Source organism: Ammodytes marinus, assembly GCF_949987685.1.
Source record: "Ammodytes marinus genome assembly, chromosome: 18".
NCBI classification, from domain to species: Eukaryota; Metazoa; Chordata; class Actinopteri; order Uranoscopiformes; family Ammodytidae; genus Ammodytes; species Ammodytes marinus.
Window position 1 is genome coordinate 5,560,059 of NC_137222.1, and position 144,179 is coordinate 5,704,237.

Here is a 144,179-nt window from a genome sequence, read left to right on the forward strand (position 1 = left end):
TGTGCTGTCATTCCAACACCAATCACAAGCAATACAAAGGAAGACTATATCAAAAGAAAACAGCCAGCCTCTCTACCTACAGCAAAGCAGCACAAGTATTTTGATCCTGCATTGATACATTGTTACAAGTATGAGATTTATGTTAAGGAACCCTTCTGCTGAGAACTTATTGGATAAAACACGTCAAAAGTGAGTGATTAAGAGGTCATGATGCCAAACACATGGTCTTCAATATAAAAATGTTGGACCACAACAAGAAAAAATAAGCCAGTTGGCCATTGCTTTGTAATTGCTTGCAGCTCTTAAGGACACTTTCTTGATGCCTGTATTGACTTTTTTAGCAAACGCTTGATGTTTCTCCTGCTGCTTCCATCTGCTTCGGCTAGAGATGTTGGCTTTGCTTTGTTATTGCTTTCACATCGGTAGAAACAGTGCTGATGGCTATTTCAGGGCGCTTGTACACCTCTTCAAATCGGTGCTATTGGAGTGGCAATTGACCCGGCAGTTTGTGTTCCCATCCAGGGAGCACCAAACCAAACGATGCCATATCCTGTGAAAGAATTGGATTGCATTCCTCCACGATTGGTCCAGATGGTTTGCAGAATGGATGCCAGTGTGTGCTGCAGGTTCCCTGGCAGTCATGGCGGCTTACAGTCCTTTCTGCACACTTTTCATTTCGTTGCAACACCGTCTTTCGGTGGCTACCTGCCTGAGTTTTAGAAATATGTTGGAGAAACACAGTTCACCGAGTTCAAGCCGAGTTCAATATTGCGTCACCATTGTCTAGTTCCATTGAGGTTTTGCTCAGGCCACTTGACTGGAATTCCGTTGTTTATTTGTGGGTAAGCGAACGATGAAGTGTCAATGAACTGCATACAATCGTAAAATCTTTTCAAACCATTACAACCCTTGTGATCTCCAATTACTATATACAATTCCTGTCCTATCAAAATCATTACTTCAGCCTTATATTGTTCACTTATTATTAGTGAATAATATTGTGACAATATTCAATTGTTAACAACTAGCAACAACTAATCCTAGCATTTAGTTTGTTGTTCATTTAGCAGAACAAACCTGTGCTCACCATCTTCATCTTAGCAAATAGCTTTTGCAGCGATGGACGGGTCAACTAACTGCGTCAAAGGCTACAGTCACACATGCCTCATTTTAATGTCTTCAGAACCTTCAATAATATTGAAAGCACACCAAAATATGTGACGCAGGTGGATGTCTGCAAAGCTCCAAAGTGGGTGTTGAGCACCAAAAAACACTTATTGTTCTTTAGTCGATAATCACTTGCAGAGGTTTTGACTCCTTGAGGTGCAGACTTCGTCGCATTCTGTGGATGATAAATCTGTTGTAATAACCTTGTCCCGAATGACCTAACCAGCGGCACACGTGTTGAACAGGACAATACACAAGGTCAAGAACACTCAAACAACAGAATTTCTCATTAGTGGTATCGTGGAAAGGAAACAATGTTGTTGTGGTTACTCGTGACAATGAAGAGACCCTGCAATTTTCACAATTTCTACTTTAGTAGTAGGTATGAAAACAAGTTCCATTAACCTGTCTATGGTGGCAAAAGGAGATTCATAGAAGAATATCTCAAAACCACAAACTAAAACTTTCTGCATTCTGCAAATTCTCACTTTTAGAATAACTACGATCAGTTAAGTTTCAGCAAATAATTTTTTTTTTCACTGTTACGAAAAGGTATCAGTTATAAGTCCAATTTGCAACAGGCCCATCCAGCCCTCCAAACCTCCAAATGGCTGATTTGCTTTCCACCTCGATACACACTGCAAAAAGGAACACCATCTTCCTCCGAGAGACTTTCTTCTTTCAATGTGCCCAATCGGCTGTGAAGCCATTTTTCTATGCTGCGCCGATCTGGGCGTTTTGACAGGCGAATGAAAATGTTGGTGAGGAAGTAATGTGCTTTGGGGGAGGTGGGGGGTGGGGAGCCTGGACCCGCTGGAGGTAGTGGTGGGGGAAAAGGATGTCAGCAAAACTACGTGCCATGTTAGACTCAATGACCTCCTCCCTTTATGCCATGCTGTAAATGTAATGAAGCTCACACCGTTACCAGTTAATTCCACTGAGGTGTGCCAGCGAGTGCGTGAGTCACTGATTTGTGCCATGAGAATATTATTTGTCTATCTGTCTGGAAGTATGTGTATCTATCAACACAAATGCTAAATGGGAGAACTACACTCCATTGGGTTTCTCCTGGGGTTTCCTAAGGAACCATGCTTTTTTCTCTCCTTTCTCTGGATCATACACATTCCTCTGTAGCTCACACGTGTTTTATACTTCTGTCTGAATCATCTGTCATTGATTGTGACAACATTTCAAGGTACTGTATACTTTATACAGTTTCTCCAAAAACACATCTCCCCCAGCATGTTCTCATTGGGTGATCACATCGCAGCCGACGCCAAACTACAAGCAAAAATTGACCGCATAAAATGTTGAGTCATCTTGTTCAATTCACTTAGCTCATTATTTATTCCCCCCTTTATGTCTGAGAGTTCAGAAAGAAAGAAAGAAGGAAAGAAAGACACACTTTTCCTGCCACGGCTTTTTTTAATGAGTTTTTGTTAGTGGACATTTTTTTTCTCACTGGGCTGTATGGCTAAACAACTGCCAGCAGCTCCCAGTTGAGAAGACAAACCTCTATGGTCCCACTCCCCACCATCCCTAACGTCTCCCTCCCTTCTTGTAATTTTCTGAAGATTCTGGAAAGTGCTACCTCACACTTTCTATAAACCCCCCTCCCTCTTTAAACTGTGCAAAACTTAGTGTGTGACTCGCTGAAATGTTTCCACCATTGCTAAGACTGGATTGTTTAAGACCCTGTTCATTCGTCCAGCAACAGTACAATACTCTACATTTCATTTTAACACTGCGCTGGTAGACTCATTATTACTATTATGTTACTATTTTCAGAGTTAGTGGCTGGATTTAGAGTTAGAAGAAACAAATGAGTGCATCCAATTCTTCGCATGTGACGAAAAAGGACAATCTCTCTTTCAAACACACACACACACACACACACACACACACACACACACACACACACACACATATTTAACATCTGCTTGGAATGTGGTGGGGGCCAGCGCTGCACAGAGGATGGAAAATGGCGTGAGTCAAGGCAAGAGAGAGGGAGAGAAGAAAGAGAGGGGGGATACGAAGGGGAAAGAGATTAGTGGAAGGCATATGAATGGAAGGGAAGGGGAGGGGGAAAGAAGAGAGAGAGACAGAGAGAGAGAGAGAGAGAGAGAGAGAGAGAGCACAGCAGCAGCTATGGGCACAGGGACTATAGCACCGGAGATGATGGTTTAAAAGCAGAAGATCTGTAGTAAGCCTTCATCAGAGGCCTGCACACATGCCCTGGGAGTGCAGCACGCATCACCAGGGCACACATCAAAGAGCACCAGAGGGCTCAGGGCAGGCCAGGAGCAGTCTAGACACGCTCTCCCCATCACACCCACCCAGTCCCCAGCACTCTGTTCACTTTGGCCCATCGCCACCTCTCAAGTTTATTGTTTTTTTCCTCTACATGTCCTCCTTTGCACTGTGTCACTGCTATTTGACGACAGAGAATGTTCTTAATTGTATTTATGTGCTATCTTTGTGCTCATGCGGCCTGGACCGTGTGGGGGAAGAAAAAGAGGCTCTATACAGCCACGCGGCTTTGTGAGAGCTGTACTAAGGCACATCTGTGTTATCGACTAAATGTTAACACCAGTACTAGTCCTACGTGCTTATTTAAAGCTTGTATAATGTTCGCCATCGTTAGTTTATTTGTTAATGAGCTCCAAACACACAGAATACAGCACAGGCTGATAGGGATGTCATTAGGAGCCGCAGGTATTCGGTAATAAACCAAAGTACCGGACAAATTAAAATAGTTTTGGCCTGATTCATGCTCCCAATCCTGATGGAATTGTGAATGTCTGTACCAAATTTCATGGCGCTTCATCTGACTTTTTGGCTTTTTAGATATCTCACTCAAAACCACAAATGTCAACCTCATAGTGGCACTAGGGAAGAATGTACAGGGATCTTTATGGTCATGGATTCATCCTCGTGGGAAAATAAATGCCTGTTCCAAATGTTGGACCGATTCATAGAGAACCTTAGATCTAGAGATACTGTATGTCACCGGGTAATTGAACAACATACTTGAACTTCTGGTGCAGCCAGAGAAGAGGAAAAGTCAGGGGATCGGCAAAGTAATTAGGATAGATCTTGTGAGGTCCACAAATGTTTGTACTGCCGTTTCCTGGCCATCAATCCAATACGAGTTGAGATATTTAAGATTGGACTGATCAACTTACAGACCGACATCACTAGCAAAGCTACTCCAAAAAATTTGATTAAAAGTTAGAAATGGAAAAACATTGGAACAAGACAGGATAAACTGTCAGAATTAGAAAGGAGGGGAAAAGGAAAGGAGACGGAATACAAAAGTACACAGAGCAGATGAGTAGTGAGTAGTAGGAAAGTCCCCCCCCCCCTCCTCCTCTATACCCCCTCCCTCATCCGTGGTTCAAGTCCTCACGGACAGGGTCTGAATGGTGAGCACTGGGCTGAATCAGACAGTAGGCAGTATCCTTTGCTGATCACCACAAAAGAAAATGCTCCAGGATGGTTTTTTGCACGTCCAGTCAGTATTCCATCTACAGTTTATGTCTCGCTAATGGAGTAGATTACTCAGTTCTGTGCCAGTCTGTTGTAGTCTGGAGTTGTATTAGAGGAAAAAATCTGTACAAACATTTTTTGGTTCATTCAGAGTTTTGTGGTCTGGGCATGTGAGTGTGTCATCAGCCACATGAAACACCCAGAGCTCTGGGATTTATGACGTATTTTAGCCCCCTGGTACCACTCGTTTTTCAACATGACCTGTGGCTGTCTACATATTTTCTTCAATCTTCTGTGCCCATATGTGTTTCAACTGAGGATGGCCATACAGTTGTTATCCTTATGAGTTTTCCCTGCTGTACATCCTCACCGAATGTTACCCCTTACGACTCCCCAAAACTTTCAAGACCCTTCTCTCTACTCTATCTTTTTTTCAACTGTGCATTCACCATGCAGCAGACATCTGGAATCCAACCACACGGACACCATTACGTGGATACAGCTCCTGATTTTATGATCTTATGGAGAAAAGTAGCAAGTAGTAGTCAGCCATGAAATGACAGACATCCTAAAGGCCAGGACACACCAGCCCGATAATCGCCGTCGTCAAAAAAAAAGACGAATCTGTTTGGTGTGTGCCGTGACGTCGGGCGACGTAGAGGTCGTCGGGCGACGTAGAGGTCGTCGGGCTTGTTTTGAGCCTGTCGGCCGCCGATTGAACATGTTCAATCGGCGGCCGACCGTCTTTCATTTGGAGCAATTTGATTGGTGGAGGGCTAGCGAATCAGTGAAGCCCGGAAGTGAGGCGGGTAGCACAAACAGCTAACAACAGCTAGCCATCGTTTTAATGTGTTTGTTCGTTTCGTTTTGAGAGTACTCACATGCATCAACCCTTGTTGACTGCTCGACACCATGCTCGACACTCTCTGCTAAAAATTGTGCTCTTATGGTCCATAAATATAAATACGTATTTCTATCTATGTTTATGCTCTAGAGAGATGTCCAATCATTTCCGGCTTTCGTATTTTTTCGGGCCACAATACAGATTAGCGCCGCCTGCTGTTGTGGAGACATTACGTCCCGCGAGCGTACGGAAAATAAACAGTCGTCTCGGTGTGTTCTTTAGCAGCGACGGGAAGCTGGAGCTTCCTGAAACGGCCGACTCCATTTTTTTTGACGACGGCGATTATCGGGCTGGTGTGTCCTGGCCTTAAGAGTGGAATTACCAACTGGTGTGTGTGATGATGAATGAGCAAATTGTGCCCTATCTGAGCCTTGTTCAAATAAAATGGATTTTAAACATACTACAAAAAATAAATGTACTACAAGAAGTCCCCATTGTGCTGTATGTCCCATTTCCAAACATTGTGTTTATGAAGACCATTGAGCACTCTGGCATGGGTTGCCCTGTTCAGGTTTTCCACAGGAGAGCTGCCAAACCTCAATGAGATGTTTGTGATGAAACGCGGTGGATGGAAAGTGTATTAAACAGGGCTGAGCACGAGGATTACCAGTAAAATGATGAGTGATGGAAGAGTCGTGCCCATGTATGCATTGTATATGTGTGTGCGGTTTGTTGTGCGCTACAATTCACAGAGGAGCAGGGATGCTTGAATAAACATGTGTTATCCCCAAAAATCTGTAACCCTTTCTTTGTAGAGCCTTGAAGTACAGCAGGGGATGGGATGATTGGTGGATTAAAATCAAGCCTTTGCACCTGTATTTCAGTTCCTCCTTCCTATGTGTAACTCCACCTAGCTGTTTGAGTTTTCTTTAATAGTCATCAATGTATACAATAAAACATGGGGTTTCCTTAACCAGCAAACAAAGAGGCTGAGGTGAGAAGGATTCACCCCGAAGGCTTAAACCTCCACAGGGAAATAGTTTGAATTTCTGAGACGGGTGCTCCTGGAATTCCAAATGGCCCATTAACTTCAGCACATAACCGTATTACAGAGGGTGGGTCTTTCTCAAGTTTGTGTGTGTGTGTGTGTGTGTGTGTGAGAACATCTGCTGGGCAGATCTGGGATGGGATAAAAATTAGTGGGGAGGTTAGTGTCCATCAGTCTTCCTTCCATTTCGGTGACCTTTATACCTTTGGTACAACTTGTTTCTCAAATTGAACTTCAGGAGAAGGAAAAAGTCCCACGTACTGGAGTCAGTTTCACTCTCTTTTCTAAGAAGGGTTTGTTTGTGTCAGTATGAGTTTGAATTCTAACCTCAGATTGGCCCCCTTAGTGACAGAGGTAAGGCAGAGGTGAGCCAATCGTATCATGGTCAGTTACGGGGATAAAAGATAACTACAGGCTGCCTGACTCAACACATCTCACTGTTTCAATCATTTCCTGAATAGCTCACAGTGCTCCATACGCAGAAGATGAAAACTCTAAGAGAGGGTTTGAATGACAATAAGTCCAATATGTCAGTAACATCTGGCATTCAAATGTGTTGTGCAACTGAATTTGCTATCTGGATGAGGGAAAATGTACATTAAAGCCAGGTGTAAATGCAAGCAGAATGCACTGGGCTAGAAATGCAATCGGCTTGGCCAGGACACATTTGGAGGTGGTAAGGCTCCCATTGTGATTGGATCTCAACCAGTTGGTATGCACACCCTGTTTTATTTGGTCATAAACCAAAATGTATTATATGTGTATGATCCCTTGATGGTTTTCTGATGAAGATGCTCGATAGGACGTTATGTGATACGTATAGTTAATACAAATCATGACAACCCATCGTTGTGAAGACATTGAACCCCAGACAGACTAAAACTGTAAATGTTCGTGTGGTACCACAGAAGAAGTCTGGAGATCAAAAGGAAACATCCTCAAGGAACCATGCATATTTCCATAACAAATTGTCATGACAATCCATTCCAAAGCTTTTGAGATATTTCAGTGGTGGAGTGAAGAGCCACACCAATTGGCAAGGCTAAAAAGCTTCAAAATTTAAAATAAACAACAACAGTTTGAATACGTGGCTTTTACCACAAACTTTTTCCTTCCAATTTTTGCATTCGTGAGGGATTACAACAGCATTGGCTTTATCATCTTGCAGACCAACAGGGAAGATGATCTCTCAGAACATCCAAAAATCATCAAAGCTACAACAAAACCAACAGAAACTCCGACACCGTAAACAAGACATGATCCAGATTTCTTGGGTACCACCCCTTTTCTACCCCCTGTGGCATAGCGAATGTTTCAACCCCACCATTTCACACGTGTAATGTGGGCATTTTTGCTCTTAGCTGAGCCAAATGCATGGAGACTCCAGCTGGCCTGCGCTCTATCTCCACACTATTAAACTCTACTTCCAATGGTGGAGTCTCTGATTAGGATATCCTGCTGGTTGTTAATTATTACAGCCTGTGTGTGATGTTTAATTTATGACATCAACTCCCCAAAGAGTACAAAAAAAACAAGAGTGTGGTACGGGGAACAGCAGGACCAATGTGAGCCAAAAACAGGGGCTGCGTGCCACATGTGAGACCGGGGTAGTGAGTGCGTTGGAAAGGTATAGGTTGCCTGCACAGTTGAGTGTACAGTCAGCCCAGGGACAAGTAGCGCTCCAAGCTGTTTCTCAGCTGCTGCCAGAGTCAATGGGGTCATCCAATTACACATAAGTGATGCGAAACACCTACTTCCAAGGTAGGGTTACTCATTACAGGTGAACACATGTTATCAATTTAATTGGTTTGAAATCTTGAAACCAAATATACTGTAGCAGATTTTAAAAAACACACAGAGACATAAAGAGCAAGGCTGTGGTTTTATTTTTTTAGTTTACCATCTCCATATTTTCCTCTATTCAAAGCTTGCCAGTAACATGCATTCACAAGAGGACTAGTTCCATATAAACTGTGAACTTTTAACAGTTTACATTGCCTTTCTGAAGCATGAAACAACATTTTAAGGATATGCAGCCATATACAATCTTGGTGAAAATAATGTTAAACTGAGTTTAAAAAAAAATAAAAAAAAATCCTCAGCATACAAATGAACAAACATGAATTAATGAGCCCTGGTGAGCAAATGCATAATACATAGTGAATTGCAATGCACTTTGTAGGGACTGATTTTAGTTGCACAGAGTTGGGAGTTTCATCGTAAGGTTGAAACATATAATGAAGAACTTCGCTATGGGGTTACTTTTTTAACTTACTGTTTTAATTCACAAATAAGTTCATAATAAGTTTCATGTGCTAAATATTTTCTCCCCAAGGATTGGACTTCTGACGCGAGGGACAGTTATTCCAACAAAGCGCAAACATGCAGGCCACGGGACCCCTGCCAGTCGAGGATTTGCACTCAATTGATAACTGGCAGCTGGTGAGTTCATGACAACTTGTCAAATGTGTAGTGTGTGTGCATGTGTGCTGTTTGCGCTCATTAACGTGTGCATGTGAGTACGAGCGTACGCACGTACCCATGCTTTTATGGTCTCATCTGATGTATTACTCTCTTGCGTGCAGCTGCTGAACACTTTTACATGTGCACAAGTATTATGCACTCGTCATAATATTTATAAGAGCTCAGATCCAACTAAAAGGCCAGTGGAAACTCTCTGTGTCCTCAGCAATCACATCATTGTCTTCAAAAACAAACAACGAAAGAAGAGGGAGCACTGTGCAAGTATATTTTATGTCTGTGTAGGTGTCTTTATATTCCTACGATGGATAAGCAGCCATCAAAACTGTCTGTCCGCATGTTACCATTCCTATGTCCTCCCTCCCTTTATTTAAGTACAAACTAAATATTTTGAAATAAAGCAAACACTGCCTAATTATATAGTAGCATGAAGAAGATGCTTCCAATTTCAAGACAATCTGAAACGGTGTGTTTTTTCTTTCCTTTAATTTCACAGGCTGACGAAAGTGTCAACATTTGTTTTGTCTGTTGACTTAACTTGATTTTGATTGACAGACGGTGGGTGCTCACATAAACTCAGGGATTGTTGGAAGCTTTATGTTAGAGAGAAAGCCGAAAAGCAGAGCCAAGAACCACAATTGTCTCATTCCAGCCCACTGTCATATAATGCTGACCTTATGTTACAATATGCTAGTTGATCGACTGCGTGTAGAAGGTCTTCGTTCATTCACAAACAAAATGGGTCCAAAATATCCTGGAAAACGAAAATACAAAATAAATGCTGTGCAATATTGTGGAAGAGTTTTCATGTTTTATTGTAGTAGAATTATTATTATTTTTAAGTTTGACTTGCCAGGATGAGCAGCCAAATCTCCAACCGCATTACCGCCTGCTTCATGGTTGAGTCTCCATGGTCCAGACGCAAACTGTGTAGACTCAACCATGACAGGGTGGTTGGGGCGACAGGGCACTGTACACTTGACCCATTTGTTTTGAATGTTTGAAACAATTTGAATAAGTTTTATTCATTAAGTCAGCTAGTGTGTGCCTAAGATGTCCTCTTCGTTTAAGCGATGGCTCAAATCACAGTGGAGTTGTACGACCAAAGACTATGAATCCTGAAATGTTGTGGGTTTCCCACACAATGGCTGGTGGCTTGTTTCATGAGGCGGCAGGCCCCATAAACATGACCCTGACCTTTAGCTGTTTCTTTTGAATGCAGGAGCGCTTTATGCAAGCGGAGAATGTGGAAGGATTTTGAACTGATGATATATTTGGATGCCATGTTATGTAATGCCTCACAACTTACTTTGTATTGAACATATGCGTTAATTGTGAGTCACTGGAGAGAGAGAGAGGCCCTGGCAGAGGCCATATGTCAATTTACGTTATTTATCATTAGCAGTCAACAGTGTAAACCAGTGATGTATTTATATATTTTTTATAGTTATCTAAATATAAATCTGATTAAATTTGTTTTGGCTTTGGGTCAAAAGTGAACCCCAGTTCAAACCTTGGTGACTCCTCAGACCATTGTAACAATATGACAAGCCGCCTTCAGGATTGAGAGATTAACATAACGAATGGGTCTTGTTAAAACACATGGGTATGGATTTAGGACTGCCTTCCATAATTACAGTCACCACTACAAACACCCGACAGGGCGGAGCTGGGCTCGCAGGGGTGGGGAAGCAGACATGGTTAGTTAAGTCCTTAGACGACAGGCGACAACTTTGGCACATATTGTCTTGCTGCTTTGGTCGAAAGATTGGATCTAAGCAGACAATAGGCTGCGTGATACACACTTTACTAAGAGAAAAAGTTCTACCTACAAAAATGTACAATGATTATGATATTTTGGGAAAATAATTTTCCTCACTTTATATTGTTTTAACAAGTATACTTTCGTTATTCAAGAAACGTCACCCATTCGAAAGCATTGCCTCCATGGTGCTAGATAACCCTAAGCTAATTAACATCTACATAAAAGGAAGTGTAATGTTCATGTATTCCTCTCACACTTGAGATAGTTATGCCTGTTTAAGCACACCAGAAGCATTCGGTTTCTTTTCTACAAGTGCAACCCATGACAGATAATGGAGAGAAAGCAATACATTTTTAGTGACGGGTAAGAAAAGATGGCTGTCCTTGGAATTTCTCCATCCTGCAGAAATGGATGCTGGATGCTGATTTCTGGCAACATTAAATGAGCCAACATTTTACAAGAACAAAAAGTTGTATGGTGCTATCTTTACAATGAGAAAAAACTGGCTGACGATACCATCAGTGAGTTCTCAGTAGCTTACATTTTCGAAGAGTGCAAGCAGGTGTTCTGCATTTCTTGAATAGCACAAGTTGGATCAAGCTCTGTATTGTTTAAACAGGAAGAAGTTTGCATCCCTACTCCAGGATCAAAACAGTTTGCCACATGGGTTCTAAAATTAACTCCTTGTTGCTCTCTGAAAAAAATCCTGCTGCAGTCTCTGGAAGCTTTTGAGGATAAGAGCACACTCTAACTAGGCACAACATGCAAGGCCATACATGCATGGTTTTCATATTGTGTTTGATTAAGTTAAATACTCATGGAGTGATTCATGGCTGGCATCAATGTTTTTGGCCTGCGTCTTTGTATGAGATTAAATCTGTCCTCGCAAATCTTTTCCAACACATCATGTCAAAGATGAGTGGCAGATAGAAGCATGAGAAGACAGGTGGAAACTGACTAGCCTAATTAAAACTCTAGTGTGTGTGTGTGTGTGTGTTTTGTCATCATCCCAAGTGTAGGCATATGTATTTTCCTAAGAGTCTGTCAATTATCCTAATGCTCCAAAGTGCACTATTCAGTCTGTATTGGGGGGTTTGCCAAAGTAAAATCTGGTACGGAATGGAGTCTAATTGTTGAATGGAAGATAAGGTGTCCTGCCAGGCTGTGAATCTGACAGACAGGGCATTGTGTTTATTATCCGTCAAAAGTGCTTCATTCCAAGATTATAAACTCTACTTAAGAAAATATCTTTAAAACAGCTTTAAAAAACAACAACTCCAAAAGCAATATCGCCGCAAACGAAAAAACAAAACAAAAATGAGTTCCTCTGATTGTGATCTGAAAATATAAAACTGGAGCCTGAATCACATTGTTTTGTTCCGTTGTTTTCATTTGAGATTTGTTTTCGTCTGAAAGAGAAGCTCCTGGGTTTCCCCCCTCTCTGATAGTGCACTTACCTCCATTGTATCCAGGACTTATTGCCTCTGTGCCAGAAAGCTCACGTAACATGCAAACTCACACAGTGAAACTGTATTTCAAATACACACCCCATTAGTTACTCCAAGATTCTCATGATCTTCGGCACAACATCCTACATTGCGCAAAAACCTAATCTGTGTTCATGAGCTGCCAGGAGCTGCTCAGTGCCAGGATCCACCGTTCATCTGGTATTTTTTGGTGTGCTGTATTTTGAGATCCCCCCTTCTCTGGAAACTTAAGAATCCATTAAAGTGAAATCCCAGAATCAACTGACAATCTGTAATCAGTCTCCATCACAGAACACCAGAGAGCGATGTTTTGATGGAGTGGCTGACAGGAATTATTGGATGTTTTGAAAATGATTGAACCGATCTCAAAGGCATGGTTTAAAAAAAAAAAAAAATCTTGAAAAATGCTGTGTTTTGGTTTATAGGGAACACCATGAGGAGGAAGACATGCTGATGCAAGCTCTTGTCTGTGTATTTCCTTCTTGCCTTGCCAATAAAGATGTGTTCTGTAATCCTCCATGTTGCCTATTTTAAGATGCTGCTGCAGGTTTAACAGCAAAATTAAATCAATTTAAATCACTGCAACATTTTAAAAAGCAATACTGTGTGTGTTTTTTAAACTGCGAGGCTCATGTAAACAATTCAAATGAATATATTTGTTTTCACTCATATTTTGTCTTTCTAATTTTGGAGAATAATTCTTCTCTACATTTTGGAACTACAACTCCCATAATTTGGTCACTTTCGTGGATGTAAAGAGGAAGTACCCAACGTTGCCATCTTTCTTTCTCCATGGTTGCCATGGAGTCAGTTAGCTAGTTAGCGGGTTACAACTTGTTGTACAACTTTTTTTTAATAAAGCCTGTATTTCTTAACTTTCATGCAAATTTGCACCGCTAGACATATGCCGAATTAACTATTAATAGCTCCTGTTTGCAATGCACCCATGTATGTACAGATAACAATGACTGGTTCACTTTAAATACTTCAGAACCCGTTAAAACGCAATAATTCTCAGGAAATGTCTGGTGGTATGAGGAGCGTATTCATTGTGTGATGTCTAGGCAGATTAACGTTTATACGCGATGGAGATACGATATCTAAGAAAGGTAAAATACACTGAATCTTAAAATGAGTGTTTAATCTCTGTTTATTCACTTAGTTATGACAGATTAAGTAGCTACAAATTATGAAGCCTTTTTTCACAACAGTTTTTAAGTGTAGAGTTCCTATACCCTTAGTAGCTAAGTCATATAAGGCATTGAATAGGCTATGATGTTAATAGTAAAAAAAAAAAAAGCTGCGTCATGAACTCAAGGCCCACATTTTCTTACTTTTCACTGCACCAAATCAATCGTGTTTTAGGCTTTGCAAAATTGTCCCTTACTCAAAAAGTATTAAGTAATTTTTCTGTACACAGTTTTCTTTATTTTGAAACGGATTAACCTCATTCAGAGTTATTTTAAAAAGTCTTAATAAATCCAAAAGACAACTTGAATTGAGCTGCAGTAGGCTAACCCTGAAGTAGCATCCTTAATTTAACAAGCTGTGACAGCCATATAGAGCTGCTGACCATGTTGGAGAGCGAGTGGGTCAAACTACAATAACATGTAGGTTACCTTTTAGTTTAAGAAACTTACATCATTATTACACTGCATTTTAATCAAGTGTTAGGTCCGAAATGTCAAACATATTCCATTACTTATTTTACTCTCCAATTAGGCCCAGTATAAGAACTAGTTTGTGTGGTGCAACTTATTATAAATCAGTGATGTGTGAATGTCCAATCAATAAACTCTTATTGTGTACACAGTAATCTCAGTACATGTAGGCCTACTGAGATAACATTCAAGTAAGAGTTTGGAATTTCTCAGTTGGAGGTTTTGCTTTAACATTAGATGACTATAATACAAAAAGAGGGATCCAATTAGGTTCTCTTTCATATCCAGTCTCACATAAAGTGCAAGTGGCTGAAAATGAGACACTAAATCAACATTTTCTTCTCTGTTTCAGACTCTATCAACTCTATCTTATGTCTCCCGGGGACTTCATTTGTGGAAGATTATTCGAAGATTATTCTGCCCTACAGTTTTCAAATGCAGCCTAACCGCCAATGGGCCAGCTTCAGATAAATCCCCATGTTTTTCGGTAAGAAAAGTGTAGGTTTTGTACCATAGCTTTCTTTGAGAGCATTTAGATTAGTGTGGTGTAGGTGTAAAACCACCCTAAATACAGGGCTCTGGCCATAATGTGCACCAAATAAACGACCACGTAACCATTACATTGCTAAGTGGTCACTTTATAGTGGCTAGTGTGTTCTTGATGTAAATATATATTTTTCTTTTCAGGATAGACTGCTCACGTGAAACGAGTGAATCTAAATGTTAACGTCCGTAAAACCAAGTAAGTATAAACATACGGTAAGGAGGGTTACCTGAGGTAAAAGTGAAGGCTGAAAGCAATGGGTTGATGTGCTTTGACGTGGTTTTACAGCACAAATTATTACACTCTGTGCACTGATGGCATCTGAATTCCAGGTGTGTACTTCTCCTTTTGCTAAATGCCCGTGCCTGTCAGTGTTACATTCAGCAAGGGGCTTTTGAGCTGTGATTGCAGATACAGACCAGTCATGATACAGTTGGTCTGCTGTCGGCTTTCTTCTTTAAAGTTATAGTGTGTAACTTTTTCAAATAAATGAATGTTGGATTATACATTCAAGCCATTGCCAAATGAGTTTGACACAAAGTTGATTAAGCCAATCAGCTCCATAAAACTTGACACAAAGTTGATTAAGCCTATCAGCTCCATAAAACTCTCTCTGTATTTCTCAGTATGGCAGCGTTTACAAACTAGTCTTGCCTCCCCCTGACACTGGTGCAGGAGCTCAAGAAGCACCCAAGAAATGTTTTAGTTATGGATTCTAAGAAAAAAACCTGGATGTACAGCAGAAGGTATACAATTCAAGCACCAAAGTCTTTCCTCATGTAGATGTGCCAACAGTGTTGTTGTTATCACAATTCCTCATGGGGGCAACAGAAGTTACGCACTATCACTTTAACTTAAAATCTTCCAATGTTCATTAACAATTTTACTAACCAAACAACAGAATAATAAAGCTGCTACTCTTCATTTGCATGTTTTGGAGATGGCCCAACGTTACTGAGCATCCACATTGAAACAATGTGACACAGTGTCACTTGTGGCAACAGCCACCGTGCTGTTTGTTTACTGGGCTTGAAACCATATTTTACTGGGCTGTTAATGGAAGTCTGCCCCCCACTGGAGCCGCCATATGAGAGCTTATAAAAGACAGCTGCCATTTTTGGCCCTTCTTGAGACAACGGCAGCAAGAGATAGCGTCTGAATTTTTTTTTCATCTACCCTTTAATGTGGGTAGATGAACTGCAGTAGCAATATGTCTTCTTTGATCAGGTCACAGATGTGCTGCTTTTTCACAGTTGTGACTCCTCTAACTATATTAAAATTGTCACAGTATACTTAATCGCAGCCTCACAAAAATGTTTCCTTAAAATGCTGGTTGGTTGATCAACTGTTCAAAGCTCCTTTTAAAGTTAGAATTACATTACGAGTGCAAAAGTGGAATGGGCTTGAAATTTCAAAGTTTCTCTAACATAATAGATTGCTACAATGGGAAATGTTCCCATCGATATTTCTACGTTCTTTGGAGGATGAAATCACAATTTAAGTCTCATGTAACACCTGGTTAACCACAAATGAGTTCTGTTTTAATTGAGAGCTTGGTGGTGTAATTGGGCCTGTCCATGACAAAAGCTGGACCCTTTTCCTAAAAGGGTTGTCATCCCTTTTGTATCCATTCTGTCTGCAGTTGTTTCTGCACTCCAGTTGTCCTTTGGGAGTCAAGATCATCCTCCATAAAAAACTTTAGCACTCCATTATATAGACTGGGGATTTAGATATTATTTTTATGCCAGGAAGTGTTTAAGCATGTATTTAACTAAAGAGCTTTATTATACCACTTAAATACCTATCTTTTTCCAGACCTTTTTTTTTAAAAATTTTATCTGTATGTCACTGTCTTCAAAAAAATCAAGAATTTAATTTAAACTCAGCTTTACTACTTTTGTCCAGAGACATAAAGCGTACTCCTGTGCTGGAATTACAACCTTATGTTTTCTGTGTCAACTGCTTTGTGGCAATTTGATGCACTGTGCTCCTATGGCACCATACAGTAGATTCAAATAGCCTAAGGTTTTACGAGAGTATAAGGACACACTTTTTAAGATAAGGTCATAGTAATACAAGTAATGACTGGATGTAATGTGAACTGTAAAATGAAAAAAAGCATTTGACAATAAAATGCAATAATTTTTCCATTTTTAATATTTATCAAATTAACCTGCCCTTGCCGATCATGGGAAGATTTACTGTATTTTGGCCCCGGGGCTGGACTTTAATATAGCCTTATATCCTCGACCCTCATTTGATTAAATTCAACAATTTAAGCACAATATTAAACCATAGTATAACATTTTGCCCAGGACCTCAGGATTAGATTAAATTGCATACAGGATTTGCCTTTTTTCTTTCCAATGAATCTCGGGATTATAAAGGCGACTGTGGGTCTGCCAAGTTACCCACTTTGGTTTTTATGAATACACTGACATAATAAAGTTACATTTATTTAGCTGCATGTGGGAAAAAAGGCTTTTCATAGCTCTAAATAATATCTAAATAATAATAAAAAAAGGTTAATAGGCCTATGGACAGAAGTGGTGGGTCACCTGTTGATTCAAGACACTTTTCATCATGATCATCATCAGAACTAAAACACACACACACACACACGCACACGCACGCACGCACGCACGCACGCACACACACACACACACACACACACACACACACACACACACACACACACACACACACACACACACACACACACACACACACACACACACAGCCTTGGCTAGCACATTAATCGCCATGCATCTGTTGCATGATTTAAACCAGTCCGAACTTCCCGCTCCGACCCTCTTCTCTCTCTGGAAATAGCGGACTCCATGTCGAACAATCCAGAGCGCAAGAATTGGAGGCGTGAAACTTTCCCCTAAACTTTTTCCTCCCTCCCACGGCCAATAACAGGGCCGGCCCTAATCTACGGACTCCTCTGATTTGCTCGAGCCTGCTGTCCATGGAGTGAGTGACAGCCAGGGGGGAGAAGACTTTTCTTCTTTTCTTTTTAGTGCGCGCGCGTGTGTGTGTTGGCCCGTTGGACTTGAAGGGGGGCTTTACGTGACGACTGAAAGAGGGGGCAACACTTGTGAGCGGAGACGTGAGTGGGGCAGGACAGTTCAGGAGAGCAGAGAGAGGAGAGGAGCTGTGTGGGAGAGACGGGCGCCCCATCCGTCAAATATAGCTGGAGGAACGCACACCAACAAACCCTTATGGCTGCTTAAGAAATAACGCTACATCCCCCCTCCCCCTTTTCTCTGGAACTTTTGGCTTTTTTTTTTTTTTTGTATTGTCCTGAGTAAAAGTTGTTGCAAGTGCAATTAGTTCACTCCAAGTTGTAAACGTGAACCCCACTTGCCGTGGACGTCTCTGGCGGTCATGGATACCCATATAAGATGGAAAGTTAAACGGAGGATAAAAGACGCCCAGATCACTTTAGCGGTGCTCCTGCTTTTTGTCACATCGCAAGCAAGTTCAGGTAAGAAGACGCCCAGCTGTGAGATCTCGTGGATGCAGTTTGGAGCTGCGCTGCACTGAAAACTTTTTTTTCTTCCTTGGTAACAGTGGATCACTGCGATATCCTCCCCTACTCCTAAACACATCTTTGTGCCTTTATAATGTATTCAGCTTGTTCTGCACGAAACTATGGAACTTGTCAGTATCAAAAGGGCTGCAAATGGTTGGAGACGCTGGGCTGCAGGGATTTTTATGCAGCGCCCCCCCACCCCCCATAGCCCTGAATATAGCATCTTAATGGAACAGTTTATATGCATAATAGTGAGAGTATGTGCTATACTGTACCGTATGTCGCGGAATAACAAATGTAATGTATTTTTTCAGATGCCACTTTAAGAATATGTCATATTTTATCTTGAAAGTTTTCTGTTGCAGTTGAAGACATTTTGAAGGGGCTTTTTCTACGACTTATTTTCTTTCTTATTTTTAACTGATGAGAGGGATGAGCTATAGTTTTCATACGAGGGAGGGGCTGTAGCTTCTCTGATGTGATCGGGTGGAGCTGCCTTTAGGACTCTGGCATCAGGACACACAGTTTCTAAAGCACAGGACCATTGGCAGAGGCTCTAAACCCCACATATTTCACTAATTGCATTCTACAAATTGTCCCCATGCTTTATAACTCGGAGTGTAAATATCTGGGTGTAGAAAGTTTGGTATGTCACTTAAATATCAGTTAAACCTGGTCCATATTTAGGCTTGATGGAGGATAGGCATGTGCTTCAAAAATAAATAAATCATTAGACACTCTGATGTGACACTTTTGTTTTGTCCCCCGTGGGTGTTCAGAGGTCGTGCAGTGCTGTTGCCATGGGCCTAGGGTCTGGCCTACATGTATTCTTAGCCCTGTAAGACTGCCTGGCATGGTTGGTGGTCTGCTGTCTACTGTGAGGTTCTGACACAGGGGTTTGAGGTGAACAGGTGGCTTCTTCCGTCTGCTTCGTGCACAGTCAGAAAGTGTCCAAAATTGTGCCGATGGCGTGAATGTGACGTTGCACCTGACTAGGCCAGACGCTCAATTTAAAGACAGATTCGGCTGAGGTGGTTTTACAAGTTCACACTGGCTATGCTGTTAAAACAAAATTATGGAATAACTGCATCGTGTTTATTTCCATGTTGCCTATAAACTATATTGGCTGTTAACAGACAAAACTTAGGTACTGTATATGGCTTGGATCTGGATCTGGTTCATTTTTGATGACAAGATGTGGAGCTGGACTTGAATTGGGTTGGGAGAGAGAGTGTGGGACCTTAACTGTTTTTACAAACAATTATTTAGTTTGTCAGCTGTTAAAAAAAATCATCTTGACCCAAACCAGATGACCTCTCTACCCTCAGACAGGGCCTTAATGCACTTTCATCTGAAAGCAGGCAGAGGCTGACCAGGCACACCATCACTGGTTATGTAGCGCTTCAACTCTATGCACAGTGTGCTTGCATTTAAATGCAGGTATACATTAAAGGTCTTGATGATTGACAACTAATGTAATCCTTAAATGGTGCTTTCATAGGTGTTTGGGGTCCAATAACTCGTTTCACAATGGATCTGGACTTGTAGTATCTTGGTATAATAAAAATGTAATATGAATAAAGGTAGTAATTATGCTGATTAGCATAATTTAACCTGTAAAAAACTATCTTTATTTCAAATTAATAATAAAAGAGTTTTAGTTTATAAAGCTGCATTATTTTTTTCACCACCTGGAGGCAGCAAAAATAACACACAATTAATAAATTGCTGTGTGTGTTGTTAGCAAACAGGTAGCCTATTAACACATCCAGCAGACAAAAAGTAACATGAACTTCAATATCCACTTTCTGTTTTTAGCTCGGTTTTGGTTTCCACAAACTCAAGGGGAAAATATCCAGGTGTTTAGCTTGGATGTTCCACTAAGCTAATTAGCTAACTAGCTACTAACTTTGTATCTGCCTTTTGGTGCTGGGAAGGAGGCATACAGTTGGTGTAGTAGGCCTAAGCTTTTTCACTGAAAACAGCTTTTTGCTGTTGTGAGACAAAATTGAAAACAGCAACAGTGAAACAAGTTGTGGCCTGTTAAAGCCAAATGGTTAGAAATATGCTAATTGCTCCATAGAGCTGAGACTAGTGTCGGTTGATACTTTTCTGTGGGTTTGTTAAAAAAGGGAAATGCAGTCCTTTTTTAATATGAAAAATATTAGTGTGGCTTTAAGGTTGTCCTGAAGAACTGAACCTGAAAATGATAAGTATGCTCGTTAGCCTGTTAGCCTGATATGTCATCATCAAAATAAAATGTATTAATGTCATGAAAAAGCATTTTAGCTTCTGACAGAACAAACATTGATATGTGTCTTGTTGACAGTGTATAATTATTTTTTGCACACTTAAGTTACCAGATAGTTTGAAGTCAACAGCAACCTGGGGTCACAGAGGTAAAGCTTTAACTAGAGAGATTTGAGTGAAGTCATAGCCCACAGTTCTTAAGGGAGGTCATCTTGGATTGGCATTAATGAGGAAACCTTTCTTTTAAACCTATGTCAAAAGCGGTAATAACAGAAGGCTTAAAAGGCATAGAGGTTAAGAATGAGAACAGGGGTTGGAGTTCAGAGGTGAGGGTCAGGACTTTGGGATTGCCACCGCTGTCAGGTTTCACTGCCTGAAGAAAGGAATTCTTGCTGTAGAAGCTCCACCGCTCCTTGGTTCAGTGAATTCTCCCATTTGACTCTTGGAGGTCAAAGACAAAGAGTGTGTAGTGACATATTTTAGGCCGGTGTTTGAGGGCTTTTATGAAGGGACTCTATTACAATTTTTTGGGATTCTGTACTCTTATATAATACCATTGCCATCTGTAGCCTGAGATGTAGAATTTGAATTGAAACCTTTAGGTATTAAAGGTGTTCTGTCTGTCTAGACAGTGTCTAGCTAGTTGACATTTTCAGATGTCTGACTTATTGAGATTCATTTAAATGTGATATAATCCTTTATACCCCCCTAGTGTGGGACCTCAGTTGATGAATAGTTTTACAATCAAATGTAGACCAAGTCAAGCATCTTGTCCAAATGGTTTCCATTGTATTTCTGCTGAGTTGGCTTTTCTAACTTTGTTTCCTCAATCAATGGACCTTTTTCACAAGTCTTATAAAACCTGTTTTGACTGCTTTTTCGTGGTGGTTTATTATCATTAATTAACCAGATGTTTTTTTGGATGGTCTTTGTCCGTAACAAACATTCACACAGAGCCAGAACCTACTTGAGCAGAGTACTTTAGTCATCAAAAATACTGAAATAACATTCTTTGAATACCTTTTGCAAATGAAAACAAGGATGGATTTTGGCCAAAGCCACTGATGGTTATAGGCGAGAAGTATTCAAAGCCCTAGTGAATCTACTAAGAAATCAGGAAATATGATTTGTCAAGAATTGTACTATATATTATACATACATGTACATTTCAAAGGGGTAAACAGAAGAAGGCCTCGCTGTTTCACTGTGCTCCTTCACAGTGCTCCTTCACATCTGGAATCGATAAGTTCCATTGTGCTGTCTGCTAAGCCCTCCAAAAAGCCAGAAAAAATGTCTTCCAGATGTTTTCTTCCCATTCGTGGTGGAACAGAGGGCTGTGAAAAAAAAATCTGTTGCATTTTTCAAAAAGAAAATACACCATTCAGCGCTGGTTTTGCAGAAAACTCCTAATTGAATAACATCTGAAGCCTTATAGCTTAGTTTGTAATAATAATAGCAGTGTGCCTTGCGTATCAGCCAGGTTTTGTACACACATAAACCCCGGGTCATTAAAAGGCCCCTTTTATTTAAGCGAGCCAACTTTATGACAGGGTTAAAGGTCGAATGCAGCTGGTCCCCAGCTGTTTTTCATTTACAGTCTCTTTATTTCTGGACAAAGGATTTCTTCAAAAGGAATTTAATGGATAAGTCAATATGACTTATCCATGATATTCTTTTAATTGACCTTTTGTCATGGTGCATGAAGATGAGGCCAATTAGAAAAAAATAGCCCCATGGATTGAATCCATGCAGAATTGAACACATTGCATCATTTCCGGTGTGCTTTGTTTTGTAAATTGTACAGGATGCTAACAGATTGTTGGCCTCAAAGATGCTATAGAACCAAAGTGCTTTTGGTTTTCCTTATCCCACATCCATTTAAATGACTGTATTAAACAACTTTGATAATTGTGCAATTATTTTTTAATTTGAACATTTAGTTTCTTTTAGGTCTGTCAAAATCAATCTGACACAGTTTGCTCAATGTGCGAGGCAGACAGCAGATATGGCTTTGCATTATCACAGAGCTACAAGGCCGCCATGATGCTTTTTGAGTCAAGAGAAAGTGACATCATCGCTCGTTCCCAGTCAGACATGTAACTGTAGTTATTACATACCTTTAAGTGGCAATCCTTTGGTCGTGTCCAACTAAATCAGATAAGTGGCAGAGAGGAAAAAAAAGGCTTCTTGTGTGTGCCTATGTATTGCCATGGCAAAGAGGAAGGAATCTGAGTTAGCTGGACTGTGGAGAGAGGCAGTGACCCTGCAATTGCATGTGCCACTTCAGCTTGTAAATGCAGGCTTTGTGGAAAGGAGCCTGTAAATCACCTCTCATGCCTGATAACAACATGGGAGATAAAACAAAATATGCGGCACCAGTTTTTGACCCCATGTTAGAGTTTAGGAGATCCTTTGTCCAGCACAAATAGGGCATTATTTGCCCTATTCTAGAGGGTATACTGTCCATTCCTTTACAGACTAATCAAGGGTCAAATAACTGTTGCTCCTCAATGGTGCTCTGTAGGCCTACTAATGACAGAGCATGCTTCATTTGAAGCCAGATTCAAATGTGTTGTGACAAAAGAAAGGATCTGCTAAAACAACACTTGAACAAAAAACGATCACATCAGTTCCAAATTGTAATCGAAATGGACGTTGTGTTCTCTTCTCCTTTTTCACAAGTCAAATGGGAACAAAATGGAGGCAGTGGTGTACGAAACGTGAACACGGAACACATCAGTGATGTAAAAGTTGGATGTGCAACCTCATGATGCCATTCCCACTCCTGTCTTTGGTTTTTAACACTATGCTTTGTAGCAGCATGGAGTCCATGGCAGAGTTAAAAGTTAAAGTCTGGTCCAGGCTCACAAACCCGAGCATTCACTTCAGCTGGGACACAGTGCTTTTCTCTGTAATGGGGTATTATAATCATTGAGCATGGAAAGCAATGTATGACTCATCCTTTCCAACCCCAATCCCCCTTCCCCAGCCAAAGCGCCTTAGCCACAGCCTGGGCTGTAGAAATACTGAGTGTAAGCATTTCTATCCTAGGGGATATACAATGGTTTCTGGTCACTCCAGAAACGTCACTGTCCTCAGATGTATTCTATTTTTACTTTATTATGTGATGAAATTAGTAGGAGCTGTAATGGAAAGGCGGCATTACAGTTGGACATGTTTTTGCCCAGTCAACACTATTTTCTAATAACGTTTAATTAATGCCATTTTGTTGCAGCAACGGACCAAGCTAGGGTTTCACCGCAAACACTGGTTTGTGGTGAAGCGAGCTGAAGGAGATCTGCTGCTAGAATAATTAAGAACCAACAGCAATTAGTCTTTGAGCGTCACTGTCTCCTTGAAATTGTAACTATATTGTATGTCCAATAATTGCAACAGTAGATCTATTTAGCCAACATTTTTATTCCATCTGTTTTATTTTTTTATAATATACTGTATCTGTCAAGTCACAACATGTTGACACCAAATGTAGGCTATCATCAGTTTATGATAATCCCTGACATCATATTTGTGTTATCTCTACGATATCATAGCATCAGCAGCATGTTTAGGGAAATACTTCGGTGACTGTTCCATATTTAGAAAGTTAACAATGACTTGAAGAAAGAGACACAATGTGTGTTTACTGTAATATGTTCACCAAACCACAATCTTTCCCTAACCTTAGCTAAAAAGCTTTTGTCATGCAAAATTAACCACACACGATTTGTCATGAGACGTAATGGGTAAAATAAAGCGGGTTGCATAGCCTATAGTTAGTAGCATCTATAAAAATCACGATAGGAGACAGGGTCTGTTTCTCAACTCTCCATCCTCTCTTCAAACTTGTTTCAGAAGTTTTTTTCATTTCACAAAGAAAACTCTCAATTAACCTTGGACATGAAATTGGAATGCCGATTTTGATGATTCATAGTGGATGAGTTTTTTTTTTAGGTATTCTACTGTCAGTCTGGCACTTTACTGTCACAATAACTTCTGTTATGTTGCTCAAGTATGATACTGGTTAAATGTCAGTAGAAGATGAATTGATGGTCGATTTGGCTGTCACTGTAACTCAGGCAGATCATTTGGCTCAATAGATGGCAAGCTTTACTTACCCTAGGTTGCAATTACTATGAGTGTGTGCTATTATCATCATCACACAAACAATGATTGATAACATAAATGTTCCTTTTGTTTTTTGCCGTTTTCGTGTTTCATCACACTTTCCATGCTTTTTTAAAACTCCCATCCTCTGTCAGTGATTTCCTTTCCCCTGAGCCATTGTTGACATGATCGCTTGTGTATTGTGAAATGGCTGCTCAAATAAATTAACAATTATAATCAAAACATTTAATTTTGACATGATTTTGACATGATATATCCCTGCTATTCAGGATATTTCATTCACTCTTGTGATGGAATATTGGTGACTGGGTTCTTTGCACAAGTTAATGATATACTGATGATGATGATGAAACTTTTTTTCCTATGTGCAGAAACAATACATGTTTGTCATGTATTGTTTGTCATAGCACCTCAGTGGATTGTTGGAGATGTGCCAATTTAGGTTTGATAGGCCTACAATACTTGTTACTCGTGCCATTGCTGGGTAGTCCTTAAAGGTCCCATATTATGCTAAATGCACTTTTTAAATGTGTTCTAACATATCCATGGGCCCACGGTGTGCCTAGAGACTGTCAAAATATATAAAAAATAGCAATCTCTCCTTTTCTCACTCTCCCCCTTTCTGAAACCCCCACCCCTCCCCCCCAATGTACTCCGTTCAGAATTCTTCCCGATATGTCGTCACAGCGAGAAGAAGCCACTTCCCCATATTTTCTTTATATGTCCATGCTTCATGATGCTTCCCCCCCCACATTAGTAACCAGAAACTTCCACCGTGCAGTAGTCTATGATAACCCCACCCCCCCCCATTTCTTATTGGTCCACGGCCCCGAGATCCGATGGAAAATTTTCCCAGCGACAGCCATGTTGTTTTCCCCCGCTTAGCGAGAAGATGCCCTAGTACAGCAAACCATGCAGAGTATTGCATAAACCAACACAGAAGCATTCTGCTCATAACCACTAATTTATCTTAATCACAAATGCCGCGTTCATAACGAGACAAAGCTTAGGGAGCTACTTGTGTAGTAATTCCATCTGTTAAACTAAAAGGAATCTTCTCAATGGTTGTTTGGCTGTTATTTACCTAGTGTAGCATGTAGCTTCGGGAGTAGCACCCAACATTTGCTTCTATTACACTAACTTAGCTTTCCTATTGCAGTTTAATAATGCCTCGTTTTTAACACCACAAAGGGTGGGAAGTTATTCCTGTAGAAATCAAACTGAAGCTACTGTTTTCACTGGTTTTAAATCGTCTGAGTGTTATTTTTAGCCGTTAGCGCACATGTAGCTTCGGATGTAGCATCCAACGTTTGCTTCTATTACACTAACTTAGCTTTCCCATTGCAGTTTAATAATGCCTCGTTTTTAACACCACAAAGGGTGGGAAGTTATTCCTGTAGAAATCAAACTGTGAAGCTACTGTTTTCACTGGTTTTAATCATGTCAGGTCATGTCAAACTGTTCAAAGTATGGCTTCGCTCCGGGTAAACACTGTGTTCGCAGTCACGCAGTGTCTCTCTAGTATCACGAGAGCACGGCAGAGACGGTGGGAGGGGCCAGCCAGATCGCAGGCTGCAGACACCAATATAGTTCATCCTGAGACCAGAGGAACATCAGGTTATAGAGGCTTGCTACAATAAATGATCTGAACGGGTTTTTCAGCAAACATTTAAAAAAATAAGTATTAGGGACTACTTAGACCATATAAAATTGACAGCAAAGTGCATAATATGTGAGCTTTAACAAATTGAAAAGCTTCACTGTTGTGCAGGATTTCATATTTATTAGATTCAGCTTGAGTAGTTTTTGTGTCAGTGCCAGAATAATGGTTACGTGCCAGTGTGTGTCAGCGGAAATGGTTCTGTCATGTCAGTGCTGCAGGGCCGTCTTTTATCACACGTTTCTCAGCAGCCAGCCGTCAAAACCAGATATGCTATTGGAATGACAGAATGAGGAAAATGCTACACTTTTGGAATAGATCAAACAAGCTGAGGGAAATACAGTTGCTAATGGAGGTTGGAAAATAAATCCAAATGGAGACATAACTACTACAGAGGGTGGAATAAGATGAAGAAGTACAAAAGAAAGACAGAGACAACGGCCATCACACATCTGCCTCCAAAGTACCATTGACTGTAGATTCCTGCTGTAAAATGAGCGTTCAGAGGTGCACTGTGGAATCCCGACTCAGTTTTTCCATCTTAGTCTGTGGTGCACGGCAGACGGTGATTTATCTCCACCGCTATGAGCTGCAGTGCGGAGACAGACAGTGAAGTAAACCATCTGGTATTCTCCCTGTTAAAGCAATAAGAGTCAGGCTAAAGTACAGAGCCTCAGAGAGTACACAGGAGAAGATCCAGTCAGAAAAGCGCTCTGTTTTCTGGATCATCTTTCAGGACTGCGTGCCTCGTATTTGTGTGTGCGAGCCAGCAGTACATCTGTGGGTGTATAGGGCTGAATGTGCAAGGCTTTGTCTGTAGATTCTGGGTGGATTTTTTTTCGAAGTCTGTGTCTGTCTTTCTTTAAAGCCTCTGTAAACCAAATCCTTCTTATTAAGTAATGTGGGTAGTTAGTTGCATGATAGTAAGCATCAGAAAAGAGTTTGGCTAATGTATCAATCCAAAATAAAGATATTGTCATTTAAGTTGGCTAAAGTATTTTGAACCAATCACAGCAGTTCTCTCTCCGGATGTGCTATAAAAACAATGGCTGTTGCCATGGAGACCGTTTGATACGGCCACGCCCACTCGGTCCTGTCAAACACTAGAGGGAAAAAGCTGTTTTTTTTATCCAAGTTTTATAATATTTATGAACATTGAGTTTCAATCTGTTTTTTTGTAAAACCTTACTGAAACACGCAACTTTGATATCATATATTGATTATTACTCATTTAGACCATGTTTCCAGGGGCTTTAAGTGTCTCCTAAAGAATGTCAGAATGAGTTGATAATGACCAGGGGAATCTAGGCATTTGGCGTATAAACAATAAGATCTCACTCGTTTCTTTCCTTCCTCAAAGCCTCCTCCTCCCCGCTGCTGCGTTCACGTGCAGCTCCAGCCCAGGTCACTGGGTCAGTGTCCTGAGAAGTCTGGATTAAAGCTGCCTGATAAAAGGAAACCTAACTGATAATGGCATGTGAGCTCATTTGCAGACTTGATTTTGCTCTTGCCAGTATAAACACTGTCGCCAGTTGCCTTTGAACCTTGCTACTTTAAAAAAAACTCTCTGTTGTAGTCGATTTCTTTCATCTTTATTCAAAACGAAGGTCCGCCGACAGCATCGTGATTGCTATTGCTATTGCTAGAACCTTAACATAAATGTTATAACTTTTGCTAAACTGCTCCCTCTGTGGCCACATGTGGTAATAGACAAGCAAAATTAGACAAGTTATAATGCCACTGACTCATACTGTCAGGTATATAGCACAATCCGGCGTTTGCTGACATTAGCTACCACTAGGCAACCATAAACTACTTGTCATACCAGACCAAGTAAGGCTGGAAGACCTCCTCTGTATTGAATCGAGAATAAGCTTGTTTCATTGCTTTTAAATTATTTTTTAAGAGGAGGAATGCGTTATTTGTTCTTTTAAAGTGATTTTTAATCTCACCTCACACCATATCCATTCAAGTATTATGTTGCTTAGTTGACAATTTTGTATTATTAACTGTAAGGTAATTAGTGTTAAATATTATTATCAGAGTGAGCTTTGGAGAAGATGATTCCTCGTTAATCTCTATGAAAGTGGTTTTGTTTAGCAGGGTTAAATGTACTGAAGTGCAGCGCTATGTGTGATTGGTTGCTGTCCTGCAGACTAACATCCCATCCAGGTTTGTGCTGGCGTTAGTTTACTTACCCATGTGTTGCAGGTCTGCTATAGTGTGTGTTCTCTCACAGGATGTCCATGCAGTGTGTGTAATGTGTTCAATCTAGCAAGCGTAATGCCCACAGTATGAGCCCCAGGTCTGGTCACATGACATCCAGAAGCAACAACTGAAGGTCAATATTGATTGAATAGTTTCTCAGTTTTTGGACCTTATATCTTAATGCTATAGTATTTTGCATGAGTTGTGTTGGAAAAAATACTAATCATTGAGCGAATATGAACACTTTTCACACTGCAAATGCCATTTACGGTATTTACTGAGTGTAAGCATTGATTAGGCCTTGTATCAGGATCCAGGTGGTTAACCATCTCAGCTTTTTAGCAATTCAGATATGGATTAATGTTTGGAATTTCTAGAATGTAAAGCAATCATTTTGCCCCAAACGTTGACTCAGCAGCAGATTCTCTGGCCACAAATGGCTATTATGACTATATGATGTATGAAGACAAGAGAAAGTAATGTCAATCTAAACTTTTTAAGCATTAGATAGCATAATCCTGCTTGAGATAAACTGTTATATACTGTACCAAGTGAAGCTGTAGCTGAAAATCCCCCTGCATGTAATAAATTCAGCAAGAGTGCCTTTTATTGCTTATGAATTCCACTTATAATTTGTCAGCGAGGAAGAATGCCTTAAAGTTAAACTGCATTAAGTAATTAGAGTCAGGGTCTGAAATTGCTACCTGCTGTATTCACAGTGAGGTTCCGGCTTCCCAACAGTTGGCTTTAGTTAAAGTTTTATAACAGAATCAGGTGAGAAAAAAAAGCAACTTTTACTCCCTCCCTGTGTGTGATGCGCTCTAGGAGGGGGAAGTCACTCATTGGGCTTTCTTGTTTTCGGCTGTGCTGGTTTCCAAAAGAGGCAGGGTCCTCACTTTATGCCTGCTAATTACTCCTTGTCCTCAGCACCAGGTCAAGCATGTGCCCGCAGAGTCAGGCCTCACTTCAGGAAGGTTCTGCAGGAGGAGGAGGATAGGGGGCAGGGAAAAAGAGAAGAATGTTAATCCCACCCCCCCCCCCCCCCCACCCCCCACCCCCCACCCCATGAAAAAGTCCTAATTCAGTGGTCGGGCACCACTCCTCCTGTCAAATGAAGTGGTGCCGTCTGGAGTCACAAAGTGTTTTTACAGAATGTGTGTGGGGGTGTGTGTGTGCGCTAGATATGCACCAATCCACTGTTTTTCAGTTCCGATCCAATTCTGATATCTGGGTTTTGGATATCGGCTGATACTGATACTGTCCGATATCAAAATTATTATAAATGTCTTTGTTGGTGGTGATATGTGTAAGGAAGGATAAAGCTCAAGCAACACGGCGATTCTAATGTAAAAGAGAAAAAAATAATCAAAAATTCATAAAGGTTTAAATGTTTTCAAACCCATTTATTTGACCTTTTTTAAACAGTTTTAATACAGAAGTAGATCAAGACTTAATTCCTTTGCAAGGCTTTGAAAGTTTAAGGAAAATATTTGGGTTGATGCTATTCAAATAAATAAATATCCATACAACATAAAGCTCTAATAAGCTGCTTGCTGTTTCCTCAATCTGAACGTGACAATTAAGTAGGTCTTTATTGTTAAGCAGCAACAACAACTTGCAAAACATTTGATTAGGATCGATTTGTTGATTGGTGGCGTTTTCCGATGAGTGGATTGCAGCTATATCTCACCTGATACCAACATTGGATCAGATTGGTCCCATCCCTACATGTATGTGTGCATTTGTGGAAATCAATGCTAGATGGGGATAGGTGGGGATGGAATGGGATCCACCACAATCTTGGCACTGAGCCGAGAGCAGGATTATGAATCTGGCACTCAAGCTACTGTTCAGAGAAAGAAAGTAAATGTGTGGAAGGGATTGGAACGTGTAGGGACGTAGGGAGGAGGAGATATTTGCAAAACCGCATCGCACCCACTTTTCTCTGTAGCAGTCGACTGTAGAGTAGTAAGTGTCGCCCACGTTTTACAATAACTCACACTTAATCAGACTATAGACTTTTATGAATTAATTATCCTTTACTATGCCACAGCCTCGTCCAACCCATGTCTGACAAACAAAACCATAAAAGGCTCAAAGTTAATTGCTCTTCTTTTTAGTGCATCACATCAAAGATACAGCACTTTTTGCTTACTAAATCCTGAATTTCACTAACAAGTTTCCATCGTACACATGGGTCGACTCGGGAAGACTCAACTGTGGGAGTAGAAGTGGAAAGTTAACACCCCATCTCAGTAGGAGTTTATCTTTGAGGAGTAAACTTTGAACACAAGCACTTCATAGCAATACACATGTTTTAGGAAGTAATGTTTATATCAACCAAGTCCAAATGAATTAATCCTGTGTGATTCCTTACCTTAGTTCAGCTATTCACGTTTTTCCTTAATATAATGTCTTATATTATTGTGTTGTAAATGAATGTAGACATTGGACATCAAAGACTCTGTAGCTTACTGGAGTGATGATGTATTTAGAACACCATAGGCAAAAGGAAATAAGCTGTTTTTATTTACAAATGAAAAAGCTTTCAGAGAGAGCTGAGGCTTAAAGGGTGCGCTATGTTTACAGTATTGCTTTTTTTGTGTGTGTGTGTGTGTGTGTGTGTGTGTGTGTGTGTGTGTGTGTGTCATGCTAAGTTGCCTGAAAGTATTTAAAGTATAGCAGAAGAGGGACATCAGAAGGGCAAAAAGCAAATGTACACAAGACTGTGTCATATAAACAGTTTCTGTGTGTGTGGGGAGAACCTGCCTCTTGGATGTGAGGGCCTGTGGTCAGAGGGAAACGTTTTTTTAAGCATCTAGTGCCAGAGGTGTTGGTCTCCCTAAGGGATCAGCTGTGCTAAGTGGGTAAACATCTCAGCTTTAACAAGGTGGGACTCAGACCCACACCTGTGGCTTAGGATGTGGCCAGGACTGCTTCCGCTGCAGGGTCGACTGCCGGTGAGAGGAATCTATGAATGGAGGTGTGTGAGAACATGTAGAAGTGGGAAGGAAATATAGTTGATAATGTTCGTCGCTCTCTGAAGAGCTTGCCTGGTTTCGTTTCCTCAAAGACAAATTGCCTCGGTTGTTAATTTGTCATCCTATATTTGGCTCTTTACATCATCGCTTTATTGGAGGTAATTTTTTCATTAATTTGGTCTTTCTCAGATGAGTTTCCGATCAGGTCTATCTTTTTCAAGCTGATGTCCGGTCAGAGATATATGATGCTGTCCTTTCACCTTCCTTTCTCTTGTCTCGTAAGCTACTCATTAGCCCTTTCCTCCTGGCTAACCTCTGCGTGACCTGGAGGCCCTGTGGACACTTTTAGATCCATCAGGGGTCCAAGACCTTGGATGCTAACAAATATAGGGAAAAGGAAACTGGGAAATTAAAATGAGCAAGTGGAACAGTTTGATAGTGTAACATACTGACTGGTGGAAGGAAAGAGCAGTTAACAGGTATGGAATGGGGGTTAGGGGGAAGTCCTGATGACAATCGTTTCCTTCCCAAAAAGCCGCTGATCTTCATGGGATTAGTTTGTGTCAGTGTGGATTAGCAAAAGCAACACTCCTCAGCAGGGGTCGTGACACGGTTAGCATCGACTGGATGCTCCTTACAGACCTCCCCCCTTTTCCGGCTTTCCCCGTGGTGCTGAACTGGCTGCTATTATGATGCTGCGATTGTTATGAATACACCATATTGCAGCCTGGGCTTAGGCTCCTGCTGCCCAAAGGAATTTATTTTAATAATTTATCACCGTTCGTGTGTTGTTGTCAACTGCAAACAAATAAAATGGTTGTGGCTTGTTTGAAACAAACGATAAATAGTTTGCCATCAGACACCGCTAATGGATATGTGCTAGTGTTTAGACACTCAGGTGTGAAGACAGACTTCACAAATAAGTGTGAAAGCACAAACAGCATTTGTGACCTTTCTGCAAAGTGACTGGAATGACAGCTAATAAATTGCCTCGTTGACAGGATGATCTTGAAGTACTCTAATGGCTATATGAGTATTATGGGGAGGGGAATTATTTTTTATACCTTGAAAATATGAGGTAATATACAGTATGAAATAAGTTTGTGTACCTGTCACCACCGGAGACTCGAGCAGCAGGGAATCCCAAGGTTGTGTCCATATAAGGAAACAAGGGCATGTGTTTGGGAGGAAAAGTCCACATGAAGGTGAATCAACAGGAGAAGGAAAAGGGAGGCTATGGCAGTTTAGTTCTAGGTCTGAGAATCACAGACTACACTGTAAAATTGAAAAGTTAACTTCTACTTTTTAGAATTCTGAGTATGTAGAACTCAAAACTTGAGTTCCATTAAATGAATAATTATTATAAATTAGGTTATTAATTGGCTCAAATGTAGGCAGCTTTCCTTAAAACTTAAGACTTTTATTCGCCCTCAAAACTCAAATATCTAGTAAAGACAGTTGCCTAACTTTTTAATTTTACAGTGTCACCTCATACGAATGTGGCAGCCTTTACTAGTAGACACTTAACAATGCAGTGTGGGTTTATTCTGACGTGTAAGCTCCATTATTTAGACAGTGGTCACAGTGTTTAACAAGCCTATTCCCATGCCTTGTACGGACTGTTGCTCTGGAACCCACAATGATCAATTGATTTATCTCCCCGGGATCCTTTGCTGTTGGATTTTGGCAGGTTAGAAGACTTGTTTTGGCTTCTACATGAAACATTTGTTCCAAACTGTTTTTTTTAGTATGAACTTTTTTTTGAGCAATTCTGCACTTTTAACAACAATGGCCCAAGATTTTTAGGGATTGTCTACAATACAGTTTTTAACAAGCAGTTTGTTCATCTGCCATGTTGGATTTAATAATGCTAAACTCTAGATTGCTATAGAGTGTTTGTAAATTAAGCTGATGTAAAAGCATCATTGTTCTCTGGGTGCGTAGTTGTCAAGCAAGCAGTGTAACAGATTTCCACCATGTGCATCATAACCTTTCATATTATTATAGACCAATAAGTGTTAACGATGCACAACAAAGCTTCTGATTAATGTCAGGTCAGTCGGAGCAGCATTTGTAACAGAACTACATTTCACATCACTTTCACATCCCATCCATCCTTATTATTAGGGTGTAGCACAGCGCCCAGAGACAAGCTCATTAAATGAACCTCTGTCATCGCGCTGAATGATAGACATCTCCTGGCTGCTCGGTTGACTTTCTGTCCGTCTCTTCATTATGAGCCGATGACAGACAAAGCTGTCTTTTTCTTTTAGACCCTTCGCCTACTTTCAGGCTCCGTCATCCTGTGGTATGCACTTCCAGATATATGAATGTAGTTATCTTTTTTGACTCACGTTAACGCCGGACCGTGTGTGTCCTTTGAAACAGATGGGTGTGGTGCTTTGATTTATATATTTTTTCACAGATGAGCTGCTGCTGGTACAGATCTGTGAGCCTCTGCCTAACATGTCCCCCAAAGCAGTGATACCCCTCTGGACATTCACACGTGTAGAAAGGCATACCTAATAGACTTCCTCTGAGACTGAAAGAGTGAGATGAGATGAGAACATCTTGATTTTTAAATCACCACACACCAAATTGATCTGACTCCAGTCCTCCCACAAAATGCTTTTAACAGACTTTATTCCAGACTCTTGTGTGTATAAAAAGGTATGCACCGTTGTTAAGTGTGTATATGTCTCATTTCACTCGTTGAGTAATCGACTGCTGTCTGCAAACTGATGTTTTTTTTTCAATCGTGTTTTGCATTTGTTGTCAGACAGATGGTTGTTATTTAGTCGATAATAGGATAAAGTAGACGACATGGGATCGGACCGCAGCTTACGATGAGAACGTTATTATTACCGTCTTTTTTTCCACGATCACTGTACAGATGTGGAAAAAGACATGTAGCCAAAGTGTTCTTAAATGGAGACCCTCTGTACAAGAATGTCATTTTTTTTTATACTTTTTTTGTGATATGAGCCTCACGTGAGTCATGTGTAACGACATCCAGCTGGAAGTTGTTGCAGGGTGACGCAGAATGCACAAACACTAGCGCTCTGGCCATTCCCCTTTCCACCTTTCCCAGCCTCCCTTTCACTCTGAGATGGATGGGGGCTATTGAAAGTTTTTTTTTTTTACTTTCTTCCTAAACCATGTGTGTGGTCTCTGTAGCCTGACACTAGCACCGCTGTACCTGTGTGTGGGTTGCCTCTGAGACTCCACATTCACGTCACAGCACACGAACAAAAAAATCCTGCAGAATCCCACGGCATACTTGCTATTGTCTTTTTTTTGGCTCCTGCGTCATAAAATCCTTCTGTTGTACCTCTGTTTATATTCCTCACTTTAGTGTTTACCCTCCTCTAAACCCCCCCCGAAAGCCCCCACCCCCCCGTGTCCTTATGTGACTGTCCCTATAGACATGACCCTTTTTCTGTCCAGACTTTTTCTGGGACAAGGCTGGATGTAATGTATGTCACTGTGTAGCTTGTTGTGTGTGCATCTGGCTGCTGGAACAGCTGTTTTGTCCTGGGTGGTTTTGGAGTGCGAGAGAGTGCGGTTCAGGGTCAAACCCTGTGTCACATTGTTGTGACCCAAGCTTCTTCTGTGGTGGCCTGGTTACAGCCAGGACGGACGGCCTGAAAGTGTGCTAATTGCATGGTTGGGGAGAAAAGGGGAGGCAGCGGTAGATTCGGCATAGGATGTTTGGGTTTTTGCTTTAGCTGTAACCCATGATCATGGTGATCTATAAATGGGCACATCCCCTGTTTAGCGCCTAGGCAGATTACAGAAATCTTCTCCCAACCACAACAGTGCAATCTCCTGCTAGAGTTTCTGAGTCTGCAAAAGAAAATAGAGGGCATGGTTAAAGATATTGTCCATAATCAAGGCTTATTTTATAAGTATAAATACTAGGCTGTATGTTAAAAAGGCTGTTTCTATATATGCATTGTAAAATACAATATGCTACTGCATATGGGCTGTCAATATAGCAATGCGTGCTATGGAGTTCAGACAGAAATCAAGACCATTTAAAGTGCTATTTCAACCCATTTAAAAAAAGCTAACATCCTTTTTCTTTGTGTCATTTCTCCCTCTCAATAGTGGAACCAGCAGACCTCTTGAAGATTTTAGATTTTCCCAGTTTACCCGAGGGTGTTACAAAATCAACGGGTTTGTGCTCACATCGGAGGTCGACGCAAGGACCCGATGTGGCTTACAGAGTATCCAAAGACGCCCAGCTCAGCGCCCCCACCAAACAGCTGTATCCAGGTATGTATCTGACTACACACACTCAGTTACTTCCCTAAATCTGAAAATGAACACCACCATCTCTTTGTTTCTTAGAGCTTTTTCACTCAACATCAAACAGACCACTTCAAAGCCATGTCATTTTTCCCTACTGCACTCCAGGTTAATCACTACAGATGCTTTTCCAAGAGCTTTAACTTTATCTTCCAAGTTATCTCTTCTCCACAGTCTTGCCATCTGTTCGGCTTTATGACCTCTCACCCCATGTCATAGTAAACTGGGATTCTAACATTTAAACGTGTCTGGAAAGCAATTTGTATTGGCTCCCACCTGGCCCGTTCCTTTCCATCCCCTCAAGGTAGCACTTTTATGGCTACTATAACTTGATTATTTATGTCAACTATATCTGTGCTTTACGAGAGTTTAGGCATTGTGCGCTTGCTGTTTCATCTTTCACGCCCTTCTTTATCCTTTACTAAAACATCCACTACGTCTAAAAAGCTTTTACTGTAAACCTTGTTCTCATACAAAGGAATGAGATGAGAGATGTCGAGCTCATCTGGACACCACCTTGTGGTAACTTAGTTAGTCCTGTTGCTTAGTCACAAACATTCAAATGTTTTAAAGATGATTTAGGGATGAGATAAAGATGATGCATGCAAATCCTCCTCCGTGGAAAACGCACACCAGATGCATGAGAAATCCAGCCCTGTAATCCTTGATGCTGGAGGAGGAGCCGGACGATGGAAATGCAGTAAAAAATGAGGGTGGTAGAGTAGAGGGGAGGGGAGTCTGGGGTTCCACTTTTGCCTTGTTCTATTGTGCTGACGTGGCTTTGGGTTACTGCTCTGTGTTGCTTTTTCCCTTCTCTCCTCCCTCTCCGGCCATCTTTCCTCACTCTTTCCTCCTTCCTTCTCTCTTTTTATTTTCCCCTCAAGCGCCATAATCTTTCCCTGTATCATTTCGCCCAGACTGCTGCAGTGTTTTCTCCCTCTGCATTTTGTCTATACTCTGTCTGGTGAGACATACTTGGCTGCCTTTGAGTCAACTAGCCAGTTTCTGAAATAAATGTGATTGGTTTTCATGCAAAGAAATACAGTATAAGTTTAAAAAAATATATATATATAAAATAGAATAATTGTGGTGTGGGTTAGATGCAGAAGAGAGTGAGAAATAGCCCTTCCTGTGTGCAAAGCTTAGATTGGAGGACAGTCCTGTTGTGGTCCTCTGAGACGCTGCATTGGCCTTAGAGGACCTTTGATCCGTATCATGGCTTCTCTTTGGAGCTTAGAAGTAGAGCCACAGGGCTCCTATGGCCAGCATACCCCATCATGCTCTCCAATCAAACAAATACAGTTCACTTTGAAGCTCCATGGCAGCAGAGCCAATAGGAGCCTCTGTGAGGACACACATGCTATAATTACACACAAGCGACTCTGGATCCTCCAAAATAACAGTCCACATAAAACAAAACCAACTTTTCATAACAGGCACCACCACACAGTCTTAAGGTGCAAACGGAATAACTAGCTTGTCTTGTGGTTTCAAGGCCTTAAAATCTAGCAAGAAGCGTCTGTGATGTGGTGCCTGTCTCGCCTCGGCATTAAGAAAACGTACAGCTAATAAAATCCAGAAGGCAGCAGAACTTGTGAGATCATTTTATCCACCTCCTCTTTTTCCCTTAGACTAATTCTGCTACTGAGTTATGACTTTGGCCCGAAGCCTGGAGGTGCAGTTTTGTGCTTAAATTATCAACACATATAGAAAAAACAAAGGGCATGCAAACATGCTCGTTTTGTTATGACCATAAGGTTGGTAATGTTAAAAAAGACAAACAGTTGCTGTGATTGAGAACACACTGGCCCGTGACCCCATAACCACAGAGAGTATGTGATGATGTGTTGGAAAAAGAGCGAGTGCAGACATGCAATCATTAGGCAAACATGTGGAAGGGATGATTCATTTCAAACTACCGAGGCACTGAAAACACAAGAGTTCTTTCTTACCTTTTATTATGTGAATGTGGAGTGAAGACGTCTGCAGCATTTAACTTTTATGCCACACACATGTCATCTCTCCATAGTCTGTCCTCACTCCTCGTCTCTCTGAAGCCACATAAATCTATGAGAAAGAGCGTCCGTGGAAAAATATATACACATTCAAGTTGCCGTGCATTCATGGCTTTGAGAATTTGGGAAGTTTGAGCATTTTTTTTTCACCCACTGTCTGGGTTGTTTGCCATGATGGACAATAGCATGTCACAACCAGCAAGGACAGCTTGAAGCAGTGGCTCCTACTGTGAGCTGTCACTTGGCATTCTGGGCCGCTGTGGCTAGTCAGACAGTGGCGTTCAAATAGCTAGACTAAAAATCACAAGCCGTAAAGGCAATAATGGTCCTGTTGTTAGCCTATAGGAAACTCAGGAGTGACATAGTCCTTGGATTTATTATCTCAGAAATATCCCTATTTTTGGTATTTCGGATAGAGCCTTTTTCAATTTATAAATCAAAAAATACTATGTACAGGTCTTAAAAATGCATTTTATGCATGCTTTTAAGAAGAAAATGTATCAGAGATCAGACAATTTTCAACATTTAAACAAACCCTGCTATGATTATGGGAACTTTAGTTGATGTAAGTGCTTCAGAAGTTGCGATTTTTGAATGAATGACGCCTAAAAAGACAGGAAAATGTAAAAATACACACACATCCATCTTCCTCTCTGTCGCTATGTGTATCTCTTTGTCCATTTTCACACACCAAAAACAGACAGGTTCACGTTGTTGTCTCTGCTGCAAATGTGCAATCCCCATGGAATGCTGCCCGTCTTGTACAGAGCGAAGGATTTGGACACAGTGATGAAAGAGTGACCAATTACACGGACACAGGACTTTTTTTTCCTACCCCATTTACCTGCCTGTATGCACACTGGCAGATGGTAGCGAGGATCAGTCGAAGGGCTGGCACTGCTCTTGCCCCGCCCTGACTTTTGAGACTCTGTAAGTGTGGTGGAGGAATAATTGAGGTGTAGATGTCAAACGCCAAACAGCTTGAAATGGGAGACAGAGTGGAAAACCACTTTCTGTCTATTTTGACTTGTAAATAGGACCGCTCGCTATCAACGCTATCAATGCTGGGGTTCTTCAATAGAATTTTCCCAGGGAAAATCAAAGTTGTAGTGTGAGATTCTAGAGAATGCTTGTTTTCAAAATCAGTGAATTTCTCCTCACTATTCCACTACCTGGCTGTACTGTGTGCACGCTGAAAAAAAAAATCCAGTGTTAATACACAGCCCAGGCTTGGTAACGGGGAATGTTGATAGTTAAGGTGGGCCCCCTTTGTTAACATACCATTTATTTATATACCAGTTCACAGCTGTTTTTTTCAGTGCACACACAATATGGATGGGTAGCGGATCTTGGGGAGATATTAACATTAACATTAATTATTAACTCCCAGGACTTCTGACACCACAGCCTTTTCCATTCCCACCATGTCCATTGTCCACACACACCCACACACACACATACGCTGAACCAGGAATGAGGTATCTCTCATCTGGTGGCCTGAAGTCACGCTTTGAAAGACACATTCCAGAGAAACCCGATCTTTTCTGTAAGACCCCCCTGCCCCACACACACACACACACACAACCACCCCTCCCCGTGCCCTCCCACTTTGCTATGAGGTCCTGAGGAGAGAGGGAGGAGGAGTGCTCAATTTATCTTCTTCATCTTAGGAGAAATATACTGACTCAAACAGTCAAAGTTAAGTCAAATAAACACTTAAATGTACATGTGTTGGACCCTTTATATATTCCAGTATGAAATAAGACATGTAATGGAAGCAAAAAAGACATACATATCAAAATAGACATAAATCTCAAAATTTACATAAATCTCAAAATTGACCAATGCTTGAATAATGTATTTTGCTAGGTTTCACCTTAACTGTGGTTCCAATTTGCTCTTTAAAAAGACTACCCTTGAATTTGAAAATGTATCATTCTCATATCTTTCCTCTGCCCACTTCTTTTGTGCCATGGTGTCCCTTTCACTCCTCAGCTGACCCTTGACCTCCACACAAACAGCCTGTCCTGAGCCAGCGCTGAGTCATTGTCTCTGTGACAGACACGGTTCACGCAACAGGATGGAGTCACAAATTTGGGTGTGCCATATTGACAAACTTATATCTCAATATTTTGAGGGATTTTTCAGATAACGATAATTGACGATATTTTGCATCCCTCAAAAATGCTTAAAAAACAACTTAAAAATGTAGTTTCTAAGCGCTGTGTAGGCTGTTTTGATAGTTTTTTTGCTAAATGAGTGACATACTTGATATTGTAATTACACACATCTTTAAAACAACAAGTAAGATATTATCGTAGGCTTACATTTTTTGCATCATGACACATTCATTTCATAATATTCTGCCCTAAGACTTCATGTATCTGTCACCAAACTTCTCCATGCGAGGGAATACAGTATGAGCCCAGCTGAATTCCTGAGGGAGCACACTGCCAAGGCATGTGCTCCCCGCATGATATGATTTGATGCCTGGCATCAATAAAGGAATCAAAGAAAAAATGCAGGCTAACAGACACCCAGATGCTGACATGGGGAAAAAAGAATGTAAAAAAGTAAAGAAAGTCAATGGATGATGGTGGCAAAATTTGGTACAAGGGCTTCTCTTCTTTTCTTCTCTCCTTTTCTCTTCCTAGCCTCAGGTTTCCACACCACATTCCGTCTTAGGCGTCGTTTTCTCCTCAGCTTCTGATTGGCTATATACAAACCAAAGTGATTCCAGTTTTTAACATTTTCCAGCCCTGTGTCTTAGCATTGTGTAAATGGTGGAAGGGGGTTTGTTGCAGGAGGTGCTACAAAACCACTGCACCCACAAACCCTGCCTCTCTTTTCCGGTTGTCTGGAAATGTCTGCTTTGCGCATACTGAACAGTAATGATCTTCTGCTACTGGAATCCAAGTGGTTTAAACATAATTGGCATAGCTGGTTTCTCTTATCAAAAGTGCTTTCAATAAAGTCAGATTTTTTTTACCCCCTCCAAACCAAAAAAAGATCAGAAATCTCTGTTTGCCTCAAGTGTAGTCTGAACCATCAGCGAGCAAAAACAGTCTCCTCAGATTGCTGGAAAGGCCGCCCTCTTTCTGGGGTCCCGAGTAAACCCCACTAAGGGAAAATCTGTCTGGCAGATGTGCCTCATACTTAAGCAAAATGGCGGACATAGTTGCGGCTGCCTGCACAGCGGAGGCATTTAGATGGGAGGCAACGTGTCTCTTTCTGTATCTTTTATGTGCTTTAATAGCAAATTATTATTGGTATTTCCATTTCCATACTGATGTGTCTCTCTCCCGTAAAATACTTTTCTCCAAAGCTCTGCTGGAGCGACTCGGAGTCTGTTAGGTCGATCAGAGAAGAAGGAAAGGAATGGTTTGAGGGATAGTTCAACAAAGTCTCCCAGGATCACATGCTTTTGTCATTATGCTTCTCATCCTGTGCTTTGCTGGAATTGCTCCACTTTGCACTTTTTAACTTCTAACGGGTTCTTTCCTCTGACCAGCCTCCCCTTTTCAGATTAATACGATTCTGTTACATTTTTTGGGCACTTTTCAAATCCGCTGATGTTTCCTTTTAGTGCTCAAAGTCCATCTTCCCAATTCTTCCCAATCTAAATGATCTTTGTATGTTTTTGGAGTATTTCTTTCCATCAAAAGTAACAATAGCAACTAACATTATCCTGAAACCCAAGAACACTGTCAGTCTCCCTAAAACAATAATAAGATTACACACTTCCTGAGCACAATTGTAATATTTCATTCCTCTTGATGATGATGAATGGTTACAGTGAGGTATAATTCTCTAAAAACTTTTCTCTCTTTCTTTCTCTCTTTCTCTCTCTCTGTCCAACCCACAAATGGTCCTGCCAGGTGATGTGTTCCCAGAGGACTTTTCCATCTTGGCTACAGTGAAGCCCAAGAAGGGCAGCCAGTCCTTCCTATTGTCTCTGTACAATGAACAAGGCATCCAGCAGCTCGGTCTGGAAGTGGGACGCTCTCCAGTGTTCCTGTACGAGGACCACACGGGCAAACCCAGCCCCGAGGACTACCCCCTCTTCAGAGGAGTCAACCTAGCTGACGGAAAGTAGGTGCACTCGTTCAATGTCAATCTCTCGCCAGAACTGCACAGTACGCCTTTATAAACCTGCATGTCCCTGCTTATGGAAGTCCAGGTGTAAAAAAGCAACTGGCAAGCAAATGTCACTTTTGCAATGTGAAACTTTGTTCATTTGTGATGTTGTACATTAAAAGTGGAGATTCTGTAAAACACTTGTCAAAATCACTTTTTGTCATAAAACAGTGAATATATCCTCGCAATCTGCTAGCTGTTCGTTATGAGTTTTTGTGATGAAAAGAATCCTGTCAGTAAACTGGTATGTGCACAAGGGGCTCGGACCAACTCACCAAAGCATTTGGTTCCAACACCTACGGTATTTAAATATTGACAGGCATATTGTCACACTAGCATCAGTACTACTAAAAACACATGCTACCTGTACTTCCATAGCGATACATCTTAGCAAATATCAATAGCATTGTTTCTAGCTACAATGGGTCAGTCCGAGCCACTTTGTTTACATACCTGTTTACAGAGCCTAGACTGTGTATTCACACAGTGCACACACAGTACGGACAGGTAGCAGACAGGGAAGAGATATTCACTGATTTTGACAACAAACATTCTCCTGAATTGCTGACTCCACCTTTAAAATTCTTGCCCATAATTTGGAATGCATCCTCAAGTGTGGATTTTCTGTTTGCAGGCACAGTGTTAAATTCAGTTTGTGTCACCAAATCAATGGCAGTTAAGAAAGTAACAATTAGATTTGGTTTCACCCCAGAAAACAGAATGGAATATATTTAAATTTGAAATGGTAGGCCGAACACAGAAGGGCCTTTAAGTAGTGCGTTAGTGTGTGTAAATGAGGCAGCGTGTAACCCGGTAAGTGTGTGACTAACTTCACGTCCCCTTTTCAGATGGCATCGAGTGGCCATCAGTGTGCACCAGCAAACCATCACCCTCATTCTGGACTGTAAAAAGAAGACCACCCAGAAGCTGCTCCGAAGCCCCCACCCCATCATCGATACCAAGGGAATTATCGTGTTTGGAACTAGAATACTTGACGAAGAAGTCTTTGAGGTATGGCATTGCACTCATGTTTTTTAATCTGTCATTTTATTTATTATGGACTTATTGTGTATTGCTTCAGCTTTTGCTAAGTATTGTTCTTAACAAATACACACTATCCTTTCTATCCTTTTGGTCCAAAAGGAAAAACTAGCGTGCATTTGGTACATTCGTGACTTTGTGAACAAATTGTACAAATTGAGTGGGGTGAGTGAATTGATTTATAGGTTTGACAACCCTATGCAATTTTCATCTCACATTACATGCTCTTTTCAACAAGTCTGCACACCAGTCTCTGTTGGCGATGATAGCCAGGCCAACTTTACTTTGATTTAAAGTCCTTCAGCAAATTAGATAAAAGCAAATTGAGATCATTTGATTCTAACTGAAGTACATACACATGTGACTGTGGCGCGAATGGTCATCCCAAATCTCCATTCTGTGCTTCACTTCGCACGGAATGGGGACTGTGGTAGCGACCACATCCTCTAAGACATGTTATCTAATCCCCTAACCTCTGCCTCCCACCCACACCCCGCATGCACTCAACCCGCAAATCATATTTAATTTAAGGTGCCATATATTCCACATTTTCCACACGAAGACATAATGACAACTCTGCATCTGTTGTTTGCTGTTGTGAAGTTTTGCTTTATTGTGTCAACCCCAGTTCCAACAGATATGTCAAGCTGTCATATATCTGTCTTTGATTTCATGTATGGATTCTTTATCTGAATTGGCTGCAGCAGTTTAGTTTGAAGAGGATTTTTTTCACAAGCTGTGACAGGTTCTCATTATGCGAATGCTTCCCTTATTCCTTCCTTCCTTTTATGAGTATAAATGCTTTGTTGATTGGGATGAAAGATTAATGTTTATCTGGCATAGTGACAGGAAGCCCTTTGGGGTTTATTATAGGCAGAACTGTGAATCATATCATACAATATTTTTTTCTTTTACAGGGAGTGAAACATTTGAACGAGTTTGATGGTTCCTCCTTAAACAGGCTTTTGTGGGGCTATGTGTGGCTCTTATACATGACCTCTGTGAGGGACACACACACACACACAGAGAAGCACAAGGAATAGTGTTGTCTTTGTCCCGTTAGGAGTTGTGCTTGTTTAAAGGGGGATTAGCCTGCGAGTCTGAGGCCCTCAATAATAATTAGTAACAGAGGCTGACTGATGTGACTGATGCTGAGCCAGCTGACCTTTGACCTCCCTGCAGCACAACCAGAATAGACAAAAAAAAATATGACATCACCCCCCCTAACACACACACATTCCCTCAAGTAAGCCATAGGGGAGATAGATATATGATGGGATATAAAACTTAAAGTTCACTCCTTGCCCTCTACTCATTCAAAACCATTAATCCTTGCCACACAACCAAAGCCACATTTTATGTAATAAAATACATTATGTAGGGTACTGAAAATGAATGTATTTTTTTCCAAAATAGTTTTAGATGGTGTTATGAGAGTAGGGAAGTACAGCACTGTCTTTATGTTTCTTGGACACATTTTTAGTTAAGTTTTTGACTTGAACTATTCAATGAGGCATAAATACAAATGTTCTCGGTGGGAACGCTTGAGTATCTGTGTTATAGGCTTTATTTCCCATTAGCCTAATGGCTTCTAGTAAATTCCTCCATGTTGCCAGCGAGATGACTGCATTTATCCGGTACAGTTGTAACTTTGCTGTACTTTCTCGATTGCCCGTGGCGTTACTCGTCATCGGTAGATTGAGGTGATACAGGAACAATTTAAATCAGAGCCGCGATAATAGTCCAGCTGTTACCGTGGGAACAGACATATCGTTTGTGAGAGATGTTTAGAGGCCTCCTGCTGTGTGTCTGCCAGTTTAGGAGACAGGACAGGCTCCATTGCACGCAGAAAATGGAAAATATGCCACATAGTTTCCAAATTATGCTTGGGCTGCACTCCCTGTACTCCCTTTTTTTTCTTCTTCTCCCCCCTCTGTAGTTTAGTCTGTTCCTGTGTTGACTTTTGCCAGAGTCGGTTACCACCAGGAGGTGTTGAGCACGAAAACACACACAAAAAAAAACAGTATTTGATACCATACCGACAGGCCAATTAATACAGTGGACGTTAGAGCCGGGGGTTTCCGGTCAATCTCTTTAGAAAAACAGCATGTGAAAGGGGGAATATCAAAAAAGAGCAAGAGCAGTTTTGAACTTTTCCCTTCACAGAGCTGTTTTTGACGGTTTGTAGATTGCTCTCAAGTTTTTAATTTACAGTAGATTTCCTTGCATCAGAATCAGAATGAGTGGCGTGTTTCTTTTGCCTGTAAAGTTCTTGAAGGACATTGGGCCTTTTCTTTACATACAGCAGTCAGAAGGCAAGTAGTACTTACTGCCAAAGTGGTTTGTGGTTTGGTTTCTGACATGGTTATTGTGGTCGCAGAGAGATCGTCTATAAGTACCATAATGTTTTTTTTCTCTTCTCGGTAGCATGAATAAGAGTACTGTAGTGTGTGCCGGTAAAGACTATGAAGGTAATTAAGGTGATGATTATGTAAGAAGACAGGTATTTTTTTTCAAAAACTGGTAAACAACGCTCATCTTTTGCTAATTAAATAGTAATTACTCCTTCAAAATGACTGTAATGTACATGTTAAAATCAGTCATTAAGAACACATCATCCTTTAGTGAAGTTTGCTATGAGCATAGTGTATTTCCAGTGTATTTTAATCCCTGTTCAGTTGTTCATAAATCAGGGCCTGGATGACACAGATCATCTGCAGAATGTGTCTCCCTGATTTCCGTGTTCAACTGTTGTTTCCCATTGATAGTGCCAAGAATAACTAGAGATAATTTAATGCCCGTCTCTTGGTTCTAAGTAGCGTATACAGTGGAATAAATGGTTGTGGCTGGTTTGAAGGAACACAAACTAGACAGAGGGGCTGCTTGGCTTCACTCTTGAGTCCACAAATCCACAAAAGGAGCTTGAGTGAATCGAAAGAGGGGAGCCTTGCAAAGCACCTTTATCTAGTATGAATGTCGTCATATCGTCATGGCACTTTTTGTCACAGAAAGACTTACATTTGGCACGTTAAAATAGCTAGAGTAGATCAAGGGGAGGTTTTAGTGTTGAGAAAAAAAACAAGATGTTCTTGTTGAGGAGTGGGGGAAACTGGAGCTGTAGGTTTGGGTAGTGAAGGCAAAACTTACTTTTGGGTCAAACTCTGGAAAGAGTGAGGAGCTCGTCTCTCCACTGACGTCAGTCTTGGAAGGGGAGCCATACCACATGACATCATCCAGAGGTTTCCTTGGTATCCGCTGATAGGCTGTTCCAGACTGATGGTCTGAACCAGTGGCAAGGAGGGGGGGTGAACGGCCATGTGTGTGGGAGGGAGGTGATAAATTGGTTATATGTGAAAGTGTGATGGGTTTGAGAAGAAGAGGATTATGGGTAAAATAAATTAAAAATAAGGGATTAGAGCTGGAATTGGAATGAGTGTGGGAGTCGAAGGCAACAATGATAAGCTTAAGAGGAACAGTGCAAAGGCCTGGGAGGCTTTTAATAGGGACCTGGGATGAAGTGGGTTGTGGGGCCTCCAATGGTGCAAGCAGAGCCAGGAAAAAGTAGTAAAAACATGACACACATGAGCTTGATGCTCGTTAAGAGCTTTAATATTGTGATGGCATGATGAGATTTACACATCCTGTTTCCTCATCCTCAGGAGTTTTCCGGCCGTTCGCTCAGCAAGCCTTATTTACAGTTCACGTGTCACTCATCTGAGGAAAATAATGTGTTTACCTTTTGAGGTACTCCCTGATTTACAATGGTTTACAAGTTGAAAGTTGACACCACTTTCCATATTTATTCATATTTTCCGAAATTCTGAATCTTATTTTAAGCCCATTTTGGCCCGGTGTCTGAGGTACGTAGCAGTACAATGTGTTTGCCTGAAGTAGCCAGGCTTTGACTGGGATTTGTTTGTGAAGCTTTTGAATCAGTGGTTCAACACTATTCACTAAAGCACCTAGACCCTTTCTCTTGCAAAAAGGAAGAAGGAAAAAAAACTACCTACCTTGGAAATTTAAATGTGCACTATGCAGTTTCAGAGGACGGGGATTTGATTTCATTTGCAGAACCTGCAGTAAGTTTATGAGACATATTTACTCTGTAATTCTTAGTGTTGAATAATTCTATCGTCATTAATCAAACCAACATTATTTTGAGGAACCTGAAACCAAACACTAGACCAGCATATGTTTTAAAAAAAACTGTGGGCCCTGCAGTTGTAAATGACAACAGTGAAACAGTAACTTTACAGGTAACTTTCTAACTTCAAACAGTGTTTCAGGGATCCAATTTTAGAGGTGTGACCACAAATTAGTCCTTGGCAATATTGTCAGACACATACAACCACCAACCGTTTTGGTTGATTTATATTCAGCAAACTAACTGGACAAGTAGATACCTGAAACACTCATCTTACACACAGTTGCTAGTTTATTGTGTATTGTGATGCATTTGAGATTGATTTTAGGAGAGTTCTGACTCAATGCTGCAATCAGTCCCAGCTGGATTCAGACAGACAGTAATCCATATGTATCTGGGAACATTTTTCTTTGAAGCCTTCGTCACACAATTGATAATCGATCATTACTGCTTCAACTAAAGAAGTTTCAGCTGTAACAATGGAACCATAATTTCACTTTCTAAAGGTGTATTCTGGTGTAGTGTTGTAGTCAACATACCTTGAAGCACCAAAAACGCTTTGCAAAAGCTACAGCATTGAATCATATTGTTAACTTTTCACGTTTGGTTACAATATCTTGTCCGTGCTATATGTCATGCTTGACTGTCAGAGCACACTACTTCTATACAATTCCAACTGTGGAATCGGACGTAGACTTCAGTAGCCCCAGGGAAGATGGAGTTTCCACCATGGGTAATTAAGAGAATTTCCTTAACTCATGTCAGATGTTAGTCTTTCGCCCCCTTATTCCCTCTGTTATTCCTTTACTGTGTCAGCAAGCCCTGAAGTGTGCCCTCAGCACTTTTTTTTTCTACGTAGATTTCAAGCAAATGGCCAAGTCAAACACTGGTAAGAATCTACTGTACCTCTGTTGGATGAAGCCAACCGCTCTGGTTTCCACTAACCCAAAACGAACGGGAAATTGGAATATGGCTGCTGATAGTCCTTAGAGTCGCACAATGTTTAATGTTATACATAAGGGAGTGGGGTTGAGATGATGGAGAGGCCAAGGTTGGGATCCAAAAACAGGACAATGGCAAAGAGGTGAGGGAATGGTTTTATGTACTGCTGGGTAGTGTGGGTAAGTGGGGTGGCAGACGGGTGTGTTGCTCTTGGCAGCTGCTCTGAGCGCTAGGAGTTAGTTACAGTCTGGAGGGGAAAGTGTATGTGGGTGAAAATATAAACTGGATGTCTGGTAAAGTTTTCATTCTGTAAATGTGTTGGAGTGGAATTTCTCTGCTTGATTCTAAACACGTACGTCTGCACGAAAAAAACAAACAAAGACAATGTATATCTGGTTTGTTTGTGTGTGTGTGTGTGTGTGTGTGTGTGTGTGTGTGTGTGTCCGTCCGTCCAATGCTGATTTATGGCCTCTGTGCGGCGAGCTGACCTCTGCAATGTGTTGTTTGGTTTTGGTGGTCAGGTTGGAGTATGCCCAGGCGCTGGGACTGTGCGAGCGTGCCGGTGTGGGCTGGCAGTGGGACCAAGGCCCTGGCTCCCAGCTCGCTGGTGGTGACTGTGTAAATATGTTGTGAAAGTTAACGCGCCTGAAAATGCTCGGACCTCCCAGGGTCTCATCCTGCTGCTCTGTGGGGGCCCCCCTAGTACCTATTTTCCTGTGCTGACATATGGACAGAAGAAAAAAATGATGTGAAACTAGAGTTTTTCTTCTTTAAAGGTGCACTATGCAGTTTTTATGGAAGGGGTGGTTTGTTTACATTTGCAGAGCTGTAGTTAGTGTACGAATTTCTTTTTCTCTTAATCTAATTCTCAGTCTTCTTGAATAATTCTATCATCATCATCAATCACAACAAAATTGTTTTGAGGCACCTGGAACCAAAAGTAAGACTAGAATAAGTTTGTAAACACAACAGTGAAACGTTCTTACTTATTCGAGGGATTCGATTTTCCTGTGAGGAATGTTAATTTATACAGTCATGAGAATATACCTTTAGAAAATGTCCACTTATCTGACACACCCAAAGTTTCATAGTGTACCTTTACGTTTTTCTCTTGTTATTAATTTATTCCAACTCATTCACTGGCCACTGTTTTGTAATGATTTTGAGACCGCACCAATATTGCTTTCCGTCACATGCATCGTACTTTCTTTTTTTTTTTTTGGGAAGAGGGAACACAGTGAACCCGTCCACCCTGCATGATCCTGGCTCAGGTTCAGATGGAGACAAATGTTTGGCTAAATGCTCCCTAGAGCTCTCTCCTGCCCCCACCTGGACACAACCAGAACACCCAGCTGGGATAGGTGTGTGGGGGCAAAAAAGGGTAACAAATTGAAGACATTTTATTAAATTAAATACAGATAGAATGAATTAATCTAACTGTTTTGAAGTGTTATTGATCAGTCTGGATTTACTCTTTTGCACCAATCTAGTCGTACACTTACTCATGAATGCACGTGCGTGTTTTAGTGTGCACATGCAAGTGTATTCAGCAGTTTCTTTCACATGCGAAGGGAAGGAGGCAGTTTGCTTCCCACCACAGGCGGTGGCTTTTTCACCAGGAGCGCGTTGGCCCGGACCAGAGTCATATTTCAGCTGAGTCAAGGGAGATGCTGACAGCCCTGTTATTGTCTGAAAACTGCCTTAAGCACCACTCTCATGTGCCACGTGATGCTCCAGTGTGAGACATGTCACTGTCCTTTCCCAAATAGGAAAGATGATTGTGTGTATTTTTATGGTTTACTTAAGGGTTTGGGTGTGATTGTATAATTCCAGGGGTTATTTTTTCCCTTTGCTGTGTGCTCTGTTTGGGTGTGGAATTGGTGGTGTTTGTGTGTGTGTCTGTGTTTGCATGTGTTGGCATATTTCCCTCTGCTTTTGTGTCAAATAGCAGCTTCTGTTGATGTGACATTTGAGGTGAGGCATAAGCTATAACTTCCTGTTCTTTTGAAGTCTTTGGTTAACCAATCAGCTTTATGGAATTCTGAATTCCTGACTCTGCACCTATTGTAGTTGCGTTGCAGTTTCTCCTGGCATCAAAATATAGAGATGTAGCCTCCATGCACACAGCAATGGAGTAAATATCTCATGCTAATGGGATGCTATACTGAGCAGACCCTTCAGTGGCAGAATGCTAAATGAAACATTTGGCATTGGCATACAGCTGGAGAACAGTATAGGAATATTTACTGCTTCCCTACATCTGTAAAACAGCAGCTTATATAACGCTTGGCACCGGAATCTGTGGAGTGACGTGTGGTGAAAAGAGCAGCTCTGCTGGCTCAAAGAAAGGAAATGAGAACCAGCTTTAGTCCTTGTCATGGGCGCTCAAGACTTTGACAATGGTTTTCCTGTGAAGGTGTACACTTTCCATGGGAACGCATGTGATGTGTGTTTATTTGTAAAATTGGAGGAGGGCGAGGAACTAAGCAAGCATCTTTTTGTAATGGAGCCCATCAAAGACATTTTCAGTGTTTGCAGTTTAAAATTATTCTATATTTATGCATGACTTTTTTGAATCCAATGTTGACTCAAGTCAATGTACTGCTCAGAGAGAATACTGCACAGTTTTTTAGATATTTGCATAATACCTTCTGCCTTTTTCTCAAGTTTGAGAAAATATCCCATGTTGTCATGGTGATGTCTTTACAAACTGATGTGGACGCTGACACATTTGCATCATTAACCAGGCAGAGATGAACTAATAAAGAGACGCTATGAAGTTGCTTTCTGGGAAATGTAGGATCCAGTGTTTTCTGAGCTCCACTCATAATAAGGAATAGAAGTAATTCGCCATTTTCCACACTCAATTTTTTAAGTTGTAACTCTGACTCCCCCTCTAAGTGAAAAATGTGTGTGTCTAACTTCTCCTTGCCTGCCCATCTGAAGTTGTGTTGTGCTTTGCTCAATGCCTTGCCTCCCTTCTTTATAGTCTACAACCTTTAAGACAAAATAAAACTTCACACGGCTGGAACTGCTATGTTGAATTGTCCGATGTAACTGAACACATCTCAACCTACTCGGGTCTACATTCCCTGTCCAGCTCCCCCTCTCACATGCCATTGGCTGTGGCGTTAGCGCAATCAAATGCAGCCATCAGCTTTTCTAGCCTTGATAAGATCCTTAGAACAGCACACTTTTCTTTCGAGGCATGCGCACTCCCTTTCTTTCTTTCTTTCTTTCTCTGTGTACATGTCACACATCATTAAACACATTCTGCCATGGTGCTCTCAGTGCTGCAAAGATGTCCTCATTATAGGTGTTTGATTAATTATGTCATCTCGGTACAATTAGGATCACACCGCTTGTGGTCAGGATCATCTACTTGGCTGACATTCCTTGGGCTGCTCTGGGAGATGAGAAAAGAGAGTAAAGAGAGAGAATGGCATGTGAATAGCAGTTGCAACGCTCCAGAATAGCAAGGGCTGTTTTGTTGTAGTGAGGGGCTTATTATTCCTTATTGAATGTGACCTCATTTCAAACACTGAAATTCCCATCATCCAAAAGTGCAGCTGTGTGCAGCACACAGTCGTGCCAGGATAAGGGAGAGACAAACTCAGACTGAGGCCAAGTCAAGGCTCCTTATTAGGGTCTGGCGGTATGGTCAAAATCTTCTATCACAGATAATAATTTCATATCATGGCTCAACTTCCATCACATTCAATTATTTTCATATTTAATTTGTCTATTAGATAATTTCCATACAAACGAGAAACTGTTGCAAAACATCAGACCAGTCTGACTTCAGTCAGTCAGTCAGTGCAACACTTTTCCGACAGATTTACACATTTTTATTTTGAAAAGCTATCAAAATAAACTAGTGTGCAAATGTTTGATAATTATTTCACTCTAGCTTTCAATTTTTTTCTTTTTCAAGCTTGACATGAACATATTATGTGTAACTTTCTATCGTCGCACCGCACGGTATATACTAGGGGTGTGAACGTTTACAAAAATGTCTAACCGTGTACACGACGGAATTTTTTTCGTGTACCCGGTTAACCGTGACGTCATTGTCCTCGTGCGCCCGCCGTCCTGTAGGCGAGCGCACACACACACATACGCGTTCGCCTGTCATGTGCGCCGTCATTATCGCGCTTCATTCATTTCCTGATTAATATAGCCTATCGCTTTCTACATGTCCACGTTTATGCTGGTTGAACAGGTGTTATAAAGTTCGGGCTACTTACGCGCGTAGTTCACGTCAACCGGGTAACTTTAATCTTTAGGTTATCTTTCATCACCCTTCCGTGGCTGTGAGTCGAGCCCGAGAACGGCGCCTCCCCTTGTGTGTGTGCGTGTGTTTGCGATTATACACACACTCTCACACACGCCGAGGGACAGACAGATTGGGCAGACTAGCTTTTATCCTCCCCAAGTAGTTTATTAGTGATGTAAAATCAATAAACGCGTGTCTCCAGAACATATTCAAAAACTTTGAAAAAAAGAACATTTAAAATTTGAAGATTTTTTTTTTTAAACGGTTTTCGTTTATTGATTTTTCCTAAACGGTTATGATTTACTAAACGGTTACTCGTGTACACGTGTACACGTGCACACCCCTAGTATATACCATCATACTGCCCAACCCTAATCCTATAGGTCTGGACTGTACCGCTCAAGGGTAAAAGTGAAAGTTTCCTGGGAGAACTGTGTATTGGCCGCTACACCAGGCTTTCAGTCACAGAGGAAGTATTGGGATTTGTTTATCGTGCATCTCCCATAAACCCTTCTGATAACATAAGCCAAGGACGTAGCAGGGAACATCATCTTGTGGGGTGATTTGGAAAGGGTTACTAAAGGATTCGCGACAGGGAGTACTGTGTGGTAATGTTCGAGTACCGCAGTGGGATGGGTGTGCTTCACTGAACTGTCACTGGTTAGACCACAAATGCAATCCCATTTTATGTTTGTCAGTAAAAAAAAAGAAAGAAAGACGGCTACACACGAAGACTAGGCTATAAGCTGGAAAGAAGTGTTGGGGATTGCAATTTGACATAATTAAAAAAAACACGTCATCCTCTGCGGTTGCCATAGCTGCGTCGCTACATGATTTTCACACCACCCGGAAATAAATGTGTTTCAGCTCAGTTGACATTTGTGTTTGATGGTTGTGGAATGACATCACTGCTTTTGGAAGTTTGATTAGGACACGTTTGGATAGACACAATACAGCCTTGCGGTGCCATATGCCTTCTGTTCCCGAAAAACATGTGGCAAAACCCACACACACCCAGCTCCCTATGTAGCCCGGGGATCCTTCTGAGCCTTTTCCTCTCCCCTCTTGTTCTCTCTTGCTCTTTTTCTATCCATCTTCCTCTGTCTTAAAATCCCAGAATTCTGCTACAGTTCAAACCCTTCCACACCTCGACTTAGTATATGCACACACACACTTCTTCAAGTCAAAGGGCTCAGGTCAGCTATCTGTAACTGCAGGTCTGCTCATGTTCGTCTAAGTTGATTTGTTCGTCTAACACATCAGCGCAGAAGGAAAATCCCTCATGTCCCGTTCAAAATCTGGGGCAGGGCTTGTGTATGCTATTCAAAATCCTCAATCTTGGTAAAGAGAGTGTGTGTGTGTGTGTGTGTGTGTGTGTGTGTGTGTGTGTGTGTGTGTGTGTGTGTGTGCCTTTGGATGTGCGTGTTTATGTGTGTCATCGTCCACGGCCTCATGAAGTCAATTGTTCCATGTTCTCTTGTAACTCCACTGTGTTTGCTGCGTGCTTTTCTGTCTCACACTCCCATGTGTAACGACACTCTTGGACCGCGGACAAAGTTCTTCATCATTTAGTCATACTTCGATTCCCCTGGCTTGACCTAGTTTTCAGGAGGAACTGCCTGTTGTGCATGTGGCAGCGCTGCACACAGATGTTCTCCCCCTTCTCTTTATTTGTTTATACGCTTTTCATTTTTATTCCCCCTACAGGTCGCCGAGTGTGAGACCGCCGTCTCCGTCGCCGTCCATTATTGACTTGTTTATATAAACATGCTCGGTGCTTGTTGCAGTTGTGTGTCGGAGTGCGAGTGTCACAACTTCCTGTCCTCTTGTGGTTTCCCAGGGAGACATCCAGCAGCTAATGATTGTAGCAGACCACCGTGCTGCCTATGACTACTGTGAGCACTACAGCCCCGACTGTGAAGTTCCAGTGCCCGAGCAGCCTCAGGCCCAGGACCCCAACACGGACGAATATGTGAGTATAAAGTATATTTCTTCTTAACATAAAAACATTTTTTTAAATCATTTTAACTTGTTCCTTTGAACTCAGCGCTGCTTGCATCGCAGTTTTTAAAAAATAAAGTCAAGGCCATTACTGGAGGCAAGAAAAACCAACCAAAGCGTTTTCATTGGCTGTCCTTATTCAAGGAAGTTCATTTGCCTTAGAGTCCATAATTGTCTTTAATACTTGGATCAGTTTTGGGTTGAAAACAAAAATGCTCTTGGCTTATGCAAGTAGAGAACTTCCACTCTGCCAGAGGAAAGCGCTGACTGGGAAGAACAGGGTTATCAGGCCATATGCAGTTAGTTCATAATGTTCAGGAATGATGCTGTGCTTGCCTAAGCCTGCATCCCTGCGCTGTGATGTTTGCCACACTGAATACTAATACACTGGGAGCGTGTGAAGTACTGTAAGAGGCGTGTCAGGGGAAGTGTTAAAAGATGGACAGGAAGGTCTTCCCCTTGACCTTTTCCTCGCCGGAGGGCCTGTCAGAACGCCTGCAAAAAATAAATAAAAAAATCCTATTTTATGTTAAGAAGGGTGACAGATTCTTTAAAGTAGCCATGGAAAAGTAATTTGTCATTCAGTTGTAACAAGTTGCAACAGGGAGGTACAGTATGAGGTTTCGCGAGTAGAAAGCATCCCTGTGTTCCTCTGATCGATTGGACAGTCTGTCACGCATATATCAGCCTGACCCAGCAGGGACAGAGAGAGAGAGGGAGAGCACTGGATCATATTTAAAAAGCATGTGTTTGTCTTTCTCTCTGGGTCTCACTGTTATGTTTCTCTCCTTTAGAACACCGAGGAGGACAGCTACTATTATGAATACCCTTACTATGAGGACACGGACGGCGCCAAAGTTGCTAGTTCGACAAATGGGACTTCATTCACAACACAAGTCAAGGTAGTCTGCATATGATAATGGGCTTCATGCGTTGATGTTCATTTAATGCAATTGTTTTAAATGCACCAAATGAACCATCAACAATATCATCCACGCCAGTGTTTGTCACACAATTATCTTATTTTAATATGATCATTTTAGTAAGTATGCATAACTCATATTTTTTAAAAATGATTCCTTTAAAGTGTTTACAAGGAACTTTCAGCTTGTGTTTAACTCTAGTGGCCCCTTTGGACAAAAGCAGTAGTGTTTTTAATGACGCCAGCTGTTGATCCTGGGTGAACTTACCCATGACTAAGGCATTAAGAAAAGCTATATAAAAACATCATATTTTGCACTGATGGTCTCGTTTGCTGTTACATGTAAGTTTGTGATCATCAGAGGAAAAATGAGACTGCTTCAGAAATATTGAAAAGTTACTCGTATTATAGCTACTTATAAAAATATCTCATTTGAAACTCACTCCTCTATGCCATACAGCCAGCAGAAGACACCGTGGTGACCACATTGGAGGAGGTTGCGAGGGGCGGTACCGGCGACGCTAGCGGCAAAGTTTTGACCTCGGTTTCCACTGGCTCGTCCGCCGGCTCGTCCAGCAGCTCTTCATCGAGCACGGCCACCGACGGAGGGAAGGACGCCTACGGAGAGGAGACCAGCCCTTACGACTACGGAGACGGCTATGGAAACTACGAGACCTACTTCGACGAGCCCACCGCAGGCCCCGACGCAGAACCCTCCAGACCCGTCACCATCTCAGGCAGCAGCGTCGGCATCGGTGGGGCCGAGCTGGACCTGGGCAAGATCGACCTGGGAGCAAAGACTGAAACAGGCAGGATGGTCATCACCAGCGGAGGAGCAGGGGGAGGATCTACTTCAGTGACCATCAATAGGACATCAGTAGGTTGACATTCAAATCACACTGACAATCCTCAATTGATTGCTGTATGAATTTGATTATTGATAAGCTGTAAAAAAAAAAATCTTTACATGTGAGGCCTACTTGCACTAATGTGTGTAATAATGCATAAGCATGAGCTTCTTTGGGCCCCGCCCTTATGTTAAATGCAACAACTCAGGTGTGAGACGCAAATCAAATGTGGATATATATATTTTTTTTAAAGGGGCATTGCTTAAAAAAAATCGATTCAGCAAAAAACAATATTATTAACTTAGGAAGTCGATCTCGGCATTATCCAGTCATTTTCATACATTTTATTAGACCGAACAATTTATAATCGTTCAAATCATGTGTTTTTCTTATAGACAGGAGATGCTTATGATGAATACGGAGATGAATACGCATATGGCACGGACATCGACTACACCACTGGTGGAGGCGGTAGCAGCAGCAGCGGTACTATTCATCTCGGTGGTGGCGGTGGTGGCGGTGGTGGCGGCGGCGGCGGCGGCGGCTCTAGCAGCAGCAGCAGCAGCAGCAGTACTATTCATCTCGGTGGTGGTGGCGGCGGCGGCTCTAGCAGCAGCAGCAGCAGCAGCAGCACAATCAACCTTGGCGGTGGAGGTGGAGGCAGCAGCAGCAGTTCTACCATCACCCTTGGAGGCGGGTCTGCTGGAGGTGGAGGCTCTGTATCTGTAGGCGCCGGTGGTGGTGGTGCTGGTGGCTCTGTGTCTGGAGGATCTTCTTCCTCTCGCGGTGGGTCTGCCAGCGCCGGCTCCGGAGCGGGCCGGTCCAACGGCACTCTGACGGGCCTGGGCGGAGAAGACGAGGATCTGGAGAACTTCAAGGAGGAATCCATCACCGACTACAGCGACGTGTATGACGCCTACGGAGACCTGGACTACGGAGACACAGAGGGCAAAGTGCTGCCCGCCGCCACCGACGAGTATTACGGACAGGTAATACAAAACAATGGAAGGATTAAAGGTGCACTGTGCACTTTCAAGGGATTTGTTCACGTTTGCAGAGTCTTTCGAAAAACATATCTTCTCTACGTGTTATTCTTTATATTGAATAATTCTATCATCATGAATCGAAAACTTAAAAAATATAAAGATATTTTGAGGCAACTGAAACCAACTGTAAGATTAGAATATGTTTGTAAACAACACTATGGGCCCTGCTGCTGTAAACAACAATAGTGAAACATTTACTCCCGGAATCCAATTGTCCTGTGAAGGAAGTTTTATTTATTCAGACAATATACCTTAGAAAATGTTCACTTTTTCTGACATAGCCTAAATTACATAGTACACATTTTAACCTGCAATTACAGGATCTGGAAGATGAGGAGGATAGCATGAGGAAGGTGGGCTGATTGTGTTTGTTTCTATGTGTTTGGTTTGTAGGTCGACGCCGGAGCTCGCGGTGAGAAGGGACAGAAGGGAGAGCCTGCTGTTATTGAGCCTGTGAGTATCACTGTTTGAACAACATAACTTGGGCAACAGATGTAGGATGGATGTGTGCGCATCGTTGGACTAAGGGCGTGGATGTTTATATTTGCGAGTGCATATGAACGATCTATGTCAAACACAATCCTCCCCTCACTTCTGAATGAGAATCCTAAGGCCAAACAACTTGTTAGGGTCTACCAGACCTTTGTCAGTGGCCATGCAGAGATTATCAATATAAATCTAAACACTGTGTGGGTAGTGTGTAAACACAGGGGGACATGGATGGAGGGAAGGAAAAAATAAAACAAAAGGGGTGAAAGAAAGATTTTGTTTTGAAGATTTTTAAAGACACAGAACAGATACAAATACATCCATCCCTAATTCATACTCTCACATATACAGTACAGGTAAGATTTTGAAAATGATGTCAATGCAAAGGTCCTTCAGACATGGAAATCATTTATACCTCTTATACAGCTACAGCTGTTTCCTTTCAAACAAATGTCACTGAGCTCCACCAAGTATACATGCCGCTGTGACGGAGTGTCTTCATGTTTATGTGAGAGCAGAATGGAGTGTGTGTCTACAATCACTGTGTGTGTGTGTGTGTGTGTGTGTGTGTGTGTGTGTGTGTGTGTGCGTGTGTGTGTGTGTATGTATGTTCGTAAACTAGTTTGCACACACATCACCACCCAGTGTGTCTTGTCTCTTGTAAACATACAAAAAACAGAGATAGACATTATTACACACAGGCGTTAACACATACACTATTCCCCATAGTCTAGCCACTCTCCCATCACACACACACACACACACACACACACACACTGCAGGCACAATCTGGGGAGAGTCAAAGATCAATTGCAATAATTTTACCATGAAAACACTCAGTTGGGTACAGCTTGGGTGGTTGATGAAAAAAAAAATGCTGAAATCACATAATTCAAGTTAGTTTGGATAATGTGTGGTTGTCTGTCTGTCATCCAAACAAAGCAGGATGCCAAAATGTTCCCGCAAAGAGCAAACAAATAAAGCAATATCTCTGAAGCCGCAGAGCTGCCACAAGGCATCTGTAAGTCAGATGCTCGTGAGTCCACACCCAACTAAGGTGGCCCGCTGTCTCTTGCCTAAACAATATACAGTATGTTAGAAATTCTCTCGGATAATTCCAGAACATTTTAATAAATAATTCAAAGCACAGATACATGCATTAACCGGCTATATGCATACATAATCAGCGATCATATCCTGTCTGCCAGTTTGAACAAATTAATGTTACCTCAACTTGATTGGTGCTTCCCGTCAGCTTGTCCAGGTAGTGTGAGTGCACCTCAGGGCGTCTGCAGTCATTCACCCTCCTGTTCTCCGTGGATTAATTGCCGGCATAACTGAAATGACAGGCAGGAATGTACAGTAAATTAGAGAGACCTTGAGATGGAAAGTCGATGGGCAGGTGTGTTGGGACATGTACGCGTGTACACTTAACCCCTTCAGCCACAGATGCATTAATGGTCACGAAATATGCAATCCAGGGTTTATATACGCTGTGAGATTGTTGCATCCATACATATACTTATGGCTGAGTTTATGAGAGGGTTTGTGGGGATTGTTTTGGTGTCTGATGATTTTTGTGCTTGTGTGTTTCAGGGAATGTTGGTGGAGGGTCCGCCTGGGCCTGAAGGGCCAACAGTAAGTCATTTTAACAACCTCCTTCTTAACATTTTTTATTGTACTCTCTTTCTTTGTGATATTAAAGCCGGTGACGGTCACCCATTCCTTTGTTTATGCTATGTCCGCTTTGGATAGGAAAAAGGCACGTTTTAGGGCTTTGCTGTAATAAAAAATAAAAAATCCCTGGCTGCCTCATTCCTAATACAAAGGGAGTGGCCAAAACAGTTCCCCTGAAGAGATATGGACTTGCCCAGATGTTGAAGGACTAAATTATTTATCTATGAAGAATCTCTCAGACACAGTTGCTCCTTACACCCTGCAGATGGAGTCCCGCAGAGGCCGGGCCATTCACGCGTTGAGCTATAGACAAATAAAGGGCGCCTCACACAAAGGATTTACAACTCAACGAGCTGTCCCATATTGCCTCATGCATTCCTTTCGCCCATGTGTGACCACTTTGCAGGATAAAGGCGAGAACTTTAGCCGAGCAAATATGGCCTGTGTCTTTTGTGTTTCACTAATGTATGTATGATGTGTGTGTAAAATGAGATCCTTTTTGTTTCCAAATAGGGTCTGCCCGGACCCCCAGGTTCCTCTGGCTCACCCGGTGGCCCTGGAGATTCTGGAGAGAGAGTGAGTATGAATATGTTTATGAAGAGCTCTAATTTCCAAAGCTAAGAAGATACAGAAGTTAACCACGTTTCTTGTCTGTGTGTGTGTACTAATGTGTGTGTTATTTTCCATCAAAGGGTCCTCCAGGTCGTGGTGGTCTTCCTGGTGCTGATGGTCTGCCAGGACCCCCTGGAACTGTCCTGATGCTGCCTGTAAGTATATAACAGTTGTTTAAAAAATATTCAAAAATAGCAAAATAGGAAACGCTGTCTGTTTTCATGTGAACCCACTTACAGCGTGAAAACATTTGCCATGTGGCTTCATACCCTGGTTGAGCCTTGATCAAGCCAAGTGTGATGCATCTTTCCCTGTTTTATCAATAACTCAGACATGTGGTTTACACAATGTAGTGGAAATAAAGGGGGTTTCCTTTTGAAACCATTTGAAAGCACGGACAAATATTTTGCAATGTAAATCTGTGCATTAGCAGCCCCTTGTGGTGTGTTTAGTTAGTCGGCTAGCGACCCCCCCCCCCCCTCTCAATCACCTGTGGTTTGTTTGGTCTCCATAAATTCGAATCTACATATGAAAGGATTTTATGTACCTACAGTATATAGTTTCAACTTTTTCCATATTCTTTAGCCAGTATTTAAGCCGTGCTATCGTGTGTCCCTCCAGGCAGTCCACCTAGCTTTACACGGGAAGCAAAAGCAATGCTAGTTGGTTCTCTACTGTGGCTTCAGCTGCATCCAATGATTAGGCTGCGACAGTTAGCTAACAGCCAAGCTAACGACTTCCTAGGCTGTCTATATTATACATGTTTTTTTAAACCTTTCTGTGCTTGGAAGATGTCTGAAACTGCTGCCGTTGGAGCTGATTAGTTGTACAGATGTGAAGTTGTGGTTTTCAGGGGTCCACAGAGCTGTCTGGTTCGAGCCATGTGGCATGCTCCGTCTGGACAGGAACTCAAGCCGTTCTGGTGTATCGCCTGGCAGAAAGCACATCTTGAAATCTGATCCTCCAAGCCTAATGAGAAACATGCATTGTTGTTGTTTCACTGTGTTTTTATTCTTTGCCAGTTGGCTCTCACGCTCACTGTTGAAAATCATGGAATCAACAACGATAATTAAACAACAGATCTTCACATTGAAATTGCCCATTTCACATTCATCCACTATGCATCTGCCGTTCCCATCATTCCCAATGTTTTTTTTTGTCCTTTCAATGGCCTCGTTCGTCAACCAGTTAATGAAGCGGAACATTTTTCGATGATGCAAAAGAATGTCAGTAAAGGAATGAATATTGCAGTAGGGATGACAAAAAGAACAAACATAAAAATGATGAAGAGGGAAAGAATCAAAGACCAAAAGGCTCAATGATTGGCAGGCATAGAAATAACAATAAATGGCTTCACATTTTTGATTGTGACTAAAATAGAAAGGGCAAGAGCCATTACTATCAAACCAGGCAGAAATGTACACAGAAGAATAAACTCTATGATTTGCACAAAAAAAGGGTTTGATTTGAGTAAAAATTGCTTTATGGTGGGTGGGCTACAGTACATTCAACACAGCAGGGATGTTCAGAAATATGAACAAAATGTGCGTTGCCTCTTTGTAACAATGTTGCTGTGACAATGAAATCCTGTCCAGTATTTAATTGTTGTGTTGCTATTGACAGTCAGCCTCTTGAGAACTGTGCTATGTAACCCAACCCAAAGATGCTTGGCCCACACAAACCTGTGTTGCACCACAACACTGGGATTTAAAAAAATGTTTTTTACCTATGGTGCAATGCCGGCGTTTCGCCACCAGATGCCAGTAGAATTTGAAGCTCCTGGCCCTGCTGAGAATGCCATCAATGGTGCTGCTTTGCCAGCTGTAGGCTGATGCTTAGTTCAGCTGTTGCATAGTTTTGGGATGGGGTTACTGCATTTTATAAATACTAAGATATTTCTGGAAATAGATGGTTACAATTTCAACTAAAGTTTTGACTTCACTGCAAGAATATTAGTCATGCCACATTTTTTCACTCCTCAAACTTATTGCGTTTTGCCAGTGCACACCGTGTGCTGGTGTCATCTTTGTCTTAGAGTTAAGTCTCACCATTCTCTATTTCCTCTACAGTTCAGAATGAGCGGTGGTGGTGACGGTGGACAGAAGGGACCTCAAGTATCAGCACAAGAGGCCCAGATGCAGGCCATCATGCAGCAGGCTAGGGTAACAGTTCAGACACAACACTGCAGCATTTGTCTATGCCACTGCATATAGCATGTATTAATGTGCATTTATTTTTTCTTAAACATTCCCTAAACATTATTTTCCTAATATATCTTACTTTTTTGTATTGTTTGGTTCATTTTTATTTGTAAATATTGCTTTTTGTCTGTGCCATAATTGCTGCTTAAATACTGTATTATATTAAAAAAAAAAGTTTTACATTAATTGTTTATGTATTCAAAGTACCTTTCCTATATTACTTTTTTTCCCCCTTTTATGATCATACCTATTATATTTTATATTGTGTATTTCATTGTAACACTATAGTAGACAGCAAGTTGTTCACAAGCATAATATTTCATATACAAATGAACAGGCTGAATACAAACAGGCCTACAGCAGAAGCTTATGTTACATATGCAATATGGATGAACTAAATCCAAACTTTTCCTCCCTGTGTTCAGCTGGCTATGCGTGGCCCCACAGGCCCAATGGGTTTGACTGGCAGATCCGGCCCCCTGGTACGTAATTGAAATCCCCTCACAGTGAACACAGACTCAGAATCAATAGAAATGTTATCTCACAATGGTTCTCTGCATTTATTGCTGTGCACAGTAGACAAACGACTATACGAACAGTGTGTTGCTTAGTTATCAACTGGTATTGATTAAGCGTTGATCCAATCTCTAATTTTTTTCTTCTTCTACTCAGGGTCCTCCTGGTGTATCAGGACTGAAGGGAGAGTCTGGAGACGGAGGTCCTCAGGTAAATGCAAAATTCAGCTTGCAAAATGATTTCTTTTACCTAAAACAGACACATTTAAACCAAACAAATGCTATCTAAAAATATTTTTGTAGTGTAAACTATTGCAGTATTGCAACATTTATAACACATTGTTTTATGTAAACATTAAAGGTGACATTATATGTAACTTTCCTTGTTTTTGATTGAATATTTCCAAGGTGGAGATCTTTAAAATACTTTTAAGAAATTATTTTAATGTAAGTGATTTATTTTCCAGGGACCACGTGGACCTTTGGGACCCCCTGGACCCTCTGGAAAGCCTGGCAGGAGGGTAAGTGTGACACAACGTGAAAGCCTTAAACATATCACCCTCTGGTACTCACACATATATAGTTTATAAACCTTTCAGCCTGCTTAATTCAAAATCAAGTGTATTCTAGTCTTCATTGTAAATCACAGTGAATTGGATCTGATAGCCGTCATGTTGTTTAACTGTTGTTGTGTTTACAGGGTCGTTCCGGATCCGACGGTGCCAGGGGCATGCCAGGACAGTCTGGAACCAAGGTATTATGTCGGCCATATTTTATAATGATCTTCATTGTGCCAAATTTCATCATGCCACTTTAATAGGGTGTTTTGAAGCCCTGAGATATGTGACAAAGAGATGTGTGATTTTGTTGTGTTTCCTCTTCAGGGAGACCGAGGGTTTGACGGTCTGGCCGGACTTCCTGGTGAGAAAGGACACAGAGTGAGTTGTTTTACAATCCATTTTTAAAAAGTACACCTTGTTAATGTTTGTTTTTGTTTAGATGATGAATAGTGCTAAGAAGGATTATGGAAGTTTTTTTTTTACTAGTATGAAAGAAGCAAAATAGCCAAAAATCTCAAAATTGACCAGTGCTTGAAAACACCTCTGTTTATGCCGTGCCTTGTCTTGACTTAACTGGAAATGTTTATGGTTGTAGGGTGAAAACGGACCCTCTGGACCTCCTGGCAGCACTGGAGAAGATGGAGAGAGGGTAAGAATGAAAAATATACTATTTCAAACCCTTTCTTTTTCTTTCTTTCCCCACCTTTTATTCTCTTGGAAGACCGAATTTATTCTGAGTTGAACTTCTTCCTATGAACAAACTCACCTTCTCAGCACCCACAACCCCCCGAATTCCAACCTGAACTCTCTCATCCTTCTCTCACTCCATTTTCTCCTTTATATTGATTGATCTTTGCCCACCTTTTTCTGCTTCTAATCTCTCTCACCATCCTCATTACCCACAGTTGATGCAACCTGATCCCCTCGTCCCCTTTGAGTTGTCTTTGTGCCTTCCCATTATCTCTCCCTATCCTCGAAACACACACAGACATTTGTACGGCTATACTTGTGAGGACATTCATTGACATACCACTTACCACTTAACCTCACCACCAACATTGTATGCCTTACCCCAACCCTTACACTAACCCTTACATAAACCTAATTATAACCTTAACCTTAAATATACCCTCAAACAGCCCTTTGAAGAAGTGAGTACCAGGCAAAATGTCCTCACTTTTCGAAAAAATGTCCTCACTACAATTGTTAAAAGCTTAAACTAGTCCTCACAAAGATGCCTGTTCAAGTACACACAGACACAGAAACATCCTCCATCCTCACCCCCTGTTCCACATTCTGACCCCTTCTCTCTCTCTTTTTTCCCAGGGAGATGATGGAGAGATCGGGCCAAGGGGACTTCCTGGTGAATCAGTGAGTGATCGCATGCATTACCACCAAGCCTTACACTGTGGAGAGATTCTATGGCAGATCTGGAGGCTCAAGGCCCCGCTCTCATCATATCACTATGATGGAGTGCAATCATACGCTCTTATGATGTCATATATCATTTTCAGACTGCAGCCCACTGATTTCTTGTGCCTTATGCTGCTGGAAAAGTGTCTTAACGACCAGGCTTTGCTAGTGCTATATATATACAATTGAATCTTTGGAGGTGAAAAAATGCAGGCAGCTCACATCAAGCCTGTTATTATAGCCGCCCACACTCCCAGGCAGGATATTCCCCGCGGAGAGAGGGAGAAAGCATCAGAAAGCCCTCGATAACTGCTGCTATGACTTATTATGGCCACCAGGGTGTGCTACATTGGTTTGCATTCACAGCGCCAGGGCAATACGTCTTGTAGTTTGGTCTGGCTTCGCGAGACTACTTGTTAGGTAACTGTAGCTGTGAGGCAAAAGCACAGAAATGCAAAGCAGTGTTTGGCAGGGATAGCCGTGGGGGAATAAAAAAAAAAAAGTAAGAGTTTTTTTCCTCACAATCTGACTCTGTATAATATACTCAAGGACATTTGGCAAGCCGGTGTTGTTTGCAGAAGTATAATTCAACATAACATGTTTAATAATTCATCATACTTTCACAGGTGTGATATAGCTCTCAATCTATTTTCCTTTTCTTCTGTCCTAGGGGCCCCGTGGTTTGCTCGGACCAAAAGGACCTCAGGGAACTTCTGGACCCCCTGTGAGTCCCCTCTTCATATCCACTATCTGTTAGCCTTGGATTTATTGTTTACAAAGTAGAATTCAATTTTTTTCACCATCTCATAGACAATGCAAACAAAAGACACTACAAACAACACTCCACAGGGAAATACAAAACCCAATATATTTCAGACAGCATACACAAAGAGCTAGCGTAATGTTATTGAGTTTGACTTCAGCAGATGCAAGCGAGTACACAATGTTCATATTGTTTCAACAGATTTGATTTAACATGGACAGCGCACATCAATCAAGTAGCTTATTTTGAACAAATATCCCTGCACACGATGTAGAGATCCCAAATACAATAAATCACACCTTCAATTTCATAACGTACAGATGCATGAGCCATGGTGTGGTCTACAAACACTTTTTATTTTTGTCTATGGCTTGGAGTGAGATTTAACACCATGAAAGTGTTCCAAATATACCAACTCTTTCAGTGTATATGTTCGTAAAGATTGGCCTTGTATGTCATGTATGTATGTGCTAAATGTGGTGTTCACCTTGTCTGTTTTAGGGCGTTACTGGAATGGATGGCCACAATGGACCCAAAGGAAGCATTGTAAGTGAAACTGGAATTGATCAAATTGCCAATTTTCAGTGTCAGGCATTCTCCAATTCCAACCCACATTCACAGACACGCACAGTCTGAAATATAGTAATTTAATTTTAACTTTCAAATTCAGAACATTACCTCATGAGCCCCTCCCTCACTCTTATTACACTCGCACAAACACACACTAGTCCAATCAGAGGATACTTAGCAGATAATGAACAATAGATTAGATCCATTGGAGCAGTCCACCATGGCCACTTTTTATCATTGCAGGTCAATTTCTTCTACCGCCTTAGTCCATAATGAGAGAATCCCTGGCTGCAGCAGCTTGTCTGTTCTGTTGCGTCTTATTCCAACTAGGTAGAGATGGAAGAACAACTGCTTCCTCAATCTGTGGGACTGGGGCAACGTAATTGATTGCCATTTATCTGAGCGGGAAGGTGTTTCGTGTTTGTGGTTCAGCTAGTTTCTTTCATTAGGAAAGCAGGTGTGGGAATGTGTGTGTGTGTGTGTGTGTGTGTGTGTGTGTGTGTGTGTGTGTGTGTGTGTGTGTGTGTGTGTGTGTGTGTGTGTGTGTGTTTGTCGTCTATCTTAAACCCAGAGCAGGATATTGTGCCATTTGTCTTAAAGTTATGGCCTATTAAGGTATAAAATGGTAATAATCTAGCAATGTGCCAATGGACAGCTTCCAGTTTATATCTGTTCAGAGCAACATTTCACTTTTAATGGACCATATGGAGCAACAAATCACTCTAACCTTTACATGGGACAAGTAAAAAAAGTCATCAATCTTTTTTTTGTAATGAGTTTCCTGAAATTTCCTGTATAATTTATTAATATATATATTTATTTTTACAGGGACCTCAAGGAGAGCCAGGACCTCCTGGACAACAAGGCAACCCAGGCGCCCAGGTCAGTGATGAAAAAGTGGTTTTGATAATAGATATTTATTTCCTTTATCAAATGACATGTACTAAGCATTTTGAATCCTCTCCACAGGGACTTCCAGGGCCCCAAGGAGCCATCGGAACCCCAGGAGAAAAAGTAAGTTATCACATGATCACTGACTAACTGTAATATATTGTGAAACATACCATTTTCTGCAAATCGGGGGGGGGGGGGGGGGGGAGCAAACAACCGCCAGCTCAATAACATGTTAATAAACACGGACCCCAACATTTATAAAATTGCAGGAAATTGTCTCATTCATTTGCATGTGCAGAAAGCCAATCTTGCCATCTTATTCACTTCCAAATGCTTATCAGACTGTTATGCAAACGCCTCTGTCTCCAATGCAGGACCAAATAGTGCCGAGTCGACAGTACAGGGAGATTTAAATCCTGATACATTTTTAAGCCAATTGCTGCTAAATCACTTTTGGGAGCTTATACAGAGGGTATTAAGTTTATTATGGACCAGTTTGAAAGGAGGAATAATGCAGGTATTGTGTGTCTCCCGATTATAAATAAAATATAAGATATTTGATGAAGCAAAATAGAATAGAATAAAGATTATTCATTTGGAAAAGTTTCCTAGTAGCAATAAGCAGCCCATTTTGTTCATTGTTGACATGTACATTGACATTGTTAACAGTACAGTAGTCCATTTATCACAACATCTTTTACACAAAGCCAATAGCTCAATGGTGAATGTAGTCTTTTTAAGGACAGGATTCACCAAAATAAACTATGAATAAGAACAAGGATATTAAATCCTGCAGCCAAATTTCGACGTTTGCCATTTTGTACATTCTACTGACTTTAGTGATGCCCTGACTGTTACTCTTACGCCACCAGGGGGTTGACTTCAACATTTGAATTGTATTCACAACTAAATATACGTTAAGCTAATGTTCCTTTTAGCCTCATCTATACTTAATGTTTATTGGTAATAAGCAAATGTTAGCTTGCTCACACGCTCACACGCTCAATTATAAATGGTGAGAACATGGTATAACTACCTGCTCAACATCAGCAAGTGAGCATGCTGACGTTAGCATTTAGTTCACAACACCACTGTGCCTCAAATAGCCTCTGGCATGGCTGTAGGCTCTTGTTTTTCTCTCTTATGATATCTACAGTATAACCTTTGACTGTTTTGTCGTACTTTGTGATGTTTTATGTGCCCTAACATATGGTCTTGTTTTCTATCTAGGGACCTTTTGGAAAACCAGGTTTGCCAGGAATGCCAGGAGCTGATGGTCCACCGGTGAGTTTACATGCCGCACATGCAAATAAACGAAGGACAGTAACACAGAATGTCTCTTTCTCTCCTTATTTGTTCATACACTTTAACTGTAGGAAACGACATGTTAATGTTTAGAAACCCACTTCCCACATTCAGAAACACACTCTGGTAATTATTTGGCTGAAACATATGTATGATACAACACGTTTGCACAGCTGTGTAACAGTGTATCAACCCGCCCACACACACACACACACACACACACACACACACACACACACACACACACACACACACACACACACACACATATACATGCAAATACTCTCTTTGCACAGACAGCGCTGCAGACACCTGCGCTAATGGCAGATGTGCCTTAGAAGGCACCAGGTGGCACCTAAGAGACTAGGGGACCAGAGAGGCCGTGCAATATGGATAACTGGAGAGAAAGAAAAGGAGGCATTTGTTGAAAGAGAGATAGAGGAGCAAAACAACGCTGTACAATGTCCTCTTGTCCTTTAGAAGCTTTCAGAATATTTTTGGGATAGAAATAGCCCCCTGCCATCTACACACTCAGCTATTACTTTTTTTATTCGTCCATTTGTTGCGTTTTCCATCAACCTCTTTATCCTCTCTCTGCGGCCCCTCCCTGCCCTGCATTTCTGTCCTCTCCCGTATCTATTCTATTCTCTCCATCCTCTCTCACGTCACTAAAAACCCATCAGAGGTCTAGCTCAGCTCCTTTAGTCTCACGAGAACGCAATCAACTTCCTTCCGATTTTTTTTCTTTCTTTTTACCGGACATCCATTTCAGATGTGTGTTTTTGTGTCTCGCTCGTTGTGTGTTAGTGCACATCTGTGTACAGTTCGTGTGTAATGTATTGTGAAGTCCCAAAACGGCAGTCTGGGGCGGCTTTTAGAGCAAAGTAATATCCGGTAGTGCCTCTGTAAATACTGTGCATTAAGGAAAAAAAATTCCCAAATGAGAAAAAGCCCTTTAATTCTGATTTTCCACTTTGATACATCCTCGCGTCCTTTTAGAGCTTAATCCCTCAGTTTTAAGGGGGGCGCTGTAGTATTTATGGTGGTAATTATCCTGAAATGAGATGCAATTATATTTATTTTAATTATTCACAGGGTCACCCTGGAAAGGAGGGGCCTAATGGAGACAAAGGACACTTGGTAAGTTTGCTTTCGTTCTGCACTAGTCTTAGTTTTGGAGCTTGGATTTTGTTATTTCGCTAATTTTATGTACACTTTTCTAAATGTCTTCTCTCCCTTTGTCCTAGTTAAAACACATTTGCATGAATGTGAATTAATCTAGACATTTTGAATTCATCTAAATAACTGTAGCTGCATGTGTTACACTGTGTGTGGTACAAGCTCTTAACAAACATCTTGTCTCCACAGGGACCTGCTGGCCCTCAAGGACCTATTGGTTATCCTGGGCCCAGAGGCGTGAAGGTGAGATGATTATCAACCACAGTGTAATTAATGAATGATGTATTCAGATAGTTGTGCTATTAGCAACTGTTGTGGGCACATAGTTGTCCCATTATCGTATTGACATGTGCCTGCTTTATTTTCCAAGTTTGTCCAACAACAAAGTGATTTTGTAAAAAGCTGTTAACGATTTAAAAGCCTCCTGCTAATTGACTGTAAGCTTTGTCTGGGACGGTTCAATAGCTTCCACAGAAACAACAACCTTCTTTGTGCAAAAAGACTTAAAATGAAACGTTTCTGTTTACTGTGCCAACATGGTGCATGGTTAAGGGTTAGACACTACGGCTTGATAACTGCCTCCAGCCCTCTCTTATGTCCTATCATCAATAGCTAATAAAACCAAGACAAGAGAAATCCCATCAAATAAAATCTTTAGTCCACAGGGCAGGATTGATCCGGTCATTAAAGCTTCCTACTGAGAGAGTGGCTTGACTCCTGGCTCACAGTGCCCTCTGTTACACGGCTGAAGTCTGAAGTGTCTGCTCCCTCTAGGCAGAGCAGATGAATGGTCAAGAAAAGTAATAGGGAGGATTTTACAGTTATATCCTGAACTGCAGACACGCATTCATTACATTGAGTAGCCTGCAGCGCTATGGAGGGCACAGCTTGTAATGAATTTGACACATTAGAAACTAGAGCTACCGCCTGGTGGTTATATGCCTCCGCTTGCTATTTATGGACAGTGAAAGTACAGTGTTGGGTCAAGAAGAAGGGCCTTGGTTGGTCTTTGTGGTAAAGACAATGTTTTAAAGAAGGTAAAGCTCCTACAAAGCTATAATATGGTACAAGGTTACTGCAACCTAACAATATGTAAGTGTGTGCTTTATTTGACAAAAGCCCCTCAATGCATTTTTGGAATATTAAGGAGGCATTAAAAGAGCAGTGAACAACAGTGACTTATTAGAGCCGTATTTTGGAAAAGGCTCATGGTGGGCCTGAATACTCAACAATTGAGTCCTATCCTGTTTGTCCAATATGCCACCCTGTCTGCCTGTAACATCTGTATTTCTTTGCATCCCAGGGAGCCGATGGTGTTCGCGGTCTTAAAGGAGGCAAGGGTGAAAAGGTAAGAGAGCTCAGACTGTGTTAGCTAAGGACGTGTGAAAGGAAGTGACTTTTTATTTATTTGTTTGAGTTATACTTAACATTTAAGGAGATGCTGATGGTGGGGTCTTGTAGGATGGTAATGATAAACTCCTGATGAGATGAAATCCTGTGAAACTGATCTCAATGTTGCTGGTACAAAAAAAAGAGGCAATCAAGAGTTTCTATGGCAACAGAGGATCTTGCCAAGACTCCACATCAGTGTGTGTGTGTGTTCTATATATGTGTGTGCGTGTTTTTTGAAAGTGTGTGTCTGAGTATAGGAATACTACACAAATGATTTCAGCACATGTATTATCCCATTCTTTCTCCTTCGTTACATCCTCACCTCTCTGTCTCCTTTCATTCTAGGGAGAAGACGGCTTCCCCGGCTTCAAGGGAGACATGGGTATCAAGGGTGACAGGGTAAGGCCTTCTATGTTTATATTGTACCCAACACTATGTGTCAATCACATTTTTGAAAAATGCTGGAAAAATCGAACAAATTAATTCAACAAATAACAAAAACTCTAACTTCTGCACTCATAGCATTTTTTATATAGGGCTTAGTTTTGACATGTCAGCCACTTATGACCTTAGCCTGTGTCACTTGTGTGGAATTATGGGTAATGAGCCAACATAAGGTGTTGTTTTCTATTGCCAGCTGTAAGTGTGTGTGCATGCATACATATGTGTTTACGTAAGCAGTTTTTCAATTTCCTGTTTCCATCTCTGCTGCCACTTTTCTAGTCGGTCAGGAACTTCAGCAACTTTAGTTTCTGAAAGGGGTCCTTCGCCAAAATGCACCAGAGACGTAGTTACAATGTCAAGTAGTTTGAAACGGTCTTTTACAGAAAGAGAACTATCTCTATAGCCCGTGCTTCAAACATCAAAACCTGGAAACCCTGACCGGGCTTGTCTATAGCCCAGTACAGAAAGGAAGGAGAAATCAATGGCATTTTAAACCCCTTCAAACCCGAGAGAGAGACATCGGGATTCGGCCTGTTTTCCTCTGGAGATGTAGCAGATCAAGATGAAAGCAAGGATTTGAGGAAGCCCTCTCCACATATGGACTAGAATCTAAATGACTCAGTTTTAAGCATGCCTATGAAAAAAGGGTGTGTGTGTATGTGTGTGTGTGTGTGTGTGTGTGTGTGTGTGTGTGTGTGTGTGTGTGTGTGTGTGTGTGTGCACAAGTGCTCAATTGAAAGTGTTCTCTTTGATGAGCTTGCAAGTGTGAGTCAAGTACAGTTTGCCTGATGTGTACTTGGAAGTGTGGGTGTGTGTCCTCGCTCGCAAGTGCAACTCCGCACAAGGCTTTAACTAGATACCTTTCACACACCACTGGCTCTCGGCAGCAGTGACTGCCTGTCGGAGGGAGTTTGTACTCTGTCACTTAGTGCGTGTCCTGCTAGAAGGCGAGCACACGCACAGAGAGGAAAGCAATACAAGGATCTCTTACTGCTTTGAGCGGAACGCAGCCAGTGAAAATAGTGTTCTTTGATTTTTTTCTTAAGCAACACAACACTCACAAAGTTAAAAGGCCGATTTAAAAGGCCAACCCAGATTACCTAATACTGACAGAGCTGTTTGCTCAACAAGAAAAATCAGTTTTCAAGTTGTACACATTTGAAAATCAATAAGTGTATGAAGGTTTTGCAAAAGAATAATCTATAAACTATTTTGTTGAGTGGACGCAGTTTCGTTTGCATGTGGGCGACAAACGCCTGGATAAAGATTCAAGTGTGTACAAGTATGTCTTTTGACCTGATGCGGACAGTATCTCTAGCATTGTGTTTAAGTCTAAATATTTTCTAATATAAGTTCTTCCTTTGCTTTCCAGGGAGAGCTTGGGTCAGCAGGACCTAGAGGAGAAGACGGTCCCGAGGGGCCAAAGGGTCGCTCAGGTCTCCCAGGAGACGCTGGTCCTCTTGGGCCGACTGGTGAGAAGGTAAGGCTCCAAAAGCAAAGCACTGATATCACTCTGTGTCCTCTGCCTCAACTTTACACAGATGGATAAAACTGAAGAAAAAAAACGTGTTATTGTGTATCATCCCTCGTGTTTGATCTAGGATGATAGCACAGCAGGGTTTAATAAGCAAGATAGTTTATCCAATCGTTCTCTACCGAACAGCAACCGATTTCTCATTGCCGCTGCCCTTGAACCGGCTGGGAGGATCAAATGGATTCCGTTCTTTGCAGTCTGTATTGTTAAATTACAACACTGGGTAAAGTACTGCTGACAATATTTCAGCTACTTTTTGTGGTAAAAAGAAAAACAATCTCATTTTCCAGCCGATGCCGCACCTTGATGGTCTGGAACAGATGTTGAGTATCATTGAGAGTGCACTAACACACTTGTGCACAGTCTGTCAATAGCCAAAGTTGGAGGGAAAACTGTGGCTATGTTCCACATTAACCCCAGTGTATCTCTGCATTGTCCTTAAAACTTTCTCCTTACTGAGTACTGCTAGTTCTGAATCTCTTCTGTACACATATTTGTATTATAGCGGTAATGCTGCATAAGAGGGGGGGGTCACTGGTCTGTATTCGGATCTCACATGAGGTAACAGCTGAGTCATTTTCATATTTAATTAGAGCCAACATTTCAGCGTTCAAACACTGAGCCTGTTCTAATAAACGCTGCTGTGTTGTTCAGCAGGTGCTTGTTCATATTTCAAATGCATTTAATGCATTACAACTATGATAAGAATATTATATAGTTTATGTTTCGCAGCTAAACTAATTTATTTTGTATAATGTGGGCCTGATGCAGTCTGCTTGTTTTGCATATAGATTGGCGAGACATTTTCATTAGATCAACACCGTATAGACATTTTTACTGATTTTATGTACAAAGTCAGATTAGTACTCTGCTAGTGTCTCATAATAAATGTATGCATCACAAGCATCATGCAATTCAGAATGTGGGAATTGACCAACAGATAATTATTGAAAGGAGACAGCATAACCCAAACTACAGCCTAAAAGTCAGCATATACTGTATATGTCTTATCTGGAAACTAATTTGGCTTTTTCTCATCTGCAGGGTAAACTTGGAGTTCCCGGATTGCCAGGATACCCAGGAAGACAAGGACCAAAGGTAATTGCAACAATTGGGACTCAATTTAGTTGGCTGAAATGTCAGCTGGCTACACCCATGCATGCTTCTGGGGTGTATTTGAAAGACAATGAAAAATGCATACATGTGCTCGCCGTTGAGGCAGCGTTGCTTCAATTTTCCGAGGCTCATCTTTTTGTCTCTCCGGGGCAAAGCCAACGTCTGACAACTAAGACACGCTTGAAGCTCCCTGATCAAAGAGCTGCTGAATTTGAATGTGCATTTTTTTAGTTTTCCGCCCCTCAGCTACTTGATTTGACAACAATAAAACACTGCTTTTATTGCTTTTATTTATGGCACACTTAATCTCCTGTTGCATTTAATATGCTAGGGATATCACTGGGAAAACTCAAGGGGCATAATATTTAAGGTTTGTCTTTCAAATGATTAATTGCTCTCTCTCTCTCTGTCTCTGTCTCTGTCTCTGTCTCTGTCTCTGTCTCTGTCTCTCTCTCTCACACAAACAGGGATCTCAGGGTTTCGCCGGTTTCCCTGGCGCCAACGGAGAGAAAGGAACACGGGTATGTGACACAGACTTCTTATTATTCTGCCTATACCTACAAGGGTTGGACCGATCGATAGTAGTGTTGTAGCGCTGGAGACAGGCTCCTCCTGCCCCATTGTCCAGATTTATCAACCCAAAGGTAGTTGAATTGCATTGGCCCTAAAAATACTGATGCCAACCAAGGACAGAAAGACAATTGCAATTCCTTCTTCGTTACCACTTACACAACTCATTTTGAAAGCACACCCGAAAGCATTGTTTATCACTGTGTGGTGGCTTGAGCAATGTTTCATTTTCTTTGTTTAAGGAACGGGCCATTAGCTTGCCTGTAAGAGTAATGGTTGTTCACCCCCCGAGTGCAGAAAGGCAGATAAAGCTTTTCATCTTAACAGAAAACATTTGGGACGTTTTACAAGACCAAGCTTTACCCAGACAGAGAGAGAGGGGATAGTGGTCCCATTACTACAGTTTCACGACACTTGCTCGAAACTTCAGAGTCACAACAAAAGATTTAATTGTTTTTCTCATTAAAGTTGTATTGCATGCAACCACTTTAATTGTAACAATCGCTTTATAGTCATTATATTGTGCATCAGGGTTCATTTAATTGTCCCGTTCCGAGGTGCTGAAAGAATCTGATGTTAGTGATGATTAATATTGATTATGAGTTCCAAAACAACTCATTCCTGATTAATGATAAGAGATGATCTCAGAGCTCCTTAGCGGCTCAATTCTGCCGTAATGGGTTTGCAAATGTAACTTGTCTGCTGGCATTAGATACATTCTCTAAGCACAAGTCTAATGCCAGCAGACGTTGTTTGTGGTTTGTGTGGGTGTGTGTGTGTGTGTGTGTGTGTGCCACCCCCTTTGATCATGTGTGTGTGTATTTCCTCGTGTCCACAGGGAACAGCGGGAAAGCCTGGCCCACGCGGACAGAGAGGACCAACGGTTAGTCTTACTCAGCAAACTCGTGCTTCTATACAGATGGTCAAGCTTGGCACACTGAGCCAAAATGGAGGTTGAACCAGGGCATGCTGGAGGGGTATCCCGCACCAGTTCAACCGTGAAGCATATCATTATTATTATCAGGGTCACAGAAATGTCTCATAGGATCTTTTATTCTGTGATTTTAATCACTCTTTCTTTTACTCAAGGGCCCCCGAGGAGAGAGAGGGCCAAGAGGACCCACAGGAAAAGCTGGACCAAAGGTGCTTAGATTATTTCACTATCATTTATTTGCCTTTATATTGCAGCACATGAACACCATTGACTCCTTATCTTTGTCTCTTCAGGGAACCTCAGGAACTGATGGCCCACCAGGACCTCCCGGTGAGAGGGTACGTATCACTCTCATCATTATTTTTTCATAACAGATTATGATATTCCATGAGATTATTGACCAGCTCTTATATGTTTGTTTCAGGGTCTGCCAGGCCCTCAGGGACCAACAGGTTTCCCAGGACCAAAGGGCCCACCTGTGAGTCTAACTTCATACACCACACACCACTCTGTGTATTAACTAAGGCTGTCAACACATGTGTGTTATTTACACGTTATTACACATTCCTTTAACGGAAGATTGATGGGTGCATGTTCTCAGGAATCAGGAAGCTTTTTGTATTGCAACGCTCTTAACCAGAAACAAGCCTCCATGAGAAGAAATAGATTAAGAAAAGGTTCTTTTGAATGGCAAGTTTGGCTTCATAGCCCTGCCAGATGGTTCTCTTGACAAGACCAAAGTTATTTGCATAATACTGTCGAGTTACCACCGGAGTACTGCCAGTCTTTAATAACACTTGCTGGTCCATCCTTCCCCTCGCCAAAGCATTGAAGTACCTTTTGAGGTTATTCTAGATAATATTAATCAGGATTAAATATTTGAATTAATTGACCGCCCTGGTATGAACCCATCATGCTTTTCCCTTTGTCATTCTGTGCACCAGCGTTCACACGTTTGTATGTGTTTCTCAGGGACCTGCAGGGAAAGACGGACTGCCTGGACACCCCGGACAGAGAGGAGAGACTGTGAGTAAACCAGTCTGATGATTACTGAGCTCTTCATCTGTATGTAATAGTCTGTTGTTGTGACACTTGGGTCTTTGTTCTTCTTCTCTTGTTCTAAACAGGGATTCCAAGGCAAGACTGGCCCCCCTGGTCCTCCAGGAGTGGTTGGACCTCAGGTGAGTCTGATCTGGCTGTTATGCTTGTGTTTATTTTAGTTGCACAATTCATATTGATTGTTTTCTTTTATGCAGGGACATTATGTGCCTAACCTAATGGAGATTAATATGCTTTGAGGTGTTTTAAAGTAACACTTTTTTGTTGTTGTAAAGCAACCGCCCAATATGTGTTTGTACAAAAAGCCAACAGAAACCTATTAGTCATTGTTAAGATGTTTACTAGTAATGTTACCAGAGCACTCTCAGCATTTTGTCTCTACGGAGAAGAAAAAATGGATTTACCTTCATACCTATATCTCCTTGTGCTGCGGCTAAAGTGTTGTTTATCCTGTTTCATATTAGTAATGGGCTCTTCATCCATTATGCATAAACGTTTAACAGACTTTTACCATCGCAGCCGCTCTGCTAATGCCAGCCGAGAGCATTGATGATACCAGAGCTATGTGTGGCCTTAATGACTAGTAAGCTGCCCACACAGCAAATGCTCAGCTTCCTCCACGCGCCATGGAGAATTCTCAACATCTTTTTAGTATGAAATTCTGCTGATTTTGCTCACAGTGCTCCTCTAGGTGTAGTTTTTTTTCTAATTCAAAACTCCTCTGCACCTGTGTTATAAGCTGTAGTGTCTGATTTGTGTGTGTTTGTGTGTGTGTGTTTTCTTACTGTAGGGACCATCAGGTGAGACTGGACCAATGGGAGATCGAGGCCACCCAGGACCCCCAGGCCCACCCGGTGAGCAGGGTCTACCCGGAGCTGCAGGGAAAGAAGGAGCCAAGGTAAATTCTGAAGCTTTATGTTATATTTTTAGTATAATAGAAACATAATTAATAACTTTCATAACAGTGCTATTTGTTTCCCAGCCCTTGTTTGAGTTTTTGTCTTCATTGCTTGACATAACTACACTCATCTACTGCATTTGGAATATGTAATCAAAAAAGACATTTAACAATGCTTTTGAAGGCTTAATGGTTTTGTGTTTTGACCTACAGGGCGACCCCGGTCCTATTGGCCTAGCCGGTAAGGACGGCCCACCTGGACAGAGAGGTTTCCCTGGAGAGAGAGGTCTGCCCGGCCCTGTGGTGAGTATAGCCCTTTGCTCAGTACACTAGCATCAAACAAGTTCAGTATCTCTCAAAAGCTTTGTTGTTGCATAATAGTTCTGGGCTATTAAATCCCTGTATGAGTGGTGAACTTTAAGAATCAGAGATGATATCAGATCCCTATGTGGGCTTCAGAAGAGGAACAGTTTGCCCTTAGCTGTTTGTTTCTTTGAATTTTTGATATACTGTATATATACTGTGTATATACATCTTTTTTTTCAACTTGACAAAGTCATGTCCTGCTAGTATTGCAATTCACACAGTGTTCTTACTGCAGAGTATAAACAGGAATCAATGTAAAAACAGCTTTGTCTTTAACTCTAGAGCCCCTTTAACACACTTGTTTTTGCACGATGACGTTGGCGCCAACGTCCGCACATTGTAGCATTACACCGGCAACTGAGAAACAAACATTATTGTTTGTGGGTTCAGCGGGCAATATCAATTTCAGGCTTTACATTTTTCAAGTTTGAAAGAAAATGGACTATTTTTAGCGGGTTTAAAACCCCTGCGTCTACATGATAATTCTGGTGTGAAAGATGCAGTAATGATGCGATACACCTATTCTTTGTGCAATGTTAATGATGTTCTCAGCAGTCTGGACAGTTCCCCCCGCTGCTCACAGCCTCCAGTTTGGGGACAACAGGAGATTCTTTTTTTCCATCTCACGCTGAGTCTGTCTGAAGTGAGGGAGTCCAGCGTGAGACAGGATGAAGTGTGCTTCCCCAACAGATGTGTTTGTTTTCCTCAAGATATTGTTTTTATTTTGTTCTGCAGGGAGCTCACGGTCTGAAAGGGAATGAGGGTCCTCATGGCCCACCTGGCCCTGCTGTGAGTACAATACACTGCATCCACATCACTCACTCTCTCCCTCTCACCTTTCTGTATATTCTCTCTGCATCTCTGGGAGTTTGTCTCCTTCGCAACACTTAGTTCTTCCAAGCTCTTACATAATGTAATGATATGCACAGTTTGCTACTTACATAAGAGAGAGAGCTCTGACCTATTTGGTAGATGTGCCTGATATTATGATTTCATTTCAGTGTGAAAACATTTTGATGATTTTGATGTGTTTCGCTCTGATTGCTAAACTGTGCTGTTTGGTGCTAATAGGGTTCTCCTGGTGAGCGCGGCGCCTCTGGCCCAGCCGGACCCACCGGTCTCCCAGGACGAGGAGGACCCCAGGGACCGCCAGGCCCCGCAGGAGAGAAAGGCGGACCGGTAAGAACGTCACATACAAACACGTACCACAGACTGCTGTGACATACACACACATTTTTTAATTTCTTTGATCTTTTCATCAAGACCATTCCAATGACAGACATCACTGTGTTTTATTTTGTTTTAATTACTACTTTAGGGAGAGAAAGGACCTCAAGGCCCAGCTGGACGAGATGGTATCCAGGGACCAGTGGGTCTGCCAGGACCTGGTGGACCTCCTGGACCACCTGGAGAGGACGGAGACAAGGTGAGTCAGTTTTCCATGCACACTCACAGCCTTACAAAGACACTAAACTTTACAGATGCGATCCCAGTTAGATATCCCCTCGTCTCTTTCCCCGTGAACTTAAGCGTTCAAAGGGGAATTTATCGTCGGACAGAGTTTGTATCGGAAAGCAGATCTTTAAAAGGAGAAACCTGCCTTGTAAAAACTTCTTTACAAAGGAATAGTGGCAGTGATGGAATGTGTGTGAAAGTGACCCTTCGCCGTTCAGAACAACTCCTTTCCAGTTCCGAAAAACATTACCAGGAAGATGAGCCGCTGAGATACTTAGAGGATAATCTCTTATCCTTTGAAGAAAGCCTCTCTTCTTAAACTGGCCTCACCACGGTCCTCGCGGTGCAGACACAGACACACAGAATGCAGAGGGGGATTTGACTTTGTAGATAAAATAAGGATCTTGCGAGCAAATGTTTACACACATTCAGACACTTTCTCATTATAAGTCCCTGTCCATGGGGGAACAAACACACTGCAAGGCCTATATTTTAAGGACTAATCTTGGAGCATTGTCTTGACTCCAGCCCAAGACTAAATGCCTTTGGCGGTTATTAACAATATTTCTCCAAACGCACACAGCATGGGGAGGCTTTGAAAGAATGGTGCGAGGTTCTTCACTCTGGGAACACTGGTGCAAACAGGCGGAGATTGGGACTAATTATCTTCTCTGTTTTGGCTGCTATTAGCCGCGCCAGTGACTCATCGCGATAAGCCCCCCTCAGATGGGAACTATATTTGTCACCATTTGTCAGGGAAGCAGGATTCTAATTGAAATATCCATAGACGGCTCTAATTAAAGAAACTGGTGAAAAAAACTCCAAAATAGGTGGGATAGAGTCGAGTGTGCTTCAGTTTCTGTCCTTAGGAGTGTCAATTAATAATTTAACGTTATTAATGCTCACGTTCTATCTTTCCTCTTTATCTCATTAGTGTATAACTTTGAATGAGCTTTTTTATTTTTAAATCTTGTCTTTGTTTAACACTGCAATCATTTCGTCCCCGCAGGGAGAGCTTGGAGAGCCAGGCCAGAAAGGAGGCAAGGGTGACAAAGGAGAACACGTAAGTTGTGGTGTATTTACAGCATCATTGTAAATACATTATATATTTAATAAAGTAACTGCCTGGAACTGTAAGGCTAGTAGTTTTTTCTTGAAGGATTTTGAAAGTTTGAAATAGTAAAGGTGATTGTGTTCCTCCGTCACAGGGTCCACCTGGTCCCACCGGCCCTCAAGGACCCGTCGGAGCACCCGGTCCTGCTGTAAGTGTCTTGTTTGCATCGGGTGACATCATAATTCAACATGTCATCAACTGTATCTGTTAAAGGCACAGTACCACCATTGTACCATTGGTTTCTACTGATGGTGACCACTTTTTGTCTTTTGCATTTCTCAGGGTGCTGATGGCGAGCCTGGTCCCAGAGGTCAGCAGGGTCTGTTTGGACAGAAGGGAGATGAAGGATCAAGAGGATTCCCCGGACCTCCAGGCCCAGTTGGGCTGCAGGTGTGGAAAATTCAAGGAAAATGAAACTTAAAAAAATCTGTGATAAAAATGCTATAATTAAGGCTAGACACGTCAGGCAAAAATATAGTTATTTTTCAAGTGCTGGTCACGTTTGAGATATTTGACTATTTTGCTTTCAATCTGTTGTTTCTTTCAAACTACTGTAAATAAAAGGTCTAAAAATGAACATCGTATATTTTACTATACTTTTCTAGAAAAAATTGTAATACACAAATGTATTATTTTGATGTAAGTAACATGATGATATGTATAAGTTCAAAATGTTACCCTATTCAACTACAGTGTCTCACCTTCAGACAGTATAAGACAGTATGATCTAACCATCTTCTCACTCCCTTAGGGTTTGCCTGGTCCACCTGGCGAGAAAGGTGAAACTGGAGACGTTGGTCAACTGGTAAGAGCCCTGATTGGGAATACAAATTTATACTCTATTAATTACATACATTACAAGCACTTTTCAGTTTTAAGTATTGTTACTTATAAAACTGTCTCCTCTCTCTCTCTCTGGTGTAGGGTCCACCCGGTCCCCCTGGCCCCAGAGGCCCCTCTGGCCCCCCAGGAGCTGACGGCCCTCAGGGACCTCCCGGTGGTATTGGAAACCCTGGTGCTGTTGGAGAAAAGGTAAACCATCTCTTAATGTTGTGCTATGTTTTTAGTTGGCGTAATTGCAAACACAGACTCTTTCCAAAGTCACATAAACTCCCTTTCACTGATGTTATTTGGTGCCTCTTTTCTTCATTTGATAGTGGTTGTAACTATCCTGTTGGCTTGTAAGTTAATGCACCAACAAAATATTTTACTAAGGCAGTAAAAATGGATAGATTTTATTGTACTGCAACTCTGAAGCCGGACCACAAAGATATAATTTTCTTCTGAAACTATTTATTTCAACATAATTGTGAACAAAAATGGTGATTTAATTGTCTCCAGGAACATTATTTCAAATGAAAAAGCTACATCTCCTAACAATGTAAAACCCGTATTAGGACTGCTGTATAATCATTATGAAGAGAATGGGTGGAGCATGAAGCTTTTGTTATTTTCCATTATGGAAGGCTGCTTAACTTGCTGAAGGGTATTCCTATAATAGTATTTTAGCCTTTAGAGTAGACAACACAACTAATTTTCACAAATGGGCTTGCTGTTGTGTTTCCCTGACTACCATGGCACCAGGTTGTGTTCACATTTCTCATTGTCACCTCACTACAAAGATAGATGTGATTCTGTTTGTTATCCAGGTTGGCTGCTTTTTCTAACACTTTGGAGGCGACAGATTCACTGTGCTCGCAGTTTTCTGGAGTGTCCTGTGGTGAACACTGTAAATGATACTGATGTCTCTTCACACGGCATTTGCATCCATTAATATATCCCTTGCTTTTTCATATGATGCGCTTTTAAGTGGGATATTTATTTTTTATTTTTTTACCGCAGATGCACAGCAAATCCTGTGGTTAGACTGCTATCCCCAACACTCTCATTTGCTGGGTGGCTAGAGAATTAATACATTCTCAAAGGGCCCTATACTTGCAATTCTAAGATTATAAATGTATTATTAAAAGGCGTGCGCTCGTAAAATCAGCTCCTGCTCTTATTTGTCGCTGCTGTTTCACTATAGAAAGGCCTGCTTCTTTGGCAGCCTTCTGCAGTGCATGCACCATCTCGCTTTCTGTCCGTCGTGATGGTGTAATTTGTTTTTATCTGGTCGGGTCAATAGAATCACCTTTTTGCCCCTTTCATAAACTCCCTGAGGATAGCCTGTCCTTCTCCCGTGCAAACAAAACACAGCGCTCCTTTGGCCTAATTGCTCTATAGCTGATGTGGCATTTTATCAGCCAACCCAGAGAGCTGGCAAGCAACCAAGCCTAAGCTTTTTCCTTAAACACAACCTTTATATACAGTATATATACATGATGAGCAGCTGTCTTTTATGCTCCCTGTTTCACTGTTCTCAGCAGATTTTTATCAGCGGCCCTATAGTGAACATGAGCTGATTGCTGTAAGGATGGAGCAACATTACAAGTAACGGTTCTTATATAAAGGATCAGCAATGCTTTTTAAACAGGCGGACAGGCTGCTTAGAGGGGATTTTTTTTGACAGCAACAATATAGGCTTTGGAAGGCAGCCACTGAATTTAGGAGCATCAGTTGCTGTTCACAATACCAGGGTACCCGCAGGTCTTAAAACCATTAAAAACAGCATTGATTTGAATATTCTTAAAATAAGGCCCTTAAAAGTATTGAACTTCCTTGACAAAGGTTTTGATTGACCTTTTACATACTTGGAGAGGGGTCGTTATGTGATGAATAAGCACTTCTTGATTTTGTTATTAAGAGTACACACACTTCACAAAAGCTATTGCCATATATCAATGTGAGTGTATTTATGTGAGTAAAAGTACTTTAAAATGCGTCAGAATTTCTATTATGTCCTGCCTACTTTTGCCAGTATGACCTTGACGTTGGAAAGAGGCATTAAAAAGTTATTAAAAAAAAGTACTTAATTAAACTTGGAGATTCCCCTTAATACAGAGCTTTTGGTGTTGTTGCTAGAGATAGTCTGATGTGCTTATCGCAGCACGGCAACTCACGATTCGTCATTTGCTCCCTGTCTCCCAAACATGACATGGTGTTCAAAACATTTTCCCTTGGAACAGTTGTGGCAGACTGTATACGCAGTAAAAACCACCTAGCAGAAGGGACGCTAGGCTTATGTGACAGTGAGTAACGTTAGGGCCTGGTCTATAGGTGAGTGGACAGGGGCAACTATCCAATAAGGCAAGAGAAGCGAGGACAAGATATATGTGCAGGGTTCGGGGTAGAACAGTAAGGTCAGCACCCTTCCCGTGCCCCAGCCACCCACTCTGCCGCTAAACTTGATGGATTGAGATCTCTTGTGTCATCTCTTTCTATGGCCATTTGGGTGACAAGGGCACCGCGACAGCAAGGGCTGCTGTAAATGATGGGGGTTTTTAGAAGCGTGTTGGATCAACAAATCGCCTTTCTGATAATGTATGTCTCTCTCTCTCTCTCTCCCCCCTCTCTCTCTCATCAGGGTGCTGCTGGTGAAACAGGAACTCCAGGTCTTCAAGGAGAATTGGGCCCACCAGTGAGTTTTCTCATTCTCTCATGTCCTTTTCTACATGAATAAGTAACAACAAAGATGTCTGACCACAATAATTTCAACACCAAAGAAAATGTATCTTTGTTGGTGAATAGCTAGACTACAAACTCCTTTATTGACAAAGACCACATGTACATGCACAGAAACACTCTGATATTATCCTGGTCAACATTATATTCCCAATAAGCCACTGCCATGTAAACAGCTTCTGCACATGTAAACAACTTGAATCTGAAATATTGTCTTGGCCAGAATATGGTCCTTAATGCATGCAAACAAAGTGTATGACCATGCATCATGGCAAAGCTGTGAATTAGAATGACTCACACACTGCTTATGATCCCAGGGTTCCAGAGGAGAGAGAGGAGAGAAGGGAGAGTCTGGTCCAGCTGGTACAGGTGGACCTGCCGGGCCTAAGGGTCCCCCTGGAGATGATGGTCCCAAAGGCAGCCCAGTAAGTCCCTTTACACCTTCCACCTTAACAAGTACATTTCATTGTCCAAATCAAATGTACTCTTGCTACTGGTTTTACCTCAGCCAGAGGACGGCTGTTGTGTCCTTAAACTATAAGCTTCTCTCCCCATAAATAGTCATTCAACTTGTATTGATTTTCAGGGTCCAAGCGGTTTCCCCGGTGACCCCGGTCCCCCTGGAGAGAACGGCCCAGCTGTACGTAATAAATAAGTCATCAGATGTCATCAGATTGTTACAGTTAGTTTAGAATGTAATGCATCATGACGGAGACTCTGTTCCATGTCAATACAGGGGTTAGACGGTCCACCTGGTGACAAGGGAGACGACGGCGAGGCTGGTCAAGCTGTGAGTGTTGTGTGGCGGTTTTTAATCTGTCTGTCTGTCTGTCTGTCTGTCTGTCTGTCTGTCTGTCTGTCTGTCTGTCTGTCTGTCTGTCTGTCTGTCTGTCTATCTATCTATCTATCTATCTATCTATCTATCTATCTATCTATCTATCTATCTATCTATCTATCTATCTATCTCTATTCATATACTGTATATATTCATGATAATTGCCATTTAAATAATACATGAATGTTGGTTAATTTTCCTTTTTAATTCAAATTCCCACTAGGGTTCACCCGGACCTACTGGAGAGTCTGGTCCTTCCGGACCACCAGGAAAGAGAGTAAGTGTCTGTCTGTTGCTCCCTTATCAGTGTTTTGGGTCTGTGTATTCCACCATATTAATCTCTGTCTTGTGTTATCTTTTTAAAGGGCCCCCCTGGAGTATCAGGACCTGAGGGAAGACAAGGAGAGAAGGGACACAAGGTAACATACATATACTGAGTGTTAACCTAGTTCACCAACTATGTAAAGTAACCAACCAATGAGCAAGAATCCAATGTTTTGTGTCTGTTCTGTTGCTTTAATAGGGAGAGTCTGGTTTGGAAGGAGCCCAAGGAAAGACCGGCCCCGTCGGTCCTCAAGGATCACCTGGCAAACCCGGTTCTGAAGGTCTCAGAGGAATCCCTGGCCCAGTTGTAAGTGGAGGGTTTTTCTTCTTTTCACAGCAATTAATCATGATGCTGTGTAGTGTAGGAACTGTTCAAATTGTTCAAACAAAACATTTTCTAAAGTGCAGGTGTTACCACATTTCAATAAAGTGCTGAAGATAAAAGCAGCTGTGTGCTATTTACAGAAATGTAAAACAGAAAATGTGTTTTTTTTAACTGTGTATTTGCCATTTCTCTGCAGGGAGAGCAAGGTCTACCTGGTTCTCCAGGCCCAGACGGACCTCCCGGACCCATGGTGAGTAGGAAGTGACTCCTAGGCCTTTTGAACTAACGGATCTTTGGTTTAGTTTAAGTTCTATTTTGCATTAAAACAATATAAAAACACATAGTGATAAAAGTATGTGTCGGGGTGTCAACATATCTGACATAATGTTTGCCACTGATGTTATTCTAATGTGTCCTCCGTCTCACAGGGCCCGCCTGGTTTACCCGGAATGAAAGGAGACTCTGGTGTCAAGGGAGAAAAGGTGAGCCACTCCAGCATCTGGCCCAAGTCAATGTTTTGACGTAGAAGCAAACGACTAATGGAACCTCTTTACAAACAGATTGATTTGATTTGTTGTTGTTTGCCTCCATCCGTCAAATCATTCCACTAATGATGAGTGGGTGGGCCACGTTACATAGACATATTATAGGGCTAATGTTGTTTGATGCTGTATTATTGACTGTTGTATTGACGGTGTGTGTGTGTGTTGTGTTCTCTCCCCAGGGCCACCCCGGTCTTATTGGTCTTATCGGCCCCCCAGGTGAACAGGGAGAGAAGGGTGACAGAGGTCTTCCCGGTCCATCTGGATCACATGGTTCTAAAGGAGACAATGTAAGTGGACATGTTCATTTGTTCCAGAGTCTATTGACCAAAATCAGTGTTATGTGTGCCAATGATATAGCCTACTGAAAGTGATTCATAATCTTCAACTTATTTAGCACAGGCATAATGTAGTCACCAGTGTTAAAATCCCTCATGCTAATCAATACTGTTGCGTCGTACATAAACAATGCTTCACGGATTCACACACTCTCTCTTCTCTTCAGGGTATCTCCGGTCCTACTGGTCCACTCGGTCCCCTCGGTCCTCCAGGATTACCTGTAAGACATATGTGTTGTACCGCTTTGTGTGTGTGTGTGTGTGTTTGTGTTACTCAATAGCGTGTTTTGTCTCAGGCTGTATTGATTTCTCATTGTCATCTGTATGTCTTCAGGGTCCTCCCGGTCCTAAAGGAGCTAAAGGGTCATCCGTAAGTATTTCACTGAAAGCTGCGCCCCTTCAAAAGCAGTTACATGTGTTTCTTATGACACTCTTTGAATCACTTGTGGTTGATGATCAAACATTGCTTTCATATGTCTTTGTCAGGGTCAAACTGGACCAAAGGGAGAGACTGGTACGACTGGACCTCCTGGCCCTCCTGTAAGTCAATACATCAGACTTTTGAATTGTACATTTTGTATCGTATCTAAGGGGTGTCTCTGTATAAGAATTTACATAATCGAATCTGATTGGTTGAACTAAAGGCAAATTTTGATTGTGTCTTAGTCTACCATTCATGCACACTAAGGTGGTTGATTAAAAGCTCATGTGTTATTTTCTAAATTGAATTAACAGTATAATAGGCTGATATTAATTGCACAATAGGCGATGTGTCATGATTAATTGGGAGAAACCCTCAACGTAAAATCAATAATCAATAATCCTGACCCCTCCCTCTTTCCTATCTCCATGACGACAGGGCCCTCCCGGTGACGTCATCCACCCACTGCCCATGATGAACCCCATGAAGGGCAGGAACCGCAGGAACATCGACGCCAGCCAGATGATGGACGACACCGCCGGAGACGCAAACTACAAGGACTACGACGACGGCATGGAGGAGATCTTCGGCTCGCTCAACTCCCTCAAGCTGGAGATCGAGCAGATGAAGCATCCGCTGGGCACGCAGAACAACCCCGCACGCACCTGCAAGGACCTGCAGCTCTGCCACCCAGACTTCCCCGATGGTTGGTATTAACACGCAATATAACAATCAGGTGTGAGGTCTATTGTCTAATCCTTCCCCTCCACAGTGTGGGGGTGGCAGGCCTAGAGGTAAGGGGTCAGAACAGTAACCATGAGGTCGCTGGATCGATCCCCGGCACCGGACAGGAGGCTGATATTTGTGAGGGGATATGTGAAAAGACACATTTCAATGTACCCTGTCTACAATTGACTAAAATTTAATTAAGCTTAAACTAAAATTGAACACATAAACATCCTGTTGGACTTTATTGATCTATTGTGAAAATGATAAATTGAGGCCCTGAAATCAACCATCAATCATGGTTTATGGCCAGCATCAATTGCACTTGTTTACACATAATATACACATAATTATTTCATTTTAAGTATAACTTTTCATCTTTGTATGATGTATTCATACAACAGGTATCATTAATGTTTGTAATATATAATATCTCCAAATGTTTCTATTTAATGCAGAATGTAATACAAAACACCAACTATTAAGGATGTGTTGTATGCATTAAGCTAGGCAATAGTTAAAAGTTTTCCGTGTATAACATATGTATATAGGCATATTGATAGTGTGGACATACTCTATGGACATGTGAGATAGGTTTAGCACAGGCTACATGATGTCGGAAAGTGTAGGCTTTAAATATATGCTCTATGATTTATCTTTCTCTCTCTCTTTCTCTTTGTCCATTCCTCCAGGTGATTACTGGATTGATCCTAACCAGGGCTGCTCTCGAGACTCCTTCAAGGTTCACTGCAACTTCACAGCGGGCGGAGAGAGCTGCATCTTCCCAGATAAGAAGTCTGAAGGGGTAAGTTTGACTGCCATGTATACAAACACAAACACACACACACACAGTCAGTGGATAGTCAGGTTGAGGCAGAATAATGATAAGATGATTTGGCATGAAATAGCCTTCAGTTTGTGATTTGATTGACAGTAACATGCTCAATCCTCCTCTCTTCTGGGACATATCTCCGTGCATACTACATAAACACCTTGACCATCTTAAGAAGACAGCACTAGTTGCAACAGTAAATCCATTGTACCTGCATGCACCCATATAACTAAACTTGTTTTAACCAATACGACAGCAGTCTGCATTTTACAAAGTCAGTTTACAAACACGCCACATCTCAGTTTAGTTCTGACAGAAGGTAAATGCAGGGCGACACCTCTCTCATTCAAACACACTGATTTGCTCTAACCCTTCCACAATCTGTTGTTTAAGTGCCAATTTATTTAGCTGGAAACACCATTAAGGACTTTATCAACAGCAGAGCCCTTTGGCAGGTGACAGGCAAACTGAGAGGATTTTCAGTTCATTATACATGAGTGTGTAGAGCCGAGGAGAGGAGAAGCAGAAACATTGGGAGCGCTGTCTTTTGACAAGTCTAAGGCTTGTGTAACAGCACGCTACTACGACCATTTTAATGATCTCCACTCACCAGAAGCCCTCTGAGGGAACAGGAGTTTGCTTAAGCTCGGGATAATGAAGGAGGAACTTTTTATAGTGGTGGCGTGCGGTGGCGGGCACACTCTCATTTGTGTCGCGCTGGGTGAAAAGAAAAGCCTGCACTGTCAGTCTCCGAGTAGAGACAGCAGGCACTCCCACACACGCTCCTTTAGATTGGCACGGGTTATTATAAGAGCACACGGTCAAGAGCTGTACAGAATCACACACACATAACATAGACATGCTGTCAAGAATTCTAGAATTCTAAATTTGAAAGTCATAGAAAAGATGCACTTACAGTATATATTTCCTTGTTTTTTTAGTGGGCCAACCCACTAAAAAAAAATTTAAAATTGAGGGTCACCTTCATGGCAGCATGGGTCTAATGTATGCCATCTCCCCATAAGTGATCCTTGGCTCATCACTCATTATCGCATTAAGCAATTGATGACAGTTCCATATGAAAAACCTGCTATTTAATTATGGAGAAATTCATCATTGTCATAGCTGGGATCATTAGAGCAGCAGTGCCCTCGTTGTCCAATTCACAGCTTTTTTAATGGCATCACAAAGTCAGTGCACCATGGCTGCTCCGCGCTAACACCGAACAGCAGGGACAGAGGCCGCGGTGTTAGAGCTCCTCGCAGGCGATCATTTCTTGATTAATCACTGTGTACTCATGAATTTTTCAACAGCAATTAGCTGCCAGCTACAGTTTGTACTCCAGCAAAATGGCATAATGACTGACTAAAAATTCCTGCTCCTGAACTGGACTGGTTGGTCTGGTTTATTTTCACTCAATACTGTTTTCAGGTCTGGAAGAAAAACATAAAGGTGCTCTATGCAGTTTCAGGGAAGGGGGCTTTGTTTACATTTGCAGAGCCTGCAATTAGTTCACAAAACATATTTACTCTAAATATAATTCTTAGTATTGTATAATTCAATCAAAGCTTAATTATGTCGAGGCACCAGGACCCAAACGTAAAAAGTGTTCCAGAGATCCAATTTGTTCAGTTATGAGAATATAGCTTAAACAATGTTGACTTCTCTGACACACCCACAGTTACATAGTGCACCTTTAAGGAGGGCAAACAGTTTTTTCCCCTCCTTTCTTTAACACTGCTTGTTTTCCCTTCCTCTGTCCGATCCACGCCCCCCAGGCTAGGCTCACCTCCTGGGCAAAGGAGAATCCCGGCTCCTGGTTCAGTGAATACAAACGTGGTAAACTGGTAAGCCAGACTTCCGACTTCCCTACGTCCTTTTCCCTTCCCTGAACACCTCTCATATTTTTCCAGAGCAAAATGGCAAAATGGCCCAAAGACTCGCCAGGCACATGGTATAGTCACTACAAGAGAGGTTCCCTGGTAAGTGGCCCGTGCCTGAGGTTCACACAGTCCTGGTCTTAAGGCCGGGACTCTGTCTACCTAAGGCTCTGCATGGTTCTGCAAAGTATGGTATATGCACTGGCACCTTGGCTTGTTGGTTGTTATGTTATTGTGGTGTGCATGATTGAGCACAAGCTGTATTCACTTTCAGTTCCACAACATAGGCGATGCTCTTACAAGGAAATGGAGAAGAGGTTTTGTGGACTATACAGGCAAGATTTAACACTGGTGAAACTAGATATTTGGCTTCTACCGATTCCCTGTTTAAGGCCAGACACTGCAGGCAAAAACATTGTTTTTTCAAGCACTGGTCAATTTTGAGATTGTAGTCCGAAATGTGCAAAATTCGAATATTCCTTCAACTATTTCTGAAAAATTATTGTAATAGCAAAATGAATTGTTTTTATGTAATTAATCACCTGGCAAATTTGCGTGATGACGTCCATAAGTAATTTTTTTTTTACCTTACTCACCTGCAGTGTTTCACCTTAAAATTCTTGACTGTACATCCACTCGGACACACCTCTGCTCCATTAAGAGAGCATCTCCTGAGAATGACCGTGTGCCGTGACGCTACAATGACTCAAGAAGCAGCAGCATACATAGCTCCATACTTATACTTAAGTGCAGAAAGAAGCACCTCAGAGTGAATACATCACTTTTCACTTCTCATCCTTACACGTTAGACTATTTTAAGTTGCAGATCTCCACAGTCTCCTGCCTTAGTGGGGTCATCCAACCTTCACAATGGGGGTAAAATAAGTGTAAAGCCCTCTCTGCTGAAGCCATTCGGCCACTCTCACACACCCAGCACATCCCCTAGAACACTACTTAGATGTGGCTCAGAAGCTCTTGAGTCAAACAGGTCAGGCACTCGGTCACCACCCAGGGGCTTCTGGATAACTCAGTCACTGTTGACTTGCGGCTGTGATGATAAAGAGGTAATGTTTCTCTGGCGATGTCGGGCTGGATCCACACGCTGCGCTGGGGGGAAGTGGGTGAAGAGTGGTGGGGAGAGCATGGAACAATACCCCTCCACTCTGAGGATGAAAACATCAGAATGTTGAGCCAAAGTGACGACACTCACAAGCAAATCTTCCTTGTTTATATCTTGTTACTTAATAAGTAGCTAATTAAAAGAATCAATGAATTGTTAATGTCAAGCTTGAGTGTCGTTACTCTGGTTTAGTTTGTGCATGCGGGCTGAGAGGTGTGCGTGTGTCTGTGTGTGTGTGTTTTTGAACGTTGGCTTACGTGCGAGTACAAGTGGAGAAAGAGCACATCCAGACTCCCAGACGGTTTGCATGGCACGATGCTGCATGGGCTCCACTCTCAGTAAGTCTGTTTGTCTGAAAGACCAAAGCGACACATGTGGATCTAACGGAGTCCTGATGGTTGGTATGCAGATAGTCACTGATGCACAGAGCTGTGACGGGTTCTAAAAGCTCTTCTATTTTCAGTCAGGACTACGAGGCGTTAAATGAGATCAATGGAATACATATCTCTCTTTTGAAGAAAAATTCATGGTTTATTATAGGTTAATTACCAGGCAATCAACATATCATTGCAGCAACATATTCGCTATTAGGATAATTACATTTCCTGCGCTTACCATAATTTGCTCATATTGGATATATATTTTACATAATTGCGTAAAGGAGGTGTTTAGCTATGCTCATTTTTTCTGTACTTTCAAGGCACATCTTTCCACATTAAGCCTTGAACATCCGTACGGCTTCCAGGCATTTAGACCTTGGAAACGTTCCGCAGCCTCCCGCATAGTCTTTTTAAAGAAATGTGGCCTTTATATGATGGGTAATGATTCAGTATGTTATTATCCACAAATAGGCCTACCCATGAAAAGACCAAAACAATCAATGAAGTCATTCTACTGACAAGTATTGTATGTGTCTCCAAAGGCTGATCTAGAGCTCCATTATTGCTTAAAAAAACGATGAACATTGGCTCTGTTATTTATTTGTTGTACTGTATATTAATACTCGTAAAAGTGAAATGTATTAATCAGCCGGTGAAAATAGTTCCCAACTGAATAGGCTTGTGGCTGAGTGCCACAAGCAGATAAGGTAAGTCGGAAAATTCTAGACTAAATCACATATTGTTGACTTTGATCTTTTCATGTGATTTGCCAGTGGGGAAAAAAATTGAATATCAACATTCTTTTTTATCGAAGAATTGGCAAATGAGCATGGTAGTATATTTACTTCATGTCCTTGGATAACACCTCCTTTTTTCTGTTGATACACTGTTGATACTAAGAAACGTAGTGGAAATCAAAATACAACAGTACAACGGGAACATCATTTACTCGTCATAAATTAAAACAAAATGGCCCTAGACAAAAAAAACTGCACAGGATAGTGTTTGTTTTCAGTGAATTTTTTTTATGTTATTCTCCCTGTCGGTCCACTCCTTCTTTCCACTTGTTCTTTTGCTGGTGTTTTATTATTGCTATTATATTGCTATAATTGTTTCCCTTCCCTGCAGCTCTCGTACGTGGACGCGGAGGGCAACCCCATCGGCGTGGTGCAGATGACCTTCTTGCGGTTGCTGAGCGCGGCGGCGCGGCAGAACATCACGTATAACTGCTACCAGTCTGTGGCCTGGCACGACCAGGACAAGGACAACTACGACAAAGCCATCCGCTTCCTGGGCTCCAACGACGAGGAGATGTCTTATGATAACAACCCCTACATCCGCGCTGTGGTCGATGGCTGTGCGGTGAGTTACAGAGACGTGTGTGTGTGTGTGTATGTGTGTGTGTGCGCGCCAGGGTACCCACGGGGGCTTAAAAGCATTGAATTTAATATTCTAAAAATAAGGCCAACAAAGTATTGAACATCCTTTTCAAAGTTCTCACATTTTTTGATTGTCATTTTGTAGGATACAATAAAAACTTGGAGCAGGCTCGTTATGTGACAAATAAGCACTTTTTGATTTTGTTATTCAGAGTGTACAGAGATTTAACTAATCTATTTTTACAGTATATCTATGTGAGCATATACATGTGAGTTTATAATAGATTTTTCCCCTATTAAAAGTTCCTTCAAATTCTTGAGAATTCCCATTAGAGCCTTCCTACTTTTGCCAGTATTGCCTTGGTGTTGGCATTACATTTGATTTTAAGTGGCATTAACAAGGTGTAATAAAGTCTTATTTTTAACTTGGCTATCCACGGGGTTGTACCCTGGTGTGTGTGTGTGTGTGTGTGTGTGTGTGTGTTTAAATTCATGCGGTTGGTGGAGGTCCTTTGATGAACGCTGTCAGGAAATTATGTTCTTCTTGTCTTTGTAGTGGCTCAGCCTGTGATGTTTTTGCTTCTGAAGACTTATTCCCCCCCCTCACTAACTCTACCCCCTACTGTGTATCTCCTCTCTCCCACAGTTGAAAAAGGGCTATGAAAAGACAGTACTTGAGATCAACACACCAAAGGTGGAACAGGTGCCATTTGTGGACATCATGTTCAACGACTTTGGCGGTTCCACGCAGAAGTTTGGATTCGAAGTGGGCCCTGTCTGTTTCGTCGGCTAAAGACTGTTTACTGAGCAAATGGAGAAAGTAAAAATTTAAAAAAGCATATATTTGTTTTCTCAGAAAAAAATAAAAACTATTGAAAAAAAAGAGAATAGAACAATTCTATTTGTAAAAAAACAACTTTTTTTTTTCCATAAAGCAACAAGTACGAGTTTAAAAAAGTGAAATCAAGTTGAGAATACGGTGAAATTCTATAGGAATAGAGGAAAAAACGAAAAATAACCTTGAAAACCTCAGTGTGCCTTCTCCATCATATGCAAGTTTTGAAACTGGATGTCAGATCCTGCCTCCTATACACAACACACTCGCACGCACACAATCCCAACCGTGCCATCATGCTCAATGTTTTTCATTTTTGGCCCAAAACAACGAAGGCGACCCTGAGATCTGCAGCCGTTCCGGACGGTAGCAGCAGTATTTGCCATGGACTCCATCTGATTTGGCTTTTTCATTCTTCTTTTAAGTTTTTCCATTCATCTCCCCTGGCTTTTCTTCCCAACTTGTCTTTTGTTGAGTTTGTTTGCTCATTCACAATGGGAGCATTGTTTGTGCATAATTGTCTCCCCATTCTCTTGGAATGGATCTTATATATATAAATATATATAAATAATTTTTATGTTTGTAAGTACATTCTGTATATTTTTCCTGGTAATGTTTATTACTTCTGGCTTCAAAACATGCATGACTTTATCAATTGTGAGGTAGGAGACGACTGATAACGGGGATGACATCTATAAAAAGAATTGCACGAAAGTGAGGAAATTCGACTTGTAAATTGAAAAAGAAAAAAAATTGAAGAAATTTGGGAAAGTCCTGTCTTGTTGCAGTTGTGGAGCACACCTTGTTGTAATTTAAAAACCGAATGGAAATAAAAAGACAAAAACAAGCTCTGTGATATTATGTGACAGTTTTGATTTGCATAAATAAATGAATATACATTCCTCCTTTTATCCCCTCTAAACAGAACACCTACCTTGGTGACGACATCATTAACTTAATAAACAGTGTCCGTTATGTTTTTTCCCCTCTATCTGGCTTTTGCAATGGGAGATGTCACATTTGAATGAAAACACAAAGAAATCAAAACCTAGGTGCTATTTCTCTCTCTTCTGTGGTGCTATGTATTTTTCTGTTTATGTTGTTGTTTAAATGAAAGGAAACATTTGGGGTGATAATATTGCATCACCAGCAGCCCCCCACTCCCCCCCCCTTTGACTCTCTCAACCACAGCGTCTGACGTAGGTGGATCTTTTGCTGCAGCCATTTTTTGTTTTTGTCTTTTGTATTTGTTTTCAGCGAGTGGTGTTTGCATGCCATTTCTCTACATATCCACTCACAGCTCAGTGCAGCATGGCGGCGTATGTTATCTCCTGCTTCAGTGGAACCGCACAGCTAAGAACCAAAATGTTGGAGTAACAAGGAGATGGTGCTGTTTGCTTATTGCATATCATTGCTCTTAAGTGGCGCTGCGTTGCAGCTCTAGCCGTCGAATCATCGGTCAAACTGATTGGAGTTGAGACGTGGACTAGTGTTCACGGCCTAAAGGGAGTAGGTCCAAAGTTTTGTCTGGTGTATGAAACCACTTCCACCAAAGGTTTACACGTTTACTAGCTTTAAAGGGCTACAGGTGCTTGAAATCATACATGTTTTGTATGGGGAAACAACTTGAAAAGTATTTTTTTTCTGGATTCAAACTGCAGTAGAAACAGGTCACCAAATTACCCTTGATGAAAGAGTTTTGCTTATGCAGCGTCAAAAAAAAATTGCTTGTCGTTCTACTATTTTTGCCCTTATTGTAATTATGCTCTTTGTTCAAACTATGCACTCTCTATGCTTATGACCACTAGTATCTACCACAGAATTTTTTTACAGCCCTCCATACATAGGTTTGTTTCCTTTTTAACTTTATTTTATTTTTCAACTTCAAAATATGTGACTTGAACCATCTTGTTAAGATAACTCAATATGCTTGTAGATCTTTGGCTTTATTTTCCATTGTGATGCAGTTCACCCAAATTTAACACTTTGCTCTCAGTAATACTAATAATAATAAAAAAAACTAATTCTTGTAAATTTCCAGAACCAGCAGTGATGCTGCCATTTCTTTTGTTTAATTTTTTTTTTTTTTGTTTTTATTTTGTAGATTTCCATTTGTCTTGTCTGTTTTGTTTGTTTTCACAGTCTTGTCGAACCTGTGTAAGGATAAGAGGATAGAAGTTATATTGGTTTTTATGTCAATAAATTCAAGTTTACTGTGGCCATCCACTCTTGTATGTCTTTTGAAGCATTAAAACCTATCTGTATGCATGAAATTGTAAAGTTTTTTCTCTTGTTGCTATAATTTTTTGTAGAGGGACACGTTCTCCGGTCCACGTTTTATTCATCAGGATACATCAAGTTTTTCAATGCTCATTGTCCACTATTGTGAAGTGGAGAAGAAGTGATGAACTTGTAACTCTACCAAAGCCAATGTTCAATTGTAGTATATTTATTGTATTATTTAAAATGAAAAAATAAATGTTAAATGACACCATAGTGTAAGTGTAAGAGGCCCCCTCTTTACATGCATACAGGAGAACAGAGGTGATTGTCAAGAGGTTATCAATTCAAAACATGTTATTTTTACACATTTGCCTCCTTCAAACGGAGCCTTTCACAATGCGTTTGGTCACAGCCATTTGCAGCTAATCAATAGATTGTCCTGTCTTCAAGTGAACAACTTCTGGGCTGTGTTCAAAGGTGTTCAAACACGGAATGAACGTATGGATATCTATTTAAGTTGCACAACAGGTAAGGCTAAACATTAATTGCAAAACAATGTATGTTTTAATAGTGTCACATAATTCTTGTTCCACAGGTAGGCTACTCCACAAGGAAAACGTTCTCCTTGATGGCGTACTGCCTTAAAGCATCTTCCTGCCTAGACATTTTTGGACAGCTAATGTGTGTACTTGTATCACTTCCTATGTTTCTTCTATTTACTAATATATGATAAACCAGAAAAATATATGTATAATATGTGTGATAACTCCACCACTGTATGAAGCCTATGTATTCAATGCGAGCCCTTCCTCAGTGATCATTAAAATAACATATTTTCAGCCTTCCTATGCAATACAAAATTCAATATTCTATCATCTCTAAACCAGATGATCAAAATGTATTCTATCATCTCTAAACCAGATGATCAAAATGTATGGTGGTGAAGATGACTTGCAGCACTTCCAAATGTCTAATTAGCAGAAAAGCCCTGCGCAGTGAATGAGTGTTAAGCCTAGCACAGCAAAACTAAAAAATTAAATAAATACACAAAAAGTTGTTGGTGCATGATACCATGATCCATAATTAATGTGGTGTTTACAGGGTGGATCCGAATGCATTTTTTTTTTCTTTTTTAACTGAGGCAGCATCCTGAGTGAGTAGAGCAAAAATGAAAATGAGCAGAGGAAAAAAGCTAATTCCACATCTAACACAGAACTACTTGCAATGCAGGGGTGTTAAAGTGGGTTAAGGATGAGGAGAATGAGAAAAAAACTGCAGTTAGGGATTTTCAGCTTCCTCCAATTATGGCAATAGGTGGATTGTGTCAACAGACTATTACAGCACCCAAGTGTAATAAGCTTGTGAGACATTTTTTTTTAGAAGAGCATATTCTGGCTGTGGTGTGAGGGTAGTTGGGATATGTGAAAAGGAGGAGGTCACTTTGGGACATGCAAATGCGCTCCGAGCAAAAAAGGAAATTCATAATGGAGCAAATGTTTTACCAAACAATGCAGTGTGCCGGGGCGGGGTAAGACTGGAAGAATAAAATGTTCTTGGATAATTTTCTCAAGTAAAGGTTGCTGTAAAAATACTTACTTAGAAATACTACTTGTGTAAAATAGTGAAGTATTACCAGCAAGGTGCATACAAGTATCATATTTAAAAAGTACTTGTTGATGAAAGCCTTTGTCCTTTATATGTTATTTACTTTTGTGGAGCTATAGTTTTAACTACTTTATGAACATTTATGTTGGGTGGTTTTAATCTGAGGGTTCGTGCCCTGCACTTCAAAAAGGTTCCATGGGTCGTAAAATGATTCATAGTAGATATCAAAACAATGCTCTTCTAGACAAACAATGGCTTCATCTTTAATTATTAGAGTATGTTACAAGTTTGTAATTTATTTTCATGTTAAATCTTAATTTACGAAGTGGCTACAGCTGTCAGATTAATTTAGAGGGGATACACAAGTGTGATAGTTGCTTCTGAAGTGAAGATGAGCACATATAGCAAGTATAAAGGGTTGTAAAATTGAATTTAAGTATAGTATAAGTATCTCAAAATTGTACTAGAGCACAGTACTTGAGTAAATGTTCTCAGTTACTTTCCATAATAGCCTGTGAAAGATTTCCTTCAGATCAGTTAAAAAATTGTATTCATACCTCCAAATGTGAAAGTGGAAAATGCTCCCTATCTGTAGGCTCAGCTAATCCTGAGGAGTCGGGCTGGCACATCAGTGTGAGTGTTGTTATGTGTGTGTATGGATTTATTGACATGTCACTGTCTGGGAATTACTGCAGGGCCATTTCTTAGACAGCCTGAATAGACGAATAATACACCAGTCAAGATCAAATATGCAATGAATATATTTCTGGGTGTCACTTGTTACGGCAGCTAAGTGGTCCCAGTCGCTTTAACTCATTGTTATTTGACGAGAATGCTTGTTAAGTCAGAAACTTATAACATAAACGTTATATTTTAGAATCAATCGTACAGCATACAGAAGTCCAATAATTGAATTGTGAGGACACAGGATATTTCAGCTCGGTGAGGGCAAGGGAGATTTCGGCTCAGTGAGAAGGGTGACTGATTCACTCACTACAATCAGGTGTGTGGCAATGATTGCCGAATTGAGCCCAGGTGTGAAGAGGTTATATATGCCCTGAGACCCCAGTGCTCTGTGCTGCTCATTGTTTCACCTTCAGAGGTAGTGAGAGGTTGTGTGAAGTGTTGCAAAATAAACTGTTTTACTTGTGTATGCTTTCAGCTGCTTGGCAGTGGTGGTTTTACTGTTGCTTTAGTTTGTTATATATTAAAAGTAGCCTGTGTGGCCATTTACAGCTCTGTGCATTTTTGTTTTCGCCCCTTCCCTGTAGTCGCTTTTGCGATTTAGTGGTTATTCCTCCGAGGATAACTTTCAGACACCCCTGGGTCCGCACCTGTGTCCCAACCGATGTTAGAGAGCTGTTATGTGTGGTATATTGGCTGGTTAGGGAGGTGAGCTGAAGGGTGAAGCATTTGAAAGAGAAATTGGGGACTGGGCCACGTGTTAATGTGTAATTGCTTTGAGCCTCTGGACTCTTGGGCTAACAGAATCCCATTCATAGCTCAGGTCCCGGCACCACTGACCTACTTTCATATGAATCAGATAGTGAGAGAGGGGAGAATGAGATAGTGTCACTAACACAGAGGGACAGCCATATTGGGAAATTAATAACAGGCATTTCCGCTCTAATGGACTCTAAGATTGAGGAGTGGCTATAGTTTGAAGACGCCGCTTTTCTAATGTGATTAGGGGCCGGCCACACAAGCGTTCACACACATCTCTCCAATATCATATTTTAAGCTCAGTTCGAGCCTCATTATTATCATCATATTGCATTTGGGATATGACATTTAAATAACCATAATGTGCTTTTGTCTTCAGCGACCCCAAACCACAAAATTGGATTTGATGCTAAGTAGCTATCATCTCTGGCTGCCATCCTAATGCTGATCTTGGGAATGCAGAATGTATTTTTGTATTTTAGTTGGAAGGATGTGAGGACTGAGGAGCTCAAGGAAAAAGTCTATTCTACAGACTAGCGTGGTGTTGATCTCACATTAATATCTTCATGGTCTGTCAAATAACCAGCAAGACAAATATACTCACGACTCAGATGGTTGTGATCTGCATAGTTGAAAGTCAATCCCCTCTTAGACCCTCATTGAACCAATCAGAACGGAGCTGAACAACACTGTCTTCTGCACATGTATGGGGATCAAAGTGTGTCTCTAAAAGGCAAAAACAGATACATATTATTCAAATATTGGATCTCCAAGGTCAGCAATTTTATTATAAAAATAGTGCAGGAATTGAATAAAACTATTATCATAGAAACTACTTTATAGAACAAACTTTTTTTAAATAGAAAAGTTGGAAACATCAACATGCCCATCGCCCCAAAACCGTTTTAGCTGACTTGTTAACTGAGGCCATGTTCACATGTATATTTTAAAACAAGCATTTCTCCCTGCCCCCCTCAGTTTGCAGAAAAAATCCAGTACACACGAATATGTATTAAGGTGCGCCCACACTAAACGTGTTACGCGGCAATTTTTCCATAGGGAACCATTGGTTTAGGCGCGTAGATGCGTTACATGCGCTAAAGCAACACAAAGGCGCGGGGCGCGTATACACACCTATGCGCGGAGTTCAAAATATTGAACTTGTTACGCTCCTACGCGTGACGCTTAGCCGCGTTAACCAATCAGCTTGGAGAATGGCCGACGTCACGGACATCGGCACGATCGGAGAACAGTGTACACAGAGGCTGAGAAACACAGAGGAGGAAAATGTATTTGCGGGCAGCCGTTGCTGTATGACAGCCGCTCGGGAATAGAAGACGTGGGGAAATTTCACCAGGAGAATGGACTTCCTGGTTAATTCAGTGAATATGTGCGGCTGTGCTTTAGCCGATAAACCAAGTTAGCTCCGAATAGCAATAGTTATCTCAGCCGGTTGTGTGGCCGTGTTGTTGTTGTTTTTGTGCGGACATGCACGCTGTTGTGTCGGGTCTGATCGCAGCCATGGTTGATTAGGGGAAATAAATTATCGGGAGGGAGACTAGGCGCGTTACGCATGTAGAGCCATTTTTGACACAAGATGATCAAACGCGTTTGGTGTGGGCGCACCTTTAGAATATCTCCCCGTATAATGCAACACAAACATATTGAAAACGCTGAGTTAATCATGACAGGCCAGTAGGTGGCGATAACGAGTCAAAATGGCATTGACCAAACGTTGTTGCATACATCAGTCTGGGGGAAGTAAGAATCCATGTACATATATATATATATATATGATTTTATTCAGGACACATGAAGATCCATAGTACAATGTATAAAAAATAGAGTCAATACATAAAAAATAGCATACTTGCAGTATAGGAATCAAAATCAGGAATTGTATTACATGGGGAAATTGCTTTTCGTGTGGCCAGATTACGGGGAACGCTGTGTGACTATTATAGGGCTTGAGAAGTGTTGTAAGTGTCTCTGGCTGATTAGACCTTTCTTTCTGGTCGGCATTGGCGGCTCAACCCACAATTGGTGTCTTCTGATGAAGCACACTCCAGAGTATTTAGAAGCAAATACATTTGACTGAAGAAAAGGTGGAATAAAAACTACCCGGAGAACTGGCACATGCCAATCAACCACAGTCGCTACACGCCCACACAGGGATAAAGTGACAATCCTCTAGTGTGCAGAGGCTTCAAATGAGCTGCCAGAGTTGTACTCATTTATTATCAGTGCTTTCTCATCAGCTTACCTAAAACCTTGTTAGGTTTAGTCACTGTGCTGTGTGAAAACTGTGACACCTTTAATGCATTCATTAAATTCCAAGTGGTAGAGTAGAGCGTGTAACAAATGCAATGAATTATACACCACGGTCTGCCTTGTTAAAGATTATGATTATAAGCTTAATAAGATAATGATCACAAGATAAGACTATTCTTTTGAAATGAGTATGAACCATGAGATGAGAGAGGAGGAAAACTAGACGACAAGAAGGAAAAAAAAAGGGAAATGCAGTGATTGGGTAACGAGGGAGATGTTTGATGTGTAAATACACAGGCACACAGCCGGCGATGTTTTCCCCGCAGAAATGCAGGTAAATAACACATGAGCTTGGTACACATTTAGATTGATATTCAAATAAGTGTTGGCAGATTTCATTAGCATGCAGAAAAGGAATTAAGTCTTGTCCTCCTGTGTGTGTGTGTGTGTCTTCTATAGTCCTCTCGGCTGTTGTCACGAGGGATACAATGTGGAATATTGTTGAATTTCAGTTGCTCAGTAAAGCTGTGAAAAGCATAAATGTCTTCAGAATTAAAAATGACATTGAAACGATTTAACTTTGTTCGATCAGCATGAAAAGCACATGTTCTATTGTCAGTGTAGGTGGTTGACAACTTTAAAGTGGAGAGAGAGAGAGAGGGATTTAAGGAACACATGTCTTGGCCCTGCAGTAATGTGATGCAATGTGCCAAAAAGGAATAGCAGGCAATATGACTTTGAACCTCTTTCTCAGCAGGAGAAGCTTTGTCCCACTCATGTAAAACTTAGCACTTGATTTAATTAGATCAGCTTGTTTCACGGCCAGAAGGAAGAACATATGGGCCTGCTTTTTTTTTTTTTGTACACCCCCTTTTTACCCACATACAGAACCTCTGTTCTATTTTTGGGATAAGCTTTGAAGCATGCAGGCCTCTCCTCCACAGTTTGGTGGTTCCCCATAGAGAGACAAGGGGTCAAAACGACCTGTGTGGTACAGGAGCCAAGGACGGGCCCTGTATTAACGGCATTAATGACTTCTCCTTGACACAGTGTGAAAGCAGATTTTTGTTTTACCCCCCTTGATGTCATTCAAGAGAGGCAGAAAAGGACAGGGTAAATTACTCACTTGAAAGTACTGCGTCGCCAGCTCAGTTATTGGTTCTATGTCTTTAAATATTTTCGCAGCCTTGTGCATCTACTGACATGAAACTGTTCTGCCATTTGTAGCGAAACCCTGCCGTCTGAAAGCATGAGAGAGTACAGAAGTCTCCACGTGATGATGGGAAGGTTTTGGCATCAAGCCTTTAAAGCCCTTTGAAAAATAAGTTGGGTCGCAAATCTTGAGTGCTTTATTTTGACTTTAACGTGAAATATTCATGAAAGATCGTAGCTTGGGGGATCATAGCAATTATTTATTAAGAGTTTGAAAGCCCAAAACTTGATTGACAGTGTTGCAGCAACATAACCGGGAAAAAAACCTCAAATGTTATCAGATAATTGGGTTCAAATCTGTATATGGAAATGTAGTGGTGAATGAAAATATGTGTAATACATCTTCACCTGTGTAGTCACTTGATATTGTGGAAAGACTTGAGTCAGTGGTGGATGATGCCATCTTTATAACTAGGTTCTTGTCCTTGAAAGCCGCTTCTATAAAATGCCCCAAACGAAAGGGGTAGAGACAGTGTTGCAATTTAGAACTTTCCTCACTAGATGACACCAACATACTCCAATATTACGCAATGTACCTTTTTAAGCTCCGTAAACCCATTAAAATCCCAGTGAAATTTACAGCTAAAAAGAAAACAGGCAAAATAGGAAATTGTGTTTACTATTCTACACATTCACACCAGCATCTTTATTGAGACAGAAGGAGGGACAATACTTGACTGTTGATATTACTCCTTGAACATGTTATCATGGTAGATTTATCATGGCTTTCTTCTCCGGAGCAGGCGGACAGGTTCAAGAGGTGCAGGCTCTTTGTGGCTTGACATTTGGAGAAAAAAAACGAGAAAAGAAAAAGACTGAAGAGGGCTTATACTAGGTCCAACTACACACAGAATCCAATATTGTTTGCCCACAGATTCTGTATGGAGATTTTTTCTTTTCTATTGGGGCTCTGTAAACTGTTACGTTTTCATAATAATTCTTCGGCCATTGTGTTTCCTTCTCCTCCCCTCACATCTCCTCTGATAAATACGCAGGTTAAACACATGTGTGAGAGGAATAGTGAGTGGTTAGTGGATTTGGACAGTGTCGATATTGTGCAGTTGATTAACATGCAAGTGCGCGCTGTGCTGTGTGGTGATCGCTCAAAGGTTCAGAAGGGTTCGCAGACACATTAACAACAATTGTTTCCGAGTCGTTATTTATTTCATGGCTCCATTAATAGAGCTCATTCTTGTATAGAATGATGTGCAGCATAATATATCATGTCCAAATCTGGATTTAATAGGAATTACATTACATAACATAACATTTATATGTAGGAAGTGCATGACTTAGTCGCCTCCTTTAGAACATACTAACTATATGGATGTGTACTTCTCAGTTGAGTTTGGCTTACAAGTCTATACAGAATCACAATCAGAAATACTTCATTTATTCTGTTTTTTGAGAGTTGCTCCAACTTGAGAATAGAATTATTTAGAAAATAAGTAACAAATATAACAAATACGTTTGTAAAATGCAGGAGGATAAATATAGCCTCACAAATAAAATTCTACGAAAAGTTAAATGAGAATTAAAAAATATGGGGGGCGCCCTTAGCTCAGTTGGTAGGGCGTCCCCCCCATGGGCCTCGGCCAGCAGCGGGTTCGATTCCAGCCCGCGGTCGTTCTCTGCATGTCACTCCCCTCTCTGCCCCATTTCAACTCTGTATCTACACTATCAATAAAGCATAACAATGCCAAAAAATATCTTAAAAAAAAAATATATATATAAATATGTACATCATCATACAATATTTACTCATTATAATCATTGGAAATAACACTAGGAATATGTATCAACATTGTTGATACACATTATTGTTTGCATCAACAAGTACAAGTCAAATACTGTAACAGCAATATAATTAAGTGGTTTGTATGGTTGCACATGAATGAGGAGTAGTGAGGATCTATTCACTGATTTTGACAGAAAGTGATTTTGACAACAAGCATTCTTCAGAATCTCAGAGGCCATCTTTAATACAAACCCTACTCACTGAAAAACATCTATTTCATAAATTTTTCAAGAATGTGAGGAAAAGATATTATTAGGAATATGTCACTTTGATTCAGTAATCAGTTCTTCTCCATTTTCTCGGGTGGGACACCACATCTTCCCGGCTTTATCATCAACATATGTCTAACAGATTCAAATGAATCAGGTGATAATATAATTTCAGGGCACTCAACTGAATATTTCATGATGCTGGCGGAAGTTATCGACAGCAAAATCTCCCATCTCCCACTCCCCTGTGTTTTTATTTGCTATTAAATCATTTTTCGCAAAATGGCTAAATAGATTTCCAGGCTTGGTCATTTGCCGATGCAAATTAAGCCACTAAAAAAATATGCATGAGTTGGCATAGAGAGACTTGTTCATGCATACCTCTGCATATATACACTGATTACAAAACACTGGCTTTGTATATCACCGAGCCACACCTTTTTTTGAAGTCTTCTATAAATCAAAATACAAACGGAAGACCAAGGCTGTCTGTATCTCTTCAGACTGAGGCATTGACCCTTACAGCCACTAAAACAGCAACTGGTGGCCTCCTTGGACTAGCCTTGACCACATTCAGTACCTGTGATACTTCAGTCTAGGTCATACGAAATGGCCATTTAAATGAGTTGTAACCCTGTATATATGCCTTACAAGGTTTGTCATTGCATTTGTGTGCGCATCTGGCATTTGAAGTCTGCCTCTTTTTGTGTTATATTTGCTCCAAATCTTTTGAGAATTTAGTGGCTTAACTTCCTCATTTCTTTTAGTGTCTTACATTTTGAAAATTGCAAGGAACAACTTGATGTTGTATTGATTAGAGTGAACAGGAATGATCCAACTCTGCTGCATTCTGCAAGTTGGGGGAAAAAGGGGGGGAGATTAAATTATGAAGTTGTGAATGTTACCACCTGAGGTCACAGCACACGGAGGTAATTCATCACTGTCATTTCAACATCAACACATTTCCGGCAGGTCATAAAGGTTCTCCTGATTAAACATCAAGTGGAGACGGTGGTGCCAAGGAGAATCAAACCAGTGAGGCATCTTTGGCGTGCAAGAGACTTGTTTAGCTAAAGAAGACATCTAATTTTAACAAGGTTATATCACTCACAGCATTTTAATAGTTTGAGTGCTTTTTTCCCCCCTCTTAAACTAAACGTGTCAATCATTTGTCTCTATCTCTGTAAACCTTAGGAAATGATGCAGTCCACAAATGTCACAAACTATTGTGCCCTAACATTTAGTCAGTTGGAAGAGCTTTATCTCAGTCAAAATGGATCTTCATGCTCTGCAAAAGAACTACTTATCGCAGCTGCTCCCCTTGATCGCGTTAGATTATTACGTCTCGACCCCAATTAAATGCCTTCTCCCATAACATTCATATGGAGTCCAGTGTTTAATATGGCAAAATTCACATTTCAAGCGCAAGAAATGAATGTAAGTACATTTACAGTCTAATTTCAGTCTTCTTTACACAATGTCTCACAAATCCATGTATTTTGTTTCATCGTTTGAATAATGATGCCAATAAAATTAATAATTATCACAAAAAAAGATTAGTTGAGATAATGTTTCCGTTGAAGTACACCATCTTCTTTGCTCGGAACTGGACAATTAAGTTTTCGGCTAAACACACTAGCCAGCTGGGAAGACGCCAGCGCCATTTTGTCACAAAAGCTTTTGGAGCTCACTGTTATATTCTGTTATCTCCGTACCGGGCCGTTTACTTCCTCCTGCAATTGTGTTCTCAGGACTGTCATTTCATTCAATTGGGGGTTATCAAAGTGGGAAAAACAGCTGCCTGAGTGACCAAGCATTCTTGCTAATTATACAGTTTATAGAGTTTATACTATGACGGATTGAGGTTAAATAAACATTAAATTGACAATAAGATTTGATGGCTTGCTACATTTCTGACATGCTGCTCTGTGGAAAGCAAGACAACCTGCTATTGGTGAACAGTATAGGAATTAGCTTTTTTAGCTGGACTACAGGTGAGACATTATTAGGTGTCACTAGGTGCACTATGTAGGCTAACTTTGAGTGTATGAGAAATTAACATTTTCTAAGGTATTTTCTCTTAACTGATTCAATGTAAATAGCCCAAAAATAGACTGGCTTGCTGTGAAAAGTAACCCCCACCCCTCAAAATCAGTTTCTGTTTATCCCAGCATCAAATACTTTGGTGGGTATAGTTGTAGGGCTGATGTTAATATGTGGAGTACATTTCATGGATTGAAGACTCCCCATATGGGAGATAGCAACCCTAGCCTAACCCTAGCCCTTCAGGAAATGAATAGAGGTCAATGTAAATAGCCCCAAAATCGACTGGCTTGCTGTGAAAAGCACCCCTCCCCCCTCTGAATCTATTTCTCTTCATCCCAGAATAAAACCCTTTGGTGGGTATAGTTTTAGTGCTGATGCTAATTGGTGGGGTATGTTTCATGGATTGAAGACTTTCCTAGTGGGAGATAGAAACCCTACCCTAACCCTCACCCTAGAATTAAATATGGAGAAAAAAATGTATTCTGTAAACTAACTGGAGGCTCTGCAAATGTAAACAAATCCCCCTCCCCTGAAACGGCATAGTGGACCTTTAACGGACACTTCAATTTTATTCTTAAGATAGAAAAAATAAATAAAAAGACTGACTAAAAACAGCAATGAGTGTACACTACCGCAGAAGAAGATTGACATCAATAAGCCACTGAGAGGATTAGTAAGACTCGACTGGCTTGTCAATTTTACGCCACTCCATGAAAAGAGCCAGACAGATTGATAGGGAGTATAATTCATCTAATGGTATTAAGTAGACACTGCTCACTGCTTTCATCGCTTGTCAGCCCCTGGTACCAGCAGAAACCCAGACTGCTGGCTCTCCCTGTGTTCACAAACTCAAACACACACCATCCAACATCCCCACAAGCAACAACACATATTGGTTCACAATGTCAAGGAAGGAAACACTGTACCAATTTCTCCTCCTCCAAGTGTCCTGCATGTCCTAACTTGTTTCCCTCTCACTCTGACCTACAATAACTATCCATCTCAGAATAGTTGCAAAAGAAAGGGAATCTGTTCAATCAAGATCAATATGTCAGGGTCAGACTACACATAGTCCAAACCGCAATACGTAGGGCGCCATGTTGGCACGGAAACTACCAATGAACATCTTGCACTCGTTTTATCTCACATAGTGATATTTCATAATGGATGACAAGCGATGTCTGCTCCCAGAAAGATTAGGATTTTTTAATTTTTTTTGCTTGCATTGCTTCCATAACGTTGACCAATAGGAGCACAGCTGACAGCGCTTTGGCGTAGGGGTGAGCCTGCACAACAATGTAAACATGGCGGACGGCAAGATGAGTGCAGTTGCTGGTGCCTCTCACAAGTCAGTCGTTTCTTCTTTCTTCTTTTTCTGTATTCTGATCCCAGCATTACACGTGGCGAATAAGAGAATTCACTTTTTATAGCCAACTTCTCCGTGGTCTCCAAACTGAGCTTGAAAATGTCTCTACCTGTTGTGTGAGAGGAACGCCTCTGATCACCGGTGACTCAGTCAAACTGAGGGCTGACTTCACATTACTTTAGTCAGTGAGAGGTGTCATTTCCTGTTAGCTGAAATAACAGCTGGATTTGGAGATGTCAAGCGCACGCCGTTAGAAGTGCAACAGAGATGTTTCATCATCAAAACCCGACAGGATCAAATAAACTTGGGCGATACATTTTTAATGGTGCCGTGGCAGGCATCAGGAAGCATTAACTTTTTAAGGAATAATGCAGCCTCGGGTGTTCTTACACTGTTAGTTATCATCACGCTGTGGCACTCCTGTGATGAATGTTTATATGGTGCTTCATGGCACACCCACTTTATCTCAACCACCTTCGACTTCTATTTCATTTTGGGATTTCCTGTTCCTGTGAAAGACGTTCAACAGACCCCACAGAGGAAGAAGAAGCTTTTATTCAAAGGTGGTGATAAGAGTATATAAATATAGCAGGCTCCTCAATTAGTACATGCACATTGCTGCTTGTCCATTATTGTTCTCATGTTTTTTAATCAAAATACTTCTTGAATTCTGGTCGATTGTGGCTATTGCAAGTGGAGAAAAAGTATTTTATTATTCTCTATGGTTGTTGATGTATCCATCCATCCATCCATCCATCCATCCATCCATCCATCCATCCATCCATCCATCCATCCATCCATCCATCCATCCATCCATCCATCCATCCATCCATCCATCCATCCATCCATCCATCCATCCATCTGTCCATTTTTAACAGCTTTTCTGGGTCAAGTCAAGTCAATTTTATTTTAACAACTCCATATCCCAAATAAGTTTCCCTCAGGGGGGCTTAACAATCTGTGCAGCATTGGGCCCTAAAACCCTTCATTCGGATAAGGAAAAAGTCCCCAAAAATCCCTTTAACCGGTTAGAAGTTGAAGAAGCCAAATCAAAAAGCAAGAGCAACAGAGGAGGGCTCGGACCGACATGTAACAGATGTTAGTACAGAACACACCAACCTGTAAAACTACTTTAAATGATATGGATGCAGGAGGACGTTGAACAACTTCAGATGTTGCAAAAAAAAAATTAGGACCTGAGCTTCAAGACTTCCTCTCCATCACTTAGACCTGGTAGGAGGACAGAGCACACAACAGCTGAAAAGGCAAGCCAGATTCAAACTGACAGGAGAGACAGACAGGGTAGCAAACAGACTAGAAAGAGAGGCATTAGGAAGAGATGTTAAATCCCCCCGGGGACGATGATCCAGATCCAGTCGCCTGGATGAGGCAGCAACAGCCTGGGGAGAGAGAGATAGAGAGAGAAGGAGGAAAAACACTAGGGATAGAGAGAGAGAGATGTGCATACTGTAGCTTGGTGGCTTGTCAGAGGAAAAGAATATCAGAAAGTTACTGGACAAACATGACCTCGACAGACTACAAGTACTTGAGGATGAGAGATACATTGAGACTTAGACCGACCCCTTCGGAAGGATTATGGTGACAGGTAAAAGGCCTAAGGTTACAGAGAATAAGGGCTAAGTGAAAGATGAAGGCGGAACGATGACTTAGTTCAAGGAGATTTTCCACAGAAAGGCGGCATGATAAGAGGAGTCCCTGCAGCTCAGTGACTTCTTTTCACTCTGGGGACAGATCAGGATTCCCCTGGATTCTGAGAACGCAAAAAAAAAAAAATGGACAGGATGGAATATAAGGTTTATGAGATCCGACAGGGGGCAAGTCACAGGCAGCACTTCAAAGTCTAATCTGGGTCCAGGTCCCAGTGGGAGCAGGCCAAACAGGAGGTCCCAGACATCTGTGTCCCAAAGGTATACGATATAGTTGCATGTTCCCACGCCAGATGCTTCACACCTGGAACACCTTTATAGCTATCCTAGTTGTCGAGGTAGAATCCCTATCAGATGCTTAGACGACCTCAGTTGACTCTTTGATGCAAAATTCTTCCAGACAGTATGTAGAAATAAGCAACTCAATTTGTTTGATTGTACCTCACTCTCATTATTTTGGTCACTATGTAACACCCACATTTACTCATCTGAGCGACAGTACCTTCCTATCTCGCACGGAATATGTTTCATACCATGTAGCAAGATACATTTTTATATACATTGGGACTCTTGTCGGAAATGCACCTGTTGGAAGACGTAGAAGGAGTTTTAGAGAATAAACAACTAAATACATCTTCACCTTGATATTGCAGAATGACTTAGCTTAATTGTCCATGAAGGCCACCTTAGTTTCTGTAAATTCTCCGAAGGGGGAGGGTTTAGCATGAAGAATTACAATGTAGAATTTCACAACTAGATGGCGAAATACTCTGATATTACAAACTTTAGCCTGTAAAAAGTCGTCAACAAAATTACATATTCTTTAAGGAGTTTTCAGGCCTGAAAAATGTCCCTTACCGCGGGAGCACAACTCTTGCACATTAGTGTGTGTCATGATGTGAATCTATGTTTTGTACTTCCACCGTTATCAACGGGGAATATGACAAATGTGGTGTCAAACAACAACATGGGCTCAGATATGCGAGGCACATAGTCAACAGATGTTTTTTTTAATGTGGAGAGCAGAACAACACATGCTGTTTTAAAATGATTCATTACGTTCACGAAGGCAACAGTATGTCGTGACAAGCTGTTTTAATGTAAGTTTGGGAAAGTATGTGGGACTTTGACTTTCATCAGATAAGTCACACCTGCAACAGACAGAAGCAATTTATTGTGGGGGAAAAAGGAATAGGTTTGGAATTTTAGTTATAAATGGTGATGAGAAATGATACCAGTGACAATGAGATCGTTTAGGGTTAAATTATCCCTTTTGGTGCCAGATGGTTTGAACATAAATCTAGTGAGTTTAGTGGGATATAATATAAAAGCTCCTCAAGACAGTAAAATGTAGGTCATTTGATGCACTTCTTTGCACCCTTTTAATTTGGTTCCATTTCCATTCCTCTTTTCTGAATCTACAACCCTTTGAACATAGTTTTATTAATTAAGGTTTGGCTGTTTTAAGAATGAATGCCTTTTTGGTTACTTATTCTCTTCGTTAATCACACACACACGCACACACACACGCACACGCACACTCACATGCATATCCACAATTTCCAGTCTAAGTAAATAGAGTAATTATTTATTGACTCAAGCTATTCGACTTATCTTTCCTTTGCTGTTTGTTTTGCTCTTTTGCAAATACACACACAAATGCGAAGAGTGTAACTTCTTTATAAGATAAAAGTTGATAAGTCTCATGATGAGCATATGTTTTCCCTTAATTAAAACATTCAATCCAGAATCCATTCGGCCATTCATTAGTTATGGAGTGGCAGACTGTCACTGGCTGTCACTGAAACCCAGACGCATCTCAATGCCTCCCCACGCCTCCTTACCATTTGTTGTTGTCACTAACTATTCATTTCAGACACTTTTCAGATTAAGGGTGCAGCCGTGCCTGTCTGACATGTAGATGCAACTGAATTCTGCAGGTGTCCAGGTGCCAACTGAAATCTAACAGAGAAACTGCTGCTTTGACAGCTGAAAACTCACCACTTTACAACACCAACATCGTTCTACTGCATTTGAAAAGCGATGCAATATTAAGTAGCAAATGTGTTTTGTGGCCAACATGCGAGTTACCCTGGGGGAGGTGAATTCAGAGTTTTTAGAACAAGCGAAAAGTGATTCATGGCCTCTGAGGACGAGAAAACAAAAGAAAGTGTATACTCAGCTGTGAATACTAATTACATGGTGTCCCAGTTTGGATGAAAAACTTGGGGACAACATTTTAACCTATACACGTAGATGCTTGGAGAAGAATGACAGCTCTCCTCCCTCACTATACAAGCTCCTACTAATGCCAATTTGCAGGACTCCACCTGTCTGATGAATGGCTGTTTGGGGCTTCAGTCTGGATATGTAGCTTGGCATTCATTCACAGCTGTCAAGCCTCCTCTGCACCCCGCGTCCGTCTTCAACAGGGGGATTGTGTATTAGCTTTGATGAGAGCAAAGCCCTGCAGCAGTCGGGGAGGGGATCATTATGGGAGCCACGTCTGCTGCAGTGTAGTATGCTAGCTACCGGCCGCGCACAGTGTAACTGCTGACAGGATGGAATTAAACCTAGTTTGAGCAGTGAGAGTGAAGGCCGTGACCGTGAGTAATTTGTGCGGCGGGCTCTCATACATCACAGCGGTCCATCATGAGGTCTGTTCGCAGCAAAGCCTCCTGCATAGCATCCACTATCAAAGGAGTAGGAGAGTGTAGTGGCAAGAATTGAGGGGGAAATTGCAGAACATCTAGTGTAATAATGTCCACAATAATGGGGAATATGTATTACCTTTTTTCCAGTGTGTGTGTGTGTGTGCAGCAAGAGGCATTTGTGAGGACTGATATGCAAACCTTCTTGTGATGACATTTTGGGTTAGAAATACATTTTTTGCCAATTATAAGTTATTACAACTATTACATTTCAGACACATTTTAGTGTTTGCTGCTCCAGAGTGATGACGAGACTGAATTATTCCGTAAAGCCACATCTTGAAAGTGTTCACATTATATATTGTTTGCAGATGCTTGCAGGTGGATTGATAAAAGTGGGTTTTGCCCACTTTGAGTTTTTAATCAAAGCTAAGCATTTCCTGGCTGTTTTGTTCTATTACAGTAAATGGACAGCCATTATAGTGGTATCTGTCTTCTCATTGCACTCATATTCAAAATGTCCAACTATTGCTTTAAAACAATGCCCTTAGAAATGAAGAAAATAATGACCTCAATGGGTTTAACATTGCCTACGAAATAAACAGCAGTGATCTGAATGACAGTCACATCTTACAAAAAAGTAGCACAATGTCTGTATATTACAAACAATCTGTTGACAATATGTTTCACTCAGAAATCAAAAGGTGGAGAAGGGTCATATATGTGATCCATTAACCATAACACTTAGTCTACACAGGAATAATAATAGCAGAAGAAGTATGTTCTACACATTTTTCGACTACTTAGCTGATTCACTTCACCCACAAAACCACTTTAGTCTTCCCTCCTTTTTCAATTTCAATATTTCTCATTGATGATACCCAGAGCGCCTGATGCGGTGTGCTGGCATTCCCACATTAACACTAAAGTGGATGGGAGGATGAGGGGGGTGAAGTGATTTGCACAGGGCTGTGGACTGTACATTGCTCTACAGTGGGGTACCCTGGGGTTACATAGGAAAGGAAATTGGATGCAGATATATCACAATATATCAGCGGTGAGAGCTGGAGTATCACTCATTACAGAGACCAATGAACACAGCTGAGCTGCTGTGTAAAAATCACAACTGGCTGCAGGAGCCATAAAATTCCAACAGGCTCTTATGTGTAGGTGGCAATAACTAACTGAGCAGTGCACTGTGTGGGCGTGATTGACTGCCAGGACTATGAATCTGCATTAAAGATAGGCTTGTAAAAAAGTCAAAGGCTTAGTGTCGTTGGTGTAATATTTTTTTCCGCCATTGTCTGTGTGACCTGCATTAGCTGAGGTTATTCATATCTCGTGTGTCCATATTGGAGCGTAAGCAGCAGGAAAACAAACTGTCAAGGGCTGATAGCAGCTGTGTGGTCTTAATTTATGTGGTAAAAAAAAAAGAAGACAAATCAGTGTATTTGCTCAGACTCAAAAATAGCTTTTGTACTGTGGCAGCCCACACTGCTCTCTCAGTCGATGCATTATTAATATGCTGCGAGTGTCCACTACAGGACGGGCTAGGAGAAATACATAAATGTATTGTATTTGGCACAAAGATGCTCAGGCAACCAGGCAATATGATTACATGTTAATACTGATATTATTGTGTTAATTATTTTATAGCAGAACAGCTGTCCGAGTCTTCACTGAGCACCACTTTGCATTCAAATCGCGCCATACAAAAGAAAATGAAGGCAAATAGATGATCAAAGATTGTAGTTCTGTAACAGTAGAGGTTTCCAGTATTATCATTTCACACATAGTTCCAGGATGCAAATTGGATCTGTACAGCTCAGTGTCAGTTACCTTGTTAATTCAATTGGGCTCGTTTAGGCATAAGCTGGCCTCAGAGAGAGAATGAGGGGCTGTGGGAACATGGAATTAGCTGGGAGCCAAGTCACAAAAGCATTCAGCACCTGATTCTCAGCTTGGACAGATGGCGGAATTGCAGCACGATGGCACAAACATGCACAAAGACCGAGAGAGAGAGAGGGAGAGGCAGGCACACACAGCCGTGGCTCACTTTTCCCTACGGCGCGTGGCCAAGAAACGCAATGTTTCATAAGGATTAAAGTCTCTGTATGAAACCTGTGAGTGAACACGAGACTTTGGATCAGAAGACATTGCCAAAACAGCTGTCGGGGGCTAGTGACCGTGCCGGTAGTGAGTCACGGTTCCTGTACACGGGCCATTTACTTTGTCATTTTGACGACGTAAGAGAGAGAGAGATTTTCAATTCAGCGTCCATCACGCCTAGCCCACCATGTTCCACATCCTCCTACACCCTAACGTCATTAGACCTCTGTGTTGTCTGTGTTAAAGGTGGAGTCAACCAGTACAGACAGGTATCAGATTGTGAGGAGATATTCACAGATTTTGACAAAAAAAGATTCTCCAGTGGACGTTCCAAAGCTGGTAACTGCAGTTTGTGGATCATTGCGACAGCTTTCACACCATGACCAAATGTATGCTGTGGTATTAGCTGTACCCTGCTTAAGGCCCCCCCCTCCCTCCCTTCCCCCGGTTTCTATGGGCCAGTGTTAATCCATCAATACTTAGATCTGTTTCCACACTCTTCCATGATCCAAGATGAGGAGCAGAGCTAATAAAAGCATTGGGCAAACAGAAGCTGGTGATTACACATTATCATTGCCGTCTAATCCCACTGCTAATTAGGGACGCTGACTTAACCAAAAAAACAACAACAAAAAAGCAAGCCACCCACTGTCTTCTCTATTATATGAACCATTTAGATTCTAAGGAATTCAAGGGACAGATTAACAAAAAGCGGAAAGAATAAAAGTGAAAATAAGAAATGGAGAAAGAGACAAGAGTAGTTGCAGAGACAGAGAACAAAATCTATACGTCAGCTTTCATTTTATTTTCCAAACCCGGTAATGAGGAGAAGGCTGTTTTTTTTTCCTCTTGTTTTTCTCACTGTTGTCGGTATTGAGGTTGTTATGGAGGTGGCATCGTCTGTGTCTGTGTGCTCATCTGTCACATTTTTAAGAAATAATCAGGGAAGGTTTGAAAGATGCCTCTCGCTGACAGCATGTGCTCCTGTCACTCACATGTTTGCTCCATCATTCCTACCCCTCAATCTCTCAGCCTTCTCCTAGTTTGGCTTTCAGTTCAGCATTCATTGCTCGGCTAAATTTAAAATCCTCCTGCACATTCTCCACTTCTCCATACCCACTCGTCTTTGTTTACTTTCCCTATCTGTAGAATTTTTTTTACGCCAACTACCAAATTTTCTCTCTCTCGTCTGTTTTTCATATTATTTCGCTCACTAAGATTGTCTGCTTGACGTCCTTTGCTCTCTTCTATATATTGCGGGGGGATGACACATGGATTGTGTGTAGTGCAACGATTATGGAAATTCTACATCAAAAGTCTGCAAATAATATTCTCTGTTTTTTATTAGGACCTGGAAAAGTATGGCGCTATACATTCGTGAGACAAAGCTTATTTTGTGAGATTCAGAAGTGCTGTTGTATTCATGACAATACTTGTCTGAGCCCTGTGGAATAGTCTGGGCATAGCAGAAGGCCTATGGTGATGCGTTTTTGAGCCGTTAGCTTGTGTCCACTCTCTGCAAAGGGGCAAATGAAAAGTACATTTACTTGAACAAATCTTTCTTAAACCCTGGCTAACGCCCAGTGTCAAGAAATAATAAAGGTTTTAAGAGAGAGCTATACGAAGGGAGTGATCTCTAATTGGCTTGGCTTGCTCTCCAGGAAAAAATAACTCCAGGGGACTTTTATGACTTCTGGACAGTGATAGCAAACACAGATCGGACATGTCAGAAGGTAGAAAGCATGGCAGGCTAGAAAGGTGCTCTAGGGACTGTATCCAATAAAGCAAAAATGCTATTTTTGTATCTTTTCCCTGTGTATCTTGGCCGTCACTGACACCCACACACTCCAAGACCGAGACAACTCACCTGTGTTTATTATTTTTCACTGTCGATAGAGTCAGTGAGAAAGACAGCAGACAGGCCCAGAGGGTGGTGATGTCATACCTATATCTTCCTTTACTAATACACAGATGTACCAACTGCAGGTACAACAGTGGAGACAGTGCAGGTGAATTGGGTACAATTTGTTACTTATAGAAATCATCATGACATTCTGTCAGTTGATTACTTACATTAAAACAATTACTTTTTTGTATTACAATGTTTTCAGCAATATTTGAATAAATATGCAAATTTGCCAAAATTACAATTTGTACATTCGCATCTGACTAAAAAACAAAAATATAGAGCCAGAACTGTACAACATATTGAATCCAATGTTTATACAGAACAGATTGTGGATAAAGCCTTTTTCATTTTATAAATAAAAAAATACTAATTATTTACCAAATATAAAAGAAGACATGATATTATTATTACATTATTTATATAACCCCATTGGACAGTGAAGAAGGAGCCTCTGTGTTATTACACATACAGTACAACCTCTTCCATATCACAGTGTTATCTCTCCCAGGCAGCATCATTCTGTGTGAACTATTTGCCAGTGTAATGTAACCGGCCTATATTAGCCAGCTGAGAGCAGCATTAGCAGACAATATAGCCTAATGAAGGCATGTGTATCCTCCTGTGGGGAGACGTACAGTAGCCTGCCAGACTAGTTGGCTGAAAATGGCCTCATCTACTGAGTAGGGAAATCTCAAGTTACCCAGAGGCGGAAAGCAGACTGTTCACTCTCACTCCAGGCAAATCCACATCATCCTTCTCTCTCTCCTCTCGTCTTCTCACCAAAAGCTCCATTGTCTGTCTAAACTCTACAGAGTGGTAAAAGTGTTGTCAACCATTCGGCTGAAATGGAGGCTTGTGGAGTATTTTGTTTAACCCTCTGAGACCCACTGTTGTAAATTTGCAACATCTATTGGAAGCTGTTTTGTAGTCATTTTCCAGGACTAAATGTACACAAATACTACATGTCAAATTCAAACAACATGGATGACTCCCACTGAGCTCCCAGCTCTCTCTGTTGGATACATTTTAACAATTTTCCAAGTAAGTACTTGACCTTTAATATTTTTTTCCTGTATTGTAAAGTTGTTCTGTAACATATTACTTCAATAACCAAACTTAAAAATTTAAATGTACATGATTTTCAGTGATTTCTTTTAATGTTGCAAAAACGCAACACTGGGCTTCAATGGGAGTCATTTTTCAAAACAAAAGGCCCAATCACTTATCATGAGTAAATTGTGTATTATTTGTGTTTTAAGCTAAAGTTCACTAAAGTTTAAGGTTTAAAGTCATTTAGTTTTATATAAATGACCTTAAACTTTAGCCTAAAACTATAACACAAATACAAAACTTTTGTTTTGAAAAATTACTCCCATTGAATCCCAGTGTTGCTTTATAGTATAATAATTTACAGTATATACATGTGTGAGATCTGCAAATGATAAAAAGGGTAACCCTAACCCCTAAACCCCAAACCCTAACCCTAACCCTCTAACCCTAACCCTCTAACCCTAACCCTAACCCTAACCCTCTAACCCTAACCCTACCCCTAACCCTCTAACTCTAACCCAAACCTAACCCTAACCCTAACCTTAACCCAACCCTAAACCCTAACCCTACTCCTACCCCTAACCCCAACCCCAACCCCAACCCCAACCCCAACCCCAACCCCAACCCCAACCCCAACCCCAACCCTAACCCTAACCCTAACCCTAACCCTAACCCCAACCCTAACCCTAACCCTAACCCTCTAACCCTAACCCTAACCCTAACCCCAACCCCAACCCCAACCCCAGCCCCAACCCTAACCCTAACCCTCTAACCCTAACCCCAACCCCAACCCCAACCCCAACCCCAACCCTAACCCTAACCCTAACCCTAACCCTAACCCTAACCCTAACCCTAACCCTAACCCCAACCCTAACCCCAACCCTAACCCCAATCCTAACCCTCTAACACTAACCCTAACCCTAACCCTCTCCCTAACCCTAACCCTAACCCTAACCCTAACCCTAACCCTAACCCTAACCCTAACCCTAACCCTAACCATCTAACCATCTAACCCTAACCCTAACCCTAACCCTAACCCTCTAACCCTAACCCTAACCCTAACCCTAACCCTATCCCTCTAACCCTAACCCTAACCCTAACCCTAACCCTAACCCTATCCCTCTAACCCTAACCCCAACCCCAACCCCAACCCCAACCCTAACCCTAACCCTAACCCTAACCCTAACCCTCTAACCCTAACCCCAACCCTAACCCTCTAACTCTAACCCTAACCCCAACCCTAACCTTAACCCTAACCCTCTAACCCTAACCCTAACCCTAACCCTAACCCTATCCCTCTAACCATAACCCAACCCTAACCCTAACCCTCTAACCCTAACCCTAACCCTAACCCTAACCCCAACCCCAACCCCAACCCTAACCCTAACCCCTTTTTTTTTTAAATATATTTTCCTGATCAGAGACTCGCTAAAACAATTTTAAAAAGGAGAAAAAAATCCTACATCAACAAAATCAATGCTTGGGTTTCACAGGGATAAGAAAACACATTTGTTTGAAAGATTAAGGGGTGGAGTCAGCGATTCTGGAGACCGCTTGTTGTCCAAATCAATTTTAGTCAAAATCAGTGAATATCTCCTCACGATACGATACCTGTCCGTACTGTGTGTGTGCTGAAAAGAAAATCAGTGAAAAGCCTTGGCTCTGTGAACTGGTATGCAAGCTACGTGGTATCCCCTTTGTTTAGATGCCCGTTCGCAGAGCATAAGCCACAGTATTTATTCCAGATTTTATTTTCAGTTCACACACAGTACCGACAATGGCCAACGGTCAGGAGATACTCACTGATTTTGACAGAAAGTTATTTTGACAACAAGTATGTATCACCAGAATCCCTGACTCCACCTTTAATTGGGGCACCATTGTTGCCAACACAAAAAAAGAATACTATCTTGCATTGAGTGATGGAAGTGGCACAAATCCGCATTTTTGGCTCCGAACAGAAATAAGCCACCCATTTAATTTGGCAACAACAGAATAATGTTGAGTATCCCACAGCCAACCGTGTGGTAATAAGCTCCAAAAATAAACAACAAGGACCAGGACCCGAAACAGACCTCCATCAAACAACTTAAGGCACTTGATAAGCAGGCAAGGTCTACCTTCCCCAACGCAGACATATACTATCCCATAATCAATTTTTCACCCAACCTCACTCCAAAACAAAAATACAATCTCACACTCATTAATAACACCATTGCCACATATCTCCCCTTCCTTGCAGAAATCCCACATGACACCTTCATTACAGTACAGGATAACATTCATTGGACCAAATCAACAGCAACTGACATATTCCAATACTGGTGTAAACAATTAAATTTATAATTTCAACAGAAAGCAACCCGGCACCCCCATCGTACAAACAATTATGTAACAATAAAACTAGCATCCTGTCAATTCCCGTATCCGATAATTCTGTACCCCCACAACTGTCTACCAATAACCCTGTAATTAATACATCTCCCTCTCTTGACCCCCCTGTACAGGAACCTGCGGCTGGTGTGGACCTGGGGTGGAGCTCATCATCTAACATTCTCAATTTATCCCAACTATTTGTTCCCTCTGCCCCCCAAATAGCGCTGCTGGAGAGGGGACTGTCATTCATCCCACGCCCCAAAGCCTACGACTGGGAGGAACTTCAGAGGGACATTCACAAATACCATAGACGCATCAAAATACATGACTATTTTCACTCACTACCCAAGTTTCAGTACACCCCATTCACACACCCCTCCAACTGGGAACCTAAAGACTCCCAGTTGGACGCTAAAATAACATCACTCATTAAGTCAGACAGGCGGGCTCTGCGTTCATATCGGCCTCCGGTGGATATCTCAGATAATCTACCGGAGGCCGAGCGCAGAGCCCTTACACAATTGAACAATAATCCCAACATAATCATAAAACCGGCAGATAAAGGATCAAAAATAGTCATCATGGACCGACAGCATTATGTACTGGAAGCAAACAGACAACTCAACAACACCCAACACTACAGGCCAATACCACACAGCATTCAGCTAGAAACACAATCACAACTCAGAACCATCATTAACTCATTATACCATAAGAAACACATCACAGCTAAACAAAGAGATTTTTTATTCGGACCAGATGACCCACGCACCAGGCAATTTTATTTACTACCTAAAATACACAAAGAACCACACACCTGGACCATTCCCTCTGAAGTTCCCCCCGGCAGACCTATAGTTTCAGACTGCAACAGCACTTCCTACAACATCTCACAGTATATTGAACATTACCTTGGCCCCCTCTCTAGCAGACACCCCAGTTATCTCAAGGACACTTACCACTTCCTGGATATCATCAGACCCATGGCTGTCCCCACCCATACACAACTATTTACAATTGACGTAGACAGCCTATATACCAACATTTGCACACCACTGGGACTTGATAAAATAAAATCCATCTTTTCCAAGTACCCAGACAGCACTAGACCGGACACAGAACTCTTACAATTACTCACCATCTGTTTAAATAATAATGACTTTTCATTCAATAACCAACATTTTCTACAGGTCAATGGGACAGCCATGGGTCAGAGATACGCCCCATCCTACGCTAACCTCTACATGAGTGAATGGGAGCGAGAAGCACTGGCCAAGTGTGACTTAAAACCCCTCTTTTATTTCAGATTTTTAGACGACATCATTGGGGCCTGGCCCCATGATGTCGCTCTATTCCCGGATTTCATCAACACACTTAACAGTCACCACCCATCAATAAAACTCAAATACATAATAGATCCACATCAGGTACACTTTTTAGACACCACAGTATTTTTTCAAGCAATAAACCCCACGCAAAACAAACTACTCACCAAGGTTTACTTTAAATCCACCGACACTCACGCCCTTTTGCATAAATCCAGCTACCACCCCAAACATACATTTAAAGGAATAATTAAATCACAAATCATCCGTTTTCACCGTATTTCATCCCTGATTTCAGATTTTCATAACACCACCTCCATTCTTTTCAGTAGCCTCAGACACAGAGGATATTCTAAACGTTTTCTCCGCCAAATTAAAAACAGCACCTTGGCCGCTCTCGCTCCCATTCACTCCTTGGAAGCTCCGCCCCAGATGTCCGAGGGCGGGGGACGGCCTCCAACCACTGCACCAACTAGATCCTCCAAAACCCTCGCCCTCTACCCTAACCAGGGTCTATATCCCAACCCCCCTTGCCTCCCCTCCCTCCCCTACCCTAACCAGGGTTTGCATCCCGACCCACCCTACCCCCCTTCCTTTACAGCAGTGCTTGGAGGCACTCCCCCCTCTTTTTCCAACAGCCGGACTACGCACCAGCCGCAGCTAATCCCATTTATCTCCACATTTTCCCACAGGACTTCCAACCTACACCGCACCCTCAAACACAACTTTTCCCGCACACAAACACACCATCCAGCATTACAATACTGTCAAGTCATTTCAGCCCACAGAAAAAATAATAACCTTAAAAGCATTTTAGTCCGGTCAACCTTTAAAGATAACTCACATTCACCACAAACACAGCACGACAGTATGTACAAAAACCGGAAATTCATACATAACATACACAGCAGAGCATCACACCCCACCCTGGGCACATTTTCACTCCACTCCAGCAACATCATCTACATAATCACCTGCACCTCCTGTTCGAAACACTACATTGGGGAAACAAAACATACATTACTGACCAGATTAAAACAACACACATACAACATTGGGGAAGGTAGACTTACAACACCCTTAGTCAGACATTTCCAAATACATTCACCGACAAACCTCATCATCTCTGGTCTAGAATCAAATAATAGGTGGACTATTGGGCAGAGGAAGAGAGCAGAAAAAATATGGATTGACAAACTCGGCACAATGGTACCCCTTGGTTTTAATGACAAATGATGTTTTAATAACACTTTATGGTACAGCACTAATTTTAGGATGATTTTAGCTAATGTTTTAGGGCCTTTTATTTATGTATTTAAGTAATTATCTGGATATTTTACACATACACATATATATGTTTATGGGCCAAAAGGTTTTTTATTTTCCCCACCCCCCTTTTTTTGGCACTGTCGGGCTTGGGGCTTGAACCCGGGTCTCCCAGGGGAGTGAGCAGGGCTTTCCCATCTGTGCTATCTAACCATGTACCCTTTACCCTAACCCTAACCACCCATCCCCTCACACCTGAACCTAAATTTAGCACCGGAAAAAACAATCCCCATCTACCACATAACCCACCTTCCCATATTTCCCCTCCCCCCCACCCATCCCCGCCACTCACCATATATTTTATACTAGCACCATGATTATGGAATTTTATAATAGGTACACATATTTATTTTTCTATTATTGGAATTGTGTATGTGTGTATTGATATATGTCCATTTTTATGGTTTTTATTTTTATTTTATTTTATTTTAATTTATTTTATTGTTTTAATCCCACAAAAGTACCACATTTTACTGACCATTGTGCTGCTGCCTCTTCCTCTGCTCAATAGTCTGGGTCCTGGTCTCCCACACCGATGGGAGCCACCACCCCTGGACTGGAACTGGCTCCCTGGATAGCACCAGCCACAGACTATACCACTCAACCATCCTATCATTTCACTTTCACATTACACAACAGCATCAGATCAGTAGGCCTGTGCATCCAAAACACAAGATGTCATTTTAACCCCAACCCTAACCCAAACCTAACCCTAACCCTAACCCTAACCCTAACCCTAACCCTAACCCTAACCCTAACCCTCTAACCCTAACCCTAACCCTAACCATCTAACCATCTAACCCTAACCCTAACCCTAACCCTAACCCTAACCTCTAACCCTAACCCTAACCCTAACCCTAACCCTAACCCTCTAACCCTAACCCTAACCCTAACCCTAACCCTAACCCTAACCCTAACCCCTAACCCTAACCCTATCCCTCTAACCCTAACCCTAACCCTAACCCTAACCCTAACCCTAACCCTAACCCTAACCCTAACCCCTAACCCTAACCCTAACCCTAACGCTAACCCTAACCCTAACCCTAACCCTAACCCCCTAACCCTAACCCTAACCCCTAACCCTAACCCTATCCCTCTAACCCTAACCCTAACCCTAACCCTCTAACCCTAACCCTAACCCTAACCCTAACCCTAACCCTAACCCCAACCCCAACCCCAACCCCAACCCTAACCCTAACCCTAACCCTCTAACCCTAACCCTAACCCTCTAACCCTAACCCCAACCCTAACCCTCTAACTCTAACCCTAACCCCAACCCTAACCTTAACCCTAACCCTCTAACCCTAACCCTAACCCCAACCCTCTAACCCTAACCCTCTAACCCTAACCCCACCCCTAACCCTAACCCTATCCCTCTAACCATAACCCAACCCTAACCCTAACCCTCTAACCCTAACCCTAACCCTAACCCTAACCCTAACCCTAACCCCAACCCCAACCCCAACCCTAACCCTAACCCCTTTTTTTTTTAAATATATTTTCCTGATCAGAGACTCGCTAAAACAATTTTAAAAAGGAGAAAAAAATCCTACATCAACAAAATCAATGCTTGGGTTTCACAGGGATAAGAAAACACATTTGTTTGAAAGATTAAGGGGTGGAGTCAGCGATTCTGGAGACCGCTTGTTGTCCAAATCAATTTTAGTCAAAATCAGTGAATATCTCCTCACGATACGATACCTGTCCGTACTGTGTGTGTGCTGAAAAGAAAATCAGTGAAAAGCCTTGGCTCTGTGAACTGGTATGCAAGCTACGTGGTATCCCCTTTGTTTAGATGCCCGTTCGCAGAGCATAAGCCACAGTATTTATTCCAGATTTTATTTTCAGTTCACACACAGTACCGACAATGGCCAACGGTCAGGAGATACTCACTGATTTTGACAGAAAGTTATTTTGACAAGTATGTATCACCAGAATCCCTGACTCCACCTTTAATTGGGGCACCATTGTTGCCAACACAAAAAAAGAATACTATCTTGCATTGAGTGATGGAAGTGGCACAAATCCGCATTTTTGGCTCCGAACAGAAATAAGCCACCCATTTAATTTGGCAACAACAGAATAATGTTGAGTATCCCACAGCCAACCGTGTGGTAATAAGCTCCAAAAATGAGAAACAAACAGGGACAGGATAAAGTAGGCTCGTATTGATTTTACATGTAAGCGGAACAAGAATGCAGCACTGGAAGCAACAGAATGATATTAGATCTCCCACAGCCAACATTGTGTTCACATACCAGAAAACACTAAAACCAAGAAGGAAATCATTAAGCTAAAGGCTGCTTAGACGCTCTTAGCTCAATTAGACCTCTACCTGAAATCATAGATGCTATAACAGGCATAGAACCTGTAGCTAGTGACAATTATTCTTGTGCTGAAAATAGGCTGTAGAAGCATAGAAAAATTCATCTTTCTAGTTATTGCATCTTCACCTGCCTGCAGACAAGACTTTGAGAGGGAAGACACTTTGGTCTCATCCCCTCAAAAAAGGAGCGACACTCTCCCTGTCCAAAGATTGGTAAATGCTGCTAATGATGCCCAATGTGATGCAAATTACTCATTCATAGCTGCTGCCTTTGCTTCGCCTAGAATAGATTGGGGGAAAAACTCACAAACTAATTATGTTTGGATGGTCCCTCTGTTCTGCATTAGGGCTCAAATTCATTTGCAAACACACATTTTTTTAATACCATTTCCACCTAATCAAACCCAGAAAGGAATCCCATTGAAGCCCGCAGATGCTTGTTCAAATTACAAATTCTATTTCAAAATGAGCAGTCTACAGTGCCCAGCCGGCTCATCATCACACTGACAATACACCTCCCCTCCCTTTTGAAAAAGCTGAGTGCATGGTGTCAGATTCATTCAGAGTGTGTTTGGTGCAGTTTAATATTACATGCCGATGCTTTGTGCATCAGGTATAGGGGTGGGGCTGTGGACGCACATCAGAAAAGTGTGCTATCAAAATCCATTCCGCACTGCCTTGTTCTCATACACATCAAATAAACAATCACCCGAGAGAGAGAGTAGTGTGTGTATTTTTTTTGGCTGTGTAAAGCGGGATTCATTTACTCCCAGTCCAGCTGTAGCAGTGGATATATTAAAATCATCTATCTGTTCCCTGTTCGCCACACGTCAGCTTGATGTTACAAGATGTGCATCTGTCAACACAAATCTGAGTCAGGCAGGCACTCTGTATCACAGGCAGCACTGATATATGAAGACATCAGTAAGAGAGCAGCAACTTCCCTCACTGTAAAATAGAAAGAAATGGTCTCTTGTCAAACGGCAGCTCTGCGGGTTCATGTTGATTTACGTCCATTGCGCGGCCTGCTGAAGTTAAAGAGAGCCAGTGACTTTTACACACAAATCGCAACAGTTGTGACGCCTCGAGCTAAGAGGAGAATATCTGCTGCTGGCACACTGGATTATTGCCGTATTTAGATCCCCGTGTGTCTGTTTTTTTATGTTGTTGTTTACAACGGTTTAACAACCCCTACTGGTCCATGGAGGGCTAACCGCGAGAGTGTTGTGCATTCAAGTGATTCAGTTAATAGCAGTGTGCGTTGTGTGTAACGCCCTGTGTGGGATATTAGAAGGAGCTGCACAGAACACAGCAACATATGCAAACTGTGCACCACAAAGATCTCCCTTTCTTTGCTAAAAAAACAAAGAAGAAGGAAAATGTAGGCAAAGTATGCTGCTTTGAATCATTGCTCCTTTTGTTTTGAAATATTTTCAAGGCCTATGCAGTAGTATTCTGCCAATTTGGGCGACTGTGGCTCAGTTGGTAGAGCGGGTCGGCTGATGATCAAAGGGTTGGAGGTTCGATCCCCGCCCTGCCACCTGTGTCATGGTTGTTGTGTCCTTGGGCAAGACACTTCACCCACCTTGCCTCGTGTGAATGTCGATAGATAGCCTGCTATCGGTGTATGAATGTGTGTGTGAATGGTAACGTGGGAAAGGAAAACAGGTCTCCCTTGCAAAAGAGTCTTCGGTCTCAATGGGATTTACCTGTATAAATAAAGGTTAAAAAAATGAAAATTGCACAAGATTGCCTGCACAATGCAGAACTGGTATCAATTGCATTTGTTGATGAAAAAATGAATTATTTACTGGCCCACTGATGCTCGCATATGTTCTAGCTCGCATGTTGTGCTGCTGCTATGCTGTGGCCTTGATTTAATATACATCATTAGTGAACGGCAACTGCTCATTTCTTCTTATATGCATAGATGACAGATTTCAGTCTGAACTGCCTTCAGGAATGGGGGGATGGGGTAAATGAGACTGAGTGTATCTCAGCTATACTCCCACATAACACTGATGTTTCTCTCCATTCAAAATCCAGTGGGATTCTGTGTGGGGGTGAATGTTTGTGTGTAGATGCAAAACCAACCAAGATGGATCCTCTCTGTTACACAGGTGTAATTGGATCATTCACCTGTTGGCTCATTGATCTCTTAAGGGCCTAATATAAAGCAGGGGTGAGGACTTAGCTCCTATTGATTTTACCCTCCAACTGATCACGGGTCCGTGGACACATGCAATCAACATTAATCTGTGGTGCCGCATGATGAAGTGGTTAACAAATCATTTCAATGGGTCCTCACTCAGTACAGATGCACCTTAAATGAGATGTTGATAACTGGAGTTAAGATGCTTCAATGGTTGTAAGAAATCGATGAAATTGCATGGAGACATTTTGCTTAAAAGGTGAATTAAGCGATTCTAGAGAACGCTTGTTGTCAATTTTTTTTTTAAACAGTGATTATCTCTTTACTATCCAGTACCTGTATGTACTGTGTGTGTGCTGAAAAAATAAATCCAGTCTTAAAACACAGCATAGGCTCTATGAAAGGATATGTTGCTAGCTATACGGTGGACCCCTTTGTTTACATACCGGTTTACAGAGCCTAGGCTGTGTTATTATCACACAATTTGTTTTCAGTTCCCACACAGTACAGACAGGTAGCGGAAGGTGAGGAGATATTCACTGATTTTGACAGAAAGTGATTTTGACAACATGTATCTCCAGAATCACTGACTCCACCTTTAATTTGTGTTGCAACGTCTTGTCATACATGTCAGGGAAGATGATCGACAAAACACAAAGACTGACAGATAATGGGACAGAATACACCAATGAATCATACAGGATATATATTTTTTTAAATGTATACTGTCTCAACCTATGATGGATTATAATGCAAACATGAACATATTATTCCGCTCTTTGCAGGGACTCAATTTGAGAACCACGAAGCCGCTGATTATTAATGCTGAATTCAGATTTCATTACAATGCCAGCAATTGAAAACGTCAATCTCTATCATCCGATTACTGTGCGTGGTGACACTGGGTTCATACCATCTCACACACTCATAATAATGGTGTTCTAGGAGTAAATTCTCGCTTGAAACACACATGATAAATACTTCACTCACCTACTACACATGTACAGAAAATATTGTTTCACTGTAACACATAACTCAACGTAATGGATTATACCGTCAAACTAAACCATCCCCATGTGCAAGTGCAGTGACTAAAGCATAGCCCACTGTAAATCTATATGTTGTTCAATGTTCCCACACAATAATAAACTATGGACAATATATAGGATACATAAAGTCTCCCTCTTCAATAGAAATACACATTTTGACATCTGCTTCATGATTATATTTCTAATGCATTTATAAAACAAACAAAAAAAAAGCACAGGTAGGGCAGCTATTTGGAAGCAAGGGTGATTTGTTCCCCTAGATGACATTTACTTGGCTTTAATGGCATTCATACGAACCCAGAGGACCGCATAGCCTGGGGAGGGGAGAGCCGGTAAAGCAAACAGTTAAACAGCGTCATTATCGTCCATAGAGCCGGGCAAAACTCATTTCATTTTTAATGTAGAGAGGTGTGTCTCTGTTTGTGTGTGGGGCAAAGAGGGCGATAAACAAGTCAAGGGAAATTACATTTAGATATGAGTGCTGCTGGCTTTCTATATAGCTGTATTTGTGTTTTGTGTATTTGTGTGTGTGTGTGTGCAAATGCACGTGATGAACATGTATGTGACGTAGTACCAAAATGATGACAGCTCAATTAAGGTACTATGGACACATGGACATAAACATATAATAAAAAAATGCCTGAGGAAATGTTTGCACTGAGATTGTTTTTTTTCCAGACAGTGGATACATGTGAAGAAATAAACTCCACTTCCTTCCTGTGTGTGTGTGTGTGTGTGTGTGTGTGTGTGTGTGTGTGTGTGTGTGTGTGCGTGCATTCCTGAACACCCATCATATGTTGTATAGTTACACCAGATCCTGCTCTTATTTGGCTCTTTTCAATGATGCTCTTTGACCGGCTAACAGAAGTTGCCTTGGGCACCCTGAAGCCGAAATATTACAACCATGATGAATATCGAAGAAATGCATTGTGGGATTTCTAACAAGTGTTTATACACGGTGTATTAGGGATGATGAATACCCTCCCTCTGCCTTGGCGCCCTCCAGGTACAGCACAATAAGATGAAAACTATGTCACACACACACACACACACACACACACACACACACACACACACACACACACCAAGAATGGGAGAGAGGAGAGACACAGATATGTATAATAAATATGGGAAATACCAGAGGGGTTTTCTGCATGGTGTCTAAATTTGATTAAAGATGCAGTGTAAGGGGAGGTTGGCCATATATTAGGCGCTGTTTATGATATACTGCGGTGCATTATAACACCACAAGCAGCCTCAAAATGTACAATAGAGTAACATCAAAATCTCTACGACACGGCCTATGAATCAGCCTCATAATGTGTGATGCTTTTGTTGAGGGACGTCGTCATTTGCACACAGTGGTCTTTTTTAAATTTTGAGATTACTATGGCAACCTCCTACCGTTCAAGCCATTGGAACTTGTGGCTGCCACTGTGTTGTCTCAAAGTATCAAATTCATCTCCATAAGCCGAATGCTCCACTTTAAATGGGCTTAGGAATAAAGCGTCGAACTGAACTCCACAGCACCCAGTGTATAATAATGTTCATGTAGGGAACTCTTGAGCCGCATTCAAATCACTATTAAACTGAGAGGGCATTTTTTTTTTTTTTTTTGCTCTCGAGAACAAATCACACACTCGCCTCCTCATAAATCACTGTGAGCGGCTTTGGCAAAGTTTCCCTCTTTCTGAATACTAAGTCACTATTTCTTGTCTACTCATCTGGGCGTTCGTTTTTTTTTTCTCCTTACGTGCGCGCATGCTGTTCAACCCATTTCCCTGGTGATGTATAATTGCACAATTCATGTGTGAAACGGTTACGCCGCCGTGTCAGACTTGCCAATTCAATTCCCAGACAATGATACTCAGTGAGATACAATTTGCTGGGGAGAGATCACCCGAAATAATTTGTGCTGATGGGAGCGCACACCTCCATATATATCCCCATACTGATGTGGAAGATACTAGGAAGTGTCATGACGGAATTTAATACTGTAGCTAACAAGCTGTTTTTGCTTGATTTGTTTTTTTCAGATTCTAAAGCAGCCTGAGGCAAATTGTTATTTTGTAAAACTATAAAGAAAAATACTGACTTGACTAGTCTTACATGATTTGTTGCTTAATTGGGAACGGAGGAAACAAGCCACAAACACAGCACTGACACGTTACCATCAAACATTTCCGCAAAAACGTTCTCATTTACACAACTAGAAGATAAGGAGCACATTCGCTTAGAGTTTGGATTTCTGGGCCGTCCAATAAATGTAAGTCACTTGCGCACTCTACTTGTATCTGTTTTTTTGCTCTTCACAAACTCCGGCCGAGGGACATATCTGACTCTATAGCTGCTAACTGCTCCACTATGGTCCCTACCCACTGGCTAACTTTGTATGACTGTGGCTTGGTACTGTTCAGGTAGTATACTGTATATCATGTTCATACTTTTCACTAGCTCATTTCACAATCAAAACAATGAGGTAAAAATATGTTAAAACTCAGGCGAACTGCAACCAGGCAGGGGGATAATTATCTGTGTGTTCGTCACTACAACATTATGAATTCATCAAACGCTAATCTAACAATATTGATTACAACACTTTTAATCACCACATTACCAGTAATGACATGTACAGAAGCTGCAATTTACTCATTACAAATCAATTGCAGAAAATGAGTTTGATCTTTCCTTTTCGATTCATTATGGAGCCACAATTGTTGTGCAAATGGTTCAACAAAACAGTTCACACTCAGCTGCTGTATTCTGCCCGACTACAGTAAAACACTCTTATGACCTTCAAGGCGAACGCAGTTGAGGAAATCTTCAGCCTTGCAGGGCCTTTTTTTCTTTCGAGGACACGCAGAAGGTGAGACATTGCTGCGAGCTTAAAGGTCGTAATTAAGACGTTCACAAATCTGGCAACCCAGTAGGGTGGAAAGCACATTGTCGAGATGCAGCCCCGTCCTCCTAACAACTGATCCGGCAACTCGTCCTGTAATTAGCTCTGACACCAATACAAGAAGGACACAGATAGGCTGTGTGATGAGTAAACAAAGGATGGCGCCATATGACTGAAATACTAACATCAAGATCCGTCCATCTTCCCCTCATTCTATTCCCTCCTCTGTCTTGTTTTGCTGGTCCATCTGTCCGTCTCCTGCTGCTGCATTCCTTCTGACTATTTTTTGCTTGTTTTCTTCTTTGATCCACGACGGCCTCCAGTCTATTCGCCCTCTCCCATGTCTGCCATTGTCTGTTGCTGTCCCTCTGTGCATGTTTGTCGCATCATTTCTTGGCCTGACCTACATAACCTTTGGTCATCAATTTTGTATATAGCTGATGCATTATGATGCATGGGATCTCTATGGCGGAGAGGTCCCCCTCCAGGGGGCTATGAGCAGCGCCATTTCGCTCAAGCACATGCGCGCGCACACACGCACACGCGCACACACACACACACACACACACGCACACGCACACGCACACACACACACAAACGCACAAATCTGAGCTGTAGCAGTCGTTGGCTCACATAAAGCCCCGAGCAACAACACACACACAAACAGCACTGCAGCCTATTCAGAGGCAGAGAAACATGGAGAAACTGGCTGCACAGTCTGAGTGGGGATGATCATATTAAGGCACAGACACTGGATGTTGTGAATAAAGAAATAAATGGAACGGATAATTAAAAGATGAAGGGAGAAATACACAAGCCTCTTAGTTACAAAAGAGGGTTGAAGCAGCTAATTGAATGGATACACAGGGAAGCAAAGAATAGACACAATGAAACCTTCTAAGCACATACAGTGACTCAATTGTAAAGATATTTGACAGTGGTGCAGCACTTGCCATCAGCTTATTAGACTGGAAGTACTAGCTAAAAGAGCATCTACAATAAGCGTAGACTGTAGAGCATGAGCACAGTGAATGTGTAGGATTCACCCTGGAATAAAAGCTTTTATGGCTGAAGGTGTACACGTGGGATACATGATATCCATCACTTGTTTGGATTGTGTTGCTGTTGCTGTAAATGTCTGCATTAGTCAAATCAAAGTGCTTAGTCAGTGAATCAAAGGCAGGGCCTGAAGGCTGGCCTGCAGCCTTCTCAGCCCCGGGGCCTGGATTTAGATGTGTTTACCGTAGCAAAGTGTGCTTGTGTTTACTGTGGAAAACTGTGTGTTCAGCAACACTCACAGCAGCCACCACCTATATAGAACAATCAGCTCAATGTGACATCAACATAAAGGTCCCGCCCTCCTGCCTCACTGGCTCTCATCGCACATAGGCAGTATAAAGATATAAAGTTGACTGATTTACCACTCTGGATCCTTGATTTCACACAGTGGTAGACAAAAACAGGATTTTACATATTAGCCTGCAACAGCCAATTGTGCCTGCTAGCAAGGCAGTGTAGTGTCTCGTTTAGCTTGTTTTGAGACGTTAATCGGCCTATAAAAAAAATGCCTCAAGTATGCCCTCGATGGCTACATACATTATATTTTGCTACAATTTTGGCAAAAGAAAGGGGGAAACACACATGGTTTGGGTGCTAAGCTTACAGATAAACGTGTGGGACAGAAAAGGCATCGGTCATGCTAATTATGCTAAACTTATTGTCCAACGTTACAAGATATAAACATGAGGACTGATCGATGTATTTCGCTAACATAACGCTATTTCAGCTAATGGGCCGAGATTGCTGTAGGGTAAATGCTATAAATCAGGACAGCGATGCTAACATTAACACTGAAATGATTGCGGTGGCCTCCAGGAACCAGCGACTATGCAGTAGTGGGTAAACACTGCACAGTGGTATTTCTGATGTAACCCCAAACAAGAATGCAGTTAGCTTACGATATGCTGCCTGGTTTTAGAAGTAACACAACTGTAGAAGTAAGCTAATAAATCTGCTAACAATTGTAGCTTAACCTACATCAGAGCAAACACTATACCATTTGATCCATTCCTCAAGCCTGTCTTTCTGGCTAAAATAAAGGATGTTCAAACTCTTTGAACAATGATTATCGTTCTTGGATTGAAACATTACTGTTTCGTGGAGGGGTTAAGAATATTGCCAATTGCAGAAATGCCTAAAAAACTATTTCTGTGTTCTGTAAAAAGACTTCAGCTGTATCTAGTGAGCCTGCAATTCCTTGATGAACGAGGTCTCGGTCATGGAGGTTAGATGTTAACGACCTAATTCATCTCTGTGATTCCCAACTTCCCATACAGCTTTAATGGTTTTTTGGATGTACTGATTGGAGAAGCTGTATAATGTGTTTGACTTCATCCCGACATCGATGAAATGGCTCTGGAATTGCACTGGCAGTGTGTGTGTGTGCGTGCATTAGTATCTCCATCCTGCAGTATGGCAGCACCATGAGGGAAATCTGCCTTGCCATGTGCACCTGGTGCTGTATACATAGTCTAATATCCCCGCAGCTGGTATGCAAAAATGTAAAGCAATCATCTGATCCAATGTTTCACAGTGTTAAGGGGGCCCTTAACACTCCTAACCTAAAACCATGTTTCACATCAGTGATCTGACAAAGGATTTCATACAAGTACCGTATGTGCGGATGGAGATAAACGAGGGAAAAATTATTCATCAAAAAAACTATTTTTCAATTGCAGGGATCTGGAATGTTATGCTCCAGTGTCCTTAAACATATTCAGTCTGCAGCTGCCTTTTAGAAAAATGTCATACACATGAAATTCATTCAAAGGGCAATGCATTATTTCATAGAGGTCTTGTTTCCATTCAGGGGTGATCTTTAAAGTAATAATTGTCAGATCGCCTCTAAAACATTACTATTTGGCATTTGTCGATATAGATACAGATACTCTTACACTTTTGCCTTTTTCATCCTGTCCTCTTTGCCCTCCTCCTACCCATCTTTCGTTCTCATTCTCTGCATACAGCACTCAGGCCTTCTTCTCCACTAGCCTCTCAAGGTCTCAAGAGCTGAATGCCGATTGCTGAGTGATTATCCAATGCATTGATAATACCGACTCAAGATCAGGACAGACTGTGTCCTCCCAATCATGCTTTTTGTGGAGCACTCCCTGTAAAACGTGCAGAACAGACCAAGGACCTTGCACCCATCCAGGCAAGGTCTGCAGCACATCGGAATGAACGGAGCATTATTACCGAGAGCTAAAAGACGGATGGAACACAGCGTTAATAGTTATCTGTAGCATCATCCCTGCAGAGAGAGCTAAGGGAGAGAGAGTGATGAAAGGGGGAAGTAATGGCTGCATGCCTGAGAGGAACGACACAAATTCTATTAGAACCTAAATTTAAACTGGAGCCCTTTTTACTCCCTCTCTGTCTCTCACTTCCACTCCCTTTCGCACACACACACACACACACACACACACACACACACACACACACACACACACACACACACACACACACACACACACACACACACACACACACACACACACACACACACACACACACACACACACACACTTTTGAACAGCAACCTTAAAAGGCCCTTTAAAGGCTTGTCCCAAGGTGGGAACCGGACAAAATGTCCTCACTTTCCAAAAATGTCCTCACTTCTAAGGTCTTAAACTCAAATTGGCTCTTACAAAAATTGTTAAAAAAGTACACACACACACACACACACACGCGCGCGCTATACACACACAACTGGGAAGAAGAAAATAAGTCAACTGGAGAGAGAACTGCCAGTCTTCAAAAGAAGACACGTTTTGGAGGTTACTCATTTTTTTCCTGTGAAACTTGACAAATCTCTGCTTTTTAGTAAATTCTGCAAACAGTCAAAGTAACGGGAGTGAGAGAAACAGTGTGCGCGGTGAAACAGACAGCGCATGAATTTATACGAGGAGTGACTTCCTCTCCGGGGCACCTGCGATGGAGACATACGTACATCTGCATGCAAAACAAGACAGGCCCGCAATTTGCATTTGGAGCTCGATGGGCAGGAAATAAATCTCCAGGAGGAATATCCATACGAGCAGACGCATTAAATCAACGTCCCTGCTCAACTTTGCTCTTTTGCATAGCTATAGCTTTAGCATGAGAGTCATTCAAAAATCACAGTGGCGCTCCATAATCTCCTGTGTCCTGACTTGACATTCAGACATTCTTTGATTGTTTATATATTCATCACTCCTCTTCCTACTTCCGTCACTGGACAAGGAGGCAAGGACACACATGATCTAGCTGATTAAAAAAAAGTCTGGTGTTAATACACAGCCTGGGCTCTGTAAACTTGTATGTAAACAAAGGGTGCTCACCGTAGCTAGCAACATGTCCATTTAAAGAGCCTAAACTGGGTATTGCAATAACACTGGATTTGTTTTTGCAGATATATTCACTGATTTTATATTCAGTGATATATTCACTGATTTTGACAAAAAAAGTGATTTCTACAACAAGCTTTCTCCAGAATCGCTGACTACACCTTTACTAACTCAATCTGGAGCTGGGTGTCTTCTCTCAAACACAAGAAGACAAACAAACGCTCGTGCACGGAGCCTTTGCTGTTCTCCTTTGCAACACTTAATAACAGAACATTTCATCACGCGCGATTAAAAAGGTCTGCTGTGCTTAGTATGGATCTACTGTGTTGCTTAATGCCTCAGAGACTAACGTTGATATTGGCCAACGTTGCCAGCAAGATGTGTCTCCTGCTGTCCAGTGTGTGGGCTGCGTATCACCATGCAGAGAAGGGCTCCTGCCGCCAAACAAATGTTCCTCTTCATGCCTGGAGCATTGCACTTTCATTAGTCACAGAGATCATTCCCTTGCCCCATAATCAAAGACTCATTAGGTTGGCTGCAACTCTCCTGTTAATAGCACTGCCACTGGCACGTGAAAATACATGTGTGTGTACCATGGAACGTGCAGTCTATGGCCTGTCCTACACACAAAATAATGTTTTTTTTTAAATTTTTGCATATTTTTCTTTAGCTAATATGTCCTCTCTCAGTATAAATAAAATGTCCAAATTAAACATTTAGTTGTTTATTTTACTAATCCTTGTCTATTTGTTTTTTTTGTATATTTCTCCACAAATACATTGTAATACCAACAATTATTGTTTTAATGTTAGTAATCAATTGGCTTTCAGTTTCATGATGATATCTATGAGTTAAAATGTTACCCTTATTACCTGCAGTGTCTCGTCCTTAATATACAAAACATCTTTGAGGCTGTGCAAACACAACGCCAGTTGCTCCGATACTGAAAACCATTATGCGACATTATCAGAACCTGCATCTCTTCTCAGTCAGACCTTTGTATCGCTTCGTTCATGTGCACAGACCAGACAAGATCTGCTCAAAGCCCCGTGACAAGCCCCCATTACAGAGAACAGATATGAACCCGCCCCGGTGCCGTAACAGAGGTGATTTATGCATCTGGGTGCCACCAGAAAGAGAATTCATTATAGCTAGAGAGTCTGTCTGAAGGCCACTGAACTATTGGAGTATAATGTGGTTCAGGCAGACAGTCATAGGGAGGCAGAAGGAAGCAGAGCTGATTCAGAAACACATGGCCGCGCAATTAGGAGCCTATTGTTATGTCATTCACAATGGCATAAATACTGGACTGGCCCCAGTAGCAAGGAGGTTGCATTCCACATACACAGCTTCTTACAGGTGCAACAAAGTTCACAAGGAGATGTCAGTCAAACGATGCACACGACCACATAGACCCCAAGAGGTCGTATCAGGCTAAAGGAATAAAAAACGTCCAAATCTGTCTCTTTCCTGGTCTTAAATTGATATATCAGATTTTTTATAGGTAAGAAGTACCGCTTTCAAGTACGCTCACATGCTTTAACATTTTTGATGTGATTGTCCTTGACATGACTTTCAAATGATTCTACTTTAAACATCAAAGTTACTACACTACATAGAGGAAAGCTGCACTTTACTTCATTCTCTGTTGTTAGTCAATGTTCTGCATTCAATAATGAACTAATGGAAACATATGTAGGCCTACTATTAAAAAATCCCTTCTGTTGATTTTGTTATACTTGAACTATTTGCCAGCACATTGTGTTTGGGGACATCACGTAGAACGTAGCTTTGCTCCATCCAAATTACACCTGATTAGATGTCTAATCAGGCGGGGTCATTGGAAACACCTGTGTGTCGGTGTGCCAAGCCTTTAATCTGCAAAGTAATTAAAGCTTTAAAATGTATGATATAGTGGTGTAAACAGTATGATAGTCAGTATGCAGTGGAGCAGAAGTGTAAAGCAGCATACAATTTGAATAATCTAGTGCTGTCAAACGATTAAAATATTTGATCGCGATTAATCGCATTAATGTCATAGTTAGCTCGTGATTAATCGCGATTAATCGCATTGTTATTTATTCTAGCCTGAATGTCCCTTGATTTCTTTTTGTCCCATTATTTTCTCATTTTAATGCTCTTATCACACCCATTCTAATATATGATATTTTAGAAGAAATACACTGAAATACAATGGTGTAATTCTGTGTATTTCTTCTAAAATATCATAATTTGCAATTCAGTGCAAATAACAATAAGTTCCGGTTTCTGCTTCAAAATAAAAGTCAGAATTGACTTGCCGTTTTGCCGTTTTGCCAGTTAAATAATTTGAATGTGAAATTACGCTGTAGGACATGTTCCGTTTGAATTGACAGTAACTTAACTGCGAGCCATAGGCTATGTATATTTTGTGGTGTTTCAGTGTTTCATACAACAGCATGTGAAGCCATGACGAGCGTTAATCGCGCGATAAAAAAATGTACGCCGTTAAAATGGGTTTGCGTTAACGCCGTTAATAACGTGTTAAACTGACAGCACTAGAATAATCATAAAGTACAAGTACCTCGCAATAACTTAATGTGGCTAAGAAGAAACTTTCAGTTTTTGTTCATTTTAGCGTCTCCTTTGGACAAAGGTGCTTGTTTTTTTTTTACGACACCAGCGCCTGCTCTGCTAGCGTATGCCAGTGACATGTGCATTTGTTAAGGAAGTGACTGAAAAGGAGACAGGAGGCTGGATTGCGAAGAGGTAATTTAGGCTGTTTATATGTGACTGTGTCAGATTGATAATGGTGATATGATGATGGTGAAGGAAAGTAAACTTTGATTGTGTACCGTTCAGGATGCACAGAATGTTCCGGTCTGCCTGCCGTGAATTCTTTCTGACCCTAGCCATACAGAGCAACCCTGCAAAATTACGTTCCCCGAGAACTATTCGGCATTCTCGATTACGATTGCCCGAAAAACGTATTTTGTCCCTGATTAGCCTACGTCTGATTGAAACATAACCCAAATACATTTGTTCTCAACATGTTTGTAATTTATTATTTCCCACTCAGATACGTTTGAATGTAACTTAGCCTATCCCCTAATACGTAGGTTTTTATATTCTTTTAACCAACACTAGGCTACTGCTCTCTCAATCAGCGCTCCCCAAAAAATTAAATAAAAATAACGTTTACAGATTAATTAATATAGATTGATTGATAGTTCAGTTAATAGGAGCCCCGCGCGTGGTAGAATAGCAACAAATAAACGGTAAAGATAAAGCCTACAAAGGAACATTTAAAGAGGAAGAGAAAGCCTAAATCAGAGATAGGGAAATAAATGAAAACAAAATATGTTGATTATAAACTAATTAGAGATACGTTACATTCAAACATATCAGAGTGGGAACTAATACATGACAAAAATATGTTGAGAACAAACGTATTTGCGATATGTAACTACTGAGAATAAGAACTATGTTTGTTATCTCCATTTCTTTCCTTCAGAAAAATATGACATACTGTTGGTAGTAGGCCCTATAGACTAGACGCGTGTGCAGTGAGATTATCATAACAGTTTTTTTTTAAATAGATTTGTTGGAAATACATGTTTCCTTATAGGTAGCCTACTGTGTGCGCGTGCCAATTTAAATCTCCCTCCCTCTCTCTCTCTCTCTCTAAGATGCAACTTCCGTTTTCAGCACCATGAACAGCGCCGTCACTCTGCCCCTTTTTATCATCGAGAGCTTTTAATACGGCAGCTAGAGGCTTGAGGCGGGGAGGTAAACTTTTGGCAATATCGAGAGCAAAGGGTTCACAGCCGCGTCCACGACAGTAAAGCGTTTGCGCGTCTTTTTAGCCCGATGTTGAGCACGGGTCCGTCGCAGCGATCATAAATAAGCGCGTCTATATACCGGCCACGCAAGAAGAGACCGAGGAGAGGGGAGAGGCAACGAAAAGATACACAGGCAGCAGGCTCCCCCCGATATGAACTGAATATGCACAGAGGCGAATGCGCCGAACAGATCAGCTGTCGCTTTCTGGGTTGCTAAGGGGATAAAAAATATATATATATAATTAAAAGAAACGAAAGAAAATACAAGATTTGTTGCGAGTTGCGAGCCACAAGATAGAGCCGGGAGGAGAGGACTGCTGTGTGCTGCGCGGGGGGACGCAACGGGACTGGATCTGCATGTGAGACCGTTTGGTCCACACACACCGGAGGCAAAGAGATGCAGCCTGCGAGCAAGCTCCTCACTATGACTCTCCTCATCTTCATGGGCACAGAACTCACCCAAGTAGGTTTTTATTTGTAAACGCCATTTTTCTCTAACCTCTTTGTAGGGCAATTCAAAGCTAAACAAAATATGAATAATAAACAGATGTTAATTGGCTTCAGACCCTCCCAGAGATTACCATGGTTCCCTTGTAGGAAAGAGCACCCGATTGAATTAGCCCCTGTACACCCCCCTCCTGTTTAAACAGATTATCGGATGGGATTACATGATGTGAGTCCTATATTGTGCTTTGACGGGCGCGTGAGCTATGGATGCTCTGTAGCCTATCCACCGCCGGGGCTGGCAATGTAGGCTAGAGACAGGGGGATATACATATTGCATGATCTGTACATTTTCTTCATTAGCAAATGGTCTGCCGGGTTTATTCTAATACAATATGTTGCCAGTAGCGTTTCCCCTTAAAGACAAAAATGTTGCCATTGTTGAATTATAATGCTGCTGCTCCTAAATCACAGGCTCCACAATCAAATGCCTGCGGTGGCTCAAAGAAGGTGTTTTGACCATGCTCATTGACCACACTGTGACTTACTGTGGTGACTGCCAAGTGTGTGTGTGAGTGTTTGTGTGTGTGTGGTGGGGGGCGGAGGTGGGGGGATAGTTCATTTAGTCCAGCAATATGAAGCCACTCAGTTCAGTACTAGTAAACAAAATGACAGGTCAATAAAATGCATCAGAGTGATTGTTCACCGGGACCATATAGTTGTTAGCCTACTTCCTGCCATCGGAAAGACCATTTGCAGCAATACATATAATAGTTTATGTTGCATTTAACTGCTGCCATTATAAATTCCCACAGACAGTATCACGGTGGGGTGAGAGAGAGAGAGAGAAAGAAAGATGGGGTGAGTTCATTTATCTATTGCCAGGCCCTGCCACCACCGGATTGAAGAATTTGGTGATTTAATTGCCCTTGCTTGAGCAGGGAGTCATATTTCATGAGCTTCACCGCTGTGTGAATCCAAATTGTGGTTGGTAATTGGAGGCACAACAAAAATATGAAAAAATCAAATATGCGACTGAGTTACTATCAATAAATTCATTCTCTTTTCCCAGTGTATGCTGTAATATACTCTCACCGAGTGACAAACTCAATGAAACGTGTTGGAAGTAGGTTGCTGCAAAGCCCCGCTGGCTCTGCTAACCAACGTGTGGGAACAATATTGATGTGATATTGCCTTGGCACAAAATATGCTAGCCATTGATTTCTGCTAAAATGTATTAGAAATGTCAGTGTGTGCTGACTTTTCTTTACATTATTATTTATGGAGCAACAGCTTGGTTTTGATGTGTGTGTGTGTAATTTGATCAATGCTGTACCTCAACTACACAGTTATGACCGGTGCAACTTTATTTCCCTGTACACCCAATGTTCCAATGTGCAGCCGATATAGTCTGGACAGGATGTACACAGTGCAGCTGCAGTGTGCACACAAAAACATGCTGACATAACCGAACTATGGGGCTCTATATCGCTCTGATTGATGGAAGCCATCAGTCAGAGGAGAAGTTTGGGGAAAACAGAGCCTGTTTCACTTTACGGGGGGGGGGGGGGGTTCTGCTCGGTCAGGGCCCTTGACAGTCTTTCTGTGATGGTCTGTGTGTGCGTTTCGTCACTTTGAAGGTAAGTCGATACTAGTCCACACAGCATTGCCTCTCTGCTCCCTACCGGAACTGACAGGCTCTTTTATTAGGAATCCTCTACTTTTCAGTTCGGCCGATACGGATATGTTGGCGTGGTGATATCATGTGTAAATTGACAAAGGCTTCAGCTACACAGCAATTCAAATTTAAAAGAGCAAACAGGATTCAGAAAATGCAAAGGGGTTTAGATGTATTCAAACCCATTTATTTGAACTGAACGGCTTCAATACAGAAGTATGTCAGAACTTCCAGTCCTTCACAAGGCTTTGAAGGTGCAAAGGAAATATATCAATTGAAGTGCAAGAAGGTGTAAAGAAACCAACAGCCACAAAAAAAAAGCACTAAAATATTATCTCACGCAGTTGCCGACTGATGACGTACAGCGCAGGCTCAGTAATATCTTTACTGGATCTGATTGGTCCCATCTCTTTTTACACAGCCCCTGCTGTAAGAACCAACAGTACATTTCACTTTGGGAAGGCCGGACCTCTCCACATCACATCTCTGTTTGAAGGCGCAAGATAAAAAGTGAGAAGTGGATCTTGAGACAGAATGATAGAGAGCCTTTTACTGCACGCTTCCTCCTGAAGAAAAGTATCTGGGCCATCTGGGCACTGGTATGGCTTCGACCTTTGATACCGAACAATGGGCGCCCTCTTAATGACCACATTAAACACACTCGCTTCAGAAGTGTCACACAGTTTGAAATAGTGTGTGTGGGTGTGTGTGGGCCCAGCTGCGGCCCCTTTCCTTAACATCTGGCCCAGGGATCAGGGAGGGACACACACACCTGATCAGTAGTGCACTCTACTCTTCGCATTTTATTCACCTCCATCCCCTTTCGCTTGAGGATTTGGCCACTGCCAGGCGGTTTCTCACAGAGAAGAATAGTAAGCAGCTAGAGCGGCATCTGTTCCTCACCTATAGCTGCTCCCCCATGGCTTCAGGCCCACATCCTGAAGCCGCTCACAGACACCTGACAGAGCAGATGGCCCCTGCAACGGTTGCCCTAGACACCATGACACCATGCATACCAACAAACCGCCGGAGAAAAAAAAACCTGCCATCGTGCAAAGAATTACACTTAAAAGTGGAGTCAGCGATTCCGGAGTGCACTTGTTGTCATAACCCATTGTCAAAAACTGTGAATGTCTCCCAACGATCCGCTACCTGTACCTACTGTGTGTGAAAATCCTGTGTTTATACACAGCTTAGGCTCTGTAAACGGGCATGTTGTTGGCTCACCCTCTTCGTTTACATTATGCTTTATTGACATACCAGTTTACAGAGCCTAGGCTGTGTATTGTCAATTGATTTATTTGCAGTGCTCACACGGTACGGAGAGGGAGTGGATCGTGAGGAGATATTCACTGATTTTTGACAAAAAAGTGATTTTGGTGTTCTCCAGAATCACTGACTGACTCAACCTTTAAAAACACACAAAATAGCACCGATCATCAAATTCACATGAAATGATCAAATCTACTTTGTAAACACAACCACGTCTATGCTGCTCACGTTTAAAAATATAATATAAAAGGTAGCAGGGGAACATTTTGAAACAGTTAGGGATTACTATAATGTGTGATACTCCCTCACCCCACATACAAAAAAAAAATCAATCAGGTTCTATGTGAGATGGAGTTGAGCTGAATCACAATATGTGTGCAGTTGTGATTGGCAGCTGGGGTTAAAGCTATTTATTATTCAGTATGGTTGTTTGGGGAGGGGGCAGAGGGAAGGAGAAAGCAAAAGAGGAGGAGGTGTAGGTGGGGTGCATTTTGGAGATAATTCACTTTAAGGAAGTGGGATTTTTTTGCTACTTTCTGAACATTTCTCACATTGGATATTATGTGTGTAAGTTCCATTCTCCTACTGTATAAACACAATTCAAAACACCTTTATGCTATGATGCGATTTGTTGCAATAGAAATACCGCTTTAATGTTAAAATCATTTGATGTTTATCGGTCCTTTCGAAGGCTGCTGTTGTGATATTGCATTACATTGTATAAGCAAAGCTGCCCCCCCCCAGGCACATCTTACTCTAAATCGTCATTTTTGTCCTATATTGTAAAGCAAAAGTAACTTATTTTCAGCACAAACACTACAAAATACATTCTCCACAACTGCACCAACAAAAATACCCTAGAATTTGATCAAACCTCTCTTACATAATCTTATCTGTGCAGGAACTATTACATCAGACTGCACAAGTGCTCATTGTTCTTCAAGTGTTGCTTGCTTCTATATCCTTTTTGGGCACATGTGGCATATTGTTTGCTGCATTTCTAATGAAAGATGTGTTTTTAGTACACACATCTTTCCATAAATCACTCAGACTGATAAATCTTGTCTAATGTCCCATTGATTTTTTTTTTCCACCGGGGCAATCGTCTTTCATCAGTGCACATGCGGCTTCCCTCCTGCTGTTGCTGTGTTAAAGACAGAGGACTTCATATCAGAGGTGGCACCTGACCTTTGGATCATTTGCTGCACCTTCTATTGAAAGCTAAATTGGATGCCTCACTTGAGAGGCTCACAACACTAACTGCAATCCATCTGAAAGCCGTGTCATTACAGAAAGGCCGTGTTGTGCTGTGCTGTGCTGAATTGCACCGTATTACACAAGACCAGACTGGACTGTGGGCAGCGGTGCACAGCCGTGAAAGCTGACCCCTGTCGATACTTTGGCAGTAATCTGTTGAAGCATTGCTCCTGTGAGCTCACACCTCAAAGGTCATAAAGAAATGGAAGAGATAAGTGAGAGGAGAGGGAAAGAGGGAAGGGAGGAAGTGAGAGAAAAATATGGAGGTAGAGAGAGTCCCTCCGTGTTATAGTTTAGCAGAAAAAGGCATTATAGAGCGGATAGAAATAGCAGCGGACACATTGAGCCACTCTCGCTGTTCTGGGGACCTCATGTATCATGCAGTGCTGCAGTTTAGCCCACAGGCTGCAGCATTTGCCTAGATGTCTTGTTGACGACTGAGACCGTGGATAAAAGATGAATGAAATGTCATAATGGATGGATAAAACACTTAACAAAAACATGCAACATTTACCTGCAGCTGCATAATGCACCCACAATGTTTTGAGTCCCCTATCTAGGCCTATTTATTTAACATGAGATTGGTATAATGTTAAGTCACAGGAACTTGACTAGTTGTATTTTTAATACTGAGCTTAATTTAACAATATATATTTTTTTAGATTTATAACATTTCAAATGTATTTCTGCATAATGTTTACTGTTTGCTTGCGTTTTAAAAGCTCTTCCCATTTAATTTCTGCAACGCCAAAATCAACTACACGATGGCGCCAGAGTCACGCGGATAAAAAAAAAAAACCTTCATCCTCTGCGCGTGAGCT

At 41.5% G+C, this 144,179-nt stretch overlaps 2 protein-coding genes across 4 annotated transcripts in view; both read left to right on the top strand.

Annotated features, from left to right (window-relative positions):
* The first annotated feature begins 17,569 nt into the window (after positions 1–17,569).
* col5a1 (procollagen, type V, alpha 1) lies at positions 17,570–95,985 on the top strand. 3 transcript variants are annotated; one of them, XM_080047312.1, is made up of 67 exons: positions 17,571–17,976; positions 35,359–35,526; positions 41,453–41,666; positions 42,560–42,722; positions 53,955–54,086; positions 54,910–55,017; positions 55,498–55,914; positions 56,281–56,358; positions 56,443–56,874; positions 57,325–57,384; positions 59,017–59,058; positions 59,611–59,673; positions 59,790–59,864; positions 61,779–61,871; positions 62,336–62,392; positions 62,583–62,636; positions 62,893–62,946; positions 63,126–63,179; positions 63,310–63,363; positions 63,581–63,634; positions 64,312–64,356; positions 65,069–65,122; positions 65,663–65,707; positions 66,560–66,613; positions 66,701–66,745; positions 67,856–67,909; positions 69,026–69,070; positions 69,299–69,352; positions 70,413–70,457; positions 70,847–70,900; positions 72,318–72,425; positions 73,524–73,577; positions 74,063–74,116; positions 75,004–75,048; positions 75,255–75,308; positions 75,393–75,437; positions 75,524–75,577; positions 76,072–76,125; positions 76,227–76,280; positions 76,949–77,056; positions 77,270–77,359; positions 78,158–78,211; positions 78,494–78,601; positions 78,741–78,848; positions 79,887–79,940; positions 80,086–80,139; positions 80,274–80,381; positions 80,743–80,796; positions 80,916–81,023; positions 83,455–83,508; positions 83,870–83,977; positions 84,139–84,192; positions 84,289–84,342; positions 84,611–84,664; positions 84,753–84,806; positions 84,911–85,018; positions 85,233–85,286; positions 85,465–85,518; positions 85,761–85,868; positions 86,084–86,137; positions 86,251–86,286; positions 86,403–86,456; positions 86,776–87,043; positions 87,756–87,868; positions 89,674–89,742; positions 92,404–92,637; positions 93,301–95,985. In XM_080047312.1, exons 1-67 carry the CDS (start codon positions 17,877–17,879, stop codon positions 93,445–93,447), a joined length of 6,012 nt encoding a protein of 2,003 aa, XP_079903438.1. In that variant the 5' UTR covers positions 17,571–17,876; the 3' UTR covers positions 93,448–95,985. The 3 variants fall into 3 exon arrangements, with proteins under 3 accessions (XP_079903437.1, XP_079903438.1, XP_079903436.1); XM_080047311.1 differs by lacking the exon at positions 89,674–89,742 and adding an exon at positions 89,809–89,877 and having other exon boundaries at positions 17,570–17,976; positions 56,281–56,874; XM_080047310.1 differs by having other exon boundaries at positions 56,281–56,874.
* Positions 95,986–138,652: 42,667 nt separating this feature from the next.
* olfm1b (olfactomedin 1b) overlaps positions 138,653–144,179 on the top strand; it is a 20,385-nt gene continuing 14,858 nt past the window's right edge. The window contains exon 1 of the mRNA XM_080046249.1: positions 138,653–139,170. Within this exon, the coding sequence (XP_079902375.1) occupies positions 139,105–139,170 (66 nt within the window). The 5' untranslated portion in view covers positions 138,653–139,104. The remainder of the gene's footprint in view (positions 139,171–144,179) is intronic.

What these genes read in the sequence shown, in the direction of transcription:
- col5a1 (XM_080047311.1), top strand. Translation starts at nt 17,877, where the DNA reads ATGGATACCCATATAAGATGGAAAGTTAAACGGAGGATAAAAGACGCC. An exon ending in ACGGAGAGAAAGGAACACGG is followed by an intron (nt 74,117 to 75,003) that starts GTATGTGACACA and finishes TCGTGTCCACAG; the next exon opens with GGAACAGCGGGAAAGCCTGG. An exon ending in AAGGAGAATTGGGCCCACCA is followed by an intron (nt 83,509 to 83,869) that starts GTGAGTTTTCTC and finishes TTATGATCCCAG; the next exon opens with GGTTCCAGAGGAGAGAGAGG.